The 111,079-nt window shown below is 40.8% G+C and overlaps 2 protein-coding genes across 4 annotated transcripts; both read left to right on the top strand.

Annotated features, from left to right (window-relative positions):
• Positions 1 to 20,450: 20,450 nt before the first annotated feature.
• On the top strand, positions 20,451 to 96,544 carry carmil3 (capping protein regulator and myosin 1 linker 3). 3 transcript variants are annotated; one of them, XM_051405350.1, is made up of 41 exons: positions 20,451 to 20,546; positions 21,733 to 22,000; positions 25,589 to 25,683; positions 36,558 to 36,608; positions 38,243 to 38,302; positions 38,469 to 38,590; positions 41,347 to 41,441; positions 41,901 to 41,971; positions 42,171 to 42,244; positions 47,595 to 47,670; positions 49,006 to 49,094; positions 50,840 to 50,934; positions 52,397 to 52,483; positions 55,228 to 55,337; positions 58,082 to 58,159; positions 62,639 to 62,715; positions 66,572 to 66,676; positions 69,650 to 69,719; positions 69,830 to 69,911; positions 72,038 to 72,134; positions 72,224 to 72,278; positions 73,574 to 73,746; positions 74,796 to 74,864; positions 75,340 to 75,433; positions 77,714 to 77,812; positions 78,027 to 78,146; positions 79,956 to 80,069; positions 80,810 to 80,985; positions 81,091 to 81,178; positions 83,137 to 83,262; positions 83,767 to 83,833; positions 84,477 to 84,664; positions 85,479 to 85,558; positions 88,646 to 88,765; positions 89,638 to 89,803; positions 90,592 to 90,958; positions 92,216 to 92,322; positions 92,406 to 92,619; positions 93,431 to 93,502; positions 93,837 to 93,956; positions 95,785 to 96,544. In XM_051405350.1, exons 1-41 carry the CDS (start codon positions 20,457 to 20,459, stop codon positions 95,823 to 95,825), a joined length of 4,548 nt encoding a protein of 1,515 aa, XP_051261310.1. In that variant the 5' UTR covers positions 20,451 to 20,456; the 3' UTR covers positions 95,826 to 96,544. The 3 variants fall into 3 exon arrangements, with proteins under 3 accessions (XP_051261310.1, XP_051261321.1, XP_051261332.1); XM_051405361.1 differs by having other exon boundaries at positions 89,635 to 89,803; positions 93,837 to 93,954; XM_051405372.1 differs by lacking the exon at positions 20,451 to 20,546 and having other exon boundaries at positions 21,724 to 22,000; positions 89,635 to 89,803.
• A 10,348-nt stretch (positions 96,545 to 106,892) lies between these two features.
• On the top strand, positions 106,893 to 107,964 carry si:ch211-119o8.4 (endothelin receptor type B). Its single transcript, XM_051404761.1, has 2 exons — positions 106,893 to 106,937; positions 107,539 to 107,964. Exons 1-2 carry the CDS (start codon positions 106,911 to 106,913, stop codon positions 107,962 to 107,964), a joined length of 453 nt encoding a protein of 150 aa, XP_051260721.1. The 5' UTR covers positions 106,893 to 106,910.
• Positions 107,965 to 111,079: the final 3,115 nt, after the last annotated feature.

Genomic DNA, 111,079 nt, shown 5'->3' with positions numbered 1-111,079 from the left:
TAGGTGAGATGCGCTGTCATGGCACTGTCAATAATTACAGCATGCATAATTGATCATAGTATAATGGCAGAGCTGGAGATAAAATGGGCTCTGTTAAAGCCATACACCTGGGAATGACTGACTATACACTGGACCGGAGAGCTACATACACACTCAGTATGCTGCAGGATTGCATCACAGGACACAGGACTTAGTGTGTGTGTGTGTGTGTGTGTGTGTGTGTGTGTGTGTGTGTGAGAGAGAGAGAGAGAGAGAGAGAGAGAGAGAATTCAAGTACATGGAGTTTCCTCATTCTGTTTGAACCTTACTGACACAGAGAATCCCTCTGGCTATTCAGCACAGTGTTAGTGCTTGTGTGTGTGTGTGTGTGTGTGTGTGTGTGTGCCTGTGCATCTTTGCATTTCAAGTAAGTATAGGCTTTAAAGGCAGCTTCAAAACACAAGGAAAAGTGAGTTTCAACAGCCGTGGAACTGGAGGCGAGCGCAACTTCCTGCCCTGTAGTTAAACATCTAACAACCTCCTAAGTAACTTTTAACTCCACCTGTCCCAGTGGCTTTTATACCGGCCCATTCCTCTTCCTCGTCTCCTCTTGTCTTCCTTTCTTTCTTTCTTCTCGCGCTCTCTCGCTCATGCGTTTCACTCGGGATGCTCCAAGAGTTCACTGGCTCATTTGAAGTGGAAAATTAAATCTTCATTAACAATCTTAATTAGACTTCGATCTCCCCATAGCAAGCCGACAGGGAATCCATAGTGTAACGGGGGGAGACCTGGAGCAGGAGTTGGTTTCGGCACAGGTGGGAGAGGGGGGCGGGATTAGAGGGGGTAATTAGTGAGTGGAAACTTCAGGGTAAATTACACAAGAGGTATTTACACTTACAGAGGCAGGGGGGATGGATTGAGTAGGTGGATAATAAAAGTGCCCGCTGGTTGATGGCGGACACTGGAATGGTAGTCCAACATGTGTGAGGTGCATGATGGTGAGCTGCAGTTCTCATTTCTGCATTGTTGTCAAACTGGAGCTCAGCGGAATTGAGGGGAGGGGAGCGGAGGTTGAAGGGGACATTATTAGTCAGAAATCTTCATTGGAATTGCCTCTTGTCTTGCTTTTTGGTGACATGGTGTTACTTGAGGCGACATAATCCCTTATCATGCTTCCATAAGCATGGAGCATTTGCCTAATACCAGACAGTAATCATTCAAAGACACTGCTAAGCATGCAGCCCAATGCTCCCTCTCTTATCCACATTTACATACTACAGCACACTGTTTAGCTGCTGTGTGCAGGGATTGGGTGGTAAATAAAACAGTTGTGTTCCAGTACAATTAAACCGTGCACACTGTTCTTAAAAATGAAAGCAGGAAACTCACTTTTCTTGCAGCGCTTCTTCTTTTTAAGTCCTTTAGTGGGTGATGTCTTCTCTTGCTGCAGCTCTTTTGTAGTTAGCTATCCTATCACAAACCATCAAAATCCCTCTGCAGTCCTCTTTGTGGAGGCAATGAGCTGAGGAGAAGAGATTTTTGCCTGAGGGAAACCAGACAAGTTCAGCTTGCCCTTATTCTGTGACAAAAGCGGCAACCTGGCCTAAGTGAGACTGCATCTGCCCCCACAGTTTGTTTAGCTGTCCAGCTGCTGCTTTATTTGCAGAGAACATAGAGGTTCGTGGCTGCGGAATATTTCTAAACGCTGAGGACCAGGAGATAGTGTCTGGACCTTCGTTTTATTTATCTGCTCTGCTCGGTTTCCTGGGAGCTGAGCTGGTCGACTGCTCCGAGCAGGGTGATCATATCTGCCGTAATGTTGTTGTGGTGGCTCGAGACTCAGGAGAGTAGTCTGTGGATGAGTGTGTGTGTGTGTGTTGCGAGGTGACAGACTCTATTTACACAGCTGATCATTAGAGACAAAAAGAAAAAGAGAACATGATAACCAATTACAGACACACAAACAGGCAGAGAGAGAGAGAGAGAGTTAAGTACGTTCATTAGCCCTTTGTGTCAGATTGGTTAATTGTTCAATGAAGTGAGCAGAATAATAAGCTGAGGGGAATGTTATTGCCTTCAGTGAAATTGTTCATGAGGATTTATTCCCATCAGATGTGCCTCTTATTGTCCTACATAGATTATGGAGAAATGTTAACAGCTGAGGGCTGCAGAAAAGGCAGAGCCAGTGTTTGGTCAACTGCCCACTCACTAAACAGCAACAGACATTCAGACTGTGTGTGGCCATTAAGGATTCCCTTGTCGTTGTCCAACTCTATTTTTCTACGCAGCTCTAGACCCCTACCAAATGAAACCATATCTGTCCATTTGTTTTAGCTACATATAGTATCTTTATTTCAACAACAATAGTAAAGAATAAGTGAAGAAAAATACACCCACACACTGATTTTTCTTCTTCTTTTATCTTATCTTGACTCATTCATATTCAGAGGCTTTGATAATGTAGGGCAGCAAATAGAGCTGCCTATACAGTTGTGATCTCTTTGGTGATGATGTAATATGCTGCTCATTATTTCACTTATATATATTATATAACTTAATCCTCTCTTATTGGCATTATGCTTATTATATGGCATGTCTTTGCTGACTTGGCAATTTTCCTTTGCTTCTTCTAGGTCTCTGTGGTCAATGCATCTCCACATGTTATTGCCCATTATGTTACACCATCAATTACATGATCGATAATTCCTCCTTAATATTTAAAATATAACAAATTGTTTGGTATCTTACCATCATAAAAACATATTTAATAGAATGCAACATAATAAATCATCTTGCTAAGAAGAATATTAATCAGAATGAAGACACTTATTTATCAGCTTTTTCCAGCTCTTCACTGAAGCTGAGTGAAATATTTTCTCCCTAACCCCCATGGTTTTTATGCCTACCGCATTTATAATCAAATGGAAATATGTGTTACGAACAATTTTATACTAATTTCCACAAAATTCAACTTGACTTAAGTGGTTTCTTTGAGAACTTTGATCACTAGATTTTAAATTTACAGTGATGGTTGCTTCTTGGGTTCAAAAAATAATTTTGACACTAAAAATTAAAATTCAAAATATTAATAATTGAACTTGGGTACTTTCAATCATTACTCTTTATAGAGTACTGACTGAAAGTACACAAGTAACCAAAAGCGCTCAGTGATAATAAATTGACAATGCAATAGTAAAAATACAGAGAAGATTTAGACATTATAAAAAGGTTTAATTTAGTGGCATCTAGTGGTGGTGTTGCAGATTGCGACTCCCTTGCTTCACCCTCCCCTTCCAAGCACAAAAGAGAACAGCCAGTGTTTGGTCGGTCATTCAGGGCTACTGTAGAAACATGGCTGATCAACATGGCGGCCTCAGCAGAAGGCAGCATCTTTAGATGACGTCTCCGTCTAAGGTAACAAGAACATAACGATTTTTACTTTCAGGTGATTATACATTAATGAAAACATACCTATGAATATTATGTTCTATTTCTGCCAATAGATCCTTCTAAATGTTACACACTGAACCTTTAATCTTTACAAAGATACAGTCTGAAGGGCATGCAGAGCAACTTTACACCCTCTAAAAATCATTTTTTGCTGACTGTTCACCTTCCTGCAGTGATGTAGAATTGCATCATGACATCACTGCATGGTGTGTTTACAGGTACAGGAGAGCACACTTCTAACCACATCTATCAGTGATGTTCAGTCAGAGGTGCAACAGACTTCAAAATTTCAATCAGAAAAGGCTGTTGAAACACCACTTTACAGCCTGGTATTACTGGAGGCTCTCCTGTGTGTGTGCATCCAGGCTTGTTAAGGCCTGCTAGGCATCACACTGTTTCATGACAATTTCAATAATAGACCAACTCCAATCGGCTGTGTTCTAGTAAATGAGGGCCATCTTATTGGAGCACCCACAGTTCCACTGAAACTGAGACCGCAGCATGTCCAGCAGCCACACTTACATAAACAGACCCATCCAGCTGTACATTGGTTTGTGTCTGCTGCCACCTGCTGGAATAATAACCTCTGAAACTGTTGGATTTCTCTCCCTGCTTATATTCATTCAGAGGCTGTCGGGAGCCTATCCCAGCATGCTCAGAGGGAACACCCTTCACAGGTCATCTGTTCATTACAGAGCTAACTCACTTGTACAGAGTATCACTCACATTCACACCTTTAGTCATTTAAAATTCTCCAGTGTACCCGACCTGCATGTCTTTGGAAGGTGGCAAGAAAAAAATCGAATCGCACAGACTTCACAGAGAAAAGGATGGGCTGAGGAATCAAACCTTCTTGTGGGAGATTAACACACCAGGGGTTCAAGCTCCAGAACACCTCGCCCAACTGATGTAAAGAATTTCAATTTCGTTGAAAAGCGTGTTAAAATGATTTATTGCATGAATCAAATCAAATGTGAGGGAAGTGATTATGTCTGCATGGTGCTGCAGAGAAAAAATGTATTGGGTGGATCTTTATTATGTTAATATAATACTATCAGATATAACTTACAGTCCAGCACAGTGTCCTCCAGCTGAAAAACTGTTCATGAAACTGGTGTCAAGTCACTTCAGAAGTCCTAAGACTGGAATAGATGCCATGACGTGGAGAAGCTGCTGTGGCAATGTAAAATGTTACTTTATGACTGTGAGCATTCAATACTTTGAGATCATTACTCCCATAAAGTGGTCTCTATATGTAGACAACTGAGACTACCCTGTGTTTTTGTGAATCTGATCGTACAAACAAAAAAACCCTGATATTAGTTTAGGAGTTTAGAACATAATCACTGACTGTCTTTTGTTGACTTATTTTACTTCCACATTGTTTGGAATCAAATAGACCTCACTGTTCAAATCCTTTATCTCCCCTATTATGTAGGGGAAAAAACTACATTACAGTGGTAAATGTTACCTTTGTCACAACATATGCATGAACATTTATATATCTCATTTACAGTTACAGTATGTGAATATCCATATGTTTTAAGTCTATTATACCCCAGACCTCCTTTGAACAAACTGTTATTAAAAAAAATTCCAATGACAGGAACCCTAAATGGACCTATTGGGAGGGGTGCTGTCATTAATTGGTGTCAGTTACAGACTCCAAACAGAAACAATGCATAGTTTTTTTGTAGTGGACTTCTGAAACATTTCATCAGTTCAAAATCATGTCCAGCAGTTCTCATAAAATTAGAGAAAGTCTAGTTGATTATGTATGATTCATAAACTTTTCCCCAGGACCTTCAATGGAACATTACAGTTAAACTGTACCTTAAAGGTCCAAACAGTCATCTTTGAGCAGGTTTGTTAACAACATAATTTTGTGCTTTTCCTGTCTGATCTTTCACTTCTGGTTAATGAAAATGACTAATGTAATTAAACTGTGACTAGCTTCAGAAAACCTCTCAGACTTGAGACATTGCCACCTAGTTTTAGTTTTTGTACTAGAAAACACGTCCGTCAGTTTGAGAGTTGTAGCTCTTTTCCATCCTGAGGTCTGTTCTCATTTGGATCATGGACCTTTAAAGCTTTCAAAACTTCAGTTTTTTTCTTTGCTCCCTGACTAAATATGGCTTAAGAGACAAACCGGTCTTTCACATGACCTTGGTCTGCTATAACACTAAACCGTTGGGAGTTTTTTGCAGAGCTAAATCAGATTTTTCAAAAATTGTCACTCAGAAAAGCGACATTATGAAAATAACAACACAACTTCTACTACTACAGGTCATATTGTAAGTTGTGGGTGCTCTGCTTTAAGAAACACTGTAGTTTGGATGTGGTGTCTGTTAAATGTGCTTTTGCACTCCTCCACTGACTGTTTTGCTCCCCGTGGGATGGGTTTTTCTTTCCTCAGGCTTTTGTATCTCAGTAGCCCCCCAGTCAGCGATCATTCTCTTTCATTCTATGTCCATCAATCTGCTCTACTCCAAACCGCTGTCTGCCTCCAACTTTTGCCCCCTGGCTTTAGCCATCATCTCAAACAATCCCATTCAACATTTGGTTCCAAATAGCATAAATCGGGGCATGCCGAGAGACTACCATGTAAAGTTTCCTCTGGCATTTTGCAGCATGATACAGGAAAACTTCTTGCACGACTGCCATGTTTCAGTTTATATCCTTGCTCCTGGAAGCTACCATGAAAAATTTAAAATTTGGTATGGACTGGATTATTTGCTGATGCCTACAGCAGATCAAACAGATTGACAGTGTCTTCCAACACGAATACAAATTTAGAAAAGGTGTTCCATAAGAGGGCCAAAAGACAACATATTTCTCCTCTGTATGCAGACAAGAGTTTGGGTTCGGCATCTTTTATCTTTTTCTATTAGTTGTTTGTATTCTATTCACTTTTCTCCACCTCTAAGCCACAGCAATTGCATTTTCCACATTAGGCTCAATTCCCCATTGAGGAGCAGATACAAGAGGTCAAGAAACACTCCAAGTGAGACTTCAGCACAAAAAGAACTGAAGATAATTCCCCATTCGGTCTCAAGATAACAATTTAATATATTTTACAGACTTATACACTCAGTAGGTTTTATAACCCAGCAGTCTCAAATCCTTTTCCTTTGATCGCTGTCATCAGTCCCCTGCTGATGCAGCAGTGGAAAATATAGACCACAGCTGCTTTTTTGATGGCTGCTGTGAAGGATGGGCAAACAGAGCTGTCAATAAAATTAAGGGCAGAGAAGGAGGAAATCTTGAATGGGCACTGAGAGAGTTTAAATAAAGAAATGGCACAGATGAATAAAAATGGAGCAATTGGTCCATAATTAGGGCCACAATAAATCTCTTGGAAGTGCATACTTAAAAGTGTTTCCTCTAGGAGTGGTGAAAGGGGAACACTTAGAGATCCTTGGGTGAATTCCAGATGGTCCCAGAAAAATCAGCAGTCATTTCATTTGAATTCCCTAATTAGCACATTTTTATTTATCAGCTTTTCTTCTTCCAATCATTACCTAACCATTCATTGATTGCACATTATACTACCAGTCACACAAAGCAATATGTGCTGGTAGAACTATAAGTAACCTGGACATACTATAACATTTATGCTAAGTACGTACATACTGTTAAGTGTTAACACTGCAGCAGCTACTAATTTATTCCCTGTAGGACATTTGTAGTCCATAGAAAATGATTTCTAGTCATTTCAGTGACCTTCTGCCCTTTCATCTAGTAACTATCATGTTAAAATCTCCAACTCTATTGGTCCGTGATAAAAAAAAATAAAAGTACATTTTCTATTAAGCTTGCTCCATGTGTCATATATCTGTATGTGTATCTCAGAAACTAATGGCTGATGGTTGTTCCCCAGAGGATGCATCCTAATGTCATCAGATATTTTCCTCTTGTATACAAGCATTCTCAACAAAATGTGCAGTTTGACATTAAAATATACTACAATAGAAACGAAAGAATTGAAGTCATGACAGCCATTACTGCAGCTAATACTTTCATCAGAAAAACTAACTGAGCTCATTTTCCTGGATTTTCATGCTCTTCACTTGATGCATCCTAAAGGTTCTAGTGCCATTCCTCTAGCACCACCATCACGTAATTATCTTTTAAAAACATGAAAAGTCTAAATGTCATGTGTAGTTTCTATTAACATTTGTTGAGTTGTACAAAGGCATTCATCCACTGGGGAGCAGGAATATTTTCCATTTTGGACCCTCCAAATAGTCACCACCTTCAGGCAACACCTTCCCACAGAAGACAGCGTATCTCATAAGGGAAGAGGCAGATTGTCTATAATAATAATCTGCAGAGCCTAGTAATGATACCAGGGGCATAAATCATTTTGAATGTAATGTTCTAATGACCTTTCCTACAGCACCACATTCAAGACAAATTCCTTTGAATTATCACAGGTAAGGCTCTAAAATTAGTAAGATCTTACAGTGTTCAGTCGTCCAAACAATAGCATGCAATGAATATTTCACCCTGTTGGACTTTAGTCTCTCATTTGCTCTTCTTCTTGTCCTATTAGGACATTGACATGAACTGCCTGACTGGGCATCCATCCATCCACTCTTACTATTAATTAATGCACTTCACTGTCTAATTATAGTAAGTAGGGGTTAATACACACACAAACACACACACACTTACACAAAACAGTCAGCGGTAATTAGTTTATTTTTACATTTCTATATTAGTGTCAAGGATACATAATTATCTTGGACCATTTCATAAAACATTTTTGGGAAACATGCTGAAAGAAGGTGCAGAAGTAATAATCACTGTAGGAGATGTAATCTTCGAATAACTTTGAATAAAGGTTATTGAAAAGTTGGTCAATTTCGTCTTTTGTTGTCGTTATTCACATCCGTGAATATTTTTCTCATTTCTTTCCTCGGCCCAAGTGAAGAATGTTAAAGAACATTTGTCACTTGCTCAAAGCCTAAGAAAACAATTCCTCCTCTCTTTGTTTTGTTGCCTGCTGGTTATTGAAAAGTAATTTCATTCAGAGTCTGTGATCGATTAGAGACTCTGTGTTCAACCTGTGCTTCCACTACAAAATATCAAAAGGTACAACTGTTTTGAAATGATCTCTCTCACAGTATGTGGCGTTGCTGTTTATACTAGAAATCCTAAAAAACTGTGGTAGTGATATTTCATCTTCCAAACTACCAATCCTTTTTCTCTTCTTCTGAATTTTTTACTTTGATGCTCAAATAAGTGGCAAAGGCTGTGGTGCATATAAATCTTTTCCGTAATAAATCAATAATCCTTTCTTGAGTCTAAAACACCCCAGAGAAATGTTGAGAAAGTCTTGACTTGTTTCACTTTGAGAAGTTATTTAGAATAAGACAGATGAGTATTTTGTTCAAGATTGTGTGATGAGCTCCATTTGAACTTTAAGAAATTGGTATATTTGTAACATGACAGCCGTGTTATACTCTGTGGCACTTTCTCTTTCAGCTTGACCAGTTTGACTACCACCCTGAAGAAACCCACCATGTACTCAGCTCTTTCTGAGAAACAGACTAGCCTGAAGGCCAGATCATGGCAGGGGTCTGCAGCACAAATAAGCCCAGAAAAAAACAACAGAGTCTTTGATCATTTTCGCTACAATAAACCTGCTGCAGCTTATATTCCCACCTGGAGTTTTCTATCATAGTCACTCGAGTGCATTAGATCAAATCATGGTGTATGAGAATGAGTCTCCAGTCCATCCTTTCTGCAGCAAACAGAGAATATCCAGTTCCCACTTCATCCAATCAGGATAGAGAACTCAAAGAGGACATGCGGCTTGAACGAACTGGAATGTTGGTATCATTTACAGCATTTTTAAATAGAGCAACATTTTAAGGATTTGAAAATAACATATATGTACAAAAATGAAGTAACACAACAGTTCTGAGAACAGGGGAACAGATTTGTGAATATCTGGAATGCAGTTTCAAGACAGAAAACTTTAAAGAAAACTTATTGAAAAGAAAAGTTCTAATTCTCTGTGTGAATTCTTTACAGCTCAGTCATGATGGCTACCTACTAATTAATTAAGTAGAAAGCGAGTTGTATCATCCAACGGCATAAAATAGGTATGATTACATCCTGTATAAAGAGCCAAAGACTCACAACTGTTTTTGGCCCAGAACCTTCTAGTAAAAATCATTGAAAATGGCTCACCATAACCTTAACCCTAATACCTTGTAATTTCAATTAAGAAAAACAATGTTTTGTTAGCATTGAACAACTCAGCTCTCACAAGTCTCTTACAGTGTGCTAATGATGAGACTTGTGAGACTTTTTGATACCGAATGCTTACGGAATAATAATTTTCCTGGTTAAAGAAATCATAGTGTGTCTAAGGAGAAAGGTTGTCATTTTAGGTGAATGTTTGGAACACCTTACTGACCATTACTGGGGTGTCTCCCAAAGCCATGATGCCAGGTGTGTCCACCAAGCACCAAATTGTATTTACTGTACAGTCTGAGACCTTCATTTTTACTGTTAGAGTGTGATATGTTTTACGTCACGTTTACGATATGTATAAACTCCACACCACCCTGAAATGAATGATAGTTTGTGTCAGCTCTTAACGCACTGTGTTGTTACATGTCTTTCCTTTCTGGCTCTGGATGTTACAATGCATTATTAAAGCTCCGGGGGTATCCCTCTCATGGTGGAAAAGGACTTCATAAGTGATGACCCTTCAGAATTTACAAGAGCAACATCAAATGTATTAAAGAGAACAAACAATGACATTGTTATTCCTCTTACTGTATAGCCTGCCTCCTGACCAAATGCTCAAACCAACCTGGAACATGAAAAAGTGAACTAATATCAAATCCTCTGCCTTTCTGCTGACCTTAAAGGTGCACTGTACTGTCTGACACAAACCTCTTGGTAAAGCAACTTAATTTGTTTGCCAAATAAAGTAAATAAGATTAATGAAATAATTGCAAACTTCACCAACTAGTATTTTTAATTTCATTTTATTTTTAACACTGGACATCAACATATATATATATATATTTTTTTTTTTCAATAGTTAATTTTTTTACTTAAGAATAAGTTTATTCTATTGTTAAAGATTGCCACTGACTATTACTACTGATTTTTGATGGTATTTATAGCAGAATTTCCCAGGTGGCCATGTGAATAATTTGCAAAGGCCCATTAATAAGGGTATGTAATGATAAAATAAGAAGTAATGAGGGACTACTTTTTAACTACTCTGTATGATGTGTCACTTTACTTGGGTTACACAAACACAGGAATGAGTTGTGACTAGCTTTGTGCCGTTAACCAGCTGGTTCGAAGTTAATTAGGAACGACTCATAAAGAAAGTGGTCAGTATAATCGATTGATAGATAGTCAGAACTAATCAATACCTAATGATTCATTAGTATGGGATCTCTGGGAAGTCTGTTCTCTGGTAAGTCCTCCACTGAGAATTATTAGGGAAGTACAATTTATTCCTCACGTTTCTTAGTCGACTAATCATTAACTAATCATCAGCTCTATAAAATTTGACTAATTGTTCACTACAGTTCCTCATTATAATAAACATGCCATGTCCCTTATTGTAAATATAACCCATAATCTTGACAGAGCCATATGGTGTTTTGTCAGCCAAACGATATGAAAGTATGGAAACAACATAGTTAACATAGCTGACAGCACAGTTGTCACTCATGAAAACAGATTTTTTCAAAGTGCTGCGGATGGTTGAAAGCTGCATTTGAACTGGCTCCCAGGTGCAACTTCACAGGACTGCATTTCAGTGACAAAAGATGTTTTCTCTTGATAAATAATGGTGATAACGGGAAAACAAGCTCTTATCTCGAGATAGCAAAATAATTAAGTCATGATCTCAAGATAACTGACTTAAAAAATAACTGCAAACACGGCCGATCTTGGCCTCTGTACTGACCCACCTTACATGCATGGCGCATCAATCAGCCGTAGTCAGTAAAAACTTTCCTTAATACAATGAATTAGATAATCCACTGAATGCTATCTGCCCAGCACCGGAATGGAAGACAGAAACAGTTAGCAACACAGTGGAGCATTTAGTAGCTAAATAGCCACATATTTCCTAGAGGAACCAAAACACAGCTAAAACTAGAGTGAATATTGGACTTATTTACCAAGTGGCCTGAGCCTGAGAGAATGGCTCCAATAAAACAATACTGTTGCTCTGTCATATAGATGGAAGTATCCAGATATGTTATCCATAACAACGACATAAGGTAGGCTGCTAGTCTGGACTTTGTGTGTCTGTCTGCTTGTTTTGAAGTTTTTCTGCCACTTTATGGACAAAAATCAATGCAGCCTTAATTTAGAGACATCTCTAATCTCTTAAGATAGCGCTGTAACAAGAGCTTTGATTGTTAATTGTTTCCTGACACACTGGCTGTATGTCTTTAAAATAAATCTTTACATTAAAGGAGGCAGGGCATTACAAAAACTACAAGTGTTTGAGTAGAAGACGAATGAGTTGTGAGACTGAATATGGTAACAAAGCAAATTAGCTTACTGCATAAAAAAAGCACCATTTAAAAACCTCATATTAGGTATTTTATACAATTATAGTTTCCATCTCCTATTCGCAATATTCATTTAGTCAATCATTTAACAAATAATTAAATAGAAATAGAATAATTATATAATTGTAATGTGTCAGCTTTTTTACTAATATGTTTAATTGCATAATTTGTAAATTGAATTAATCACTTTAGAAATAATTTTAAAGGCAATCATTGAGTTACTGATTATAATTAACCAGTGAAATAGTGCATAATTATTCAGGTGGTGTGCTTCAGATTCCTTCATATTGTACATGGATTCTGGTGTATTGAAGGAGGATAAAAAGAAGGAAGGCTACAGAACACAGAGTCTACATGCAGAAACATTAAGGCTTAAAAAAGTAATAAAGTAATATACTCAAGTGCTGTACTTAAGTACAATTTTAAGATACTCTACTTCAGTATTTCTATTTTAAAAGGCACATAATTCACATTGCTGTTCATTCAGTTCATGTTTAACAACCTAAATAACATTTCTGGGAGAGCCTCAGTTTATCTAATTTTTTCTGGTGTCAAGAGACGGCACACTGTTGCTGCTTTACTGAGTGGAATAGAGTAGGCTACATTGTTTTAGTTTGGTATTTTCACACCAAATTAAGTTTTCATTGCTGTGCTAGTTAATTTTTAACTTCAGAATGCGTATCCAGATCCACCGAGAAATGCATCATTCAGTCCTAACAGAACATTTTGTTTTGCCTGATGCAATAAGGGATGTGTTTGTTGCCAGGAATGAGTTCAAATACACAAAATAACACCCCTCTCACGCTTTCTCATGCAGAATATTGTATACAATTGTATACACATTTTTTAACTGATCTAGTCATGCTTCCCACCCAGTGCATGCTGGGATGGGCTCCAGCCCCCCAGCCCCAGAGAAGGAACAGATGGGCAAAGAAAATTAATGAGTAAATGAACGAGGACCTGCAGGTATGCTCGACTAGGCTGCTCATTGATTACTGAAGGAAAACTGCTTTTCAATACTTTTTTTATTTTACATGTATCCATCTGATATCAAAAATTTCTTATTGTTATAACTTTAAATGGTAATCTTAATTGTTATTATGAAAACATGCCTCAGAACAGAACAAGGGTTTTCATTACGGTGCATTTATATAATACTACTACAAAATACTAGTTTTACTAAAGTGTCACATGTGAAATGTTGATTAATTCTACTATTTAAATTTCCATCAAATACTTAATTTGATGCCAAACATGTGTTTTCTTGCAGCTTTCAATGAACACTGATGTTTGACGCCATCAATAATTGCGATACATTCAAATTTAAAGTGTCTGTTTGCAGTGAAGAACAAAGGCAGATACATCCATAACGTACATTTAGATAGTATTCATCCTTGTTAAACAATCTCCAGCAGTCATGGTCATGATCCCACTTTCAGGTGCACACATACAGTATTACTGACTCAGTGGTTGCTGCCTTTGATTAATGTCATGCAGACTGTTGAGCAGATGCAGTTAACTTTTTTATAACTGCAACCTGTTATATTGTAATCTGCTGCTGGTCACAAAAATCTGAATGCTCGTATGTAAGACTGTTATCGGAAAAAAACAAAACTGCAGTGACAGATGAGGATTTAGAGGTGTTGCAATAACCTGCGGTAAGGCGGGTAATCATCCACTGCAACAACCACTGATCATTATGCATTCTGTCCTTAAATGCATAAACATTTGCCCACTCTTCCACTTGAGCTATTTCAAAAGCATGCTGTTAATTTAAATAGAGTGTGCTTAACTGTCACTCTTAAACTCTTACCCTCAACTAATGCAAGCTATGAAACCTGATGCTTGAATACATTTACTGTCTTTTTAAGCCATTATAACCATTCTGTCTGTTGCTTTATTCATCTTTTATCAAATATTTTCCAAGAACCTCAATTTCCTCTTTCGTGTCAAGAACCAGGAATAATTATTTTGCTGTAACCCAAAGCTTTGCTGTTGAATGCCACAGAATTATTCAGGGTCTTAATTGAAATGACTCTGTAAGGGAGGCTGTGCTACTACCAGGCACCTTGCTATTGTTGTCAAGGTTAGCAGACAGTGAACAGCAGACATCCAATAAAGCATAATGGCTGTCGCAGCTAGCTACTACTTTCACAGTCAACACTGTACTGACATATTAGTTATATAAGAGTAGCCAAAGTGTGGCCTGATTGTGGGGATTTCTGGTGGGAGTGTGAATGTACACAGCAGATTTCATGCCAATTCAGCCATTAGCTTTCAAAATATGTTGATCACAGACAAAGAAAACAAACACAGATGGGCAGAAATGACCAGATAACCTTCTTGGTGGAGTAAAATAGATAAAAATCATACGGAAGGATACACTTTTTGTAAACCCAAGGCTGTGACTTTTTGCCTGGTCAAATACGAGAGATGGCATTGGCTTTGAAAATAAGATGTGGATTTCTTTTGGACAGGGAATGGTTTCCAAATGGAGAGAAGAAGTAAATCTGCAGTTCTCACCCATGCTGTGGATACAAGTACTTGTTTCAGTCTGTGGTAAGCTGAAGAAGCCTGCTCTCTGGATGCAGCTGAGATACAGCAAGGTAGATTTACTGCACTCTTATTGACTCTCTTCAAGGAGAAGCATTTGCAAAAAATGGTCTTAAAAGCCTTAAAAGTATTCCCCATTGGGTTGCATATGTAACTTTCCACAATGTTGCTGCAATATATCACTGTAAAAGGATATATATGCGACCTGTTTTTTACAAGGCAACTTAATAGAGCCTTACCGTAGTTTAGCTTTTGGCTTTTAAATCCATGGCAACCCTTCATACAGATAATTTTTTCATGGTGCCCCACATACTGCAAGTATAAATGACACCATGAATTTGCATTGTGAGAATTTATTTTCACAAAACTAACAAAAAAACTAACAATAATATAAGAATATATATCTGTATTCAAATAAATTCTATGTGAAATAATAACAGGCCTTTTCTCAATCACTTCAACAAGAAAAGACTATTAAGACTAAGACAATTAAGAGCTAAGTGAGCAAACTCCATCTGCTGATGAAGACTTTAAAATGTGTCTGAAAGGTCTGGAAGAAAGCCAGGATAAGTATAAGAACGTGTGTTTTGTCGAACTACTATTTCCCAGATCGAAAAAGAGAAAGAAATTTCACATGCAATTGTTTTAATGTCAAAAGTTATATATTGTCCAACCATATATGACCACAACCTATTATATCCAACAGCTTTGGCACTCCTTCCTTGTGCATACTATAATGCTCAGCATGGATCCTTTCCTCTGCACCGCCTCTTTACACTCCCTCTACCTCCCCAGCCTCCTCCTGCATTAGCATTTAGATCTGTGGGAATTTTCATTGTTGTTCTCTATGGGTTTGCGTTAATTCAAACGCTGTATGTAAGGCTGTGCTCGAGGGTCTGTAAGCTCAGAGGCCATCGACGTCGAGCCTTTTTTAAAGGTCCAGTATGTGGCGTTTAAGAGGATCTATAGACAGAAATTGAATATACTATTCACTGGTATGTTTTCATTAGTGTATTCACCTGAATATAGGAATAGTTGTTTTTGTTACCTTAGAATGAGCTGTTACTATCTACAGACACTGTGGGTCGGTTTCTACAGTAGCCCAGAATGGACAAACCAAACACTGGCTGTAGACTGGGTATCGTAGCCACCATAGTTCCCCATAAACACTTCACAGCCCGTTCTCACTCCCATGTTGTTAAATACAGACGTGAGCGGTGTTCAGTTAGTTGCAATCTGCTTCTTCACCATTAGATGCCCCTAGATCCGACATACTGGCCCTTTAAATCTGTGTTTGGAGCATTTCAGGGACAGAGCCATACCACCAAACTCAAAATCACTGCTGTAGTTAAATAGTTAAAACCTTGATGTGAGTGTCTTGACTAAAATGTATTCAAGTGAAGGTCTCGCCCCTCCTCCCCATTCTGGCACAATGTCAAATCCTGCCTGTTATGACACATCTAAGACCTCAAAGATGTCCAGAAAAGGACAGTAAAGCCCTTTAGGCATCATGTCCAATCAATAGTCTTTTGAGCTTTTTGGTGTGTGACATTAACAGATCAGTGGAACCATGAAATAGAAAGCCAGAGAGTTCAGCTCATGCTGTTATCCACTCTCCGCTCTTAAAAGTGATCTTCCGCGTTACTTCCAATAAGTCACTGAGTCACTATCTGTGTTTTTTTTTTTTTTCTTGAGGCGCCAATGCACTAAAGAGAGGAATCAGACAAAATAAGGCCTTGTAACAGCAGGAACCCTGACAAAGCAGAGTGTGGCCTCTGGTGGAGTGCAGCACATGCAGGCTGTCAAGCTGTCTCCATGTAGCCAGCTGTTTCACACTCCCTCTTAATCTGTATGCAGGCTCATTTAGTAACTGGCTGCTGTGGATTCAGTTTTCTCCAGCACAGTCATTGCTGTGAAGGTCAGCTAAAATGTATGCTCCTGGGAAGCCCCCCAAAATAGATAGGAGTCAAACCCTAGAGTGCATTTGTGATAATGCTAGTGGGCTGGCATTGCTGGTTAGTAAATACAGTGCTTTTGTGCAAACACTGTATTTTCAGCTATTGTACTTCCACTACTTTATGCCATACTTTTCAGAGGGAATAATTATACTTTTCACTACATCTAGGCTACATTTATTTGACAGATATAGTTACTGGTTTCGTTTCAGATCTTGCACAGAAAACATGATAGGCTTGGTTAAGGATTAAACCAGTGGCCCCTAACCTTTTTTGGTTGGCACTACTTGCACAGATATTTCAGATGTCTGTGAGCTCTTAGCGGTCGGGTTATGCTCAAAAAGAAGCAGTTCGCACAAGGTATTCTCCAACCACATCAGAAGGCAAAACTGTTTATACCTGCTCCGAATAGCCAAAGTTGAAGGTGGGGTGGAAAAAAACACCTTCTTTCTGACAGTTTCTCCTGGAAGGGATTCATAGTGTTGAACTCAGTTGTACGCATGAAAAAAGGACTTTTGATGGAGTGTATTGCCAGTGCCTTTGGGAGATCCACCAAATTGGGCTACTTTTGCCTTGATTGGGAAGGTAAAAATAGTTTGGCAGCTTGTGATACTATTTTGTACCATTTGGCCGGGTCTTTCAGTGAAAAATTAGGCTCTATTCCACTCCTCTTCTCCAATATATAGCTATCATCAAGATTGACAAAGCACTGAGTTTAATACGCTCTACACACAGTGACTGGTATGACAGACAAAACCAAATGACATTTCAGTTCCTTTCAACAGGGCTGAGACCCTTTTTTCCTCTCACCTGACCTTGTAAAAGCTTTTAAAAAGCCAATTATACTTATCAGTACAAAAACAGAAGACCAGAGGCACAGCTTAGGTCTTTTTTCAGCCACGGAATATATATTTGTTCAAAATGTATAACTAAAAACCAAGCTACTTTGTTTATTTATTTATTTAGTCATTTATATGCGACAGTGCACATTAATCAACACTGACGCTAATAACATCAATGTAAATGTGCTGTGGTTAGTTCGATGGCTTATTTGCCCCCGTAGTCCCGACACAACCAAAAATGACAAATGATAAAAAGCCTTCTCTACATAATAAAGTTACAATGAAAATAAGAGCGATAAGAAACTACAGGACATGCAACACAACATTTTGTCCTAGCAATACAGCCAGACATACAATACAAGTTATTTAAAAAAAACATCAGATAATTAACATATCTGAATAGATTCGAACTGTTAATTCTTGTGATTAAATATGATGTTAATTGCAGGGGTTTTGCTTTGTAGAGTATTTTTACATTGTTGTATCAGTGCATTTACTTCATAAAAGAGCTGTACTTCTTCCACCACTGTGGTATAGTGATCTATTCAAGTGTTAAACACTGAAAAACTCGCTGCCATATTGATCCATGCTTCCTATCATTTCAGAATATGCCCTCCGCTTACATGAAATATAAACTTCTTCTCTGTGGGATAGATGTTAACTGTGTTTAGCCAGGTGAGGGCAGTGTATCACAGCCTCAAAGCTGTGCATTACTCTACTCTAGCACATTCTATACACTGTGGAGAACTAAGCCTGTGGTGAATGCTGGGAATGGACTGAAAGCCTGCTTTGAAGCATCATCTTGAGTTATTACTGATATCAGGAAGAACAGTGAGATGGCGGTTGCTAACACTTTTATATCCGCTGGCTGTTACTGGATGTGGTTGCCAGTGTATTACACACTGTTCCCCCTCCTCTCTCTCTCTCTCTCTCTCTCTCTCTCTCTCTCTCTCTCTCTCTCTATCTATCTATCTATCTCTCTAAGTGTTTCTGTGATATGATTGTCTCACTTCTTCTGTGCACAGATGTTGTGTTGTCTTGTGTAGTTATTGCCTGCCAAACACTACTAAATGTCTGCAGAAGCATGAGCGCAAACAGATTTTCAACAAATGAGTGTCTCATTTCTTGCACACAAGCTTTGTGTGCTTTAAACACACTGCAGCCTGAGTTGCAGCGCCTTTGTAAAAACCTTTAATTCCAGCTCTGTTTTATGTAAGCAGATTCATGCACATACAGTACCTAGACAGACGAGTAATTGAGGGCATATAGAGCATCTCAACTCCTGTCTATGAGATGCTGCATTGATGAATAAATAATGGGACGTCTTTTCAAGTGCATCTTTGAACAGGGTGGAAGTTTTTAACCCGATGAAACCTGGAAGATAGCTACAGTCCCCCAGACTATGAACCTTTTATTCTAGCTGTCTTGGCCCTCCGCCTTTCTCCTTCAACGTCCCCACCCCCTCCCTCTGGTATGATGCCCCCCACTGGGTCTTCTTTCATCAGAGAGAAGTATCAGTGAGACGCAGACACAAAGGTCTCTCACACACACATGCGCAAACATACATAGATGCATGCATATAATGTAGCAGACGCTGCACCTTTTGTTGCTTTGAGGGCCAATTTTTGGAAATGACACCAGACACAGCTGCACGCTCCACAAGCCATTCATTTATACCCTCATGAGCACATTTGTCATATTAGGAAGTGATATATGGGACTAAAAGGGTTAAAAATTCTGGTCTAATTTTGGCTGCATCTATGAAAAACAGCTGAACTATGTTGCATAAGCGATGACATTGACAAGTAGCAGCCATTCAGATGAGTGGGTGAATCATATATCATTGTTACTTACAGCTTGAGCTGTAACCTGGCCTCCCAATTCTCCGTCCCAAATCCTATCACAGCCATGAGTGGTGATCTGGCAACTCCGACGAGAAAGGCATTGAATGAAACTGTTTGATGTATGGCTCTATTCCCTCAATGTCCTCACATCATTACAGAAATATTGCCATGAAAACACATTCATCAACAGCATCAAATCAACTTTCTGCTCTGACGTCGCAAAACCATTACTTTTCTGAGAAGAGCTAGTTTAAACACTATTTTCTGTCAAACAAATAATCCAGGTGAATGCTTTGACACATGAAAATGTTTCCAATTATCTAATCCTGGATATTTTTGATTTTCTAATTTAATAATTTAGTACGTTTTTTGGATTTTTCTCATTCAATATGATTGTACCTTTCTGTTCATCTGGCAGAAGGATTCGGGGCCCATCATGGCCAGATTGTCATCGGTAGTCCAGAGGGAAATGAAAACGTCAGGTAGTCTGACCTCCATTTGGTGATCAGACTTATAGCTCCATTACAGAACTAGGTAAAATAGCTTTTATATATGCTGCTCCCTCTGCCTGGGACCTTCTGAAATTGGATCTAAAATTGCAAAATGTGGTCTTTTTCAGAAAATGTGCTCTTCTGGCTGCTGATGTTTTGGGGTATTTTAGAATCTTGATGTGTTAACCTGATAGAGTTTCATTAAGTTTGGTCTTATTTATGTTTATGGAACAGTGTTTATGGAACATGTGTAATCTAGGTTGCTCATAGGATGAAGATATTTTTTATGATTGTATCGGAAATTGTATTTATTATTTTGTTATCACATTAATGTTAATTTCTGATTTGATATATTTTGTCATCTGTTGTTTTTTGTTTTGTCATAGCTTGTCGTTAATGCTGTCTATTTTGGTCAGGACACTCTTTTTCAATCTCGATTAGGATTTTCCGGTTAAACAAAACAAATATGGAACCCCAAAGTGTTCAATAAATAAGCATGACGAAATAAATGATCATATGAAAGTAAAATATGGAACCAATAAATAAAATACTTTAATCAGATGTCAAAACGATTTTATCGTGGTTATTTATTTTCATAATAACAGAATGCTCTTTTTTGCAAGTCTGTTTTTATTGATGTCATTTTTCATAACAGTGGAGTTGTGCCCGCCCCCCTCACCTTTCAGCCAATCATATCTGCCCCTTAGCCTACCAACCGCCAGTAAACTAGCCCCTGGTATTTGGCTACAAATCATTGAAAAGTAGGGAGTAGCAAATGAGAATGAACGAGGGACTTTGGATATCCTCTGTGTGTCTTTCTCTTCACAGAGTTGTGTCTTTCTTTGAGAATCACAGCACCGCCGAGGTAACTCTAAATTAACCAGCTAAGCTAGCTGCTGCGGCTAACACTGGTTCCTCACTGTCAAGCTGACAACCAGCAGAGTTAGCTGGCTGTGTGTAGCCCAGTTAATCCAGATAAAAGGTTAGTTTTAGTCCTGTCACTGTGCACTGTGTGTTTTTAACGGCACAGCAGCAGTCTGTTGAGACTTACTGCCCCACTGTCGGTGCTCTAACAAGAGCTAGCGAGCTACGTTTGGTACCGGTTGGTGAGGTGGGCGGGCACAGGTGACAACTCCGCTGTCATAAAAAGTGGCTCTCGGTAAAAATACTATTATGAAATACAAAAACAACTTTTGAAAAAGACACTTAAAACTAAATATAAATAAAACATCGAATGAATTATTTTTCATAATAATTTACTTCATAATCATGAATTCAGTTTTAGTAATTCATAAAGTGATTCAACCGCTAATTGGCCTATTTATATATATTTTACTGTATTTTTTAAATATCATTATTCATGTCATTATGTCTTATTTATTTATGTAATGTTGAATCGAACATTTTAGGTTTCATAACAACAACAAACGAGAGTAGGCTAATTACTTTGAACCTTTAAACTTTAAACTGCAGCCCAAAGATTGGACAGATTAACTCTGAACTAGTGTTCAGTGATTTGGATTTTGTCAATCCGGGATTACAAGACATCCTCCGGGTTGATAGTTCTTGCATCGGATTGATTATTTATTGACTGATTATTGTCATTCTGAGACTTCTTTGTGGTGGATGTACTCTCATTGCCGCCTGTGGTAATCAGTATTTGTTATTTTTATTGCTTATCAATCTCAGATCCCTTTTAGCTGCTATCAGCCGAGGTCTTCAACAACTAATGTGAACTCAGTCAGACCAGTACCTACCGCATTGTCCTATTTTGTATCCATGCTGAGCTGTACTGTATGACCCGATCTGACGGGACCCCTCTGCGTTTGGGGCCCTTTGAATGTCGTCCCCCGTCAGGGGAACACTGCTCTCAAGCAAATGTAGACTTAACAACAATATATTGATGATAATACAAAATGACGAAAATACAATGGAACAGTCTTTAACCCTCCCACCTCTCATTCCCCAAATGCATCTCTCTCTCTCTCTCTCTCTCTCTCTCTCTCTCTCTCTCTCTCTCTCTCTCTCTCTCATGTGCTTGAGTACTGAAGTCGGGGGCGCTCCTCGGGTTTTTTTTGCCAGTGCGCACCACGGCATCGCTTTACATCACACTGTACGGACTGTTGCTGCGCCCGGAGCACCTGCAGGCGCGGAGGGAGGAGAGGAAAAAAAAAAGGGGGACGAAGAAAAAGAAGTGCGCCGAGAGGACTTTAGAGAAGAGAGGAAAAGAGAAGAGGCAGGACCGGCGGGAGGAGCGCACCATGGCCTCAAAGGAGACCACAGCGACGGGCTTCGTCAACGTCAGCAGAGAAATCACAGGTGAGCTCGAACGGGAGTTTCAGTGTGTTCTGACCTCTCATTGAGGAGGGGAGCGGAGAAAGTAGGACCTGTTTCAGGACGCTTTGGGGGGGTTAGTTTGTCTTCACTCCGCTGCTCTTTAAATCTTCCCAGCGCGTTTCATTTGAAAGGAGTTATCACCGCAGGCAAGCTCAGGAAATGTCTCCCAACAGGCAAAAGCAGAGTTAATGGCTGTTGAAGCTCGTGATGAAGATTGTAATCCCATCGATCCGTGAGCGGGAGCGTTCACTTTCGGATTGATTTGGCGTTAAAGATCTCCTGTGAAATGGATCGCGCACCAGGGTCCTGTAAGCGCTGGCAGACTTATTATGAAGTGATGCGGTGCATGTGGCTTTGATGTGCGTGCATTAGGAGTTTTCATCTCTTTTCTTCTCTCTCTATGTGTGTGTGTGTGTGTGTGTGTGCGCGCGCGAGCGTGGGAGTTATTGTGAGACAGGGAGCGCTGTGCGTGCAGCAGGCAGCATGGGTTCAGCTGCACGCAAGCCGACCCCCTTCTCTGCTGGACAGTACAACACACACAGACACACACCCCTACACACACACCAACATGTTTGGATGATCAGGTGTTAAAGAAGGTGTGTCTCTTATGGATCACTGCTAATTATCCTGACGGGGTGAGTTAAATCCCGCTGTTTACCAGCTCAACCTGGTCAAGCCCCGTCTGTCTGGCCTGGTGATAAGAGCCAGGCGGCATTAGGCCATTAACACACCTGCCACTGGAGGACAAGATGGGGGGGGTCATGAGAGGGGGAGGTGAGTGAGAAAATCCATCAAAGTGTCAAACCCCCCCCCAGAAATAAGGCTGTGGGAGTATGAGAGGGAATTGATGGGGTAAAGAGGGGACTGACCCATCCTAGTGGTTCTTCATCCCTCCTCCTGGCCCTCTTCACCTCTTTTGGGAGCAGATGCCGAGGTCACACCAGCAGGCCTCAGGGGGCCCAAAGAGTGTGTTAAAAGGTTTAAGCGATTGGGTCTTACCCAGCTTAATGTCAATAACTCTATGTTTGTCTTCGGCTGATCCTTCCTTCGATCTGCCGGTTTGATTCCCCCCCCCACCCCCCACCCTATCCCTGTTTCGTCCTCCCCGCATCTGCTGCTGCTCACTCAAGTGTGAGAGCCAAATCCATGGTTGTTGCTAGATGTGGAAAGTGAGAATTATGAGAGTGCAGTAGTGGGAGATTTGGGAGATTGCGACACAATTGGGCATCGTGACACAGCAGACGCGCTGTATCTCCGTTTGGTGGGCTCATATTTAGCATGGGTAGCCCCCGCTTGAAATGTGAATATGAATATGTGTGTGTTTGCAGTCTGGGGATATAGGTTGTGTTTTGCTGGTTGTTTGTGGAGGAGATGTAAATGGTGGAGGCCTCCGGTGCGGTTCACTGAGCTTCGGCAGGGTCGTGTGGTGGAGTGGAGGCCCCTAAAGATTGCAGCTCTGGGTCTTGTGGTCGGTTCCATTGAGATGAGCCGGGCTGCTTCTTTCTTTCTCCGAGGCTAAAAATAGCCCAGTTATGAGTCCTCTTCAGCTAGAGAGAGAGAGAGAGAGAGTGTGTGTGTGTGTGTGTGTTTGTGTGTGTATGTATGTATGTGTCTGCCTGTCCTCATGTTTGTGTCTTTGTAGCTGTCTTCTTGTCTCTGTGACTGGTCAGCCCTGTGCAGCTGTCTATAAAGGAATAATCCAGCAGTCTATCCCCAAGCTTGAAAGTCAAAGACAAAACACAAAGGGCAGCATGATTAGCTCCAACACAGTGACTGTACTGGAATATGGGCATGCTTTCTAATACGCAGATATATTCAGGACCTTTAGACCTCATTTGGATTGAAGGCTTTGAACAAAACCTCTCCGATAACAGTCACTGATTCTGCTCCATTCAGCCATGTCCAAAAAGTGTCACCTGCTGGTTTCCTGATAGTCTGATGTCTAATTGCACAATGTTGTACAGGTGGGTGACAAAATAAAAGAAAACCCAACATAGAGTTTCTTTAGTGCGATTTTTGGCCATTAAAACCTTCCAGAACACCTTCAGTACTCCTGGCATAGCTTGTTTAAAAGAGTACTTCACTGGTTTACCATTGCAGTGTTGTGGGACTCACGGACTGTAGGAAAAAAAGGATAAAAATCAATGCAGCACAACCAGAGATATCTTTTTTACTCCATGCATTCTTCTTCCTTCAAAACCTGGTCCCTACTATACTCACAGCGTCAGCCGCTTACTGTTCGTCGGGGGGGGTGTCATGTTATGTGTGATGTGTGTTATTGTGGAATGTGTTAGTAGCGGCTGATTTAGCCTCGAGCTGCTAGCCTCAAGCAGAGATGAGGAGCGGGGCTGCAGAGGACTGTGGTATTTCACTTCTTTCTAACTCCTACATCCCCAGAATCTCATCATTTTCAGCCACAACCGACACCCTCTGGAGCCACAAAAGGCTTTTTACAACTTTATTCACATATGCAGTAGTAGATTTTAGTGTGTAAAATTCCCCTAGAAGTGTCTGGAACTCTACCAGAGGGATATACATTATTCTTTAACTCAAGGGCCACTTACTTGTTTTGAGTAAGTGTAACTAACAATATTTTCTCAATTGTGTGCTTAATTATAGGAAATTGTGAAAAATGTTCCAGATCCGTAAATGATGTCTTCTAGTTGTTTGTTTTGTCCAATCAACTCTCAAAGATCCAAAGATATGCCAATTTACCATCATATAAGGCTAAGAAGAAAAAAAAGTGACTTAAATGACATGAATGATCAAAATCATTGGCAATTAATTTGCTGTTGATCGCCTAAAAGAGTGCTTTGACTTGTTTGGCTTAAATCTTGACCTTCAGAAAATTGTATCTGCTAATGAAAAGTTAGTTCTCAGTGTTTTGATAATGGTGGTGGAGAGCGCTGTCTGACGAATCCATTACAAATCTACCATAGGTGCAATGTGCAGATCTATACAATCAGCATCAATACACACTAACATCTGCTTTTCAGTCACTGCGGTTATAGAATTCAGTGACTACACTCGCACGCAGTCACACTGGGCTGTCGACAGAATTTTGAGCACCACAGCAGCCCCCTTGTGCACAGTATTGTCTTGTTTATCAATATTTGCTTGCAGTTATTATTCACTCTTGTCACTTAAAAGCGATGTCACAGCAGGGGCTCTATTGCTTTCTGTTCATTTGTTGTAGTCAGCTGATGTCACTACATCAATAGTGACTTCTAGCTTGGTTATGTTACATGTTGGATCCCTGCAGTGAGGGGTAGAAAGAGCCCTGGTATTGGAGCAGTACTCGTTATCACCCAACATCCTGATTTAAGGCATCAGAATTGGTATTGAGAGACAAAATCTAAGCATCCCTAATCTTTCTCTACTCATTTATTCAGGCTTTTCTTTTCATTCATCACCCAGTTGTATATTTGAATTTATTGATTTCCCTCTTAAAAGCTTTTTACAGTGTTTCTGAGTGCAACTCATGGCCAGCTCTTTTCATTCTGTTATGTGTTTACATTATGTAATTAGCTCTCCTGTTTTACCCTTTTTTCCCTCTGCCCTTCTCTCTAGAGAGCATCAGGAAGGTGCTGGACAAGCAAGCCATTAAGTTTGTGCGAGCCATTAAGCAGGACACCAGGAGCGGCAAAACAGAGGACAGGATTCTGGTGAGAGACACCAACACACCCAGCCTCCCCCTGTCTGCTGTCACACCAGGTCACCTGAAAGAGCTATTCCTTCTTAAAGTGAAAGCGTCTTTACGTGTGAGCTGTTGAATTTGGAACGGAATGGCACTGACTCCTTACAGACAAAATTGAAATCGATGGAAGTTAATTGTGGCAAATTGAAAGAGCCATAAGAAGTCCCAGATTATGCATCCCTAGACACATGGCAGACGCGTCGAAAATCAGGCTTAGGACAGATGCTGTCTAAGCAGAGCAAAGTGGACACCATGCCATGGCCTACTGAATCCATCCTCAGAGTTTATTAGATGTGGCAGGATGGCCTTAATGCCACAGGCAGGAGTGTGTGTGTGTGTGTGTGTGTGTGTGTGTGTGTGTGTGTGTGTGTGTGTGTGTGTGTGTGTGTGTGTGTGTGTGTGTGTGTGTGTGTGTGTGTGTGTGTGTGTGTGTGTGTGTGGTGTGTGACATGGTGTACACAGGGGCATCGTGTATTGTTTTTTGTTTTTGTGTTTTTTTTCTGAAGAAGCCTGTGTGAGTGTATGCCAGAGGGTGTGTGGGCAGCCTGCGATGTGTTAAAGGAGCTTGCACGAGCCAAGGCCACCTCTGTTATTGAGAAATTGTCAACTAGTCAGCCACATTAGTGACTGATCAGTTACTCACACAGCAGTTGCTATGAGCGAGAGCGAGCTCTTTTCCTCCCCTGAGGATGACAAAAAAGACAAGCTGATAAGCAAATCAAAACTATTAATCAGTACTTCTCTCAGCTTTTTGTCTGTGCTATTATTCCTCTTTCCCACCCCCCCCTGCCCACGCCTCCATCTATCTCCATCATTACCACCCCCCTTTATTTTTGTCGTCCCTTCTCTTTGTTTCCTCTCTCCCTCCCTCCTTATCTGTCCATCTCAATTATTCTCCTCCCCGTCATCACCTCCCTCCTCCCCTCCGTACCCCCACCGCCAGGCCAGTCGCCTCTCACTTTCTCTCTGTCTCCCCTTTATGCCCTTCCCTCTTCCCTCCATCTTTACTCAAACCTGTAAAAGGGTATTGAGCTCCTCTTTCCATCAGAAGCAATTCAATTAGGTCTCTGCCTTATGAGAGTTTTTTTACTATCCAAATGGGCCCTGGCTGCTGCTGCTGCTGCTGCTGCTGCTGCCTCTGCTCCAAATTCTTTCAAGGAAAGAGAGGCGAGGGGGGTGATGGATATAAGCGTTCATTTTAGCTCGTTGTCAAGGTCTCCTCCTGTAAAAGGCAATCTTTTCACACTAATGGATAAATTTGTGTGGATGTATGAAGGGTGAACAGATGAGGGAGTTTGTAAATAGACTCTTTGTTTCAGTCTCTCTGGGTATTGTGCACAAAACATTCACTCATGCTTGAAAATGTCATACATGGTAGTTAGAGAAAGTGGGATATTTTAGGACTGGTTGCTAATACAGAGATAAGATTTAGACTTGAAAATCATTTTTCTAAGCCCGAAGGCTTAGGCAAGGCCTTCTTTTACCTTTATCCTTGCTTTCATGTGGATCCACCCTTCACGGCTGAAGTTGATTTAGCAGGTCAAATCTGAACAGGGTCGTAGCTTTCATCTCGATTCCCTTTGGTTTGTTTAGTTTGTGGAAAGGAGGAGTCTTTATTATGTTATCCATGAAGTTTATGTTGACTGTATAAAAGTCTTTGTTCTACATCTTGCTCTTTCCTTTTGCCCCCTTTTCCCTTAGGAGACTGCTGGTATCCAGCTGTCTGTGTGTGTTGACTGTACCAGCCATCATGCTGCGACACACACACACACACACACACAGACAGACACCGGGTTAACTCCCCCACCCATCTCAGACACAGGGAGGGCTCAGCATGACATACAAACTGCACCTAGGGCAATGCGTTGGGGTGCATCAACATTCATGTTTCCATCACGGAGCGTGCATTCACAGACACGCATACACTCGCTCACGAATACTCATGCGTACACTTTGACATGTGCATGAGGCATCTCCGGAGACACATGCAGTTCAGTGCATCAAAACTTGCCTGCATACACACACTTACGGCCATTATTAGATCACCCTATTTGAAGATTAGAGGCAACTCAGAAAACAAAGCATCTTCAAAGGCAGAGAGGGGAAGAGAGACGAGGAGGATGGTGGTGGGGCGAGTGGGTGTGTTGGAGGAGGGGAGGGCACCCCACAAGAGGAAAGGGAATGGAGGAAGGAATGAGAGGAGAGAGAGGGGGGAAATCTCTGGTGTGTTGTGATGCCCCAGTTGCCGATTTGGTTCTTCCGCCACTTATTTATCCTCATCAGTCGCTTCTCTGTGTTATCCTCTGTTGACTCTGCGGTTCCCTCGCTCCTACCTAATAATGGGCCTATTACTAGCTGAGATTGCCACTGTTTGACAGTCCTGAGCACACTCGGGTGCTTCAGACGCTTATTTCCACTTAGGTTCTGCGGTTACGCGGAGGTCCCGCTCATGAGACACTAGTGGGACTTAGGTTTGAGGTCGAGTTGTGGTGTGTGAGTTGGTTGTAGTTGCGAGCCCAGTGGGAGTGCTTGTTTGGGGGATGTTCACAGTGGGGCTGTTATTTAGTCGGTGGAAGTAATGTATAATAATGATTTATGGTGAGCAATCACTTTTAACTTTTTTTTATTATGCACTAAAATCATTTAAAAAATCATTTATGCATTAGCCTCTGTATTTACCCAATATTATAATTACTGCACTTTTTAGTGTTATATTTTCTTAATATTCTAGCACTATGTCACCATTTTAAAATTCTACATCTGCTACTTCTATCTATTCTGTACATTGTATTAAAGAGGCATCCCTCCTCTGCTTCCTTATCTGAGCCGAGGGTCTTAAGAATTGACAGACTGTAACGCCCCCTGAGAGAGAAGTGTTTGTGTGCTAAATACTTTAAATAAAATCAATCTGACTTTAAAATTGTAGCAGTTGGCCGTTAGTACCATTGCCAAATGTGGATGTATGGCAAAGAGTATTGGGACTACATAAATATAAGCAAATAAAAGTATTGTTAAGTTCATTGGTTTCAAGATCAGCCTAATGTTTTATTGTAAATCGGTGTCATCAACATCTTTCTTCTGAGATTTCTCTCATTTTCCTTAACTGAGTTGTCAGTGCTTGTTTGTGTAATTTTGTTTTGTTGCTGCTGTTTTATTTTTCCCTTTCTGCCTTTATTGTTTCTAAGTTGCTCTGTTTCTCTTACTCCTTGGGGCTTTTTAACCTCATCTGCATGAATTAGCGTTTTCAATCTGCATCGTTTTAATTATTGAACTTTATTGCACTTTGGAATTGTTGAATTGCTTCTGTTCCTCAGTGCTGTGTCCACTGTAAACCACACCATTGACTTGTGCTTAACTGATTTGTCCGGACCCTGAGGTAATCCACTGGTGATACATTCAAGCCAAGTAGTTAGAATTCTCACATTAGACAACTGGCATTAGTGACAAGCAGCACGTAACGATTTTTCATGTCAAGTTCAGTTATTCATCCTGAGGAGTACTACTCAGCCTGTAAGAACACTTGTATAGTGTCTTCTGTGGCTTTGCAAGTCGTCCTAGCTTGGGCATGGAGTCTACAGATTTTTAATTCTTCTGCTTTCCAAATAGAGGTGCACAGTTTGAAATATGTGGACATTTACTTGGCAGAAATAGTTTAATGAAGACACACTATTGTTTGCATTATGGGAAATGTAGGATCCAGCATTTTTGGATCTTAATTTGGGACAAAATCCAAGCACTTGTGACAGAGGATGTTGATGATTTTGTGATCAAATGGACACTTTTTCCATCAATGAGTTTGCGGTGTTATACCCAACGACACTGAGTGTGAAACAGTAGCCATCTACTATTCTGGGGGCTTGGGTTCTTACAAGCCACTTAAGTCAGTAAAGACCATCCCTCTGCACGCTTCTTCTACACTACTACCAACAAACACCACAGGCAGTGCACCTTGAGGAACAACTCTATCTTGAGGCAGGGAATTTCCCATGTGTCAATCTAAGGCATACTCTCTCACTGAACGTTGCGACTGAACACCACAAACACACTTCAGTAGGTCCACAATGTTAGCATAGCAAGTATATAAGTGTATAAAGACAGGAGAGCCATGGTGTGTTCACTGTGCCCTCTGAATACAGCGATAATCACGGTAATGACAGCCAGCCCTGCCAACAGAAAGGGTGGGGCCCCTAAAAAGGTCCATTGAATGGGCCCTTCCCAAATTGGCTTTACTTATATCAACACGTGTGTGTGTGTGCTCTAACTGTTCTATGTAACATGATTATTGCTGGCCTCCATGGGCCGGCCCCCAGAAAGCTTTCCCCTTTTTCCATTCTTATGTGCGGCCCTGATGACAGCAATAGAAACTTTTGTTACCATCAGTGATTCACCGCGTGATATAGTGACACACACACCTGCACATCTCTACTTATGATATCACTCTAAATAAGTTTGTGATCATTACATTTAACAAGTGTTGTAATTTACTGTGTGGGATCTTGCCTCATGTAATTCAATTACTGGTTTTCGACATTTCCCAGAATACCCTTTGACAACTCCTAGAGAATGTGACTGAACATCTTAAAACTTGAAGGTGTAGAGAGAAGTATAGCACCCTGCCAAGCAACAAAACTGCTCCAAATAGTGTGGAAGATTTCCAAGGGCTCCTTTCTTTTTTGGCATTTCTGACTTTGACACTATAAAACCAGACAGAAAAGATTTGGGATGAGAGAATGTTCTTGACTCTCAGGATCCGGTTCCAGATTCAAACCCAGGACTTTGTTGAGCCAATTACTGGCCCTCTTTTGAGCTACTTGTTTTTTGAGCTGCAAAAACTATGGTGGTGGTAAACAAAGTCAGAAAGTGTGGCACGCTCACTGAATTACATAATCAACTTGTACATTTTAAATGGTGAAACTGGGCCTTGCTTTCAGCTTGGATGACACTTTGTTGCAGAAAGACTCCAGCTGTGTTTTGGACTGTGAAAGAAAGCAGAGTACAAAGCAGTGTAGCAGAGATGGCCCGTGCTTGCAGCAGAATCTTCTATTCTTTCACTCTCTCAACAACACTTCCATTTGTTTGTGTAATATGCTTGCGCAATGGCGAACATTACCACTGCATCATCCACTTTTTCTTTTTCTTCTCCTCACGGCTTTTCGCTGTGAGATGCTCAGCAAGGAGTCATTTTCTCTGCAAGTGTCTGGGATTTACCATCTGACGGTGCATGGCGAGCGCTCTGTGCTGTAATTAGGACTGTGCTTTTCTTTTGATTATCATAACACATGTTGGTAGCCCATGGCGGAGAGGCTATGAAGTGTGACTGCTGACCTTCTCTCTTCCCCCACGAGAAGGCGAGAAAGTGTGAATGAGTGTGTGTATTGTCAGGGCTGAGAGGCGGCTCAAAGTATCTCTGCCTCTATTTTATCTCTCCATCCTATTCATTTTCTCCCGCTCCTATTGTCCTGATGCTTCTGTATACACCCCACTTCTCTCTCCCCCTCTTCTTTCCTCGCCCGTTTGGCCTCTCCCACACTCGTCTCCATCTCATCCCACATTCTCACAATTGCTCACGTTTTTTTGTTTCTCCCCTCCCCTCTTTTCCTCTCAGCTCGTTCACCCAATCCTAGCCACTCTTAGGCTCATATTTCTCCTCTTATACACTATATCTCATCTCTTACTCCTATCTATAGAACAACCCCGCAACCCCTTCCCATTATCTGTCTCTTTTTCTCTATCTTTTTTTTTTAAGAGGTCCTTTGAGTTTCAGAGCGCTCTCTTTGCCATGTCTTTGATTTAGACGCACTGGACTTTTTATGAGAGAATCTGGAACAAGATGTGTTTTTGAGCTTTGCATTTCTTTCCTCTCATTTGGCTCCATCTCTCTCTCTCTCTCTCTCTCTCTCTCTTTCAACCACTCTAAAGTCCACTTATAAAGCAGGACCTGGGGCATCTGTGCTTTCAAGCCCCCGTCACTTACACACACACACACACACACACACACACACACACACACACACACACACACACACACACACACAAGCTGACAGATTGACTGATGGCAGGGTTGTGTTTCTGTGATGCTGAGTTCACTTGAGTGATGGTAGCTGACTGTGTGTGTGTGTGTGTGTGTGTGTGTGTGTGTGTGTGTGTGTGTGTGTGTGTGTGTGTGTGTGTGTGTGTGTGTGTGTGTGTGTGTGTGTGTGTGTGTGTGTGTGTGTGTGTGTGTGTGTGAGAGACAGGGAGAGGGAGAGATGGGCGAGTGTAGTCCAAAGCCAGCTTAGCAAGCTATTGTGCATCATTATACGTGCATGAGAGTCAAAACTAAGTGTGTGTGCTGTTCTAGCATGTCAGACTTATGCAAATGTCTGTATCGGAATGTTTCTGATTTGTGCGTGTGTGTGTGCGTGCGTGTGTGTGCATGTGTGTGCGTGTGTGTGTGTGTGTGTGTGTGTGTGTGTGTGTGTGTGTTTAAAATGCCCTTGTGGCCAAGCCAGAAATACCACGGGCGGCCAAATCTGGCACTGATCCTCAGCTTGTTCCCTCAGAGGCAGCGCTGCAACACACACATGCACGACCCAGAGACACACTTTGATTTGCACCATCTCGTTTGAAGTGCAAGACCCAGAGCCTGGCAGCTTATGATTAATATAAGCCCCCGCCCTCTGCCCTCTCGGCTGCGCGTGCATGAAAATACACACACAGACACACACACACACATACAAACAGAGATACATTTGTTGTTTTCGTGCACGTACTGTACCCGTACTCCCTCTGTATGACACACACTCCCACCCTGCCCTCACAGCCTGCTTCAGGGGCCGGCCGGCTGGCTGGCTCTTTGAACTAGTGCTTCTGACACTGTGCCGTCACAGCAAGGGGACCTCTGTACCCCCCCCAAACCCCCCATCCCATCATACATCTACACCTACCAGTCCTTCTCTCTCATCACTTTTTGAGATTGTCACCTGCCGCGTCCTTGGCTACCAGGTCAAAAAAGTCCACCGTCTCATCTCGGAAGATTTCCTAGGCGGAAAATGAATCTTTGTGCGGCTTTTAGGATTTCAGATTGATCCATGGAGGGAAAGGTTGCCAGAATCCCACATGAGGGGAGAAAAAGTCCTGGTTGCGGCCAGTGGGGCTTGGGTTTAACCCCGGCTATCTGTGCCAATTAATATTAAAAGCTGGATAATTTGTCCTTATAGCTTGATGCTTCCGAGAGAAATTTTGTTACTACCATAGTGTTTCACCTGCTTTAGATGGCTGATTTATGAATTAATATGAGAATTGATTTCAGATATATAACACATTTTCTTTGTGATTACTCTAAAGAAATGAACATTCATAAGAAATTCTTAAATTTTTGCGGGTGAAAAATAAGGTGCAAAAATACAAATATTTTACTGGTATTTACTTACTTTACTTAAACTACAAAATAATCTGTATCTAGAAAACTAGACCGATTTTACTGTAGTGTAGCGAATACCTACATTACTGTGATAGTTTAAATAACTTCTAATCATTGCATTCAAAAAGGGAATTTAATTTGTGTTGACTTCTATGTATATTTCTGGTACAGTTAAAGCTGAAGAAATCTGATATCTTTCAAACTGCTTAGCTGAGTTAACGGTAGCTGAAGTTCTAATTTTACAGACTGACAGGACAAGTTCCTGCCCAGCTCTGAGTCTCGATTAAGGTGATTTAAAATATTCATGTAATGCCCCTAAAGTGGAACTGCGGGATTCTGAATGTTTGCTAGCGTTAGCTGTCGATGAGTACTCCACTGCTGTCTAGCTAATAGAAAATAAGGTGTGTAGGAAACATTACTTGATAATTTATTGACTGACAGACTCATCATTCTGTTGGTCTCTGAGAACTGCAAAAAGTCTATGGGTAACTTTTGAAATATCAAACAAATACAATAAAGAATCTAACAGCTGCCTAATGCTCACTTCCATATGAAAATACAAGAATTTTTATTCTTTTATGGCACATCAAAAAAGGCAATTGTTTCCCTCACTGTTATAAGAGTTATATTTCCCTGCAAAAATCCCAATAAAAAAATGTGTTTAAAAAAAATCAACAGGTTAATTTTTTAGTTTGGCTATCTTTCGTTATAAATGTTGATACATGTTATAAAATCTATCACTGTGTCTATGTAGTGAATGCAGCAGCAGGTTCAGTCCTCCGTCTGTGTCTCCTCAGGATGCGTTCAGGCCACCTGCGTTTTTGACGGCGCTCAGAGCCCAAAACACAATTACCATAGAAGCCTGTCTGTTGCACACTGTATGCACGTGAGACGGACAACTGAGAAATGTCGCTGAAGAAACTGACCTGTTCTGTGTAGAAGCACATAAAAATGAGAAACCAACTAACATCATAGATCCTGCCCTTGATATAACTGTGGACAACTGGGTGCAGAGACGTTGTAGTGAAGGGACATTTAAAGCATGAAGGGAGATAACTGGCACGCTCTGGCTCAAACCTTGTATCTGGTATACCTCCATGTATTGAATATGATGATGTTTTCATGGTATCTGCCCAACCCTCATGGATTTACATTTCATTTGGTTACAAACTTACTGGTTATTTTACAGTTGATCTTAAACAAAGTATTCTGCCTTCTCTACCAAGCTTCGTGAATTAAAATCTGCTACAAAAAAGGTCTCCTTCCTGAAGCACAACTCTCAAGTTTTTATGATCATCCAGCCAAAAGAAATCAACACATACAAAAGACATTTCACAAAAAAATAGATGAAAAAAAAAAAAAATGAACCTCATTCTCAATTTTACATAGCTCACACAACGACGCCTGTCCTCCACTGCACCAGTGTCTAGGGATAATGGCAGTGTTCGTGAACAAAACTCCGCACATGGGGATCTTTGTCTTTTTTATACTTCACCTAAGGTTCTACACCATAGCTTTTCTATATTAGTCAGTAAAGTCATTTTTCTCTATTCCATATATGAACAAACAATTTTTTCTCCATTGTAAAAAAAAATGTGGTTCCTTATCTCCTGGCTATAATAAAGTGATAATAGAGTGATTGTTCCAATAAAATAAAGATTTCAACTCAATGAATGACCATGACCACGAAGTGACCCAATTAAATATCTTTAATGAGTCTCTGATCAGACAGAATAAATATCCCTTAGATTTAGATCCACATATCCCATCCAAGTAGGCAAAAAATAACTGTCTTGAGTATTGATTATCTCTAATGATACTTCAATGGGTTGTTAATGATATATCAAGAGAGGAGAAACCATACGCAAGAGGCCTTGTTCAGCATCGGAGGATCAAATCGGCACCCGTCAGAGCGCCTGCATTATTGATGGCTCTGTTTACATGATGAGACCTTCTGTCATCTTACACGGCTTTTGAAGGGAGACAATGCTTCTGTCTTTCATTTTCCCACTTTATATGTCGCTCTCACCTCCTTTTTTTCCCTTCCTTTCTGTGGGCCTCAAGGTCCCATCACGCTTCCCTCGCTCCTTTCTGGATTTATATAACAGAGTTTTTAAACTTGTCAACGAGCAGTGATTGGACTAACAATCTTCTGTGAAGGCCCCTCCACCAGCTTAGTGCGGAGATTTCTTTTTTATTCTGGGGGGGGGGTCGTTCTGTCTCCTTCATCTTAGTCTCTAGTTTCATTCCTCTCCCTCTCCTCGGTCCTCCTCTCTGTGGGAGTCTGTTATGGATGTCTATATAGTTAAGACACAGGGCTGATCTGTGAGGCCAGCTTTGCTGGGAGTTGGTTGTAGTATCCGAAGACTTCATTATCAGGAGGGAAATCTGGTGTCTCTGTCCTACTCTTCTATCGCCTCCTCTATCTCTCCCTCTCCCTCTTCCTTTCTCTCTCTCTTTGTATGTTTCAGTTTCTTTCTTCCTCTCACCGCCACTCAGCGGGGCGCCATTAGCCATTCAGCACAGAGAGGCCTTGAGGAATTAAAAGCGACAGAGCAGAAAAAGAATAGAAAAACTCAAACAGGAAAGGAGACAGGGGAGTTGAGAGAAGGGAAGAGGGAGGTGGTATGGGCAGGAGGAGGGGATGGAGTGAGGTGTTAAGGCGGGTGAAAACCAGACAGGGCATAGTGGCACACAGGGAGATGGGGGATTAGGGATTAAGGAGGAAGATGGAAAGGGGGGTGGGGGGGTGGGAATGAACATATTTCCATGGAGATGAAGAGAGAAATCAGAGGAATGACAGGATGCAAGGGAGAGAATCATGGACAAGACAAGAACGGAATTTGAGCCAGCAGAAAAACAGCAAACCAAAAGTATGGCTAAGACTTGGAGAAAAAGCTAGGGAGGGATGGAGATACACAGTGCATGCATGGGGTATGCTAATTACAGTTTTTTGAATTATGAATGAGATTAATTACATAGGCAGGTGTGAATTTATTCACATTTTCCTTCTCTTATTTTACCCCAGACACGTTTAAATGGTAATGCCTTTCTTTTGGCAAAAACACACCTCTCTTTTTGCTTGCTCTTCCCATCTTCTTTGTCCTCTTCCTCCCTCTTATCCGACCATTAGTTTCCTCCCTGACGCAATGGAGCATCTGTTGAATATGTGCTACTTGGTTCCATCAACACAACTTAGTGCGATGAATCGGACTGTCTCAATCTCACCATAATATTTCTTTCACACACACGCTCACGCGCACCATCATCATTAGCTTGCTAATGTCTAGAGTGCTTAGCATGACTTACGAGCCATTCGGATGAGCTGCAGAGATGATTTGCTCTCTTTATGGGGTGTTTGTGCTGTGCTATTTTTTGCTGCGATTAGCATTTTGCATTTCCTGCTCTGTGACAGAAAAATGAATGTGTTCTCCCCTCAGGTCCTGGCAACATGGAGGCTGTATCTCTTTGCTGTCAAAGTGCCCACCAAGGTAAATGTTCCCCTGCTCTCAGTGGAATTTTATGGCTTTCACTTGCCAGCCTTGATCTCACGGTAATTCGCAAGAGATGTGACAAAAAAAGCTGCAGACTTTTAGAGCAGGAGAGAAGAGATAACGATGATGACTGTGGTGATGATGTTTTAGAATGATAGCAGTCATGACAACGATTACAATGAACGTGATGAGGTGGCAGGTGGCATGAAGTCAGGGATTTAAAGCAAGAGTTTGACATTTTGGGAAATATGCTTATTCGCTTTCTTGCAGAGAGTTGGATGAGAAGATTAATGCTGCTCCTATATTTTAATAAAAGCTACAGCCTACAGTTTGGTTAGCTTAGCTTATTGTTGTTTTTACACTCTGGCTTTTGTACGGATTTAACACACGAGATATACCATGTTTAATTAGTGAGCTTTAGAGGTGCTGGTAGGCGGATTTTGCTGCTCGCTAGAGCCAGGCTATTTGTTTCTCCGTCTTTCCAGTCTTCGTGCTAAGCTAAACTAATTAGCTGTGGGCTGTAGATTCATATTTACTATACAGAAATTATATCTGTATCAATCTTTTCATCTACCATTTGGCAAGAAACCAAATAGCGTAATTCCCAAAATGTCAAACTGTTCCTTAAAGGTTGGATCAGTCATTCCAGAGAAAGAGAGTTGATTGATGAGTCTCATTCCCAGGTCGTCTAATAGCAGTGCTGTGGGTTATGGTAATTGGCAAACCAAGAAAGTGGCTCGGAATGATCCACACAACATAACAGGCGGCGTTTGTGCGTCAAATACCAATGCTCTGGGTTGCCAAAGATTCGGTATTTGACGACCTGGATGAGACTCAACAATCAACTATCTTTCTCAAGAATCACCTTTAAAGCATAATTCAGGTTTATTATAACTTGGGTCTTTTCCATCATTTTTATCAGTCATAATAACATTGTACACAGACCTGGGTCTAAGACAGCTAGAAACACAAGTGATTTAACAATCAGACAGGTTGTAAATAATTGCACGGTTCAAGTTCAGTTCAGTTTCTTTGATTAGAGTTGCACATTCCAATTGATCTATTATGGCGTGATATCAGTGAAGAGCGCTTGTTTGAACTTTAAGAGTTTGACAGTTATTTTCTCTTCCAGACAGAGCAGCATTATATCTATGTTGGTCAGATTCAAGCAGGTCCATCAGCCTCTGGAGGCATGTGTAGTATTAACTTGGCTAGCATTAGGTTGTAGTGCATCCTCATTTTGACTATTTCTATCAGTATGTCTGTTTGTGGTCACAAATAATTAACCTGTTGTACAAAGTTGCAATCGATGTATTTGAAAGTTTTCAAACCTTTAGTCAGGAATTTAACAAAGTTGCCACCTACCTTGTCATTTGCCATACTGTAAGTCAACTACCCAACAGTTGAATAATGATAATTTACTGTAAAACATGTTTAATTGTCTGACTACTCGTGTTTCTTGCCCCCATCAAACAACTTTTAAGTGATTACTCAGTTTCAGCAGTTACTTTGAGTACAATACTATTGTGATCAAAAGACAGACTCAAGCTGTAAGAAAGCTGTAAAGATGATGTAAACTAGGAACTTTGACAACGTTGTGGGTGACAGTGATGTTTTTCTGCTGTTTTCAGATGGAGGTGACCTTCAACTTCTTGGAAATCCGAGCAATGAACACTTATCCAGAACACCAGGTGACACACTGAAGTTCACTTGTTATCCTGTTTGCATGTCCACAAGTACAAGAGTGAAAAGAAGAATTTCCCCAGTAGGGGATTAATAAAGTATATATATCTTATCCTGCTCTTTGTACCTTCATCACAAGTATTACTATTGAAAAACTGTCCCGTCTATATGCAGGTTGTCATCGATACAGACAAGACCACCTACTCACTGAGACTACAGACCCAGGACCAGCTGGATCACGTGGTCAGCCACATCAACTACGCCCTCTCCCGAGTCTTCAACAACTCCATTTATGCGTAAGCATCTCTCAAGCATCCTCGCCTCGAGCAAAGAAACTAGTCTTTCTGTTTCTGTGTTGTATGTGCTGAGGAGCGAAGACGAGTTGGCCGACGTTAACAGCACTCGACAGTGCGTTGGCAAGTTGGCAGCTTCACTTTCGGGGCAGTTTTCCTCTTCAGCAGCCAAATGCATTCTTGTATTGCTGTAGTTTGCATCCAACCCATTTCTGTGTCACGGTAGACTTTAACACCCAGCAATCACTGGGATTAAATCAGCCAGCTGACACTGAGTAGGCCGTTACCTGAAGGCATTGTGTTGGCTCTTTTTTTCTTTTTAAAGCAGCTTATTTAATATAAGCAGTGAGTATCAGAACACAGTCACTGACAGAGCAATAGACTCAGGCCTCCAGTCAAAAAGCCTTTCAAACTGTTCTATTGCCTCTGCACTTTCTGAAGGGGGAAGCGCAGAGGACACGCTAAAGAAAAGCCTGGATGGAGTTGAGTTCAAGTGGCAGAAATCTCTTCTCCTATGGTTATGTGAACGTATTGGTTAGCAGGCGAGCAACGCAGAGTGTATTCCTCCCTCTCGTGGGTCTCATCTACAATTTCTAAGGGCAAGGGGATTGACTGTGTTGTGACTATTGACCTGCACAAGGCTATCTCCGCACTCTATCATTTTTTAGAATGGCTCCTTTCCGTTAGGGCCACGGCAGATGATTGCTTCCAGTGAGAACATTTAAAGAGAAAGAGAGAGGGGAGGACAGAGGGAGGGAAGTTGTTATGGGTTTGATTGTGCAGCCTTGTAACTGATTGGTGCCGCTGCATTGAAGTGCACACAATGCAGATAGTATCAAGATAACAGGCACATACACACACCCTCCAGTGGTGGATGATGATTGTCAAGATAAGGTGGGGATTAAGGTCACGGATGTGGTTAGGTGTTGTGTGTGATTTGTTGACAAATAGGATTAAGGATGGTGTGTGTTGAATCCAACAGTATAGTGGTGTAATCCTATCAAAAAGCCAAAGCAGGTACAGCACAGTGTTATGTACGAACACAGAATTTTCGTTGTGATCCCTGTCCTTACTCTTTTCTGCTAACTGGATGCTTTTGTCAAAGAAATGTTTGAAAGAAAACAAGCAGTAAGCCCAGGAATATGCTTCTTTTTATGTAATTAAAGCGGCGGCTTCAAACAGCATCCCAGGGATCCAATTTTACAGTTAGGTGTTATTTATTCACGACCAAAGCAATATCATAAGCAGTTTTCACATTGCAGACGTTCACTTTCCATCTTAATTCTGATTAGAGCAGCTATAATCAATGAAAAACAAGTCTGCTGCAAATTAGCATCTTGCAAGTGCAAATATGACAGTATTATCATGTGAAAATATTATGCAGCTGTGTTTTGTTTAGCAGGCGAAAGCTAAATTTGGTTCTGAATCTATGTAAGTGAAATACCCTTAATTAAATTATTTTTTATAACATTGTTTTGCAGGAAGAGTGGGAAGGTTGTACTCAGCCTTGTACCAGTGTGGTGTCTCTTGGGCACTGAAGGGCTCCACTTATGCAGCTGGGAGTTCAGTGCCTTGCTTAAGGGCACTTCAGCACTAGCAGCTAGGGAGATAGAAGCATAATATTTACCATCCACTTTCTCCCCAACCTGCCAATGAGACCAGAGGCTTTCTCATCACAACGCTGCTTCTATTGAAAATCAAGGATAGTGCCCCTCCTGAAAGTAATTGATAATGAAGATGATACATTTTCAGCCATGTCAGCAGGGTGGCTCTAGGGATGGCAATGTCACTTAGTTGGTTGGTCCACCACTTTGGCCCAGACTGAAATATCTCAATATTTCTCTAATGAATTCCCCTGGCTGTTGTTTGTACAGACACTCTCAGAGGCCCAGAGGATAATAACTAATGACTTTGGTTATCCCATGACCTCTAGCACAGTGGCACCCCCTCAGACAGAATTGAGACATCTGTGCAGCCTTTGCAATGTGCGGTGCAAGTCCAAATGAGATCTTGGTTACTGCAAGGTTCACATCGCTGAACTCCTCCACCGCTCTCCTCTCTCCCAGAAACGCCTCCAGTTTCCGTTTATGGTGCAGATTGCATGCTATCATTACTTAGCAATTCTTTATAAATCACACACTGAGGCCGTGGTGAGTCACTTGAGCCAGTCAAAGTAAACCCAGCTCAAGGTACTTTTTATTATTTTTCTGATGTTTTGGTTTTGTTTTAGACTGCATTGCCCTTGATCTTAAAAACAGTTATTTTTGCTACTTCCTTACCATCTTTGCATCCATGAACTGTGTCTCACAGCCATTTCTGCAACACCTACACACGACATCATTCTCTCTGCGCTCGCCCTTCAACTCTCCTGCGCTCCCCATTCTATGAAATGTGGTACACAGATTCTTGAAATGTGGTCACTTTGGTGATCCAGAAACTTTTTTAAAATTTTAATTTATCCAATACTTGTTCTTGTTTTATGGCCAAATGCCTGCAAAACTACCTACTGTATCTGCCATTCTCATCACCCTCAGCTGTACTTATCATAAGATGTTAGCATGCTAAACTAAGATGGCAAACCTAGTAACCATTATACCTCCTTAACATCATGTGTCAGCATTGTCAGTGTGTGCATGTTGGAATGCTGAAAATTAATATTTAGCTCAAAGTGCAGCTTCATGGAGCCGCTAGCATGGCTGTAGACTCTCTGTCTATAGACTGCCTTCTTTGACCCTCTTCTCTCCCTCTTTGTCTTTCAGTCCTCCTATTTGTCGAGCAGAAGGAGACCTGACTGATGGAAGTCACAAGTTTTCACCAAACTCTGAGTCTTCATTAGAGCCCCAGAAAACCTGCGGTAAGTTACGTTTTTGTCTACATCACGCCAAGCACACGTACATACAGACAATACACAGTTGCACTTCGGTCCATCCACTCGCTGACTCACACCAAATTATTTTGGAGACTTATCCTTAAGTGGGTCAGAAGACCAAAGTTGCTGCTGGTAATCCTATTAATCTACAAGAAGAGCTCTTTCATGGTGCAATACTTTCATCTCACCTCAATATTTACAGCCTCTCTCTCTCTCTCTCTCTCTCTCTCTCTCTCTCTCTCTCTCTCTCTCTCTCTCTCTCTCTCTCCGCTGACTATCTGTGTCTCGCTCTTTCTGACTTCCTCTTTCATCTCTGGCCTGCACTCTTTCCACTTTTCATTCCCTCATACGTCCTCTACCCGGCTTTATTCTATCCTCATCATTTCTTATCAGCTGTGGTCTGGTTTGGATTGATTTGTTGTCGTTCTTCTCTGCATCTTTCAGGTGGTTTTTCTGAGACCTATGCAGCTCTCTGCGACTACAACGGAATTGGCTGCAAAGAAGAAGTGCAGTGGGTGAGGACGCTGTATAGGCCGGCAAAAGCCCTCCTGTTTGTTGTGTTTTTTAATATACTCCTGTCTTTTGTACAATTGGCCAAAAAAAAAAACACTGGATCTTTTGTTATGTTATTTTCCCATATCTCTCTCCCTCTTTGTTACCTCTCTTTTTGTCTCATCTTTTCTTCTCTTTCTCTGTTGCTCTCCTTTGTTCCAGGATGTTGACACCATCTACCACTCTCAAGACAACAGGGAGTTCAATTTACTGGATTTCAGCCATCTTGACAGCAGGTGACATAGTTTTCTGACATCTTACCTTACCCAGCCCGATTACAGAACGCTAGGATGCACCGATTTCATAGACACACTCAACTTCTGTCAAACTTAGACTGAGGTAGTATACAGTGCAACCTGTGTGTGTGTGTGTGTGTGTGTGTGTGTGTGTGTGTGTGTGTGTGTGTGTGTGTGTGTGTGTGTGTGTGTGTGTGTGTGTGTGTGTGTGTGTGTGTGTGTGTGTGTGTGTGTGTGTGTGTGTGTGTATTGACTCTGTACTCCAGCACATTGGATTTGAAATTAAGCAATGAAAATGAGGGTAAAGTGCTGCTTCAGCATTAATTTCAGAGGGTGTTTCCATCTACATCAGGGGACATTTAAGGGACAGAAAGTAATTGGACATGTACACAAACTCATTATATTTGATATTTGTTCTGTTGCAGTCAATGTCTGGCTGTAACCCGCAGACATCCGCAGACATTTGGCATAGTTCTTTGTGATTCTTCGCCAGAACTGTACTGCAGCCATCTTTTAATCTTTTCCTGTTTCAGGGGCTTTTTTTCCTTCTGTCTGGTCTTTAGGACGTAAAACACCTCCTCAGCTGCATTGGGGATTTTTCGGCCCCGACATTTCCAGTCAAGAATATTACACAGGATGGCTCAATGTAGATGTAATTCTCGAACAAGTTTAATGATGGGCATGAATATGCAAATATTTTTAAGTTTAAATACTGGAAGTGAAGTAACAGGCGGCCGATTTTGACCCGCCTTTTTAAGCAGTAGCCTTTGAATTAATGAGTCCATCTTTCCCACACAGGTTCTTTTATAGAAACAGAAGTTGACCTACAAGTTCTCCACTGTGGTGTAACTAATGTAATGTCCCCAGCATTGAAAAATAGTCTGTACCCTCTTGCTGCAAGGTTAGTAACAGGCAAATCCATTGTTATCCACAAAACTGTACAGGCACAGGTCTTTTGAAAAGAAACGGGCTAGTTATTTTTTTTTTCGCCCAATCAGAGTTGTCTGGAAGCTGTGTAAAATTGTGCATTTCCTAGTGGTGGTCTCTGGGTGATATGTTACACTGATTGTTCCCTTCAAATAATTACATTTAGAATATGCCAAGATGCTTCATTACAGTGTGTAAAACACTGTTCTGACTTTACCCATCCATCAGCATAGTGAGGAGAAACAATTACTGTATGTACAAAAATATATTTTTGTATGTATATTGATTTAGGCATCGACAGGAAAGGTGCTTGAACAGGTACCGGACGTGTAGCAGAAGGCACCAACCAGTACCGCTGTAACTTGATTATCACTTCAGTATCACTGTGAGCACTAAATTATTGACAGTCTTCTTTAGTCTTCTTTATTTAAGCACTGTGAAGCTCTTCTTCCTCCCAGTCCAAAGTTTGTTTGGGTGCATTGTAAACAGATAAAGATACATGAGTTGCTCTTCTAGTACAGAAGCAGCTTAAGGTGTGTTTTCTGCCCCGAGTGGTTGATAGACATGGGACCTGTAACCAACATTGTAATGTTATTTCATTTCAAATGCACTGTGCTGGAGTACAGACCCAAAACAATAAGAACATATCATTGTCTTAATACTTTCTGACTACACTGTAGTTTTAAAAGACTTTCCCTCCTCATTCTGCATCATGATGTTTTGCAAAAATGTTTCCCAGACCATCATATGTCAGCCTTCATCTTATATGACATTAGAGTGGCTGTTTGTCTAAAAAGACCCTCCCTGGGTAAAATGTTGAGTGTATTAGTCTTTTATTCTCTCACCGGCTCACTTGCTGTCTTATGTCTCTGTTCAGCTTTGTTAGAAGTTTGGGAAGATCATAGAGAGGGGGAATGATATGCTTGTCAGAGGCAGAATCCAGGGCTCGGAAACAGCTGTAAGATGCCATATGTCTTCTCCTCTACCTCCCCACTGGTATATTTTTTAAGTCCCCAGTTTCCTCTTCTAGACATATTGAGGAAGAGTGTACGTGTCGCTCGAGTGCTGCCCATCATAACAGATTTGACAGCTGACATGCAAATGGAGAATTCAGCCTAGCTTACTTGTCTCTTGTTTGAGGAATGTTTTGTCCTTAGAAAACCCTGAGGCCTATGGAATTCTTTCTACTTTCCTGTTTAGAAACAACAGTCCTGACCGGAGAGGATACATTCACACTTAAAAATGCATATCTCATCGTAGGAGCGAAGCCTTGCTATGCTGGTAAATCAAAAAGCCATTCATAGAAGCATGATTGCAGCAGCAACTCATGAATATATTAATGTCTTTCATATTGAGAGCCAAAATCACTGCATCGCTGTTGTTTCTCCTCCTGTATTTTATATAGTGTGTGATAAAGAGTATGCCTTTGCAGGGGAAGTTGCCTGCCTGTGCTGTTTTTTTTTTTTTTCCTTAAACATATTATTCCCTTGAGCCCACAATCCAACACTAAAGACTCTCCCTGCTCGTCTCGATAAGTTGCATCAAATTGAAATGGATAGAGAAAGTAAAGATTTGACAAAAGAAATGGGAATCTCAAAAAACAATGCAGGGATACAATCAGGAAAGGCTCAAAGAATCGGTCTGTCTATGATCGTGTGCTGGAGGCTATTTGTGGTGCATTACTCTCTTCCTCCCTCCCCTGTCCTTCCACATTTCCATCCCCTCGATCTAACCTGATTGAGCCCATCTACTGTTACCATGAGCGACAGGGCCATGCTTTTTCTGCTGACTGCTGTCCGTTCAAACATCGTCTCCACTCATTCCTCCTGACTGAAAGCAGACACCTTTTTCTCTGGGCCCCATCTTCTCCCCTTGTTATCCACTTCCTGTATTTTCTACCATTTCATTTACCTTAGCTATTTTGTTCCATCTCTCTTTCTCTGAATCACACCCCTCCTCACAAACACACACACATTCTGCCTGTCTCTGTTGGTTCTGTCCAGACACTGCAGGTTGACACAATGTTGCAGAGGGGGACTGTGTGTGTGTGTGTGTGTGTGTGTGTGTATGTCTGTGTGAGTGAGAGAGTTAGTGAGAGAGAGAGAGAGAGAGAGAGAGAGAGAGAGAGAGAGAGAGAGAGAGAGAGAGAGAGAGAGAGATTGTGTGCTAGAATACATTTCTCATTTTGTTTTGTTTTGTTTTGTGTGTGCAAGAAAAAAATTGTTATTTCGTACTGCACCAAGAACTTCTTTGGGCACCTCTTGGCTAGAGACCTGCCTCCCCTGTCACTGTTAAAGGACCTGAGTCATGGTCTGCATGCGGTTAGAACTTAGCATTGGTTTATTCCAATGCAGCAACACATCCCCAGATGATGTTTCCTAATGATTTTAGTGTCTTCTGACCTTTACTCTCTACTCTATTCTCGTGCCACCAACCAGGTTCGATATCTGCTTCCATGGGCTACGATATTCTCACAAGTGCTATAAATATTCATCGTCTCCACAGGGTAAATAATGTTTTTGATCACCCCTGTTGACTTACTTTCTATCACTACAATAAGACGTTAATGTTAATTTAATGTTTCACTTACACAGGAAATATGAAAGTCCAATGGGCAGATAGGCATGAAATTTACTGAACATATTCATGCTCCCCTGAATAAACCCTGTTTATTGTGGACACTTCATGACCTTCCCTCAACTTTACCCACAAGCTATTTAATAATCCTAATTGCCATGAAATGTTCTGAGCATGCTCATGCTCCCAGGGAGCATTTGATTTGAATGGCCCCATGACCTTTTCTCTAGTACCACCTCAGGACAAACTCCATCTTAAACTGTGATTTTGATATTCTTAGACCTTACTAGAAAAAGTTGTGCATAGTGTGGGGTGTAACAAATGTATGAGCCTTTAGGGTTTGCTAGAAGGTCTTATTCAGATTATAATAAAGTAAGGTTTTACTATACATGGCTTCTTGAACAGCCATATACTCCAAATTATGATACACCCATACTCTGTTCTTTTTATACCCCACTGGATGTCCGCTTAGGTGGTTTACACACTTACAGGCAGAGCATACAGTCTGTTTTGTCCCAACTGCATGCAGATGTCTACACAGGCAGATTAAATCTTAGGCCACTCTGGACCTTACCGCCATATAGCTTTGGAAAGTATAATTTGAGCTTAAAGCAATAGATCAACACTTTGGATATAAATGTATTTTTGAAATACACTTGTTAGCTTTCCTGCCAAGAGTTAGATGAGAAGATCAACTACGCTGTCATATCTGTACGGTAAATGTGAAGCTACAGCCAGCAGCCGGTTAACTTATTTATTAACAGCCAACCCAACTCTGTCCAAAGGTACCAAAATCCTCAATGCACAACGAATACTCCCTGGAGTCTTGTAGTCACCTAAACCCGAACTGACCCGTGTGAAGAACTAAACAGCGACAGATTGACCTGCTGTGCCAACATGTCCTCGTGTACAAGTACAAGGCGAAACATAAACACCAACACACTGCATGACTGAGTGACGCATCATAGAGGTCAATTACATGTCCTGGTGTCAAAACATTAATCAACAGACAGTGTTGATGATGAATCTTGACATGTGCATCATCTGCTCACACGCACACACACAGACTCAGCTGCGTTAGTCAGAATGGACTGGCCTGATGGCGGGCATGGTAATGAAAAAGGAACACAGCCTGTAGCCATTTTACTCCTCTGAGATGTACTGTAATGTCCTGGCTACTGCAGTTACTGGCAACAGGACCCTCCCTGGCTAGATTACACTCTTTCTTCCTCTCTCTCTTTCTCTTTGTATTTTCCCTCTGTCTCGCTATCCTCCTTTCTTTCTTTCCTCCTCTCTCTGGGCTTATTCTCTTTCTCTGTGCCTCCCCGCTCTCGGTGTTGCTACTTGTTTGTCAGATGATGTATAGCAGGTGTAGCAGCAGTGTGGCTTTAGTTGGACCTTGGAGGATTCTAAAACTCTCTCTCCTCCCTCTTACTTCCTCACCGACACAAACCCACAAAAGGATGGTCCGTGGGTTCTGGGTCTGTTTGTGTAGCAGTGGATGTAGCAGTGTTTGAGGTCTGTAGTTGGGATCAAACTCTGGCTTTATTGAATAATCCACTGACCCGGCCATCGATCTTTACATCTCTCTCTCTCTTTTTTTCCCTTTTCTGTGCTTGTTCTCAGCAGGGCTGCAGTATCAGTCATCTTTTAGAAAGCAGCCCTGCCCACAGTGTTCTCCCTGTCACAATGATAAACTGCTTTTTACCAAAGAAGAAGTTTGGCCCACGATAATGTGAATTTATGGATCAATGACATCAAATGGTTTTGAGCAGATGGAGTTCGCTAATTTAAAGTTTTGAATTTTATCTCTAAATGTGTGTGTGCGTGTGTGTCTCCTTTCCAGGGACTTGGCGGTGATCGTTGCTTCCATTGCGTACAACACCTGGTTCACCAAGCTGTACTGCAAAGACATGCGCATAGTAAGTATCTTCTTCACTTATAAACCTTCTTTCCAGATGAAGACTAACATCAGTTTAATTTTTTAGTTTTCCTTTTATGTTTCCTCTGCAAGCCTGTGTTTTATCAGATTACATTTATTTTATTGAATCAACTTTTTTTATTTGCTTGTTTGGCAGACTGCAGTCCAAATGCGTCAAATAAATCTCTGTCAAAGGATGGTTCTGGGGTTGGTTAGCATTTTCTAAGTCAACTTGAATCAGTTGCAGGTATTGATTTGGACCAATTCATCATGTACATAAAGCTTCACTGGAATGTCATTTAATCTCTTGGGATTATGTACTAAATGAAAATCAAGTTAAGAAAGCAAAATTGAAAGAGGACACTGAGTAAGGTTGCCCGCAGCAGAGTTTTATGTATCTATTTAAAATGATGTCAATCTTTATTAAATATTCATAATATGCATTAGAGTAAGTGGTATCCATCTGAGGTGAACCACATGAAAATCATCAGTTCAAAAAGTTGAACAAATAAATATTTGAAAGGTATTGAATTAAATGTATTGAATGTATTAATGTATTAATGTATTAATGTATTAAAGCCCCTCAGAACTTGGCTTTGAATTTTAAAGGTGCCCTGTGGAATCTTCTTGTAAACAAACATTGTGTTTACATTCAGTGTCACTCACCAAAACATGTGTATCCCTGCGGTCAAACGCACATGTCGACTGTATTATCTTCCTCCATAAATCATTTGCTAAATTGATTTTTTAAATATTTTATATTAAATCCTGCATGTTTGCATCAATACACATATTTACTTTCTAGCAGTCATCTTAAGATTTCTAAGAGTTGGTGCGTGTAAGTTCATGACATAATTTTTTCTACGGTGCTCCACCCACTTCAGATCAGTGCGAAGAGCAGAACATGCTGTGTTTATGTAGTGGTACGCTGTAGGTTGTGTCACTTATTTTGATTTCTACCAATGCTAAAACATAACCTGATTCTATTGTGTCTGATTACTGCTTGTTTTTAACTTTCCCTACCTAAAATTCTTCTCTGGAAGCCAATTTCCACCAATGTGACAGAAAAAAAAGAGATTGTTTAATTCATTATAATGAGAAACTCTCTCAAAATATTGACTTAGTATCTCAGGATAATGAGACTTTCTCAATATTTTGATAGAATGACTTTGTGATACTAAGTCATTATTTTAAAATACTCAGTAAAATATTGAGAAAGTTTATTATTGTAAGATGCTATGTCACTATTGCTGTCACTATTTTTTTCCCCCTACACATTTGCAGAAATGGGCTTCCATAGAAACCCTTGGTCACGTGTTGTTTTGTTTGTCTTCAGGGTTCAGAGGTGGTGGACCAGGTCCTGCACACAGTCAGCAAGTCCAACAGTCTGGAAGAGCTCACTCTGGAGAATGCAGGACTCAAATCGTAGGTTTTCCTCTGCCCGTCACCTCTCGTTGTTTTAATTTCCTCCTCCTTCTCCTCACACCTTCATTCTCAAACACTCCTCCACATCTTCTCTTTTGTCCTTTCCATTTGCTCCCGTCTTTTCTCTACCATCTCCCTTTCTCCTTTGCTTTTATCCTCTCTTCTCACTTCCATCTCTTTCGTCTCACCTCTTCACCTTAGCTCATCACACGTCTCCACTCCTCCTCACCCTCCCCTCCTCTGCTGTCTTGACCTTTTCCAATTCTGTCTCTCCTCCTTTTCTTTCCTTCTCACCTCTCTTAACCTCCGCTCTTTCATCCAATAATGCTCCAATAAAGCTCCCTCCTGTCTGCCTGTGGTGGGTGTATTGTTGCTCCACTGAAACATTAGTGAAATTTTGGGCTTCACCTGGCAAGGCGTTTCTCCTTCTATGCATGGCTGGTATCATTTAGCAAACCATTTTTCCTTATTTAGTATTAATTGAGATGAATTAGCTGCCTCGGGGCAAGATGATTTACTGCAGCATAATGATGAAGTTAACAAGTTTTTATACTTTACCTGTGTTAGATTACTTCCAATGGAGCTGGTAGTTCTAAATTTGAAGCTTTTCACACCAGAAACAGACAGTGAAGTTAAAATAATACCCAAATAGCTTACACCAAGTGAGTTAGTTGGATAATCAACTGTTCATTATGTGACTTAAAAGACTCCCACTGAAAAACACTTACTGATGTGATTTGAAATATGTGATTTAGAAGATTTAAAAGCCATTTTCAGGCAAACATATGAACGTACAGCGCAGTAAGAAAAAAATATCTTAAATACATTTATAAGCATGACATGCTCATGTTTGGAGGATGATTTTCTTAAAGTGAAGACGTGTTCCCACCAAATAATTCTTTGTGAACTACAATAAACCATGTTTTTACTATGGCTTAGCTGGCTTACTTAATGCGGCCTTAGTCTTTTTTTAATTTATTTTTTGTCCACTTTGGGGAAGAGGAACAATCTAAAAACACAAAACAACAACAGTGGCTAACGACGAACAGTTGCCTGCTGATGGGAAAAAAAAAGTACATTTGCAACCCACAAAACCTAAGCAATGCACTGAAAGCCTGGTAAAACCCCAAATTCAATATAACCTCCACTGTAAGGCTGTGTATCTTTTGATATGTTTAATACTGGTGCCAATACATTACTTGAGTTTTGATACCAGTACGAGAATAAGTTTGTGGACAAACACATTATTTTTCAAACTTTTTAGGCAAAGTTATTATTTAAATCAGGAAATTTTGTCAAAGGATAAATAAATCTCACCAATCTTTCAATACTTTTGATACTTTTTTAATAAATTTTTGATATTCTCTGCTTAAGACTTCATCAGTTGGTACTAAGTATATTTTTGATTCCCAGCTACCCCATCTTCCTACCCCTGGTCATACAGAAGATGAAATTGTGTATTTTCAAAAAAGTAACTCAACTTTGACTGGATGGATACATTTTGCCTTCAGATTCTACCTTCACAGCATGAACGCCCTTCAATTGAATTCCCATTTGTGCGAAGGGACAATACTGCCACTTGAGAGGGATATCATTACCAAGAAGTGTAATGGTGAAATTTATCAGGTTCATTCAGTTGAATTAAATGAATCTCTCCAGCAGATTCACTCAAACTTTAAGATCAGTATTGAGTTAGCAATTTTTACAGAAAACTTAATTTCCCCCATTTAACGTTTTGCCTCCAGGGATTTTCCGCAGAAGATGGCGTCGGCGCTGTCAGAGAACCCAGCGTCTGTGATTCACTCTCTCAACCTGGCTCACAACACGCTCGACAACCAAGGTATCGGCCAAGACTCTGTGAACTGTTTCTGCCTCCTACTGCTGTCTCTCTTAGGACATCTCCGATTGTTCTTCTGCCTTTACTTCGCCGCAGCTTTTGTTTACTCTCAAAGAATTCAAAATCAATCTCCTTCCTCACAGAACCCTTATTTTCTGTCTGTCTTTGTATATCTCATTTTTTTCTCTCATCCATCTTTAATGCTATACGTTTGAGTGGTCCTCTTTAGAGAAATTCTTTTATTTTTCGGTCTCGCCCACAACTCCCCTCGTAAGCCCTCACAACCTCTTGTGTTTCTCTATGCACACATATAGAAAGACTTGCATCAACCACCATTCACCTTTCTGCTCTGCCGTACGAGTATGAAAGACGCACCGGTAGAGAGTATGTACTCTACATGTGCTGGTATACCAGGGTCAGGCTTTGCATGCATGTCAGTATCACTCATTTGCTAATTTCTGTCCTCCCGTCTGACACATGTCACTTCCACTCGCTTCAATACATTCTTTGTGCTCACACTTACTGCACTCTGTTTGTGTGTGTGTGTGTGTGTGTGTGTGTGTGTGTGTGTGTGTGTGTGTGTGTGTGTGTGTGTGTGTGTGTGTGTGTTTGTGTGTGTATTGTCAGTGTGCAGACTTACTTTATTGCGATTACAGCCGCAAAGGTTCTACAGCTTTAACCACCATCACAATAATACCCATGATCACAACAAAGAATGACCTTCAGTGCTTTGCCTGTTTTCAGTGGCGGCAATGTGTTTTTTTATGCCTTTCAAAGTAAGAGTTCTATACATGCAGATTAATAAAAACCAATAAAGCTAGGAAGATCGGGGGAACCAGGAAAACAAAGTTTGGCCCTACAATAAATTCCATTTTTAATATAACGGAGCATTTCATATTATTATTATGATTGCTCTGATGTTTATAATGAAATTGCTGTGCTGAAATTAGTTGTTATATAATCCAGCGTGGCATATTGTATTCATGGGTTTGTCTCTGCACTGTTGGTATGTGGGAGAAAGTGAGATTGTAAAGTATGTTGGTGTGATGTGTTTTTTTTTTTAGCTGTAGTATACTTGTGGGTATGTACTACAGTATATGTGTATGTTTTGGAGGGGGTGATTAGAGAGAGAGAGAGGCTGAATTTTTAGCTTGATGTTCTGTGACAAAGCTCTGTGTGGGCTCATAACTCTTCACTTCAAGAGTGTATAGGTGGAGGGCTGTATGTGACATTTTCAGTTTCTCTAAGAAAACCAGCAAATATTCACATTTGACAGACTGGACGCAGTAAATTGTTGGCATTTTTCCTTGGTGCATGACTTAAGCAATAGATGATTGATTTATTGTCAATCAACTAGTCAATAAACCGTAATAGTTTTGACTCTAAATGGGTGTATATGTGTGTTTTTGTAATTGAATGAGGCCTTTATTTTCTCTCCCCGCTTTGTCTCCTCTCCTTATAACAGGAGTCTCCAACCTGATTCAACAAGTGTGTCGACTGAACAAGGGACTGCGCCTCCTCAATCTCTCCAAGACCTCCCTCTCCTCCAAGGGTAGGAGGGCTCCTCTGAAATACAGCAGCCTCTAGTGGCTGACCCTGCACACAAACACACATATGCCCAAATATTATTTGGAGCTGGTACAGAAATTATATTCTTACTCAAAGACACTTTATCAGAGTGGAGCTTCCTGTCTGGGTTTGAACCTAGGTTCCTAAACTCAAAAAACAGTCTTTCGAACCACAATTCTGCCCCAAATACCAGCCCAAAATGTTTTTTTTTTTTTGATAAACAGACCCATGCATGTACAGTGTGATCCATCTACCAAAGGATAATCAGGTCAAAATCATAAGTAGTTGATCTGTTTTTTGCCTCCTAAAATCCTACGTAGGAATTAGTGCAGTGTCCCAGTTCCATTGCTTTTATCCCAGACAATACAACCATGCAGTAGTGTTACAGTAGATTCAAAAGGATCAAATTGATGCAGATATAGATCTATACATTAATAGCCTAATCTTGATAGCATTCTGGTCATTATAATGTACTTTGTTGCATTTTTATCGCAGTTTCGGGCAGTAATGTTTATCCGATTTAGTTTATATGATGATTTTATTCCCTGCTGAGTTACAGAAGGGTAGTATGCTGCCCTTCAAAGGTAAAACACAGTAACTACATATTTAGTCAAAAGTGTGATCTGACCTTTTTAGTGCAATTTTTTTTACATTCCCATGAAAATTGTAGACAGTTGATGATCTATTCCCCTTCATTGTACTGTGCAATGAAAGAGATGCTGAATTGAACAAACAAGTAGTTTGCTAACAACTAGCTGAAGAGGGGAAGAAAGAGAATTATGTCAAGTGCAATCTGGCTGGTGCGATGGCCTTGGCTAAGCTTTGCTAAAGCTAAAAAAAAATAAATAAATAAATAAATGTAGCTGATTGTTTTTTCCCTAGCTGTTGTGAGGTAAACATCCTTCCTGATGAACTGACATCTAGTACTTCACTTTGTTAATCAACATATCGGGTAATGTAATGAGGGAGTATCTGGAAACCAACAGAAAAAAAACAGCTAAACTTCAGCTACTGCTAACTAGCATAGCAAAAACGGCCATTTGACTGGAATTGATTTTGTGTGGTTACGCTATCTTTACATCACATATAAGTAATATAAGGTCCGGTGTGTAGGATTTAATGGTGTAGCAGTGTAGTTGCTCCCTCGCCTCACCCTACCATTCCAAGCGTTTAAGATCATTTACGGTGGCTGCATAACGCACGAAAAATGCAAAAATGCAGTGTTTGGTTTGTCCGTTCTGGGCTACTGTAGAAACATGCCGGTTCAACATGGAAGTCTCCGTAGAAGCAGACCCGCTCCCTCTGTAGATTAAAACAGCTCATTCTAAGGTATCGAAAACAATTTTTATTTTTAGGTGACCTTTGAATATTATGTTCCATTTGGGCCAATAGATCCTCCTAAATGTTACACACTGGACCTTTTCAGTTGAGGCATTACAACCTGTTACAGTTTGGTAGCCAGCTTGAATGTGAAGCCCTTTTTTCCAACTTCCCTCCCTCTGTAGTCACTGTTCTCTACCTTTGTAGTGCAGTATGGCTGAGGAAGTGTTGAATGTAATTCTAAGGCTGAAACTGATTTTTGTATTTAAAACCATGACCTGGATACCCTGTTAGTGTACATTATGAATGGGGAAACCACACTAGGTGCGATTCTAAAAGCCAGGGGTAGACACAGTGATTCAGGAGGAATGCAGTGATTGTACTGACCTTGAATGGTGGGTGTTGGTATGACTTTGCAGGGGCTGAGCATTTGTTGTTGAATATTTATAGATCTCTCTCCCTCTCCCCCCCTCCTTTTGTCTGTCTCTAAAACACCTACACATATGCCGACACAGGCGCGTGCACACACATGCATGCGTATGCCGTCTCTTAGATCTGATCAGACATGCATATATCAGGCATGCTCTCACACATGCACTTGACATTGTCACACAGACCGGATGGCTCCTAAAAGTCTCCGCTTCCAGCAGAATCAAGCAGCTGATAGATGGATGGAGTGTTGGGCGGGGGGGGGATTAGACACCCTGTCCCCTCTTCCCCTCATTTCCTTCCTAATCGCTACAAATTAGGGATGAAGAGCTTAGCGCCTTGCCAGCTTCAGAGCGGCACATGTAGTCGATGGCTTCTTCCAGACACACTCCCAAAGGCTAGAGAAGAGAATAAATGCACTTCCTGTAACTGCTGGCCGTAATCAGTGATATACCGTAGAGTGAACTGCACACAACGTAACCGTGTTTGTAGACTTTTTTTATTTGTTCCTGCTGCTAGATATCTCTCCCGTGTTGTTATTGTGTCTATATTTAATCCTCAACTTGCCGTGGCGTGCTGTGCTTTGCGTCAGTGTTGCAGGGTGAGGATTTTAATGAGGGGTTCCATCGGGCCTGTGGGTGTAATTGTGTAGTGATCTGATTTGAGAGAATGATCTTCTGTTGTTTTGGCTTTCAGGGTACACATGGATACTAAGATGGGGGGGGGGGGCTGGCTTTCTCCAAAAGCTCTTTTCATGCTACCCAGCCATATAAGCTCACTAGTCCTGGCTCAATTATATTTTGCCACGAGCTTGCTCACCCTCTTCCATTATGTAGTTTGGTATTCATTAGTTGCTAATAAGTCACGTCCAGAGCATTAAATTGGCCCACTGAAAAAAATGGATGATTAAATGACTCATGACTCTATCCCTTCTCCTCCTTGTCTGCCCCTCTGTCTTGTCTCCTCTCCCCCCGTTAGGTGTGGTTTCTCTGTCCCAGGCGTTGTGTTCAAGTGACGACTACTCCAATTCTCTGCTGCATCTGGACCTCAGCAAAAACCCTGGAGTTCTGTCTGGAGAGGACGCCACGGTGAGGGACACGCATACAAAAACTTTTAATTATTGCCTGGGTAGGGCAAATTTGATGTGTAAAAACAAAATGCAACAAAGTGCATTTGAAACAGACTTGGAAAATAAATCATGACATCCATTAAACATGTGCCTCAAACATCTACTGAACAGAAACATTGTAGCAGATGAAAACATCAGATCAGTGTGGAGCGTTGAGGAGCCTGTAACCTTCATCAAATTCATACATAAACCATACAGAAATAACATTTTTCCATAATTTTTTCTACCTGATTTCCCATTGTTTACATTTAACTGGCACTCTTAATTATTTCATCTTGTTCAGCTCTAAGAATCAATTCCTATTTTGCTCATTTTCATAACAGTAGTGGATGTAAAAGCACAACAATTCACATTTTCTTTTGATGGTTGTCTGGAATTTTGGCTCACATTTGTGCAACATTTGGATGGAAACCTGACTACTGTTTTACAACATTTAATCAAGGGGAATTTAATGTGGCAACAAAAAAAGACCTTTTAATGTCAAAAAGAAAACTCATCCAAATGATGTACAAATAGAAAATACATGGCTGCTTAAGTATAGACCCAATTCTTTTTGCATTAAAGATCGTAAGTGAACAGCATTGCAACCCAACCCTACATAAGCAGACAATAATGGATGGATGGAGATGTGGACCACTCCGGAACATTAACATTGTTGCAGACCGAGTCCAGTTTTCATCCAGGATATCTCTGTATTTTTCTGCATTCCTTTTACTCTATTGCAGAGAATAATCCCCACAGCATGATACTTCCACCATCTTGCTTCACCCTGGGGGTGCTAAAGTATGTTGATATGATGATATGATAGATAAAAATCTCAACGTAAGTCTCATCAGACTGAAGAACCTTCTTCCAGCTGATGCCAGAGTCTCCCACATGCCTTCTGGCAAATTGTAGCAGAGATGTCCTGTGAGTTCTTTTTCCACAGTGGCTTTCTCTTCGCCACTCTGCCATAAGGCTGCGACAGGTGAAGCACCTGGAACAACTGTTGTCGTCTGCACTCTCTAATCTGAGCCTCTGAAGCTTGGAACTCTTTCAGAGTTGGCAGAGGACTCCTGGTGACCTCCTTCTTGCACACTCACACACTTTGAGGACAGCCTATTCTGGGCAGATTTACTGCTATGCCATATTCTTTTAATTTATTAATGATTTGATTTAAAGGTCCAGTGTGTAACATATAGGAGGAACTATTTGCAGAAAGGGAATATAAGCAATCAAGGAATCATGGAAATTAAGTCATCATTATACAACACAAGGTTTTATTAATTATATGAAAAATATAAACATTTTAAAAGATAAATAAAATAAAATAACTCAATATATTAAGTTATTTCTATACATATATACATACATTTACACCCAGGAAATAACTTTTTTAAATTTGGGTCTGGGTACATGTAAACAGCAGCAACAAGATGTTGTTCATCTGCACAGAAAAAGAAACAGTGTCCATCCACTTTGAATGCATTTCTGTCAGCTCGGAACACAGTCCGTCTGTCGAGTGCTTGATTCGGGATGTTGATGGCGCAGGTCTCTGTAAAGATGTAGGCACGACAGTCTCTGATTTCCCATTTTGTCCAAAACCAGACATTGGCCAGGAGCAGCCTTAAGTCCAAGCTGGGTCAGCATGGTTCCTATACGGCTCTCTTCCCCCTCCTAGAGCAACAGCACCCTGGTCCCGTCCGGTCAGTCCGGCTGGGTGGATCATCCTCTGCCGTTCTTTAATCCAAACCCCACACTTTCTTTTCCGATGACTGCAGGCCATTTCTGTCTTAGGTAACACATGTTTCAGTAATAAAGCCGACAGCAGAAATGTTTGAAGGAGCTAGCCTTTTGGTCGCAGCATCTGAATGTGCGGCTGTTGTCATAATCAAAATCTTCTGAATCCAGTCGATTTGAACAACTTTTCTCAGCCCCTTAAAATCAGACCCAATCAGACATCATTCAAGGAACAAAGCTGAAAACAAAAATAAAAAAATATCTTTTCTAGTCTATAATCTATAATCACCTGAAAATAAGAAATTGTGTTTTCATTGCCTTAGAATGAGCCCTTTTCGTCCACCATGTTAAACCGCCATGTTTCTACAGTAGCCCTAAAACAGCCTGTTCTCATTCTCACATCGTCAAATACAGAAGTGTTCACATGGCACCGCAGATTGCTACTGCCAGATGCCACTAAATCCTACGCACTGGCCTTTATTTTTATTTTTATTTTTTAAGTTATTTTTTTGCCTTTATTGTATAGTGACAGCCGAAGACAGACAGGAAAGAGGGGCAGAGAGAGAGGGGATGACACGCAGCAAAGGGCCAAAGGTCAGATTTGAACCTGGGCCGCTGCAGAAACGGCATACATGGGTCGCCAGCTCTACCGACTGAGCTAACCAGGCGCCCTACACACTGGTCTTTTACCTGTACTCCAAAGGATGCTTAATCACTTGGAAATATTGGGACTTGAATTCGTCCTCCTTTGTGGCGTTGCTTGGAGTGTGTCTGTGTCTTCGTGGTAGAGGTCTTTTTCTGTTGAGTAGTGTCAAAAATCCACGTTAAATGTTGTTTGATTCAATGTTGTAAAAACAATACGAGAACTTCTGAAGGGGGTGAATATTTTTTATAGGCACGCCATATTTTAGTTTATATATTGTATGTATGTATGTATATTTTTCATATTCATTCTCTAAAATACACACTTTTTTCCCCATGCAGAACCTGTACCTGTTCCTGGCCCAGCCCAACTGCCTGGTCCATTTGGATCTGTCTGGGACAGACTGTACCGTGGACTTGGTTTGTACTCACCATCACCATCACTATTACAGTCACTATCCACCCATCGCTGTCTGATCTCATCTCTAAGATGGGATTCAGGCCAAGGAACAGAAAGGGGTAGCGCCCTGAATACGAATCGCTCATCACACAAAAGCAATGTTAGCTCAATTGACTCGCATTCTTTCTTGGAGCTCCTCTGTGCATAATGCTTTGAGTGATGGTAAAAGCACTTAGAAGGCACCACAATAGAAATGTATAGCCCCTTATGAATTATACAAATAGTATGAATAGCATACAGGAGGTTATTGTTTCATGCGTTTGTTCACATCTTTGTCACTTCAGTGAGATGACTTTGTCTGTGTTTCTGTGTCTAAATTTAGCACGTCTGCCAGTGTGACAAAACGGTGTCTTGCCGCATTAGCAGATACGCTAACAGCTGAAAGGATGACAGAGCTTTCTCTATGAAAGAGTTCAGTGACCACGCTTGAATGTGTATGCCCCTGCTGGTTACTGCTGAGACGGCAGTTCTTCCTGTTTCACTGTGAACATACAAGACTCAGTAGAAAAATGTTGAAAGTTACAACTGTACTCAGGATGTTTTTAGTGTCTGTCTCCCTCTGGAAGATGTAGAGGTTTGTGAAAAGTGTTGGCTGAATGGGAGGTCACATTTATTGTTTATATCCAGTTGCTGCTGCTTTGTCAGTGCTGTATTCCTGCTGACAGGATACCCTGCAGTAGGGGACGCACAAGGTTGGATAGAACAGACCATAAATGCTCTGCTGCTGGGAGGTCAGAGGTCAGAGTCAGCTAGAGATCTACTCTTGCTCAGTGTCACCTCAGCACGGCGGTTGCTTGCTGACATGGCGGGTGGTGTCTGAACTCCGCACTTCCTATATTCCCATGATGCCTCGTCATATTACAGATGAAGCATATTTGCAGGTCTGCAGGTCTTGGACCAGCACTTTAACCTAGTGACTTTAATCCCATTGTTGATTCAATAATGTGTCCCTCCCAGTAGTGGAAATACTTAATATTACTAATATATTAAAAATATTTACTATACAAGTACTATACACAAGTACAGTTTCGAGTTACTTGTACTTATACTTTATTTCCATTTTATACTTTTCACTTCAGTACATTTGTCTACCAGCTGTAGTTGCTTGTTACTTTGCCTATTTTTCGTACATTAAGTGAAAAAAAATTCTCTTATACAGTAATTTTATTCTGGAATTGAGTCGTTTTTAAAAGTTTCACTTGTTCAATTTGCATTAGTAGTAATTTAATATACAGTTGTAGCAGAGTGAACAGTGAAATAGTAAGGCTGATGTTGATTAAATTACAAACAGTAGCATTGGATTACATGTGTGGATTGTTTCCTGTGAGTCCATTTTTACATGTGAAGGCAGTTTTAACCCAGCCTGTGAATGGCGGACTCCGCCACTAGCAAAAAAAAATCTACCACATAAAGAGGAAATCATAGAATATAAATTGATTGAAAGGCAACTTTTGACAAATGCTGACCGTAAATAGTTTAGTTTTATTTTATGAACTGAAGGATTAGAACTTTAAACTTCCCAATTCATAATATAAAGTAGTTAAAAACAGCTCCACCTTGACCAACTGCTACAGTGATAATAATTCTATATGCATATAACAGTATGAGGGTCCATTCTGTATAATGAGTACTCTGGCTGATAATACTTTTACTTACTTACTTTAACTTGAGTAAGGTTTTGAATGAGGAACTTTTACTCTAATAGAGTATTCTTGATAATTTACATTGTTGTATTACTACTTTTACTTATGTAAAAGATCTGAACACTTCCCCTGGTTTTGCTTACCACAGTGCCTTGCACTTTGCTGTTTGCTTTCTTTCCTTCCTGCACTTCAGTCGAGCAGTTTTAAACCCCTAGGAGCAGGCAGCATGTCAAGCAGGTATCTGTTTCAGGAAGGAATAGTCCACCCTGTGAAACCAATCCTCCTCCCTCCCCATAAATGTGGGCCATGAATTTTGAATTAAATTATGTGCATGAATGGAAGTCATTGCATCTATTCTGCTTTATTTGCAAGTTCTCAAACCTTGTCTTCCCCTGTTTCTCTTTAAAACTCCCCTTGAGACTAAAAGAGTATTCTCTCTCTGATATCTGCTTTGTGTCCTGTCCTGTTTTGCTAATTGTCATTTATCCATTAGAAAGGAACTGTCTGAGGGAGAATTTGTCTTTTTTAGTGTTGGCCTGTTGGATTGAATTATTAATAAGTTCCTGTTTTAATCTGCGTTGATGTACCGACAACGGTCGATTACTCAGTTTGCTTGATGGATCACACTGCCAGGGAAAAATTGATTTGTCCAATAGTTTAACCTCTCGCAAACGATGAGATGCCACTTAAACTCTTACAAGAAATTGGGTTTTGATGCCAATCATATTCGCCTAGAGCCCTCTCCTGTATAACAAATACACATATATCATCTTTATTTCCTTATTAATTTGGTCACATATTCCTGTTCATTCATTTTGGTGTATTTCAGAGTAGTTTGAAAGTGAGCCATATCTTCACAGGATGAGCGCTTCATTGGATATGCACTTTGATGGATGGTAGATGAGTTGCTGCATGATGTTATGCTGATCATAGAAGCAGGGAAATTGTAGGTGACACGGCATACTTAATTTCCTACACAACTTTTGAGTGGCTTTTTTCCATATTTAATGTGAAACTTGACATTTGATGGATATTCAATATAACAAATTGAAGAATGTAAGTAATTAATTTGTTCCCTGGTATGGTTTCAGCTTGTCTTTGATTCAGTGTAATACAATTACACTTCTTATTGCCCATTTGGTCCTGCTATCGGGAATTAGTAGACTTTCTCTGACAGATGAGCACTTTCCGTACACACTTTGAAAGATTGGTAGAAACCCGGTGTCTGCTATATTTCAGTCAGCTGCTGGAGCTACGGGGCATTAACCCTGGAATGGGCAAGTAAAAAAAGTCACTGTTCTTTTCAAAGTACCAGGGACTGAATAACTCAGATTCATGCTTTTTTATTTAGAAAATATGATTTTTATTTTCATTATTCCCAATTAAATATGTAGATTTTAAAAAATGAGTGGAAAACCTTTATATCAATTTTATCAGTACCAGTAACATGACTCCATAGCAATCTCTGCCTTGTCCTGTAGGGCAACCGTGAGGTTGACATTGTGGTTTTCTGTGAATAGTCTCAGCAATTATTGGATATATGCCATAAAATGTGATTCACACATTCATGTTACTCTCAGGATGAATAGTAATCACTTTGGTGATTCCTATTCCTGTTGTATCCTCATCATCATCATCAGATCATTTGTTCAATACTTTGGTTCATGATCAAATGCCTGTAAAACTAATGACATTCTCCTCAGGCTCAGCTGTTATTTGTGTTATTTTTTAGCATGCTGACATGCTCAGACGGTGACCACGATACACACTGTAACTGTTCAAGCACCTGCATGTTAACATTTTCATTGTAAGCACGTTGCTGTGCCTCTAAGAGCTGCTAGCATGGCTGTAGACTCTTCTTTTTAACATAAGATTTAATGTTAACAATGTATTTAAAAGTAGAACAGTTAAATTATTAAGACGTATCATTTAGTGTGGCCATAGATCATCAACGTCAATGTTGAGAACTACTGGTAGTTTAACTTTTTTAACACTACATTGTATTTTATTAGCTTATCATGTTGTTTTATGTTAGATAGGAATCTGAAAAGTAACCAGTAGCTATAGCTGTAATATATTGTAAAAAGTACAATATTTTCCCTCTGAAATGTAGTGGAGTAGTAGTATAGTCACATTAAACCACTGAAACTAAGACAGCACAATTTAGAGTCTCAGACATGTTAGGCTTAACCACTGAGGTCAAGTGCACACAGTAATAATGTACTGTAGCATCTTAGTATTTCAGAGAATATGTGACATTCACCTCGGATGATTTTATGTCCCTTGCCTATCACATATTGTAGATGTGTCTTGTACAAACCCTTACCATATGGCACAGATGGGATCAAATAAATCCTAAAACAAATTGCAAAGACTGTCCTCATCGTCCTGATTTGACCAGCAGTAACAACTCAACCCACTTGTTCTGATCTATTTTCACACACACACACACACACACACACACACACACACACACACACACACACACACACACACACACACACACACACACACACACCAATCTGCAGAGTCAGGCTTCTGTAAAATTCTATTTTTTAATGCCATCTATAATGCGAGTATGATACATTTAGGGACAGTTTTACTGAAGAGGCTTCGGCCAAGGAAGAAATACAGTAGCATCATTTTTTTTAGTGCGGTCAGATTGCATTTGTGTCAGCTTAAATCTGTGCAGCATTCAAGAGCGCCAAAATAACTGTTATACAACACAATCACATTCGCTGCAGTGAACATAACACGACCCATTTGTCTCCCTGTGTCTCCCTGTTTCTCTGCCAGTTGTTTGGGGCCTTGCTGCGAGGCTGCTGCGCTGACCTGTCCTACCTGAACCTGTCCAAGAACTCCTTCTCTCACAGGTGGGCGTTCACCTCCAGTGTAAATGTAAAGGAAGAAAAAAAAACACACACACACATTTGTTTTCTGGTTCTGACTCAGCCAAACAGCTCTGGAGGAATTCCAGTCAGGAGGCACTGAGCAGAGCGAGCATCATCATTTATTTTCTGCTGTAGATTAGTGTTTAGCCCTGGACCTCACTGACGGTATTAGCGTGCATGCTCATCCCCCCCCCCATTTGTTCTGCTTTACTGTGTGTGTGTGTGTGTGTGTGTGCTCGTGCACAGAATGTGTTCCCGTCTTTCTTTAATGTACACATGTCTCTGTTTGCTAACAAGTTTTCCATCTGTCAAGCACTTGTTTGCATGCCCACAAGTCTTTTTTTTGGGGGGGGGATACGTGTGTGTGTGTGTGTGTGTGTGGGTGTATGCGTGTGTCTGTGTTTACCTAGCTAGCAGGCAGAAGCGGCTCCAGCTCTCATCATGTCGTGTCCCCCAGGAGCCCAGGAGCTTCCCTGCTCAGCATATTACATTACAGAATTACAGAGAAAGAAGTTGGTGAAAAATGAGACTAATTTTAGACGGGAATTATTGTTCCAATCCCCAGGCTCCTGCGCCTGCATTTTTTCTCTCTCGCTGTGTCTGTTCTCTCTATCTACTGTATCTCTCACTCCATCTCTTACTTTTTGCATCTGTCTGGCTGCACCTCTAGTTCTTTTTTTTCACCATTCTTCCTTCATTATGATGTGATGATATGATGTGAATCCTTTCTAATTTCTGCTGCTTGATTAATCTTCTCTGTCGGCCATTTATCTTTTTCTCTCTATGGCTGTTTTCTCCTCTATTATCCCTCTCCTCTTCCTTACTACCTCCTTCACTCTATCATCCTCTCTATACACATCACCTCTCCTCCCTCTCCACATTCTCCACCCTTTATCCCCTTTACCACCACTCTTTCTCCTCATATCTTCCCACTCCTCCCCTCCCTCCCTCCTTCCCTCTGTTCATAGTTCACCCCACCTCCTGTCGGTCATGGGTCTGCTGGTCTTCTGGTATTAAATGCACCCTGGCTCAATGCTGCCGGTCAGACGGCTGCAGTGTTGTGGTGACAACACGGAGCCACAAAGCTGAACCGAGCTGATAAGAAGCACCTAGCTGCTGCTCATGAATATGGAGCGGACTGCCTCAGACACCTCCTTCACCCATCACCAGACCTACACACACACACACACACACACACACACAACCACACACACACACAGATGTGGCACTTTCGAGAAACAATGAGCCGTCCATGTAGATACTGTTACACACAGACACGTGTGGTAACAAGTTGCTGATACAGCTCCCTGGAGAGTGTTTTGTGAGAGACAGTGACACAGTATCTGCTTATGCGACAGCAGCCATTCTGTATCGGCGGAGTCCTGACAGGCTGTATGCTAATCATTACAAATGGGTCAAAGAAGAACTGGTGTTCCACACGCTGGGAGGTTATCATAGTTGCAATGACAGGGGCTTCTAATGCAGCTGCCTGGTTTTCCCTTACTACTATCCTAATGTCTTCATCTTGTTTTTTGCCTGCTACCATTACTCACTCTCTTATGACCTTTTCCATTTTTTATCCCTCATAACTTAATTTTCTGTTACTTTTTTCACATTCACATTTTCTTTTATTCCTTCTCGCCATACACAGTTTTAGCTTTTAAACAACATGGTTTTATCTGTGCGAGGTGAATGGGAGAGCATTATAAAAGATGTGACTCAGTCAACCATACATTTGCATGATCACTGGGAAAAAATTATGAACTGTAGTTCACAGAATAGAATTATTTATTATTTATTTGTGTCTGTGTCTGCGTGTGCGTGTGTGTGTGTCTTTGTGTGTGTGGTTGCATATGCAGGACTAGAAATTACCACCCGCCAAATTGTGGCTGGTATTATTGTCCAGTTACAAGCCAGCTTAAATCAAATTGTGATGGTCTTATTTTAACAGTGCAATCATAACAATCAGTGTAAAGCACTGGGTCATGTGCACAAGGACAATGAGGGTTTATACTCCCAGTGCAATATGCACAAAGGAGTTTGGTGAAGCGGAATAAAAATTGGAGGGGTGTAGTGATTATTCATTAGATTCTCAGCCAGTCACATTACCACTCTCATGCCTATTAAACAGCTGTGCCAAACACAGGGGCACATGACAAAGTTAGCTCAATAATCAGAGCTGAGAGAAGCTTTTCAGTTATGTCATAGAAGGGCAGACATAATACAAATATGCTGCATAGAGGCAGGTGATATGATGTTTTAGGCTGAACTTGAATTAGTTGAGATAATAAAAGTCAGGTCACGTAGTGATGTATTGTGTTATGTATTTGGAAAGAAAGTAATGTTCAACCTTGAAGGAAGTTAAGTATTTCTGTAGCAAATAAGTATCATAATAATGAGCAATGAGGAAAATGTGTTCTTACAACTGGACATTAGCAGGTGAAACATCTTGTTGACAAGATATTTAATGTTGAGTCAGATGTCAGTGTAAGTGATGGTTGAATTTGAAGAGTTGGAATTGAAACATTGAAAGTCAGTCAGTTTAAATGTGGTTTTATTTTGAAAGTGATTCACACAGCCATATCTGGTGATAACTGTAGCAAAAGAACATCAGTACAATTAAAGTAAAAGTAAAGAAAAACACATTTTCTGAGATTTTGGCATGTAGCAGAAAACATACAGCTGTAGTTAATAATATTAATGACTCCGCTCCATTTATAGAACGGCACACTCGTTAACAAAATGAGCTACACCTGTGCTTCTCCTGCTACGAGTCAAAATGTCTGCCGTGATAAAGGATAACATGAAACACTAGTGCCATAACCTAATTACCTAAAAATACAAGATGAACATGTCCTGGTTCTCCCTCTTCTTCGCTGTTCATAGATTTACTGACAAGTGACTTTGGCATTATAATTTATGAATTCCTGAAATGATGAATGTAATGTTAACTACGCTATTCAGAGTGTCTCATCCCTGAAACAATTATTCATCAGGATGAGGCAGAAAAAATAAAGCAGTTAAGAGAAAAAATAAATAAAAAGGCTTCTGTGCTGCACAAGTGAACAACACATCACCTGCCTGAAGAGAGGTAGCAGGTAATCTTTTCACGAAAAACAAACCTCATGTTTCTGGAAGATGAATTCATCCGCTCGCACTCTCACTCTCACGCACTCTCTCTTTCCTCCCCTGCTTCTCATCACTTTCTCCTGCTGTCTCCAGACCCCCTCCTCATTCTCCCCTGTGGTGAATTATTCGTGCAGCGCGGGCTGAAATGGCAGATTGGCTGCTTTGACAAGTTCTAAACACAGATCTGAACCAGTGTACGACATCCATCCTTTTAAATGCAGAGGATAGCTCCCTTATGTATTCTGGCTCAGAGGGATGTCGTACATACACACAGACATATCCTCTGTCCTTCCTCTGATGACAGGCTAATGTACTGTATATGCCAAGCAGATGGATGGATAATTGGTCAGTGTTACCTTTTTAACTGTTGGCAGTAATTAATGCCAACTTCACCTTTTCACAGTGTCTGCTTAATATAATACTGACCTAAATGTCACAGCCAGCATCTGTCTGCTTTATCCGTCTTTCTCTTTCGCTCCTGTTGTTCCATTCGTCTCTTGTCACTTTCTATCAGCGTCTCGAGTCCTCCTGTCATCCTCTGTCTTGTCTCGATCAGTCTCTTATCTGTTCCCGTTGTTCCCTCACCTCATTTTATTTTCTGTCTGTCTAACAGCCTGATCTGGTTCCATGCTTAATCCTGTCCCTTTGCGCCACTACTTCCTTCCTATTCCTGCACACTTTAAAAACCTGTCTTTTCTTTTCTGCCCAGGAAAGCGAGAGATTCTCTGCCAACCTTCCGCCAGTTCTTCAGCTCAGCATTCAGCCTGACCCATGTGAGCCTGGCCTCTATGAAAGTCCCTCCGGATTCACTGAGGTGAGTGACTGTCACAGGCAAGAATTTAAAGGGACCTTTGAAACTCTGAACCTTCTTAAGCGTATGTAAGATGCAAATCACTTGTAAAGTCTGAAGTGCAAAGGGGTGAAAAAGGACCAGCTGTTCTGATCAGATTTTGATTCTATACAGCAAAAAAGAATCAAATTAATATGTAAATAAACCCAAACTGAAAGAAAGATGTGATCCAATCGACCTTGGGAGGTGATAACAGGTACATATGGCCATGCTACTTACAAAATCCATCTCTTTAATCCACATATAAAAAAGTGCAAAATAAACCAAGAAGCTTTCAAAAATGCCAGTGAACGTCAGTGCATTATTTATAGAGGAAATTACCTGAGAAAAGTAAGGTCTATGTGAAAGAAAGTGAAAGAAAAAAATCAATTTCAGTGCCAGATGCAATTGTAGTAAAGGCACCAATCAAAATCCTAGCATGTTATATAAAGTCCACATACAAAGGAGACCAAGGAACATATTCAGATTGAAAGCATTTAGCAGTACATGTGGTGTTTACAGATTTAAAGTTTGAGAAAACACAGCACTGGTATTGGATCAGAAAATACCCTAAATTTAAGTTGGAGTCAGTATTGTGGGACAAAATGTGGGGTTGTGCATGATGATGATAGATGACACCCCACTACTCACTCATTTGGTTACAGAATCCTCTGTCAGTTTCATATTTACAGCTTCAGTCCTGTAGTTGTGCTGTTTCTGATGTGGCTATGTCACAAATATTCCACTGACGGTAATCAGCTTTGACTAGTGCATCACCACCTGTGAGAGCCAACTGGCAATCACTTCTACTTCATTCGGAGAACCTCTGGACAGGATGCGCACACTGAGTTGGCAAAATAAACTGCTTTAACAGCCAAGAGGATGCTTGGATATAAACATCAAACAGTAAATATTATAGAAGGGAGAGAAGGATACCATAAACTCACTATAGAGGAAGCAAACACAGAAAGTATGTTGCTATATGATATATTGAAAGTGTTGGATAATGTCAGTAGATTTATTTTTTATTTAAGCACATTTTACTAAATACTGTCAAAGTTGTAATTGGAATATTATACTGGGCTTGAAATCATTAAACAAGTGAATGTATTGTTCCACAGACATCTTGAATTGTTACAATATGTCTCCCAGCATTTCTGTAATGAATTTCACGCAGAGTAGTGAATGAATGCAATCCATAAAATAATCCAATTTAAAAAATAAAATTGAATGAGCCAATATGGAGATGTACTGTACAGTAGGAGACATGTTTCCTAATATTTAATATTGGAACCAGTGTTCCTTCTCAGATTGCAGTCCAGCAGCTGTATGCTCACATGAACATGCAGGCTGATGGTGAGTTGAAAACTGATCTGAAATACTGTCATGTTTATGATATAAGTAGGTTATGTAGTTTGTATGACGTGAGTCACGTAGCCTATTTATTTCTAACTCTTTCAGTGTGTTATCAGCTGCTTTTGTTGGCTCGCCTCTCTGTGTCAACAACCATTTGTGCTGCCGACAATAAAACCTGAAGCCTAAGAGTGGTAAAGGATGAATTCCCACTGGGGCCACTCTTGCTAAAAATGTGTCCACTCATGACACTGTAAGGTGCTTTAGTTTAAAGCACTGTTTGAATTACACACAAAGCCTTTAGATTTCATATTCAAACTTTAACCAAACAGCTGAAGAGGAGACTCTTGAAATACAAGAATTGTAATGCATTATTCCACTGTTCCCTGGCCTATACCGCATCCTTAATGAACAGCTGATGTGCAGTGGCCTTGAGAGGACAGTGGTTACTGATAATCCACTGCCGGTACAAGCAGAACCACTCAGCATAAAGGGATGTTATTTTCTTGTTTTTATTGTGTCAAGCTAAAATAACTTACCATATGGAGCGTCGTTTGCATCCAAACCATCGGTGAGGTTTTATCATCAAGGCTCGCATTAGGTTTCAAACACTTTTTCTCGACAGTGGAGCAAATCTGTCTTATGTTGGTAGACTGGCCTTCAATCAGAGGACACAGATTGAAGCCCCTGTACTGGCCGGTGTCCACCGTGCTGACGTGTCTTTGTGCAGGACTCTGTATCCTTACCAGCTTCAGGAGGTCTGTAGCTAAAACCAGCTCACAGAGTGTCCAAGTAAAAAGCAAGTTTCCCTACAGGGATAAATAGAATATTGCTATATTACAGTTTCTCTGTTAGGTGTGTAGCCTGCTGTCAGCTTCTCATAGCCAAAAAAAACAATCAATAGCAGAGTAAACAAAGCAAACTGCCAACAATTGGGATTGTTCTGTGCTGCATGATGGATCTCAGCCAAAATGGACAGAGTGGACTCCCCACCTAGCACTTCTCCTCATTTCCTCCTCATGGTGCGTAACTCTTACATGTGTGTTCAGTGCGCAAGGACAGCCTCCAGCAGAGCCTTGATGTGCAAATGCAGTAGTCTTTCTGCATCCAGCTGGGCCCACTGTGCATGTGCATGTGTGTGTGCGTGAGCAACAATTGGCCACTTCTGAATAAATATTGAAGGTTTTTTAAAGTGATTTCTGGTGGGGTGTTAGTGAGCTATGAATCTTCTTTTTAAGCTACTTTTCTCTAAATCCTTTAAGATGGCTCTAAAACTTTTAGGTGTGCAGAAGAGAACGTGGGGCAGGATGGGGCGGCGGGGAGGGGTCGGATGATCTTTACAGGTTGTTAGAGGGAGGAAAAGGAGCAGTTGGATTTATGTGGGACTGATCTTTCTCTCTTTTTCACCCTCTCATTTTCTCCTTGCCTTCCCCCTTAATTGCCCTTTGTTTCTCCCCCATTTCTTCTTATCTACCTATCGTTCTGTTCACTCTTCTCTTTCCTTATCTGCTTTTTCACTAATCTCTCCCATCCCCCCCCCCTCTCTCTCGCTTCTCCTATAATGTCTCTCTTTTCCCATCCAACCCTGCCTGTGTTTTCCTTCAGGGCTCTGTTCCTAGGTCTGTCCAATAACCCCCATATCACTGATTTACACCTGGACATCAGCAGCTGTGAGGTACGCACTGTCAGTCTGTGCTGCTCTAGGTATATTCACTCATCTTCTTCATAGATTAACGCTCATGGCTGTCCCATCATGTGGCACTGCTCTCTGTCTTCCTCCAACAGTTGAGGTCAGCAGGTGCCGGGGTGATTCAGGAGCTGTTTCCTCGAGTTTCATGCGTGGTGACTTTAGACATTTCTGATAATGGTAAGAGACACACCTGCACCCACAAGGGATAGACTTAAATGGTCAGTTGTGTATTTTCATATAGAACACATTTCACATTTAACATCAGGGTCTGGCCAGGGTTTTAGACTCAACATTTTCAACAGAAAGTCTGAGTTACAAACTAGAGTTGAGGGGGTTTAAAAGAGGGGGAATTTAGGAGGCAGCGGGCGTCTAATGGGGGTCTAAAATTGAGTTGCATTTTGGTAATTGCAGGATCCCGTATGGAGGTTGACCTGCTCTAGAGACTAAAAGGGCTTCACACATCTGACCATTTGTTTTTAATCTGTTTGAGTAACTTAAACTTTAAGCTCTTAGCTCTTTAAATTAATTAGTGAAATGTTTTTACTAACACAACAAGAAGAATTTAGTCAGCGACACTTCAGCATGTCAAGGAATTGATCATTTATAGCAAATGCTTACACAGTTAGATCTGTCGGTGAAGGCTCTGCTCTCTGAGTAAGCTCGGAAGAATTAGAGCAGCAATAAAGAATCTACTGGGAGAGCTAATCCCCCTTAGTAAACATACATTAACATTAAAGTTTAGTTAAATCAGCAATACCAAAGGCTAATCACATAAAGAGGAGGTTGGGGTAGTTGAAGGAGCTACAGCAGGAAACTGCGTTAAAGAGAAACTTCGTTTTTTGTTTTTTTTTACGTGTAGCCTGTTTTCTCCTGTTTTGTGTTCAGTTGACAAATGGGACAACAGTTTTTGAAATTGGTCCAGTATTGGGTGAAAGTGCTGCAGCTACGAAACAGGTTGCAATGTAATCTGTCGTGGCAACTGCCATCAATGTATGTCAACTAAAAGTGTTTGTTTTGGCCACCGTCAGGCTCAGATTGTAATTCTAAGTGACTGACAACACTATGGAAAGGAGCCCTACAGAGACAGGCTGTGTGTTACCTCATAGAACACAGGAGTTGCTGGAATACTACTGCTTTGGAGTTTTTAACCCTTTAAAAACACCAACATGAATTATTGTTTGTCCATGTCCAATGTTTTTGTCCATGGAGTCTGGTGGCTTACATTAATAAAAAGTTTTATGTCTTTCCATAATGTTGTCAGACACTTATAATAACAATCTGTGTCTGTCTCGCAAAAACGAGCACTTTAAGTGGACGGTGGTATTATTTGAAAGTCACGAGTGGCTTGATTGAAGACTTTCATCCAGTAGGAAAATTCTGTGGGAACTCTCTTGAAGCTACTGTTTGTTAAGATTCATTGTACACTTAATCTCTAAAGCTCATTCATATGCAAATGATAAATCTTTCTGCATATCTTATAGTACAGCTTTTACCATATATACTTCCAACCACCGACGAAAATGCAGCAAAATGACATGACTGCTCCCTTCATTTCTGAACAGCCATTATTGGATTAATAAAACCAGCAGTATTAGCAGAGATACTAATATGTGTCTCTCCAGCAAAAGTGTCTCCCTCCTCCTGCTGTGTCGTGTCACAGTTTCCCGTCACTGACACAGGAATAGACGCACTTCTCATTAGAGGCATGTAAGCTTATTTAATCGCAGATATTTTTGCTCTGAATGAGGTGTTTTAGTCTTTGTTGCTGAATTATCTTGCCATGGTAACTGCTTCCTCTTAGCAGCATCCTCCATCCTTGAGCTTTTGAAAATGTGAGTGGGTGCGAGTGGTGGTGGGGGGGTTAATTGGGAGTATTTTGGAATTTCAGTGGGCAGTGAGATTTTGTTCCAAAACAGACCATGAGACAGAAACTGAGCGTTGAAAGCCACAAATGTTAGCAGAGTAAATGAAGAGTAAATGAAGAGTCAATGGTATGACAGCCTAGAAATTGTCAATTTTCTGTAGTAAAAAGTATGCCTTTTTACAGTTTAATATATCAGTTATTATCTTGTCTTTTTCGTGCTGAAGATTAACTCTCTTAATATTTGCGCCTGTTGTCTCTTTCGCTTGGTACTTACAAGGATGCAATTAAACATCTACTTGGAAGTGAGTTTTCACAAAGGCTCTGTAGAGCGTGACATTGCTGGCGTTGCACTTGTTCTCCTCTGATGTGTGTGTGTGTGTGTGTATGTATGTGTGTGTGTGTGTGTGTGTGTGTGTGTGTGTGTGTGTGTTGTGTGCAGGTTTGGATGCTGACTTGCTGGCTGTCATCCCAGCATTCTCCAGGCACCCCTCCCTCAAACACCTGATGCTGGGGAAGAACTTCAACATCAAGGGCAGGTACGGACCATGCGGGGACCTGCGGTGCAGATGGTGGTGAAGACGATACTGATGATGAATGTTTTCCCTCTTTCTCTCTGCCTCCTCAGGGTGCTGGATGAAATTCTGCAGAAACTGGTTCATTTGGTGCAAGAGGAAGAGTGTGTGAGTTGGATTATGTAACATATTGTGTACACACACACACACTCACACAGACACACACACACAAATCCTCTGTGGCGTTCCACACAGATGCACGCCTACACATGCCTCACAGATTTGTAGCCCCACACACGTCCTGTGCACACACAAACACACACTCGTCACCATTTAAATTCTTGTGTCCTCATTCATGTGCATTTAAGCGCAATATCCCACCTGCCACACACACACAAGGTGCCAACACCCGAGTCATGTTGTCTGTGGGCTCGACGAATGATTCATTTGGTCTCAGTTTATTTGTGAGGCTCCCTGGGCTCTCTCTGCTCTCCGCTCTGCAAATCCAGCATGACAAGTAGCTTACTCAATTATTTACCACTTTTGATGGTGATAGCTCACAACTACGCTCTCTCATTTGAGTACGGTCTGATGCATGCGGGCAAGCCCACTAACAGAAGCACAGATGGGTGTAAATATGTAAGTTCAAAGGAAGTACATCAAGTTTGTTAGAGACTGGCCTGTTAGTCAGAAAGCCATGATAACACAAACATCAGAATGGTGTGTGTGTGTGTGTGTGTGTGTGTGTGTGTGTGTGTGTGTGTGTCCCCTGCATAGCTTTGGTCCAGTGCCCCATGCTAACAGTTCAGTATATAAGTCACAGAAGGCTGCGAGCATTAAAAGTGGGACAATGAGAATAAATAATAAAGGGGAGATGGTTAGCTTAGCTTAGCTTAGCTTAGCTTAGCTTAGCTTAGCTAAAAGAGGGAAACAGCTGGTCTGGCTCCGTCCAAAGGTAACAAAATCTACCAACTAGCAACTGAGACTCTCCAGCTCCAGCTTCATATTTAGATTATAGACTTGAGAGTGGTATGGCATCTACATTAAGTCTTGCCTAGAAATTTAATTTTTTATTTCAAAATATCCCACTACAGTTTCAAACCTCGCAGGGACTACAATTCCTGTTTCCATAAGAACGGTTACGTAAGACTGTCCGGCTAAAAATCGCTTGGAAGATTAATATTTTGGTTCTCTTTAGTCTTAATGCAGAAAGCACTGTGCAGGAAGTTCTTCTGTTAAGAGAGTAGACAAAAATTGGGAGGAAGTGCAAATAAGCAGCTGATTATTATGTACCTCTCTCTAAGTTAAAAAAAAACTGCAAAGGAATTGAGCTGAAGATGTTTTTTTTTTAAATATCTGATACATTATTGCTGACCTTTATTTCACCCATGGAAGTTCTTATTTTCAAATCATCTTTCACTGTTTTTTTCCCCCTCCATGCTCTCTCCCTGTGCCTCCTCCAGGCCCTGCAGTCCCTCTCCCTGTCTGACTCGAGGCTTCGTCAGCGAGGCACGGTGCTGGTCAACGCTCTGGGCTCCAACACCTGCCTACGGAAGGTAGACCTGAGCGGCAATCTCCTGGAGGACTCCGGGGCCAAGATGCTCAGCAAAGCCCTGCAGATCAACACAACACTCAGGTGTGTGTGCGTGCGTGCGTGTGTGTGTGTGTGTGTGACTTTTTTAAATTAGCACTTTGATGGGAGCGAAGGAGGGTTTTCCTTGCAGATCAGCACTTGCAGATGAGTAAGACCAGAAATAAAAGAGGTGTTAGAGGACAGATGAAAGAATAGGGTCGGAGAGAAAATGAATATGTTTGGTATGGTTTGAGGTGAGGATATACTCAGGTTGCTGAGAGGCAGAACAGTGAGTTCAACGCAGCGCTTCAAAGTGAACCATGTAGCAGATAAGAAGGTAAGACTGTGGTGTTAGAGAGGAGAATCGGTGGAGGGAGGGAAAAGAGGGAAAATGGCCTTCGGGCATACAATGTAAGAGAAAAAAAGAGGCTGAGTGAAAAAAGTGTGTGCTTTGAAGGTGTGTTGTTGGAGGACTGGAAGGAGTGCAGAAAGATGCGCAGAAAAAGTGAAAGAAAAGGAGGACAGGAGCGAGACGGGGTAGGAAGCAAGTATTAGGATGGGGAAATGGTTGGATATGGACAAGATAGGGAGAAAGTTATGAAGAGAGAGAGAGAGGGAGACCACCTAAGGAGTGAGATTTGGGTTTAGCTGATTGAATTTCTAGGGCAGAGTGAGTTGGGGAAGGGAGAGGAGGAGGAGCGAGAAGATGGATGAAAGAAAAGAGGAGCTGAAAATGACTGATGTATTAAAAACAGTGTAGAGTGTAGGTGGAGAATCTGCCCTGTGAAATAACAGAAGCTAATTAGTAGCATGGCACTTGTTCAGGCATTCCTAATGTTGTGATATGGACTCATTCTATGCATGTAGGGAAAATAAAGTCTGACTGACAAATGCCTTGTTAATCCTTCTGTGATGCGTTTGTGCAGCTGCATGGTCAGATAAGTGCTGTAACTATGATACTATGCCCCGTGTGTGTGTGTGCGTGCGTGCGTGTGTGTGTGTGTGTGTCTGTGTGTGTGTCTGTGTTAGGAGCTTTAGAAAGCGACTGATCTTCTCCCTCTTCCTCTCTGTGCCTGTCTTCCCCTATTTCCTGCCCGTTTGATCCCTCTCAGGAGTGTGACGTGGGATCGCAACAACACCACAGCGACGGGCTTCCAAGACGTGGCGAGAGCACTGGAGCAGTAAGACGAACATAACGCACGCTCGAAAAACTGTTTGAAGAGGGGATACACACAAGACAGATCAGTTACACGCGCGCGCACACACGCACACACACGCACACACACACATATGAAAGGGAGATAACAGTCTCTGTACAATGTTTACTATTACACAGCGTTTCATCAGTCCTCTGACGTATGTGCCGGTCACAGTCTTGTTTTGTGTGTGTGTGTTTGTGTGTGTGTGTGTGTGTGTGTGTGTGTGTGTGTGTGTGTGTGTGTGTGTGTGTGTGTGTTTTATACATATATATATATATATATATATATACATACAAGGATGTGTGGGTGCATGTGCGTATTGGGGAATTGCAGACAACTGTTCTAAGTGCTCCGGGTGTTTCCTGTTTGTTCTTGTTAACATCACAATTCTTCCAGTTTATTATTGCAGGGGTAATATTATCTTTTCTTCCCTCTCATTTCTCCCTCCACTTAATAGCAACTTTACTCTTCAGTACATGCCCCTCCCCCTCAGTGATGTCACTCAGGCGTACCGCAGCGCCCCAGAGAAGACCGACCAAGCCCTGACCAAGGTGAGAGAGCTTTGCTGCTTCGGTTTGTGATGTCTACATTTCCTGCATGGTGTTCTAGAAATGCAGGTGGTGAATAACAGCATTACCCGACAATTAGGGTCAGAGTGATTCATGAGTCTGATGAATGACTTTCATTTGGTGCATTAGAGGTGATGATGAAATATGGATTTTTTTTTTTAGACTGTTATATTGCTGTTGTTGCTGGAGACCCTGCACATGATATGGCAATTTTAACAATTACTTGTCAGACCTTCCTAACGCCCTTCCTAATGCTGAATATTTGGGTTGCAATATCTAACCAGTACAATACGGAAGAGATTACAAATGCCTATATATATATATATAGACTGAACGTCTCAGTATATGTCATATCACACGCAAGTATTTCAGTCTCTTTGTATTTAAAAGATAAGGAAGAGCTACTGTAAATTGAAAGTGATAGAATCAAATTCAACACATTCCTTTGGGGGAGGGGGTTATACTTATTAACAGCCACAAGATTGATTATCAAGACGGTTGCAGATAATTTTTTTGTCAATCATTTTAATAATTTTTCAAGCAAATATGCCAAATATTATACTGTAATATAGACATTTATTTTGGGCTTTGGACTCCTGGCCAGACAAAAAAAGACTATTTAAATTTAAACCCTGGCCTATATTGTAATGGGTATTTTTTCACAACAAAAAAAAAGGATTAATCAAGAAATTGAATCAACAATGACCCAATTTAATTAGTAATGAAAATAAAAGTTTGTTGCAGCCCCAGACACACAGAAAAACCCATGTTCACCACCTGCTTGTTTAAAAGGTGTGACAACAGGAGGCTGTTGTAAGCTTCATGTACAGCAGGTCCTTGGTAAAACAAGGGTGTTAAGACTTTGTCAAAGAGGTGTTGACTCTGGAGTCACCGGGTGTCTTCGTTAAGGCAGCTGCATGTTGGTCAGTGGATAAGAATAAGTGTTCATGTTTGATGAGTCACTGTTGGCATACTGCATGCTATCAATATTGTCAAGAAGTTTGTCAGTCAATTTTTGGAACCACTGCATCTGTGATTCAGATGTCGGCTATTCAGCCTTTCTGTAACTGTTGAGGAAAGGGATGGATCTGTTTTACAGCCAACATGCTGCTTTTTGTTGATTTGTTTGGTTGCCTCTGCAATTATGATGTGGTTTCACATTTTAAAGACCACCTGAAATTGATTTGTGTTTTTTCCTGTGAGTATAACCGTTCTCCTGTGTCAGTACCCATTCCCATTTTCTGTTCATGTATTCATGTATCCATGTGCCATTATCTGGCTGTGTAATTGAAGACTTTTCATACAGCCAACCAAAACATTAATTTTCAAGTCATAAAATTAGCATAAAATGGCAACCCTCTCTCACTGGAATGACGGTGACATCAACTGACAGCCAGACAGCAGCCTATGGCCAAGACACGAAGAGCCAAAGACTGTGTGCAAACAACAAACATTTGGCCGTAGTGTTTCTTTTTGCCTGAACACAATATCTTATCTTGCACCTTGGCTTGTTCTAAACAAATATCCATAAGGGAAAAGTAGGCTTGTGCTAACATTGCTATACAAGACAGAAAGGACTGGGGCTGAATATAAACTGTAAATCTGTCATTTTAGATACTGAGTGGTGTGGTCATTTTTCTTCAGTACCTGTCTTGTAAGCTGCAGTTAACATAGCAAGTCTGTTTACATTGCATGTCTGAACTGCGTTTCCCTGGAGGCTCAGCTGTCTGTCAATCACGCACAACATCTCGCCTCCCCAGAGGCGTGGAGGCTAAAGGAGCATTGCTGATACATCTCCAGGAAAAACAATATCATCAGTATATTTGTTCAGTTCAACGTGATATTCTGACTGCAGGTTCTTTCTAACATCAAAAATGGATTTGCTGTGTAACTAGCCCACTGGATCATTTTCTGGCTCTTCTCTAAGAGTGATTGCAGCTTTTATTTATGTTGGGTCCTTGTCTGTCTGTGCACTGTATGTGAAGCTCCTAAGTCCTTGAGGAACCCTTGATTCCACCTTTCTTTACATAAGATGATTAAGCAGTGAACACTCCCACCTGCTGAGTCAAGAAAATAAATCAAAGGCATTCCGTTTATTTCTGGGGATCAGAACTCTCTCTATAGTCTCCTTATTACCATGCAAATGGACTTGTCTCCTGTCTCCTGCACACTGTGCTTTGTAAACACCTGTCATCTCCACTCCTCTCTCGCTCATTGTTTGTTTTCCTTGTGCGTGTGTGTGTGTGTGTGCGTGTGTGACAGATCCAACGTGCCCTGCTTAGGAACAACCAGACTCAGCGTTTCTCTCAGAAACAGGCTCTCCGGCTGCACCAAGGCCTGGTCACCAGCACTGCTGAACAGGTGTGTGTCTGTAATTGTGCATATGATTGTGAACAAGTCAGGGTTTTTATTATGATGCATATTTCACTGACATTTCTGTATGTGATTGCATGCATTCATGTATGTGCTTAATGTGTGTATGTGTATGTGTTTAATGTGCTTAATGTGTGTGTGTGTGTGTGTGGGTGTGCGTGTGCGTGTGTGTGTGTGTGTGTGTGTGTGTGTGTGTGTGTAGGTGATGGAGCGTCTGTGTGTGCGTGTGCAGCAACAGGTGTGTGTCCTAAAGGGCTGTGAGGAAGGAGAGGATGTCCAGACGGCCAGACAAATCCTCAAAGAAGCCAGGGACTCAAGAGCTGTGAGTAGACTACCATTTTAGTGTGTGTGTGTGTGTGTGTGTGTGTGTGTGTGTGTGTGTGTGTGTGTGTGTGTGTGTGAGAGAGTGAGTGAGTGAGTGGAAGGGAGAGAGAGAGGGGGAGAGAGAGAGAGAGATTTAAACTGTAATGACTCATATAATGCCATAGGATGTGTGGTACAGGCACCTAGAAAATGTGTACTATGTCTAGTCACTTGGCTACTTTTTATTCCTTTACATATTTAAATTTTTATCTGCAACATTCTTGATAACCGACCAATCATTTAGATAATTTTTTTTAAGCAAAGCCCCTGTTGGCAGTGTTTGCTTTGTCCCTTCTAGACATGGCAGACTCAATGGAAGGCAACCTGCTGCATCTTTGGATATACAAGTCTTATTCTTATTAGCCTCATAGCTATTCTGCAGATTAAGATTTTACACTTTACAATGCAGGCACCCTTTACAAATGGTTTTATTAATAGTAAATTGATAATCTAGGAATATTTTATTGATCAGTTATAAGCAAATTAGAACAACTTTTAGGCTGACAAAAATCTGTCTGATTGGTCAAATTAGTTAAAAAAAGGTTCATGAATAAGCCATCAAGTACATGTGATGTACTATGCATTACTATAGCATTTGAAGTTACATCATCATGTCCAGATAATAGTATGAGCCTTTCAGTTCTAAATAAATAAAATCAGTAATAACTTCAGGAACTACAAACTCACATGGGATAGGTTGCTATGACAACACAACAGAAAAACAACAACAACACACCTGAGTATAATACTTAGGTCCACTCAGCAACCTAAAAATAACAAGTTCTGTGTTGCACTCTGAGTGTACCGGTGCGACAGAGAGTGAGAGAGACGAGTAAACACAGTGCCAAGCTGTGTAACGTTACATGTGCTCTCGCAGCAGCTGAAACAGTAAAACAAATATGTATTGCTGTCGTTTCACTGTTAATTAAGAAAGTTTCCAACAAGAGCCACAGCAGTATTGTCTCCTGAGCTAAACAGTTTACAGCTTAGGCTGTTCTGTATCCAGTTCTGGTTGAAATGTAGGCTTTACACAAATCTCCTTATTCTTTGTCTCTTGAATTAAGCTCCTTGGAAGTTTTCTGGTGAAAAATCCTCCAAATGTGCATTTTTCACCTGTAACAGTCCCACAATGTCTGACGCGTCACAATAGAGAAGTCACCTCCTGTCCACTCTTGTTAGCCTAATGACTGACACATCAAGGAGAGTGACCAAGCAGAGCCAAACAGGCTTAAAACCCAGTGTCAGATTCAGGAAATGAAGATGACATTAAGGTAAATAAACAACACATTAGTAATTAATGCAATTCTGAAAACTGATGGAAAGCCAAAAAACACGATTAACACCAATAAGCTACAAATTCCAGATTTTGAGTTTCTTATATAAAAAAAAAGGTTTTTCTGTTTCGAGAGATTTTTCACAACCTGGAAACCCAAAATGTGTTATTTTTAATGCCTTTTAAACAAAAATAATTTATGAATCATAATAAATCATTAGAAAAATGGTACCGATTATGTACACACATGATCAGTTTGTAAAATATGATTTTGTTATCAATTAAACCAAACAGTATATAATATAGTTAGTATAAGTTATCTCACCTTTACCTACTGAATACCATCAAAATACTACTTACACATTAATAATAATAATGATATAATACATATAATGTTAGAACTTTCAGAAAATGGATGTTCTGCTCAGTAACTATTACTTTTCCTTTTGGTAATGATTAACCTCTTCTCGACCCTGTCCTGTGTCTGTGCATTAGCTGTATCCCTCTCTGTGTGAGCTGGCCCACGTGTTGTCAGTGGACGGCCCTGTCAAACAGCGACTGGACACTCTGGCTGGAGAACTTGCCAAGGCTGCGGACAAAGAACTGCAGGTAGGTTGGAGGTGGAAGTGTGGCCGTAATTGCAGAAATAGCTGTTCCCTGATGGATCTGTATTTTAAACAGTAGTGGAGTTGTGGACTAGTTGCATTTAAATTGCCTATTAATAGCGTGCGGCTGTGTGTGCGGCACAGGTATGCTGACTTCAAAAGAAATGTAGCATTTAAATTCACGGGGAAGGAACAGTTTAACATTTTTTTTTTTTTTTAGTTCTGTTCCCTTTGGGATTCAGTCGCACAGTGCAGTCGAATGATAAAATACCAGAACACCCCGAGGAGGAATCTGGGATACTTTGTATTGAATTTCAACTTACTTGAGCGTAATTTACATTTCTGTTTGTGCCTTCCAATTTTGTTGTTTTGCACAGGGCTACATTTCTGATTTGCGAAGGTCAGGATCAATAAAACTGCAATAATATGAGCTATATTTTCACGCACAAATGTCTAACTTTGGTGTAAACCGGTAAAGTTAAAGATCTGTCAGAAGGTGTGAACAGATGATATGAATTGCTACTAGCTGATTCATGGATGAATGGATTGCTGCAGTGTAAGTAAATAAAATATGATAAAAGTCAGAGTAAAGGAGCTGGTTGGAAATCTAAGCAAACAGATGAAAAAACACTGTGCATGAATAATTCAGTGCTTTGGAAACATAAATGGGTACATATAGACAATTTATAAAAAGTGTGCATTATGTATGTGTGGTGATGCATGTCTTGGGTCATTTGTGTCCAGGTGGTAGTGGACTCTATGGTGTCTCTGTGCCGAGAGTTGTGTCCGATGTCCTGCTCGGCCGCCGAGAGACTCAGCCCGCCGCTCTCGTCCATCTCTGAACAAGTTTCCATCCCCCGCTCCGCCATCCGCAACGCCCTCATGGAGAGAGCAGCTGAGGATATTAACAGAGCCCTGGAGTAAGAGAGAAGGAGCTGAGGAAACAGTTCAAGCCAAGAACTTCAGCTAACACACTGATTGAATTGGTTGTTCCTTCTGTTTTCTTTTTTCTCTCGTGTTTTTAGGGAGGTGAAGTTGTCTGTGGTCTCCTATCTGACCAACTCCATAGTGGATCAGATTCTTCAAGAGCTCTATACCACTCATAAAACGCTGGTACTGGTAATATCACTTTACTGCATGCCTTTGTAGGAATGTAGAAACGTTTGATCGTTTGAAGTTGAAATCTATAACTTCACAGCAAAAATAATGAGTATCTAGCGTGGGGTTTACAAAGTTGTCTCACCTTGATTTTGGTGAAGTAAAAACTAATGTCACAACAAATACATTATTTAAAGACAAAGTGAACTTTAATGGTAGTGACAAACAAATGTGATTCATGTTTCTCAACAAAGACTGGAGAGTGGAACAAAAAACAGGAAATGCCTCACTTTGTAATGTTTAAACCCTTTACTGTAACCATGGATCATAACAATAAATTGATCAGAGAACATCACAGATTTCAGATTTGAACTCTCATTTTTGAAATGTGTTTTAAAAAGGAATAGCTAAACAATTTGGGGAATACAGTTATTCGCCTTCTTGCAGACAGTGTGATTAGAAGAGTGGTACCACTTTCATGTCTGTCCACTAAATGTGGAGCTGGAACACTTGAAATGGGTTATCAGAGTTTCCTAGTCTAATACATTTTCTTGCTGCTCAACAAAAACAGTTTACGTATTCCTATATAAATGATAAATATCAAATAGTGTTTGTAGCACTCACTACGGTGTGCGTTTACTGAGCTGTGCAGTGTTTGTGTACAAAATGATTTCAGTTTGTGAGTCAATATTTTTCTTTAAGATAAGTCATGGATTCATCTTTAAAAAAATGTTAAAGGCATGTTGTCCAGTCTTACTCTAACTGTGGAATACATCAGTGTGCTAAAAAAGCTGCAAAAGCTTATCTCAGATCACATGTTATTGATAAAATGTTGCACGCATTTTTGATAAAAGTAAACTCACATCGATGTAGAGCAGATATTTTCAAGCAGAGTGCTGTAGAGTCAGCCCAGAAATGCCTCCAGATAACACCCAAATGTCGAAAGTCAACACGCAACTCACTAAATTGAATCTTAATCTTAAGGTAAGAAACAGTAGTGGTGCAATTTGATTCCAGTGCAGAAGCTCATTATTACTCTATGGTCTCTTAAGACTTTCTGTAGCATGGAGGGGCCATTAAAATCCGATATGTGTTGAAAATATGTGATATAAATCTCCCATGCTGCCAGTAAGGTTGTGTATCTTTAATTTGTGGTATCTTTGAATGACTGAAGTTGACTCCACATTTGAGCTGCTGTGTGTCATTACCGTATCAGGATGAAGGGTTATGAGTATAGAGTTGCCTTTTTAGGGGAATATAGCACTCAGAAACAACATAACAACTAGATTTGAGTCAGTTAAGGAAATGATTAGACCCTGCAGGTTCTCCTCTCCATAACATTAAATTGTTTAAAATGAAGCCAGTGGAAAAGGAGGCAAAAATAGACTTCTGGCAATAACACCGCCTGCCCTGCTCTGTTTTGCATTCCATTCACTGCCTCTACTGTTACATCTCATTTTCCTTTCTGTTTTACTGCAGTGCCAGTTTGTCCTCTATCATGCCTCTCTCCACTTTGATAATCAGGATATTGTATTTTATTCATATTCTACATGGGCTTTTCCAACTACAGCAAAGTACCCCTTCCTTTGTTTGAGAGCTTCTTGGGTACAAGGGCGTACACACTTCTCCTCTGAGATTGTGTTGAAAGAGATTGTTCAAAGGGCATCAATGTGTGTGTTTGTGTGTGTGGACAATGTAATACCCATGATGTGTGGACATAAATCTGTTCGCACAGTCACATTGTGGGGACTCGCCTTCCTTTTGGGGACACAATGCAAGTCCCCACAATGTAAATCTTTAAATTTTTGGGTTAAGGGTAGGGTTAAGGGTTGGGGTAAGGGTTAGGCAAGTAGTGGTTATGGTGAGGGTCAGTCTGTAGGAAATAAATGTAAGTCAATGTAGTGTCCTATGAAGTGATGGAAACAACTGTGTGTCTGTGTTCATGCATCTGTGTGATGTGTGTGTTGCAACAGCTGCGGCAGGTGTCTCAGGCGAAGCGCTGGGATGACGTTGGGACGGGCAGACGCACTATCAGACAGTCCAGAATAGTCGAGTCGCTGGATTTTCCTGATGAGGACTTTGGCGTCAACCTAGGAATAGTAAGTGTGTGAGGATGTGCTGATAACGTGTGTGTGCTTGGAAAGTGAATAGCGAAGTGAATACATTATTTATCGCAAATGTAGTACTGATAAAGTTAAATGAATTAGTTGATTTGCACCTAGTGACAACAGCTGATGGTATATGTGATTTCTCAGGCAAACACATTCACTAGTTTCAGCTTCTGAAATGTGAGAATTTGCTAATTTCCTCCGTAGCAAATCCTATAATTGAGTACTATTGGAATTTGGGCTGTTGAAGGGACAAAGAAAGGATGAACACGTTAAAAGAATTCTCATCAGCTTTTCATCCCCTTCACTTTGTCCCAAATTTCTGAAAGCTTTTTCTCCACTTTGCTGTTTTGTGCTGTGAAACAACCAAACTGATTTCATGTTGAGATAAATGCACAGCATTTTATTATTGTTGGTTGACAAGACATTTATGTTTCAGAGTGTGCTGGAGGTACAAGGCATTTCTCATTAAACATTTATCTGCTTTGACAAAAGGACACAATGGCTATTAAGAAGCGGAGCTCCAGAACTAGAAGAATTCGTCCCGTCTCCACCAGACTGAGTGAGTTTTTGTGCCTTGACTCGCTGCTAATTGCCCTAAAGTGCTCATATAGCCTGATGTATTTACAGTAATGTCAGGGTCAATTGATTTTGTTTGCCTTTCTTCAGTCACACAAGTGGTGTGCATCTTACCATAATGAAACGAGTCATCATGTCTTTCAGTATTTAAGCTGGTTTTAACTTTTCTCTGCTCCTGTTCTATGCTAATGCCTCTGTTAATAGTAACTGTGTTATTAGCCAGTGTATTTAATTTAGCATGTAAAATCTTAAATGAAAGGGTTAACCATTTTGGGTAATAACATAGCATTCTCTCTGATACTGCCCTCAGGTCAAATGTGACATTTTTTTGACCCATTAGTGGTAATGGTTTAAGAACAGTCTCTCCATTTTTCCCCATTTTCTGCCTCACAGAGCATGGCTTTGGGCTTTCTTTACTCAAAATTGTTTTAAAATAAAGGCTATAAAAAGTTCTCATATCTGAGTTTAGAAAAATGGAATGTGAGAACTTTTGTAGTAATTATTTTATTGCAGCTTCAGTCTGTTCAATTCAAATCAAAGAGGGCTGAAGAACGGGTTAAGGGCAGGTCAAACCAGGAGGTGACATACATTTTATTTTGTCACAATCCTTTCCCGTCTTGTCGTAGGTCTAGGTGATGAGCCTAGTCCCTCTCCTACCCCGTCTGCTCCACCCCACTCTGCCCCTCTTACCCACTCGGCATCATGGGAGTGTCTGTCCACCCTCCCCACCAACGGCTCGCCCTTGCGTCACGTGACTCACGTCAGGCCTCGCCCACCACGGAGACACAGAGCAGGGCATCTTCCCCCGGAATCTGTAAGTTGATGGCACATGGCATGGCATTGACCTTTTGACCTTTTGACCTTTTTATTATGATCTTCAGCAGGCAGGAGTCGCCTTTCCCCTCGAGCTTCTTGTAATGGAAAACTCTGCAGGGCAGTTTCTCTGCTGTGAACAAATGCACCTACACCTGACTCTATCACAGCTAGCACTTTTAAAATAGTATCTGCACTGTGTTTTTTTTATGGCACCTACAAGGTAAAGGAGTCTTTATTGTGCCAGTAACATCATTGTATATATTTAACTGCCCCATTTTTGATCCCATACAACAGCATGAAGTTCAGTACATGCATTTCCACAAAAGAGCTCAGGCGGGTATAGAGGTAAAAAAGTAAACCAAACATGTAGAGTTCTTAGGTTCTTTTAATCTTTTGACTGCTTTGTGTGAACTTTTGTTATTTATCTTGTTTTCCATGCCAGTGGCACTTTCCAAAAATAAGTTCCTTTCAAAGTAAGAAGCTGTCGCATGTGTCTCTGTGACTCAAATGTTAATCATGCACAGCCATCTCCCAGGGGCCGCGGGGCAGCCTCTAACTTAGCAGCTTGTTTGTTTTGAGACTTTGTAAAAGCTTTTTTTAAATCGGTACAAACTCAGTTAGGGCAGCATGATGAGGAGTTGTTTTACAAACAGACTTTTGTTGGCAGTGGATTCGGTTTTGCCAGCCAGCCAGCCATTTGAAATGATAATACCTTTTGTCAGCCTTTCAGCTTTTTGTCGACATGGTGGATTGATCATTGTTATCCTGTTATTCGATCTGTTTCCTGTGTGTGTGTGTGTGTGTGTGTGTAGCATTGCTCAGAGAATGGAGGAGTCAATATGCTGGAGGATGGACTGCCTGATTTCTACAGCAAGAGAGTTCTACCTGACAGGTAGCTCTTTTTTTTGTGTGTGTGTGCAATCATTAAACAAATGCAGCAGATATGTCATTAGTACAGTGGCCCCTGAGGACAAAGCACAAACAGTACGGGTACTGCACTCCAAATCAGGTGGATCAGTAAAACCTGATATTTTCTTCTTCAGCATCTAATAGGAGTGTATCCAAGAAGACATGCAAGAACTTAATCTTGTAACCATGTGAGACATTTCTCATTAGTATGAGATAATCATCCCTTAATGATGGGAAAATTCTATTTTACGATAAAATAATTTAATTATCAGAGTTAAGTTACCATCCAAAACAGCACTTGTTACTGGGACCTGGGGCTGGTAGATTACTGGAGCAACCTTCAGGAAGCTAGGATCAATATCTTTATATGAACAATGGATCAGATGACTTCTTGTGATTGGATCGGGTGTTTCTGTAATGCTGAACCCACTGTGAATTATTGCACAATTTCCAGTCAGCCGTACAGAGCATTTTAGTGTCTTTCGGCTCATTGCTTTGGTTTTAAGACTTACAACTTAACTGTTTTGGTTCACTCTCAGCACATCGGTTTCATTTCCAGCAGCAGAGGCTGTTTTCTGTGAAAAAGTTCTAAAAACATATATACACTATACACTACATGCACTTGAAGCTACCTGTTGGAGTTTAAGAAAAACTGTGTTTTCAAATGTTTTATAAGAATGGAAATGCATTCAGGACATTTGTTAGACAAGAAGAATACACACAATGAGTTTGGTGAGTAACAGTACTAACTGGTGGACATGGTGAAGCATTTAGCAGCCTGAGAGCCAGGTATTTTGTTTATCAGTTAGTGGAAACCAGATCCCAAAGCCTCAAACAGAGAAGGAATAATACCAAAACAGTAGTTTCATCACAGTCTGGTCTTCTTGATCATAATTATGGGATAGTTTTCTAATAATTATCACATAAATATTTCCTAATGATGAAAATGTGTCCTAATAATTACAAGATGCTTAGTTCTAATCATCAGTTCTAGTCTCAATTATGAGAAATAGGATTTTTACTTATGAAAGAATGAGATTTTTCCCGTTTGTGAATTTGATGTGGTTAATTAAAATGGAAATGTTATCAGTGTTCCATCCCATTGTATTGAATTGGACAGAATCACTTCATGCATTTAAATGAAAGTACTGTGGTTGCTTAACATGTATCTAAATGCATCAAATTAATTCTGTATGAAGATGTGTTTTTTTTTTGTGGGTCAGATGCATGTGTTACTGTAGTAGGGTGCATCTGGTCACAAAATAAAATAGCACCTATGTGTACCACTGTGCTGCACAAAAAATAGCAACAAGTTAATACACCTACCGACATAAGAGAAGTGCTCCTCCTGTATGCTACATGCAGTAAAAACAGGACTATTAGATGTCCCTTTCTATAATGCCTTTGTACTCATGTCATGTAATGGTATCAATGATGAATGAACAGTATGCTCTTACAGCACAGTGGGCACAGATGTAGTGCAAAGGCTCCATTTGCACTGAATAGAAGCCTCATCTGTAGCCCGATTTGTTAAATAACTAAAGCATATTCTATTATATAAAATAAATCATCTTGTTTACAGTCCCAGTCCAGCCTCCTGTCGACTAACACATTTTCTTTGGAACTGTACAGTGGTCACACAAAATTGTTTTTGTGCTTTTTTTCTGTATTAGCAAGTAAGTACTGACTGTGCGTGTTCACAGATCTGTGGTAAAGCAATTATATATGGAGGAAACGCAGCTAAACTTTCATTAAAACAACTAATTTAAGTCACACTTTAGTGTTTGTTGTCAAATAATCACATAATCAATGCAATTCCAATAAAGCACTGTATGTAATAGTGTGCTCCACTAATGATGGTATCCTTTTGGGTCACTTTAAAGCAGCTGTAATCAATTCTCTGCATAAACAATGGATCACATGAGTACTTGGATGTGGAAAGGGTTGTGAAAATTGATGAACTCACAGATAATTAGCATATTTGAGCTAATTTGTTGTTTGTTGAGCATTTAGCAGTTTAAAAAACAGCTATTTCCCTCAGGAGTTAGTGGAAACCACCATTCTGGACAGAAACACAACTCCAAATGAATGCTAATGCTAATATTGCACTAATGTGTGCTATAAATAAGAAACTATAAACTGTTTGCTAACGAGTTTTCCATATCAACTTCAAAAAGGCAATGATTTGTTAATGTGTTAACCGCTTGTATTCTCTACCTCTAAGTGACCAACAAAATCAACCATTGACTGTTTAAAGCAGCACCTTGTGAAAAATAAGATCCATGCTCAAGTATATATTATTATATAATATCTTAAATTAAAACTGCATATTTTATTGCATAGATACAAGTGATACTAGTAAAAAAGAAATGCTTAGGCTATTTGGGAAAAAAATACAAAAGCCAAACTGCTCAACCTTCAGTCTACCGCTGCAGTTTCTAATTTTAAAGCTACAAAATACTTTTCATTTAATTGACATTATGAGTACAGTTAGAGTCAAGAGTTTAAGGTGGTATAATGCAGATTTTGACACATTAAAGCTCAGTGTTTAAGATAGCAATTTACCTTATTTGGGTATCCCATAATTTAAGATTACTGATTGAGATTGTAAGAAAATCATATGTGGCTCAGAAATGTTCAACTGAAACTGCATCACTACGCAAACCTACATGGAAATAGTAGTAGTTCCCAAAACAGTTCTACGGCTACATGTGCTTAATGCTCACCAGTAGTGCATGATTCATTGAGGCTGCATAAAACATGCCTTCTGTCAAATATATGAAACCATCTGTACAGGCCCAGCCAAAAAAATGTCTATGGTTCATTAGCATAAGTGACACATAATGTAGTCAGCTGTTAACGCTGCCATCCTTTATCCAATGATGCATTATATATAATGTATACTGGTCAATAATTGTGAATGGCTAGTTGCATTAATAGTAAAATCTCACCAAAATGAAATCTTAAATCTGATCCTACTTTATATATCTTAGTTTATAGCCATATGTTCCTTTGCTTTGTTGTCTTTACCAATAACCTCTGTCATTTCTCCTTCTCTTTCTCTCCTCAGTCAGCTGTCGTCCCTCCATCAGGCCCAGTCACTGAGGAGAAAGAAAAGACGCAGCGTGTTGTCCATTTTCTCCGGTTTCCGCAAGAACCGCAACTCCACCATCTCTAATCAGGACTCGGAGTAAGTATTCAGCCAAGGGGCTGAGTGGAAGGAGGGGATGAGAGAAACATTTAAGTGCACAGACCCAATTCATTCATCCAGTGCGGGGCATTAACGTCACTTCATAGATTCATAAATATTTTAATGGAAGAAAATATTTCGCTGTCTCCAACTGTTTTCCTTTGCCTCAAATTTATGCCATTGCATACATTTAAGCTGCTGTTACATAACGGCACCATAGTTAAAAAGAAGACAGCAGTATGGCAAAGTGGAAAAAGTACAAGGTGGCAAACTTATTTTAAAAAATGAATTACACAGATTAATAGCTGAGGGAAGGGAATTGCACTCTGCAGGCACTCTTTGTAAACTTCACCATTAAAAGGAGTTAGAGAAAAGGGCACTCAGTGAGAGCTACAGCAAGTGTTTCAGCTGACAGAGGTGCTTACAAATTCAACTTAAAGGAATTGTGGCGAGGCTAAAAACGGGTGACGCAATCGCCTCTGCTGGTTACCAACCTTGCGCGGGAGTTCCACTAGACGGTGGCCAAGTTTACAGCAGCCTACAGCTGTCTGAAAGAGAAGCATAAAAGAATGGATGACTCATCTTAAAGCCAGTTACAGAAAGAAATGGCTTTTTAAAAACAATTTACCATGTTCTGTTGTGTTTTACCAACGGATTGTTGCTAAGCAATCAAAGAGATTGTTTGGTGCTGCATCCACTTGGCTGCCCTCTGCATCCATTTCTTTTGTCTTTTTTCAGCAGCACAGTGTATGTGGGAAGTGTGCCAGCGTCTGGGCCAAAGACGTGTTCATTGAACTACAGCACATTCAAATTGGTGACATAGTTATGTGCTCATCAAAATTTCTTGTTTTTCCGTCTGTCTGTTCCAGCAGCGCCTTAGAGAACGTCTACTCGATGATTCAGCACCCTAAGGACGCTGGGAGGCCAGAGAGCGCTGTTCCTGGAGCAAACGGGACCATGTCTTCACCTCGGCCCGCGCAGGGTGTACCTCTGCATGGGATGAGAGCTGCCAGCCCCCCCTGCCTCATCCAAAGACAGGTACAGTGAGAATGTTGACACCATGGTTCAGCTAGAAATCCAAAATTCAAACTCTTATGGGAGCTACTGACAGTGAATCCCAACCAGCTCCGAGGGGAGCTATTGCGACCTTTGCCAGCATATTGATGCTCCTAAGTGTATTTAACTTCCAAATAGACAAAAGATTTTGGCACACATTGCACTATTCCTCTGTGGAGTAGTGTACCAGTCTGGCAGAGCAAACAGTTTAAAGTGAATGCAAATATGTAACTATTTCAATACCATATCTTCTGTCTGCTTCCAGTATAACTAAAAAGGGATCCAAAATGTGAGCTTGCTTCCAGTTCCAATAGTTTCACATGGCACAGCACACTGCATGCTGTGCCTACCACCTGCTAGTCCCAGCCTTTTTCTGTGTTGTACTTGTTTGGCTTGTCAGAGGTGTGGAGGACTATATGACCTATTTTAAATCTCTCCACACACACGCAGAAGGAGCTGGAGTCATTCAAATCCTTTTGGTTCTTAAAGTAGAGTCCAGGGATCCCCACTGATCCTTGAGGGGATTTGAGGGCATCCCCAGTAAAATGAGGGATAATTAGATTTTGGTGTAATTGAATTTGCTTGAATTACAAATTTTAATCGTAGACTTCACTCCTCACTACCGTTACTACCAGAGTAGACGGTTAAATGACTACAACAACAACAGGGAATCCTGGTCAGCCTGTTCTATCATACAAAGATATTTGAGGTTGAATATCTGACTTTTTTATGGTTTGACAACTCATTTATAATTTTTTTTTCTTGTCCAGTCCACAGACCTGGTCAGCATGGTGTACAGCTGCATCGGGGCCGAAATCGAGGACTCAGATGGGAGCAGCTCCTGTGACATCAAAGAGACAGACGATACTGACAGATCTACCACCATCTCAGATGCCCCTGCGGATACTCGGAGTAACGGCCACGCGGTGTCCTCCAAACAACAGACGGACAGACAGATGGAGACGGGGAGGCAGGAGCGGATCGTACCCCTGACAGACTCACGGGCTGAGATGGACGAGGACAGACAGAGCGGCGGTGGAAGTGTGGCCCCCTGTGGGCCGAGACCAGAGCCACCTCCACAGAGTACCAAGCCCAGTCTGGTTGTCATGAGGCAGAGACACCTGCAGGAGAGTTTAGGTACTGCAACTTAGACAGCAAATGAAGCTGTATTACAGTATTTTAGCTGGACTGCTCATACAAGCAGCCAAACTGAGTCTGAATATTTGATTTTGATTTGATTAAACTTGAAAATCATTTTTTGTGTTCGATAAAGAGCAGAAACAGTTCAGTCACAATCATTATTTTGTCCTGCATTCATGTAGGATTAATGTTGTGTTCACTGTCTGTATTCACAGCATATTTAATACATAAAATCGAAGGCCATTCTTAATTCACATCCTTCCAGATACTTACTTTTTTCTCATTACTAATTGTATAATCTTGAGGAAATGACCATTGCAGATTCTGTATTGACGAGAACTAGATACCACAAACAGCATTATTTTATAATTTAGCGTTATACCTAAACAATAATTTACTTTTTAGAGAATCACAACATTATGATACACAAAATATTGTGAAAGCTGTCTGTCATTATACTTTTTTTTTCAAAATACTTACAATAATACTTACAATACGTTGAAATGCAGCATTTTTTAAATAATGTTAAGGTAATAATGTTTAGAAATGTATAGATGTCAGCTGATACATTTTTGTATCACTGTTCTGTTTTCAGTTAAAAAAGTTAAAAACCTCAGAAGAAGCCGTATAAGAAGTTAGAAAACTACCTGTAACATATTGCAAGAACAGTTGAAAAAGTAGATCAACATCTTTAAAAGTTTTTTAAAACAACTCTGTCAAAGTGAGTTCAGTGAGAGGAACAGTATTTAATGGCTTAGCCCCAAATGTACGCTGTTCTGAACTATAGGAGCCTTTACAGAGAGAGGGCCATTGTTAAGGGCTATTGTTAGTTTCAAGTCTAGACTTTGTAATGAGCCAAAACACTGCAGTTACAAAAGTAGCTGTAGACTACACCCTGGCTCAAAGGGAATTAGAAGGTCAGTCCAATAGATCCAGGCCCAAACCTGCCATGCCATAAAATCAATGTAAGATCTGCAGATTGACTTTAAAAATGGAGAAGTGATACAGAAAAGAGCCCTTTTTATAGGTGTTTCTTTGTTTGCCGTTTACTTTATCCTACTTTTTGTTTGTGCGGTGGATGTTTGGCAGTGATTTCAGTCCCAGCCCTAGCTAAGGCTTACATTTGCAGTTACAGAATGAAATGTGTGCTCCTGCTACTTGTCAACATTTGTACTTACAGGTTTTTACTTTCAATTTTCAAACAAAGCTTTGATTGATCATTGTGAGGACTGTGTTGTGTTTTTATCTCACCAGAGGAGGCAGGAAGGCTGATGGGAGAAGAAGACCAGAGTGAGAGAAAGCATGAAGAGAAGCAGAGAGCACGAGGCCCAGAGGGACAGCGTCCTCTTATACCCAATAAGGTACACGTACAGCATGTAAAACAGAAAGAAAATATAAGACACAGAACTCTGCTCCGTAACCAAATGCTGTGTTCCTCCCTCAGCCCAGTCTCGACATCTCAAGAGACAAAACGTCACCGGAAAGGGCTGTGACCTCTCCCAAAACCTCACCTGCCAGCCCAGGTAAAGAACCAACCAATGATCAGAGGAGCTTGCCTCCTGCTCAGCCAGTCATTCCAGAGGAGGAGACTGATGAGAGGACAACCCCACCAGCATCTGCCAAGCCTGGGATAGAAGCAGCAGATCCTGCTGGTCAAGGTACTGTAGCAATGTTATTTTATAGCAGAGGACGGTGGCAGTAGTCAGACATTGTGTGGTAGATCTATGGTTCCTGACCAACACTCAACCTGAGGGTCGCCAAAGCTTCCCGGGGGGTTGCCAGGGTGTAAGAAAACTACATAGTGGTAGGCTTATATCCCAGCATTCTGTTCGTTTGTGAAGAAAATGTAATAAAATTTAGAATTTTTAAAATGTATATTAATATTTAAGATGTAAAGTAAGAAAACAACCAAAGAACTAATAGAACAATTGTTAAAAATATATACAATACAGACAGAGAATTGCATTAAAAAGTTCCTAAAAATATCATAAAAACTCTCTGATCAGTATTCACAGGAAATAATCTGCGCAGAATTCATCCAAATCACTCGTTTTATACAAACTTCCTGCAGTTCTGTGTGGGTTAACTGTCATAATTAATCAGGGGTTGTCAGTTTACTCAGTGATACAAAAGAGGTGCCTTAAGAAAAAAGGTTGGGAACCACTGTGGTAGCTCACTCCTAATAAAACAGTGTGGGTGGAACTTGAATGAAGTTTGCTTTTTTTAAATGTGAAATAGGTCTTAAATTGCATTCATAATGGTCTTACAAAGGTCTTAAAACAACCTGCTGAAACCTGCAGAAACCCTGTGTATAGGCATGGTAGCTGTTAGTGCTAATCTCCCATTTCTGCTAGACATAAAGGGGGCAGAACACTGTATGTTACTGGTGTCAATAAGGCCATATGGACAGAATAAGACAGCACAGATGATGATGATGATGATGATGGTTATGATTGTTCCACCAACCAGACGAGGAAGAAGGTCGTAATGGATTTCCAGCAGCATCCCGACACACCAGGAAGTCCAACTCATTCGACATAGGTACTGTATGTCTGATAATGTGGCTATAGCTCCCCCTGCTATTGTGCACACACAATATGCATGCTCTTCAGTTATACACATGGCTGTCTGAGTCAAGTGCACGTCTTGCTGTTTTCATTCATAATTTATAACAATGGTGCAATGCCTTTGTTATTTTTTATCAAATGAAAGCAGCATGAGTCTCTCTTATTTGATGTGCTCCCAAAGCCTGTAGAGCTTGCTGGCTGTGTGCTGCATTACTGCTTTACCCTGCAACCCTCTTCTCAGTTCCCACACCCTACTTTGTGTGTGTGTGTGTGTGTGTGTGTGTGTGTCTCGTGCCATTTCCCCCCAGGCATGGAACGTGACAGCCCCTACGATCTGGAGAGGTCTTCAGATCGCAGATTCCCTGTGAAAAAGCCCTGTTTCCCCGAGTACAGAAACAGATCTCTGGACTGCCCTGCTGGGACCAGGTGTATGTATCTGTTTCTCCTCCTGCAAATATGTGTGGTATGACAGCCATTTAGCAGGAAATGTTTGCACCCATGAGGGGTATTGCAAAACAAAATTATTTTTAAATGATTTCTGTCTGATGTGGTATTCTATTTGACTAAAAGTAGTAAAAAATTCAGTTAATCTTCATAAAGTTAATTAAAAGCAAAAAGAAGTTGCTGAAAAGTGTGTACAGCTTCATTTTTTAACTTTAGTGTAGACTTTTCAGAGCTCTGCGCATACATGGGTGACTCATACCGTACATATTGAATGCATGCTTGTTCCGGTATATTGAGGGCTGACCAAATAAAGAGATCATAAAACATAATTTAAAGACGGAATTTGGCTTTTTTCCAGAAACGTCTCATTGCAGCTGGCAGCCGGCTCTAATGCTGCCTGGATAAGTGTTCTATTAGACTAGGACTTCACCATTTTTGACATAAGGACCTTTTATCATTCCTGCTTTAATTGGAGCTGATTTTTTTTTTAAACCGCTGTGTTCCATTATTGAGATAATTGGCAGCCATGTTTTGCTGATTCATCATCCGTTTCTACATTGAGCTGTTTGGCATCAAAGATGAAAACCCGGAGGCAGTGGAATTGAAGGGCCACTAATGACATGGCTAAACCACTGCCAATTACCTCTGTAATACAGAACTGTATATGGAGAACCTGCTGCAAGGGACTCGATTATCATCACTGTGAGAGTGATAAAAGGCTCCACATGTCACAAATGATGGCATTAAAGCCAGTTATATAGAATGTGTGAAACCTTAGTGCTCCTGTGGGTCCTGTCTGGTTAAATTTTAGGGAGGCTGATATATCAAGCAGAGACTTCATAATCTGGACAATAGGCACATTGTCATGGCTGTTTCCTGTACACACTGAAAGTGTAAGGAGTGTTTGTGGCAAACCAGATTCTAATTCCAAGTTTTTTTTATTGCCACCTGGGGGCAGCAGAACAAGTTAAAAACAATTCTGATATACAGTATTATCTTCTTAATACTGATATGGCAAATGTGTTAGCAGACTGTTTACACATTCAGCACACGCAGAACTACATTAGTGTTCATATGGAGTTGTTTCCTGCCGCCTGATGAATGCAGATCCAATTTTTTATTCTCCTTTTTTAGAATTTAGCAGCTAAATGCTCCACAATTCTTACTAGCTATTTACTAACTTTGTCTGTCTACTGAACAGGTAAAGTAAAGTTTGGTTTATTTATTTAGAGTTGTTTTTTTGTTTTTATGAAAATAGCTGTCTGCTAATGTTGTAAAGAAGATTGCCGAGAGCTGAGTTGTGTGCCTGTAATAGAAACAGTCCAAATAAGAATAAAGGCTGTGCAGAGCTGAGGGCAGCTGCATAGTTTGGTGATAATTCTCTCTAGGTTTGACATTATGGACAGCCTGTTTCATATTACACACAGTTGATGTCAGTCAGTTGATCCATTGTTAATATAGAATATTTAGTAGTACAGCTTTAAACCTTCAATAACTGATTTTTTTGGCCACTTGAAGTCAACCAAAATTGTGTTTTTGAAGTTGATATGGTGCTCAGGTGGTCATAATGTTATAGCTGATCGGTGTAGCTGCTAACTATGTCCGTCTGTCTGGTGCTGAGCAGGTAGGCCACAGTGGATTTTTAGTGCATTTCTGCTGTAAATGTTGCTTCTGTTGGAGACGGTGTTAATGAAAGTGAAGTTTGCTGGCTTCAAAACCAAAACATTGAGCTAAAAAATGCCTAAAATGTTCTAATCAGTTTGATTAGTGCAGCTTTAAAGTCATGCATTGACACTGTATTTGCTTCTGTAGGTTATGAAAGTCCCCAGCTTGGGAACAAAGAAGCGTTATGACGTTACCAGTGGACCAGAAGAAGTTTGCTGGGAAGGGAAGACTTGAACATGGAGGACTGGAGAGAGACGAGCTTTTAAAACTTTGTGGACTCAACTTACAAAGATCCAAACAGCAGCTGCTTTTCCTTTTTAATCCATTTAAACATTTGTTACTGAAAATGCATGTACTGTATGCTTTCTGTTTTTAACTGGTTGCACTTGCTGTGGTTTTTTCTCAGGCATAAGGGAAGCTCTGACCTGCAGTACATAAAGCACACACAGTAGTTCAATGTCTCTCCAGTATGCTCATTATGAAATGTTGTTTTATGCATTTGTGCGAAATCACTGGATTATGCTCCGTCTTCTCATCTCCTCCCTGTCTTTTACTGACAATCTGTGACTGCTAAAAGTGAGTTTGTACTGTATTTATTCCAATGGAGATGTACATACTGAATATAAGACTGCACTAACCAATGTGGTACCAGTTAACAATCATGTTTTTCTTTGTGATAATATATCATTTGATAACTGTGTTTGTAAGTATGCTTTTGGTGTATGCTGACGTTGATGATTGAGAAATGTGTTTTCATGCACTTAGCACTCCCATCTCTTCAAGAGTATTTAAGTCAGTCAGTGGATCACATACAGGTTTAATCTGATTTTGCAGGCCTGGAAATGAGTATATTTTCTAAAAATGCTTCTATGAATCAGAATAAATAAAATTGACTTTACACAAGGAATTGGATTCTTTTAAAGTGGTGTTTATGATGCATTATTCTGCTCATGCAATACATTTGATTATTAGAGTACATGAATTAACCAAAAGGCAACTCCAGCAAGTTTTACACATACAGGTCAGTTTTAGTCATGCGGTTTACTGCTTGTATAATATCTGCTGTTGTTAGCTCTGTCAAATTTAAGAAAATAACTATTGGGTTGGAGTTCATCACTACATATTTTTAAAGGAATAGTTGGACATTTTAGGGATTGCACAAATTACCTTTTTTTACAGTAGCATAACATATGGAACAGGACCCACAACCCATTGGGAAGTCACAGTTTCAGCACATAACTCCCTGTAAAACCAATTTTTGTTTTACATTTAGGTTGTGTGTATTACCAATAAGCGATACAAGAAGAAGTTAGTGAGGGATAGAGGTGGTGGAAGACAGATTTGTTTACCTCGGGACAGAGGCTAGTTAGCAGTTTCTCCCAGCTTTCAGTCTTTATGCTCGGTATGAAACCTTTCATACACCAGTCATAAGGAGGCCATGACACAACAAAGAACAGTATTCATGTCTTAGAGGACTGATCACATCTGACAGGAAATTAAAAAACCTGAGAAAAACATTGGCAAAGGCTTGATTCAAAACTGTGTCTAAAGAAGGCACAGATAAGCATTTAAGTGTAATGGTGACACAGATGTCTCTTTACTACTTGGTGATATGACTCCAGAGCCCCTTTTGAACGTCTGTTTCTGTTTCTGAGCAGCAGATGGCAGCAGAGACTGACTCCTCCAGCCTGAAACCGCCTGCTTACGGTTCCAGTGACATGTCGTGATGCACTGTCTGACTGACACTACCATAATCATGGATCTTAGCAGCAGTTGCTGCATTAATGAAGGCAGAATATGCATGATGATACAACTGTTGTGATGTTGCTTTTTGCAGATTAGATCAGCCCTTAATTGACAGTATAAACATGCTAATAAATGACTCCTGCCTCTGGCATATAAACAGCAGATTAGGCCCATACTGTAGGTGCTGCATGCTCTCTGGCATGTGCGTGGCTCAGGCACACAGGTGAGATCAGGCTTGGACGACTTTGTCAGCTTTTCCAAACAATGATGAGCCTGTTTGTCTTGTGAAAATGAGAAGCTTTTAATTCCCTCCATCCAGTCACCTGATCTGCCACGCTGCCAGGACAGACTACAGCCAGGGGTGTTGCATTCACATTCACTGGGTCACCGGATAAGCTCGGTTAATTCTCGCTCAGTCTTTCCATCCTCACACAGTCCCACACACCATATGCTCAGCTGAATGTTTCATTGCGGTACATGTAAACCTACACGCTTAACAAAACCAAGTGAACATGCACATTATAATAGGAGGGTATTCCAGCCCATTCATCGTGATGCATATCAGATGGGGTGAGGTGTGCACCGAGTAATCTGCATGTTTCTAAACTCTCTCATTCATCTATGTCTGCAGTATTTGTGCAGAAGTGTGTGTTCCTCTGAATGTGTGTGTGTGTGTGTGTTGAATGTGTTCAGCACCAGCAGATGGGTCACCAGTAAGCCACTTGACTCGCTGTGTCAACAGTGGAGGCCTGGTAATGAGTTTATATGAGCCAGTGTGCTCCACTGTGCACTGACTGAGCAGCACAAAACCTGGTGCCAGAGCGGGAGCAGGACACATGGAGGGTTCCACTGTGTGTATGGCGTTTAGTAATGAAATAATAACACCAGGGGAAAAGAAGGGATATAAGCTTGGTGTAACCATGCCAAAATTCCTATTTCTTAGTTTACCTGTATAGAAGCAGTGTTTATTCCTCTACTCAGAGCTTGTAACCACTCATTTAAACAAGCTGTTTTTGCTCTGAAAGACCCAAATCACACATAAAGGGAGTGGACTTGCACTATTAGGTTCCCTGTTTACCAGCACTGTCACACTCCAGTCCAGTCTCAGAAGTTTTTACTGTTGTCTCCAACTTAATTCCGAATTCCAAATATTCTAGTTGGTCTCGACCAAGTCCAGCAATGTATGTGTTTGTTTGCCTCCTTAAAAAACAAAACAAACAAACATTGATGACTTGCGCTTCTTCAGAACACGGGTATTGGTCTAATTGAAAATCCATCCAGAACGGGCATTGCTCCCTGGTTACGTAACCATGGTTACCAGGTGGCAAATCAATGTCACTTGCAATCCTATGCCTGAATGCCAGAACTCATCTCATACGCACTGGCAAAAACATTCTTTTTCCTGTCTCTGTCTTCACTCTGTCTCTCCCATCTGGACTCGGTCTCGACTCGACTAGTCCTGGTCTTGGACAAGTCTTGGGCTGGACAGAGGTGGCTACAGCACTGCTATTTAGAGTAATGCATCAATGCATCCCATGTGCCAAACATGCAGATTGTGTTTGAAGGATGCAAAGGCCGGCTAACAAGTGACGTATAGGTTATTATTGTCATACTTGGCATTTGGAAGGCAGTGGTAATATTTAGAGCAGCAACATGGCTGATTCTTCTGATGAAAACAACAAAGCTCAATTTCAGTGTTTTTGTTTGTGTTGCTTGAGCAGCTGTGCTTTTTAATCTTCTTGTAGCAATTGGTGCAGTGGGAAGAAAAAATAAGCTTGAGGTCACGCAAAATAGTCTGCAGCCTGATTAAGGACTGGGGAAGTAGAGCAGTGTTTGTCATAGAAAAGCAAACTAAGAATTATTTTTTATCATTTTTATGTGGACAGAGCAGACCAACAGATGATACCTCTAATTATCTCTAAATGTAAGGACTATAACAAATAACAGACTGGCAAACCTGAACATTGTTATTCTCTCTGAATGTATTATTGAGTTAGGCTTGCAGATGGTTCTAGACCTTGGAAACTGCGGCTGACAAAACAGTGTTCACGCAAGGTCAACTCACTTGCTTTCTGTGAGGCTTTCGACCATGTTGAACGGTATTCATCGGCAGATTGAGTTGGCTCGGCTGTAAAGTATTAAGTTTGTTTAAAAGTGATGTGCACATATTTTACAATGTGTGAATCATCTGTGTAAATGTACTACAATCTGTCATTAAACTCTACTGACTCACTGACTTGGATTTGATTTGGGACTTTTCTCACCTTCCCAGATCCTGAAGTAACATCTTAAAAATGACTTATTTTGTCCAACCAACACAGATATTAAATTTACACTTACAAAGCTAGAATTGTCCTGTATTCTGCTTGATGAATATCTTACAATTTTAAAAGATGAACAAAACTGCTGTTGATCAATTAATGAATGAATCAAGTACCTTGGAATCTTGATATTCATGACAGGCTTGTCTTAGTTATTGGTACCTTGGGCAGTCACCTACCTTTGCTTAATGGTAAAGCCATTTAATGTAGACCTCATAGCTCATCATAGCTTAAAATGCCAGTTAGCAGCATTTATCTGTAGAGGCCTGGAAATGAATACTCTAATATGTGGGTTAAAGGGTAGTATACAGCAGATTAAATAGCAGTAGTCTCACAAACACAATCAAACTGCATAAACAAAGACCAACAACACAGTTAAACTGAGTCTCGGTTTGATCCCCACTGTGCTGTAAATCAGTTAAAAGGCAACTACCGGAGCTTCAAGTGAACCAGTAAACCCATAAACTTTACTGCTTCCATTTTCCTGCCATAACTCAGGTTAACACCTTTATTCCTCCTTTAAAAGAATGAATATGACGCAACCACAGTGCCACACACTTGGATTCCTCTGGCTCCATCCTGAACCCCGCACGACTCAGACAGCTCCCACCGACGCAGCTGTCGCTGTGTTTTTCCTCTCAGGTTCATGAAAGGCTTCTATTCAGTTTGCATCCATCTTTACGATCTGAGGAGGCGTGTTTGACACTTTCCACACAGGCCTCGGTGGAAGCAGTCATTCATCCTCCCTCCTGCCTTCCTCATCTCTGCATCTGTCTTGTTCTTAATGCTCTCTCACCCTATTCCTCCCCAGCTCTCTCTCTCTCTCTCTCTCTCTCTCATATACCTTTGTTTGTTTTCCCTGAGAACAAGTGAGTCTCGTAATACCCACTGCCAGCAATTAGTGGATATTAAAGCCGTGTGTGCATGCCTAGGTGTTTCAGCATTTGAGTAGGTGTTCCAGTGTGTGTGTGTTCGTCTGTTTAGGTGTGTGTGTCAGTTTGTGTGAGTGAAAAAGAAAGTGATAGTGAGGTCAGTGTTGGAGGAGCTGAGGCAGTGTTAGGTTTAGTGGGAGTGAGATATTTTCTAGACAACAGATACCTAGAGGGAGAGAGGCCGACTGAGGTAACCAAGCCACAGGGAGGAGGTGAATTTTCTAACATGCAGCAGTAACGTTGTATAATAAAGATACACTACATGGCCAAACGTATGAGGACATCCACCGTATGTGATTCTTAGCCATGCTAGCGGTGTGACTCTCAGTTTGGTTGGTCCACACTGAAATATCTCAACATATTGTATAGCCTAATAGCAATTGATTACCTTTCAAAAATCATAGTGGTGTTGTTAATGTTAATATTATCTTGCTGAAAAAAATGTGTGAGTATCATACACTTTTGTTTGCCACAGAGTTTATATTCTGCAATAATCTAAATCCAATGGAAACATCCCATTGGCTTTTATTAAAGGAACCACGGGCGATGCTAACGTGACTTTTCCTCTCGTGCCACCAGCAGGTCAAAGCTTTCACTTACCAAGTGAAGTATCTTGCCATCTACCTGATGAAGCAGTACAGTTGTTTTTGCAGACATTCATGGTCCCCAGAGGATGGATCCTCCTGACTTTAGTGATTGAGGTTAGGGTTAGGATTAGGACTTTCCCTCTTTCACCACTTTGACATTCACATTTGTGGTTTTGAGTTAAATATCTCAACAACCAGGGCATTTGGTACACACATTCATGTCCCCCTGAGGATGAATTGAGGATGATCACCTGACTTTCATTTAGTGCCATTATTGTGTCATCATTTCAATTTTGTACAATACCTTGATTTATAATGCTAAACTACAATGTGAACATGGTAGATGTTACTTGCTTAATATCAGCATGTTGACATTGTCATGTGAATATGTTAGCATCATCACTGTGAACATCTTATCATGCTGATGTTAGCATTAAGCTGTAGAGTGAGTCCCATGCAGTTACAGGAGCATTAGGGAAGTCAGGCACTGGTGTTGGAGATGAAGTCCTGGCTCATGCAGTCGATATCCCAATTCATTACAAATGTTGTCAATCCAGTTGCCAGGGCTCTCACAGGCCAGTCAAGTTCTGACAGACCATGAAAGCTGTTTCTTTATTAATCTTTTTCTCTCTTTCTTCTTTGTCATGGCGGAACAAGAGGGGTCCTCTCCCAAACTGCTAACACAAAGTTGAAAGCACATAATTGTCTAAAATATCATTACATGCTGTGGCCTTGAGGTTTTCTTTCTAAGCCCAAACTATGCTGAAAGCACACAAAGTATGTGTACAAATACGTTTGGCCACAGGGCCCATAGAAGGGATACTGAATTTGTTCATCATCTCATTGATATAGTCAGCAGCTCCCTGGGTTCACACCTTTTCTCATTATCCCGACACTTCGTGTTCAGAGAGAAAAAAAAGTGCAGACTCCCTCTCTCTCTCATCGTGTGTGTGTGTGTGTGTGTGTGTGTGTGTGTGTGTGTGTGTGTGTGTGTGTCTGTGTGTCTGTGTGTCTGTGTGTGAAGTCAAGAGGAGGAGGAGGGGACACAGGGAGGACTGCAGGTGTGTGTCCTCTCTTTCTCCTCTTTATACAGTACATCAGCTGATGGTGAGCGGAGGGCTTTTCCTTTGAGCAGGTCGGTCTTCACAGTAAGTGAGGCACATATATTTAACCTCTTTATATTTCCCTGCGGCTCTGCACACATTCCTCTGACCTCTGCCTTTTCTTATTTTACGATCTACACTCAGTCCACACCTGGGTCAGACAGTTACTGCACAAAATTCTTGGCTTCTGTTTTAACCCACTTAAAGTCTGACTTTATTGTGTTACTCTGCTATGATAAAAATTAAACTTTTTGATATTTTCACTTGATTCTCCTGTGACCCATTGATTAAATGATTGTGTAACACATCTTTGACACTGATTTACACTGGTGCACTTATTTATATTAGAATGTGCGGTTTAAATCTAGATAAGGCTGTCCTGGCACATATGAATGTGATTAAGTAATTATGATGTGACTGGGTTCTAGTTATATAATTTCCCTGACGTGGGTATTTGCGCTGAGGAAGACTTAGTGCTGGGTTGAAATGTTGCCAATAAAGCCTGAGGGAGGTCTGATTCTAGTGTGGAACTTTTCTATTGTATTTTTATTGATCTTTATTTCCTGCATCTCCTCCACTAAAGTATTGTGGCTGTTCCCACGAATACCTTTGACAATGATTGCATTAGCCAGTGTAGTTGAGCTGCCTATTTAAGAACAAATGAAAAGGACAACTGAATAAAACATTTGTTGTGGAAAGGGTAATATCACATTGACTGTCATAAAGAACTTGAATCAAATCTTGTGCCTTGCAGTGATGTACAGAGCTAACATTAGCGTGTTAAGATGCTCACAATGATAAACAAACTTAGTATTAGTAAGCTTAGTAAGCAAGTGCACCATCTTAGTTTAGCACGTTAAAGGTTCAGTGTGGAACATTAAGGAGGATCTAGAATGGAGTATAATATTCATAGGTATGTTTTCATTAGTGTCTAATAACCTGAAAACGAGAATTGTTGTGTTTTCGTTACCTAAGAATTATCCAATTTTATCTACAGAAGAAGTGAGTCCTCTTCTACCACCATGTCCGCCATGTTGAACCGCCAGAATGGACAAACCAAACACTGACTCTTAATAGAGCCTGTCATGTTTTTGCCAGTTTTGCAGCCTCCATAGCCCTACATGCTTGGTACATTGTACTACACCCTGGTCCTTTAACATGGTAACGTTAACCAGTTAGCACTAAGTACAGCTGAGGCGGATGGGAGTATCATTTTGTGGGTATTTGGTCAGGAACCAAAGAATTGGACTATTTTGGTCTCATGGTAGCGTCAGATGAAAAGTAAGAGGATCACCAAAGTCATTAGGATTCATCCTCTTGGAACCATCTATTCAAAATTTCACAGCAATCCAGTCAATTGCTCAACAATAGTTGTTGAGATATTTTAGTCTGGATTAGAGTTGGACCAGTGGTGGAGAGCTCCAAGATCTCCCATAGGTGATCAATTGATTTTAGATCTGGTGACTGTGAAGGCCAGATGATTCATGCTATTTGTATACGCATCAAACTATCAAATGGCCCCTGGTGCCTTGTATGCGGGTGTGGCAGTAAAGGGGCTAAAGGGGGCTCAGTTGTATTTTTTTCCCCCGGCTTTTTAAGCTTTTTGTCTCTAAAGAAAAATAGCAAAACCAACTAAATGATTGGCTTCTGTACTTGTTACTATCGTGTGCTGTTCATAGTACTGAAGCGGAGTGGAGGAGATCAATAGACAGACAGGACACACCATGGGTTTCTTCACCTGCTTGCTTTTCCTGAACGTTTTGTGATTCTCCCATTGCAGCAATCTACTGACAGAAGGCAAACGGCAGGGAAGTGAAGGGTCAGCTGTTACCTGCCTTCTCCTGCTGATTCTGTTCATAAATTAAAAAAATATTTAGCACTCTGCCAGTGATACTTTCTTATGTCAGGGCTTTGATTATTAATGTATTCTTTCATTTTGAATCAGTAGCCTTATGTTGTTGTTATTCAGCCTTTTCTGAAACTATTGCATTGTTAAATCTATACTATATCATTTTAGGGGGAAAAAAACAGCCCCTTCAGTCACTCATCCTGGCGCCTGACCTGCTTGTATGGAGGCATCTGCTGTCCTAGTTTCCCCACACATTCATTCAGGTTTTTCCTTTAATGTGTCATGTATTTAAAAATTCAATTTTGTGATACACACATTAATGTCCCCCTAAGGATGAACTGTGAAAACTTTGGTAATCATTCTTCTTTAATTTGTCACCCATCTGCCCCTCTAAATTAAATTTTGTGGTAAATCAACCTGACTTTCTCCCTGCTTTCCTCTGAAAACCACAGCCTGGATTAATTGAATTTCATGCTACAGATGTATGTAAATCCATACTGTGGCCAAGGAGCGAAAGTGGTTGGACTGAAAATAGCCTGCAGCCAGTCACAACTTCTAAACCAGTGAATCAGTTCAACTGGAGGTCAGTGTGTCTAAAATGAAACACAATTAGTTTAGCCTTGTGTTGCTCATTTCATGTCTCTGTACTTCCCATCACTTCTGTGTTCTTGGCTGTCTCTCCTCATCTGTCACGATACATCCTTCCCTTTTAGCCCTTCTCCACTACTGCTCTTCACTCCTCATTCAGCTGCTGCTGAACTAATAAAACCAGAGTGACAAGAAAAATATAAATACTACGAAGCTCTGTTGTCAGCCTCTGTGTTATTACATTTGTGAAGTCAAATTTAGTAAGGCTGGAAGCAGATTGCTAATTTGTTATTTCCCCTAAAATAAATTATTCCCCCCCCCAATCACGCTCATATACAGCCTGTATTCAACATAGACAATTAATATTTAGTGATTACTCTCTGTTCAAAACACCAACTGAGCTGCCTCGATGACCTTTTTGCTTTGCGTGTAAAGCGCACAGTATCACCCACCCCCAAAGATTACATTTGGACAGGGATGTTAAGCTTGAGTGAGATACTGCATGAAAGGGACAGATGGATGAAGGAATGAACAAACATTTGTTCATTTGTTCGTCCATCTGTCCCTCACACGCATTATCACGGACATAGTTGATAAGGTTTGGACAAAAGTGGGAGTATAATGATGCATCCCACCACCACACTCTTGATAATGTCACAATTAACACAGTGAATGGTTAAAGAGCGTATCTATGGCGCAAAGAGAAAATACCTGATGGTTTTCATAACAATTACTATTGTCAGAAGTAGAAAATATCTGAGTACATCTACTCAACTACAGTACTAAAGCACAGTTTGGAGGTACTTGTATTTTACTTCTTCTACTTTTACAACACTACAGGGAAATATTGCACTTTTTACTTCAGATGTAGTGTTTACAAAACATGTGATGAGTTTAAACATGATATGACAAACAGCATTATAATAAAGTAGTGTAGTGCTGCAGAGATGCCCTAGCCTACAAATCTTGTTCTCCAGATCTCCAGAAAAAACATGTTTGTTTGGTAAAACTTATTGTGATTCACTAATTGTGATTCATGCAAACATAATTGCAATATAATATTTTTTTAACATATCATGCAGCCCTAATTATAGATTAAACTACCGAACAGTAATGAAGTAGTAAATAAAAATTCCACCTCGACCAACTACAACATTAAAGTACTGCTTACACATTAATACATTTATTATTTATTTATTCATCTGTAATATCTACTGAAGGTGTTCTATAATTATCTCTCCATGTAATAGTTTTTAATGGCAGTGGCGGAGTCTGCCATTCCCTGGCAAATCCCTGCTGGATTTAGATGATGTACCTAAACCTGACGATGTATGCATGTAATCCAGTGCAATGTAATCTCATTGATAACAGCCTCACTGTTTACGGTACACTTTCTTTCCACTGTGTCAGAGCTGTAGTTTGTTACATTCTACTGCTACTGCTTCATATATAAAGTGTTCAGCTGGCAAAACACAGTGCGGCTATTACTGTGAAGCAGCCACAGGAAACAGTTACAAGTTTTAAAAAACATGTTTGTTTGCTTCTTTCAGAGATGTGAAGATCAACCTTAAATGCCTGTGCATTAAGTATATAGCACATTTGTAACTCATTTATGAGGTTTAACGAAACGTGTCAAAGTAAAAACTGGATGTGCGTCTAGACATTTTAAATGCCTACGTCTAAGTATACAACTCCCAGGGTGTTTAAAAAGCCTTCAGTTTAATCCATCTTCAAAGTGTTGTGGTTTGTTTTGTTGAGGATGTTCCGGGGGGGGGGTGTGCAGCTGAATCGATACACGAAGCCACCCGCACCACTGCTGAAATCCAGTGCTATCTTCCTGTTTGTGCATTTGGAGTTGAAGGATCAAGGCAAATGTTGGACTTTCTGCTCAGACATTGATGTGAAATCAATTATTCAGGGAACCTTCCCAAATGTTAGTGCGTAGGTAGCCGAGTCATCTCTTAAACAGCAAATAAAAATGTCTTGTTTACTTATGGGGATAAGTGGTTTGTTTATTTGCAGGGCTTCGCTCTGGTCAACCGCCTGCTCTTTACCAAAAGACTGCACCTTTTCCTCTGCACTGCTAGTCTGTGTGTGTGTTGTTTATCCCTCTGGAAACAAACAGGCTCCCTTCTTCTGTCTGTGTGATGCATCTGTGCCATGTGCCCGCCGAGGTGAGTTGTCTTGTTTGTGTGTGATGCAGTCGACTTGCTGATGTCATCAAGTGTTTGTTGCCTAAATCTCCCAAGAGAGACGAGGGGGGCTAGAGCGTTTCGTCTGAATCATCAGGCTTGTCAGTCACAGGAGGAGCCTGGTAAGCTCTGAACTGCAGGTGATTTGGGACCCACGGAGCGCCGGCAACTATTATAAACATGAATAATACATAGATGGTTGATTATTAAAATGAGTTTACATCACTGTAATCACCCTGCGTGTCACCCTAAATTCCTGATTTTGTCTACCTTTCTCTCACAGTGGTTGGTAATTCCCCGCACCTCTGAATATCCTTTTCTTTATTACTCCTTTGCTTTCTCATCATCTCTGCTCTGCTCCTGTCTCATCCCATTTGTAATTTCTCGTATTGTATCTTGCCTTCTCTCCTCTTGACCCCGAGATCACCTTCAGCGCATCCATTCCCTTCATCTGGTCTTTCCCTCTTCATCTACAATCCTATTTTGTAGATTTGCTCCAATTTGTTTTTCTGAAGTCCTTATGTACCATCGTCTCTTTCTTTTTTCCATCTGCTCGACACTCTTGTGCCATCACACCTGACAGATCCTCACCTGTACCATGCCTGCCATAGTCAACCTCCTTTTCAACGTTGTCTCCACCAACACCACCATCTCCTTCTCTGTGGTGCTGCCCATGGTCAGCCTGGTCTCTCTTGTGGTGGGACTTGGAGGTCACCTCCTGCTGTGGCTGGTGCTAGTGAGGAACCCTCGCAGTCGCTCCAAGCCCAGCTCCGTCCTGCTCCTCAACCTCAGCCTGGCAGACCTGGGCGCCCTGCTCACCCTGCCCTGTGTCCTTCTGAGTGCCAGTTTCCAGAACTGGCAGCTTGGTGGTGGGACCTGCGTCCTCCTGGGGTTCACGACTTCAGTGACAGTGGGAGTGGAGATCTTCAGCCTGGCGGCGTATTCTGTGCTGAGGTATCGTATTGTTGCTCCCCGGATGAGACCGCCTGCTAGCCTGACACAAGTGTGAGTATTACTTTGCGAGCAGAGGTGGGTTTGAGGATGTCTGAGGGGGTTGTGTCCATACAGTGCTGGCAGGGCGCTGGGATGAAGCGCTTGTGTGGTGAGAGAAAGAAATGAGGGTTAACTACACAGTCAGCTAACAACAAGCTCACAATGCGCCGAGTGATTAAAACACAACACTCACCAACAACATTCAGTGTCAGGACGATCTGCTCCCACAAATGGGCTTTTCTCTTTCTGTTATGATGTTTCTGTCTGATATAAATCTCTGGATAGATTGCCCACAAGCCTCTCCATTATTGTCTTGGTTACTAGGGTGACAAGTCCTGCCCTTTCTATGATTGCATATGTTTTCTCCTCATTGGGAACTATTGAAAAAAGATGCTGGTACTCAGAAAGAAACATTGTTCTTAAAAAATAAGGCGGGTGATATTATTTGTCTTTTTTTAATTTTTAAAGTCCAGTGTGTAACATTTAGGAGGATCTATTGTTAGAAGTGGAATATAATATTCATAAGTAGGCTATGTTTCCATTAGTGTATAAGCACCTTATATAGGAATCATTATGTTTTTGTTACCTTAGAATGAGAAGCCATCTTGAACCACCATGTTTCTACAGTAGCCCTGAACGGACAAACCAAACACTCCAGATAGGGCCCTTTGTGTATTTTGTTACCATAGTCTATCCACACACTTTACAACCCGTTCTCATACCCAGGTCATCAGATACTGACGCCAACGGTGTCTCCAGTAGGAACAAATGGTCTTGAGACAGAAAGCTTTATACTTTAAAAGAGTATCCCAGTGATTTGGCATTGCACTCCTCATACTCATGATGTTTAACAATATGTTTTATTTTTAATCCATGCATTTTTTTTTCTTGTCAAAACCTGATGCCTACATTACCCACAATGCAACTCCTCCACCAACAGTTTTGCTAGAGATTCTGCTGTGTTAGGTTAGTAGCGCCTAATGTAGACTTGAGCCTCAAGCAAAGTAAATAATACCAATACCGTCAAATCAAACTGTCACTTTTCTTCCCATCAGATCCTGGTCCATGTATTCATGCAGCATATAAGTGACCTATTTCTTCTTGCACAGATGTGATCCCCAAAATAAACAAATAAACCTAAATCTGTCTTCCTCTTTCACAGGTTATGCACTGTTGTAGCCATTTGGCTGGTCTCAGTAGCCATGGCATTACCCAAGGTCACCTACATCAACTTTGACGGGGGTTGCACATGGGCAGTGAGCCGCAACGAGTGGCTGTTATTCCTAGTTCCTGCCTTCCTGGTTTATTATGTTGCCCCTCTCTTCTGTATTGCTGTCAACTGTGGCCTCATCATATCTCACCTCCATGGCTGCAGGGGAACTCTGGCCGCCGACAGGCGCAACAAGAAAGCTACCGCTCTACTGATTGGTTCAACACTGGTTTTTGCAATTAGCTGGTTGCCATATTATGCACTTGAGTTTGTCAATGTTATGTCCCCTTATGTTAGCTCAGAAGCATCTCCCATTAGTAGATTTGGGCGTACGCTATCTTCAACTTTGTCTCCATCGTATTTGTCCTCACCTGGGCCAAGGGAGGAAAAAACAAGGGTGTCTTTGATGTGGGAGGTGGCATCCCTGACAGCCATTTTGTTGGTGTGTCTGGCTCCATGCTGGAACCCGCCACTCTACTTCCTGTTGTCACGCCCAGCTGTGCGCCAGCTCCGAGCTCTGCTGCCTTCCTTCGTCCACAAGCACTTGGGAAAAAAACGTGTGGAGCGCTGGCGTATTGCTCCTGCTCCTCCCCAACACCTGCCACACCCTCAGCCTCCTGAACTTACTCACCAAACTCTGACACACGGACTGACTCAGTGACATTAGCACACAGACAACTGTGCTCACTCACATATCCCCATGACACGGCTATTCATATTTGCCATCAAAGAAACATTGTTCATCAAAATACATGAGTCACAACGTGCTTTGTGTACACATGCTATTGTGTTTGTTTAAATGCTTATGTGGTCATAGCCATGTCCCCTTTGCTTTTGTAACATTACAGTAAATGTATGAAAATGCTCCAGGCAACAGTGTGTGAGCCTCTCAGATATATGACAGTGTATCATAAACACAATGCGTTATGTGCCATAAAAACACAAGGTTTATATTCCTCATCACAATTCCGGAGTCACTGAGCAACTCACTGTCCTGGCAGTATGAAGCTTGCAGCGCGGAGAGCCTCCAATTCAAAACCATTTAAGAGAACATTATACGGCAAAACAAAGGCGTTTCTGTTAATATCAAAGAGCACATTACTGTTTAGAAACCCAGGTCACTGAACTTAAAGAGACGTGTTTAGAGCTCCCACGTGGGACCTGAAAAAATCTTAACAGCCTTTTTCAGGGACTGAGGGACGTCTGCTAAGCCCACATTGACTGTCATGAACCATCCAAGCAAACCAGATTCCCCATGGAGCTTTTAATCAGCCATCCCTGAACCGCAGTCTGATAAGTATGATATATAGCATGTGCACTGTATGAACAGAGCTATGTCTGCTTCAAGAGCCTCTGTAAGATGTTACATTGCATCTAGATTACGACAAGTAATACAACTTTGTAACCCTATTACTAAGCCGGCTGACAGAGCAAAAACACCAGGGACACAGTGCGCCGTGCCTGCCTCGCTGCAAAGCTCTTGGTTGGTTATCTAAATTCAGTGTCATCTTAATAACCTGGTGAAAAGAGGCCTCTTTGACTTATGAGAAGTATTAATAAAAGCTGACTTGTTTTGCTCGGGAAAGTGCTTATTAAATAGGGATTTGACACAAGGGATCACATCAGAAGATGACTGCATTGGAAAATAACTTCTTAACAAGTGGAGACCATCTGCATCTGGAGTGGTTTAATATCTCAATGTAAAGGCTGTGTTATGTACTTGCAGTGGTCAGGAGCTTTGTTTTACAAATTGGCTAAGGACAAGTAATTGGATTTCTTTGTTGTCAGGCTATTCGTACTGCGAGATGTAAAGCAGTGATTTAAATATATTGGAATGCTGGAATCAGTTGAGCCGCCCTAAAATATTAATGTTATGAGTTTGTTTTGCAACTAAAATGGAAATTGCTCAATTTTTTAATCC

The sequence above is a fragment of the Dicentrarchus labrax genome, unplaced genomic scaffold, assembly GCF_905237075.1.
Source record: "Dicentrarchus labrax unplaced genomic scaffold, dlabrax2021, whole genome shotgun sequence".
NCBI lineage: Eukaryota > Metazoa > Chordata > Actinopteri > Moronidae > Dicentrarchus > Dicentrarchus labrax.
This window is presented reverse-complemented; position numbering and strand designations above follow the sequence as displayed.

Excerpts from the sequence above, each read along its gene's own strand:
- si:ch211-119o8.4 (XM_051404761.1), top strand. The coding sequence starts at position 106,911 with ATGCATCTGTGCCATGTGCCCGCCGAG. Across the intron at positions 106,938-107,538 it reads TGTGCCATGTGCCCGCCGAG|ATCCTCACCTGTACCATGCC; the intron begins GTGAGTTGTCTT and ends CACACCTGACAG.
- carmil3 (XM_051405350.1), top strand. The coding sequence starts at position 20,457 with ATGAGAATGAACGAGGGACTTTGGATATCCTCTGTGTGTCTTTCTCTT. Across the intron at positions 62,716-66,571 it reads AAGAACTCCTTCTCTCACAG|GAAAGCGAGAGATTCTCTGC; the intron begins GTGGGCGTTCAC and ends TTTTCTGCCCAG. Across the intron at positions 89,804-90,591 it reads CCTGCCTCATCCAAAGACAG|TCCACAGACCTGGTCAGCAT; the intron begins GTACAGTGAGAA and ends TTTCTTGTCCAG.